The sequence below is a fragment of the Gopherus evgoodei genome, chromosome 10 (genome assembly GCF_007399415.2).
Source record: "Gopherus evgoodei ecotype Sinaloan lineage chromosome 10, rGopEvg1_v1.p, whole genome shotgun sequence".
NCBI lineage: Eukaryota > Metazoa > Chordata > Testudines > Testudinidae > Gopherus > Gopherus evgoodei.
The window spans coordinates 68,007,179-68,139,998 of record NC_044331.1 but is presented as its reverse complement, the minus strand read 5'-3'; the positions used below and the strand labels follow the sequence as shown (position 1 = coordinate 68,139,998).

At 42.8% G+C, this 132,820-nt stretch overlaps 1 pseudogene; it reads left to right on the top strand.

Annotated features, from left to right (window-relative positions):
- Nucleotides 1-35,099: 35,099 nt before the first annotated feature.
- On the top strand, nucleotides 35,100-123,768 carry LOC115659250 (annotated as a pseudogene).
- Nucleotides 123,769-132,820: the final 9,052 nt, after the last annotated feature.

The window sequence follows — 132,820 nt, the reverse complement described above, 5'->3', positions numbered from 1 at the left end:
ACTAAATTACAATCTGCTAAAATGTGATACTTTTGCTTTGATATGATGATATATTAGTCACACTCACTTTATATAACCCGGGTTTCAACTGGAATTTTAATACCTTGAACACACCAGGCATACCTTGTTCATCTTTCTGAAACTGAGGAATGCATGTGTTAAATACTGTACAGCTATTTTAAGTGATCTGAAACAAATTGTTCTAGCTGCATTCCTGCCTGAGCTTGACTGTGGGCCAGAAATATACATATATAGTATTAATACAGGTGGAGAAATGGTGCTTGTCATTTTGACAATAATGTTCCCCGTAGTAATTCTGGATTAATAGATTTTAAGGCCGGAAGAGACCATTAGATTATTTATCCTGACCACCTGTATAACACCATAGGATTTCATCCAATTACTCCTGTATTGACCTGGATGAAATTCCTAGACAGCTGGAGAGAGAGAGACATAATAGTGAACAAACATAAAACTAGAAGTCTCGCTAGCAGGGAAAATTGTTCGCTTTGTTGTTTTATACTTACAAAGGTTTCATGCGTCAAACTTAGAAATCTTAACATACATGAGTTCTATGGCATCAGTTGAGACATGTATGAATCTGTTTTGAAAAAATCCCCAACCAATCTTATGAATGTCTAGTCACTTAGCTCCCGTTTAAAAAATAAAAAAATCTGATTTCTATCTAATTTCTTTAGTACAATAAGTCTAGCTCAGTTTGCTCCACCCGTATTTTGAATTCTATATTTTTTTTTGCTCAGATTCTCTTTATCTAATCAACCAGTCAAATATGCAACTGTCTAATAATAATAATAATACTTTACGCTGACAACACCTTTTATTTGAGCACCTCAAAGTTCTTTTCAAACAGCTCTCCCAATGCCCCATGTCTTTCCATACCCCTGTGAGGTACATAGGTAAGAATTATCACTCCCGTTCTACAGATAGATGACTTGCCTAATATCACACAGCAAGTCAACAGCAAAGATAGGAATAGGATCCAACAGTAAAGAATATTAGTGCCATCAGTTTAATTATTTGAAAACACAGCTGGTTTGGTCAAGCACAATGTGCTTTGTAAGAAGCAGAAACAGAAGCCCCATTGCAGAGTTGGTTGCAGGCAGAAAAGTTTAACTTTTTTTACTCACTCCGGTAGCTCTGTGAGATACACGTCCTGTTCTCGTGAGTGCATCAGGGTAATGTAGTACTAGCTGGTCATATTTCAGTGCCATGCAAACAAAAGAATGCAAGATACTCAATATCTCAAATAGCCAACACCACCCAACGCTCACAATTTCCATTCTTTTTACAGTGGAAAAAATTCTATAAGATTGAAATCAAATGTTCTTTGACATCAGGCTGCTTTGCTGCATATTTTCATGAAACAGGTATTCCACCTGTTCTGGGCTGTGACTCTAGAATTTGGTTTCCATAGGCAGTTTAGCCATAGGCACTTTCAAATGGGTCAAAAGTTGGCTAAATGTGCTGGTGTCAAGCCACGAACATATTACTAAGCAACGTAAGCTACAACTTGCTATTAAATCCAGTCACCCCACTTGGTAATGTGGTTGGAAATGAAGAATGATGTGTTTGAGGTTGCTTACCTGGTATGCCTATTGAGTGACTTTGCTATTTAATCATCATGATCTCTTGTGCAATGCCAACAAGAGCCTCATTACTCACCTGATGTCCATGACACTGTATTCAGTAGAACCCTGCAGAGTTTATGAAATGTCCCTTTTGTTAGGCTACCATCTGTGATTTACTCTCTGCACGGGACCCATTGTAATGTGTGGTGAACATGAATGTAGCAACTTTGGACATGATCATTGTTTGAGAAATCAAAATCCTGTCTTAGTAGGGCACTTAAATAGCTTCAGAACTTCACTACAGTTCTGAATTAAGGCAGAGAAGGTACTGAGATGACACTGGCTTGCCAGCCTCTGTTGGGAGCCATGCCAAGTATACCTATCTTTAGAGCAAAGAAGGTGCTAGCTGAGTTTTCTGGGAAGACTTATGATGGAATTCTACAGCTATGCAGAAAAGGTAAGTGGCATCTTCTGCTGATGAGTAAAGTGCTGTACTGTGTGGCTCTCATTCATTTTTCAGTAGGTTGATCATCACCCAGGATTAGGGACTCATTGCGGAAGGAGGGTCATAAACTTTTGTTCCTACCAAAGAAATTGTCGGGGAGGGAATCTTACCATCATTACTCTGCACTTCCCAAAGAAGCCCACATTTTTCCTGTTGGCTTGGTTGGTTTGTGTAATTTTGGGCATGGTTATGAGAGTGCTGGAAATATCAAAAGTAAAATGTGCTGATGTACACTGATTTTGGGAATATGAATGAGTATATGATATTGCCTTGTAGTGGCTGGGCGGATAAGGAACTTACTACCATATATACTCGTTCATAAGCTGAATATTTTTGGTAAAAATGTGACGCATCAAAGAGCGGGGGTCAGCTTATAAACGAGTCTGCACCAAAATATGATTATTTTAAACTCCATGGAATCATTGAACTGAATATCTAATGCATTGTCATTTTGTTTACCTGGAGCGTCTGCAGGCTTGGAGCCCCTCAGCTCCCTGAGGCCGCAGTTCGCCGTTCCCAGCCAATGGGCTCCATGCCTGCAGATGTTCCAGATAAACAAAATGTTCCGACCTGCCATCAGCTTACCCTGACACCCGGGAGCCAAAGTTTGCCAACCCCTGAAATATAGGGTCATACAGTTTTTGCTATTTTTATCTAACCATCTTTGGGGGTTGACTTATAAATGAACGGGCCAATGAACGAGTATATACGGTACTCCTGTGTGCTAAGGAAGTTCCTCATTAGCTCAAGTGGTAAAGGATTATGATTTTGAAACTGAAGGAGCAGGGTTCTAGGTCCAGCAATTATATCTGATAGCAGTGCTTGGATTCATTGCTGCTTGGCACCTGGCCATTGCATTTGAACTCCTGTTTTGTAGAGGCAATACTTAACTAGAGGAATATATGCACTGAATAAATCACTCATTGTTTTCTATTCAGCAAGAAGATAATTCATTTGAAAGATTTTTGGGAAGGGCATTGTCTGGCACTAGATTATAAAAAAAAAAAAAAATACTTAAGCTAGCATCATAAAATAAAGAATTCCCATTCACCATCCAGTCCCTGATTTAGAATACCTTCTTTAGTTCCTGGTTATAATACGGAGTTCTTTCTCAAATTCCATTCTAAAGGATCCTTGTATTTATTATACCATCATGCCATGCAGCCTAGGGAGAACCGTATTCTTCCAGAAACCTGCAATCACCGGTCTATGATCCCTAGATGTCTCTATTGCCTTAGTAGATGGAAATTTGGAAGACAAAGAATGTGTTAGACAATCACAACATGTTATCTTGAATAGAATTATGGTTCCGTAGTTTTGTACTCTATTGGTAAAATAGAGTGAGGTTCTTCTATTGTGTCACAGGGGAAGAATGTTTGTGTAAACTTTTTTATTGCTTATCACCGATGCAAGCAGATTTTGCAACTGGTTGGTATTGGATAGAAACAGAAAGAGGAGACAATTAAGTTCAGAAGCAGAATGATAAAAGCAGGTAACTGGGTGAGATTAATAGAAAATGAATCTCTCGAAATTATTTCTAAACCACCTTCTCAATCCCATTAACTCCACGGATAGAGCCTCATGGACCCTGGAGTTTCTGTGCCAGTTGCTTTGGGGCAGATCATTCTCATGGTCTGATTTTCAGAAGTGCTGAATACTAACAAAGTTCATTGTAGTCAATGGGAGCTGCAGGTAGTAATTATCTTTGAAAATCAGGCTTTGGGTGTTGAGATTGGTGTGAAATCATAGAAAAATGGTGAGGAATGCTTTGAATGTTACCAGGGATTCTTTTCCTCCACACCCTTTTGCAATTCATGTTGTTTCTCATATACTTCAATGGCAAAAGTAACTATTCTCAGGAAAAAACGAGCCTATCAAAGCATAATCCATGGGTCTCTGTGTGGACTAGTAGTTAGGAATCCTGGCTCCCAGTCTTGTATGCTAGGGTCACTTCTTAGCTCTGCCACCTACTCACCAGGTGACTTATTTGAGTACTTGTAAAAAGCAATAGAGTCCTGTGGCACCTTGTAGACTAACAGATGTATTGGAGCATGAGCTTTCGTGGGTGAATACTCACTTCACCTGACAGTGGGTATTCACTCACAAAAGCTTATGCTTCAATACATCTGTTAGTTTATAAGGTGCCACAGGACTCTCTATTGCTTTTTACAGATCCAGACTAACAGGGCTACCCCTCTGATACTTGAGTACTTGTGTCCCTCAGGCTGAAACTGGTGTATTAATTCTTACCTAGCTCAAAGACAGGTTGTGAGACTTTTCTTGTCTACACTTAAAATGCTACAGCACTGGTTTTTTACTAATTTAGTTACAGGGGCACAGCCCTAAGGTTATTTTGCTTCCCAAATCAGAATAAGCTATATGGGTATAAGCACATCTATAGTGGTGCAAAGGCATCCACACTAGGTGGGTTTTGCCACTTTAACTGTACCAATATAGTTAACACACCTTCTAGTGTAGACAAGCCCTCTCTGACCTGGCCAAGATGCCTTCACTGCAGGATCCAAACATGGTATGGAACAAAGGTAGCTTTAAGCCAATCCATTTTCTGATGCCTGCCTGCCCACAACTTCAAGGAACTGTTCTGGCAACTTGGAGTTACTGGGTTGTAGGGATGCTCCAGCCACAACTTGTTTTCCCCAAACATGTCCCTATGCTAGGAGCTGGAGAGATGACCCTATAATCACTATGGAGACCTTATGGCTAGATCCTCAAAGGTATTTAAGCATCTAACTCCCATAGATTTCAATAGGAGTTAAGTTCCTAAATGTCTTTCATGTCACCCAGAGATTCCTGCACATGGGCAATGCTCAGGGACCAAATTTAGCAGTTTCTTTTGCACTGCCAGAACAGCACAAAGCAGCCGGAGTGCACCCGAAAACTGGGGCCACTGCATGTGTTATAGTTATGGTGGCATGAAAAAATAAAAGCCATTTATGTCAATGGATTTTCTTGTTCCAAACTGTAGCTGTGAGAGCTTGCCTCGCAAATCAGCGAAAGATGAATCCAAGGTTGGCAGGCGAATACCACGAAAATAGAACAATATTGCTACAGTGGGTAACATGTTCCCCTGACAGCTGAAGTAAAAGAATTAAACCGAACAAAAATCTGCTTTAATTGCTATCTCTCTGTCTCCTGCCTGCTTAATTCACTAAAAATAAAGGTCGTCTCTCTAGTGATGCTCAGAACTGAGCTAAGCAGACATGATAGGGAGATAAACATGTTTGGAATAAATACTGATATGAATGACACTTATTAGCTACAGCATGGCATATTTATCTCTCATTAGGTAGCATAATAGCACATTGTGACAAGAGAAGGGTTCTTTACTTTTGTATTATTATATATATGTAACGCCCTCACAATAGATCATCGGGGTGGGGAGACTTGCAGATGTTAGCAGATGATTTTCTTGTGTCTCTGTAATTAGCACTAACGTTGTTTAGTGGGAGCTCTGAGCAGACAAGATGAGCACAGCTGCAATTTGAGGTTTTTCTCCTTCTGTGTCAAAAAGTTACTCTGTTCACTTCACACATAGGGGATGAAACAATGGAGATGCGCCATGAAGGAAGAGCATAGCAGAGCGCTCAGCCAGTTACGTCATTCCCTTTGGCCTTCTAAATAGGGTAGAACAGAGGCTGGGCCAGGCTCCTCCCTGCTGTAGCTCCATTGAAGCAAAGGGTCAAACTGTAGTGGCTTTTGTGCAGGTATGCAAGGGGAGATGGTGCAAGGTCCCATGTCTCCTGCTTCTGCTTGCACAGGGTGGTAGAATGGGCAGTTCCAACTGGTATCCCCTGGGACATGAAAGGTATGTATAGGGGAGGAGGCAGATTCTGACCCCACACCTTTCCAGTGCCAGACAGCAAAGCTGTCAAAGGGTGGAGGGGCTTGCACTTTGTGCCCCCTACAGGGACATGCAGCAACTGTTCCACCACTGTAAAATGTTCCCCAGTGCAGCATGTGCCTTTGCCAAAGAGGCCCAATCTGGACCTAACCAAGTAACAACTTAGGCTTGAAGATATCTGGTTGATACATGAGGGCGATGAACACATTTTCATTTATTACAATGAAACTCTAATCCAAAGGGAAGGAGGAGGATCTGGGGAACTACAGGACAGCCAGCCTAGGGTGACCAGATGAGATGAAGAAAATATCAGAACACATGGGGGCAGAGCAAAAAAAAAAAAAAGCCGAATGCTGCCAGTGGAGCACCAGTGTGGATTGCACCCTCAGCAAGTTTACAGATGACACTAAACTGAGAGGAGTGATAGATATGCTGGAGGGTAGTGACAGGATACAGAGGGACCTAAAAAAATTAGAAGATTGGGCCAAAAGAAATCTAATAAGGTTCTACAAGAACAAGTGCAGAGTCCTGCACTTAGGATGGAAGAATCCCATGCACTGCTACAGATTAGGGACCGAGTGGCTAAGCAGCAGTTCTGCAGAAAAGGATCTAGGGGTTACAGTGGACGAGAAGCTGGATGAGTCAGTGGTGTGCCCTTGTTGCCAAGAAGGCTAATGGCATTTTGGGTTGTATAAGTAGGAGCATTGCCAGCAGATAGAGGGATGTGATCATTCCCCTCTATTTGGCATTGGTGAGGCCTCATCTGGAGTGCTGTGTCCAGTTTTGGGCCCCACACTACAAGAAGGATATGGAACAATTGGAAAGAGTCCAACGGAGCAACAGAAATGATTAGGGGGCTGGAGCACATGATTTATGAGAGGCTGAGAGAACTGGGCTTATTTAGTCTGTAGAAGAGAAGAATGAGGTGGGCTTTGATAGCTGTTTTCAGCTACCTGAAAGGGGGTTCCAAAGACTGTTCTCAGTGGTAGCAGATGACAGAACAAGGAATAATGGTCTCAAGTTGCAGTGGGGAGGTTTAGGTTGGATATTAGGAAAAACTTTTTCACTAGGAGGGTGGTGAAGCACTGGAATGGGTTGCCTAGGGAGGTGGTGGAATCTCCTTCCTTAGAGGTTTACGGTCAGGCTTGATAAACCCCCGGCTGGGATGATTTAGTTAGGGATCGGTCCTGCTTTGAGCAGGGGATTGGACTAGATGACCTGAGGTCCCTTCCAACCCTGATATTCTATGATTCTAGGTCATTAATGTAAAAGCTTTCATCCTCCTCCCTGGACAAGCCATGCACTATGCAGACTATTTTACAGTCAACATAATGTGAAAAGATCATGGGTGGAAGATCAGATCAGTCATTTGGATATTAAATAAATTTGCTTTTGGATGATGGTTGGCCCAGGCGTCTCCTGCAATAATAATGTTCTTTGTTGTTGTTTCTTTTTCTTTATATGTTTTTTGGTAGTGCCCACAATGTGCTAGGCACTTTCCAGATATTCAAGAAGCAACAGTCTCTTTGCCAAGGAGCTCACAGACTATGGACACAGGTAGAGCTGGGTTAGGAGAAAAAGAGCAATAAACTAGGAGTTCTGTACACATCAGCTGCATTCACTCTAGGCAGTATAGAAGTGGGTTTTAGGACTTGATCCAAAGCCCACTGAAATGAGTGGGACTCTTTCTATTGATTTCAATGGGATTTGGCTTGGACCTTAAAGAAAGATCTGATGTGCACAGCTTAGGTCCTTTGGTAGCGCTGGCCAGTGTCTTGCCAGAAGCATCTTTTTTCAGTCAATGGTATTGTTTCCTTAAAACTTCCAGGTCTTCCAGAGTCCCTGGAGGGTAAGTGTTGGGGCATTCTGTTGAATTTTGTATTTACAATGTGGCCATTGAGCCAACCTGGAGCCTCCGCACACTGCTGATTAGAACATGGAACTATCTCTTGGTCAAGACCAGGGTGGAATGATCCCCACCCTGAACCATCCAGAAGGGCAGGTCAAGCAACTTCATTTGTTTTAAGGAAGAGCTTGACAAATTTATGAATAGGATTGAGTGATGGGATTCTGTATGGGGGAAGGGTACCTGCCAGTTCATATTTCATGTTCCTAAAACACATTCATCAGGGCTTCAGCCAGTCACCTGCCAGGGTCAGAAAGGGCTCCACCCCACAATAAATTCCCTGTTTGTTTTGTTTTTTTGGTTTCCTTCTGCTGAAGCATCAGAGATGGACAGGGCTGGAGACTGGCCAGAGTGGGCTGAGCTGTTACTGAGAATTCTATCAGGTGCTTAGCTGGTTGGTTCTCGCTCACCTGCTCAAGGTGTAACTGATCACCATATGAGGGGCTGGGAAGTCATTTTTCCCCAGGTCTGATTGGAAGTGACCTTGGTGGGGTTTTTTTGGTTAGTTTTGGGGTTTATTTGTTTTTGCCGTCCTTTGCAGCATGTGGGTGTGGGTCACTTGCCAGGATTATCTGGGTATATTGCAATTCCCTGCCATTGCAGGAGGCTTTGAGCATTTGTGCACTATGGTCCCTCTATTCTCTACCTGTGGCACACAATAGTTTAGTCTCTTGAGCGTTGTAAGACTTTGGTCTAATTCTGGTTGTTGGGTTCAGTGCACAGATGCTGGGTGGTGTTGGTGTCCTGTGATATACAAGAAATTAAACTAGATGATCTAATGGTCTCTTTTGGCCTTAAACTTGATGACTCTAAGATCTTAGAAATGATCAAGAGTTGATTGTGGTGTGACACTCCATATTCTTCATAGAAATAAGCTTAAGATATGAATATGCCATAACTAAGATATACTTTATGCAATTTATCATTGAAAAGGTTATGATTTACTGAATGTGATTATCCAATTTGTATGCATGTGTCATTTCTGTATCTGAAGTTAGGAATATTGACTATGTAACAATATTGACTATTTAACTGTGTGTAATTGAGGAAACACCCACCAGACAGTAAGCAATCATCCTGAATGAGCCATTTAAGAAGGACAATAGAATTCTCAAGATACTAATCTCCCACCTTCCTGAGGAGTTTCCTGGGATGCTGCATTGACACTACAAGATCAGGTGATAATGTCATCTAATGCAAAATGCCATCTTGGACACTGCTAGCACTTTCCCACTGGAAACAAAGGCTTCCCATCTTATGTAAATCTTATTTAACGCTAGGGAGTAAGGCAAACAGGACTCTTCTCAATTGCCTTCCTGCCCAAGAAGAAAGACTGCTGAAAGCAACTGAAGAGACAAAGGAACTAAGCTGAGGGAAAGGTAAGGGCTGAGTCCCAACTGAGACAGACGGGTCTAGTCTGTAAAGAGAAATAACTGGAAATCTAAGCTACAGAAACACTGCATCCTGCCTAAAATTACCTGTTTCTTTAGCAAATCAAGCTTAGTTTGTGTGTTTTATTTTATTTGCATTGTAATCTGCTTTGTTCTGTTTACTGTTTCCTATAATCACTTTAAAATGATCTTTTATAACTAATAAACTTATTTCTTGTTTATAATATAACCCAGTTTGTGCAGTTTATAACTAGGGGGGAAGGGGAGAAGAAGTTGTACATATCTCTCTTCACATTCAGGGAGAGGGTAAATTTTTATGAGCTTGTGCTGTGCAGATCTTTTTCTACAGCGCAAGATGATATTATCTGGGGTTTACCTCTCCACAGTGGGTTTGCATATGAGTGCTGAGTGAATCCGCTCACGCAGATCTAACTGCAGTCTGTGTCTGCAGTTAGATGTGGTCTTGTCTGGGTGTGTGCTGGAAAGAGGCTTGAGGGCCAGGCACAGTAACCCAGTGCAAGGGAAACCCAGGCTGGCAGAGCTGGAGAGCTGAGTGGGACCCCAGCACCTCAGGTGACATCCGAGAAGGGGAGATCAACCCCTCACAGTGATGATGCAGCAGGCATTTGTATTCAAACAAGAGCTAGCTGGGAATGTTTTGTCAACATTTTTTTTGGTGAAAAATGCCTAGTCATCAAAACGCAAACCGTTTGCTAAACAGGTTCAGATCTGACGAACCTTCCGACTTGAAAAAATGCTGAAAAAAAGTCTGAAAATGGTCAATGTTTTGCTTTGCCATTTTTCAGAAAAACCTGTTTTCTGATTCAAAATGAATTTTTGTTTAGAAATTTCAGCTGATTGAACTGAAAGGTTGAAACCAAACATTTTTTGTAATTATTGAAATAAAATGTCTCAACTGACCCTAAATGAAGCTTATTTTTGGGGTAGGGTGGGGTATATGAATATTTTTAAAATTTTGACTTTTCACTCCAGTTTGAGATGGGAATTTTTTCCCCTCATTGCACCATAGCTGAGCTGTAAGAGGAAAACCTTGGGACACACGCCCACGAGTATCAAACTTTCCATTCTCTCAAAGTTTGTTTGAGTGCTTGGTTCAGAACTACTATAAAAATGCTCAGCCATAGCTTGAAGCATCTCATTACCAGGTGTTCAGCTGCTTGGAACTTTCACTCAAGGGTTGTTGTGGGTTTTGTGTTTTCTGTTGATTTTTAATGCAAATGTCAGGGGGGGGGGAAACATTTACAATAAGTGCTGCTTTGCTTGAAAATAAAAATGCTGACTTTCAACAGCAGAGGCTTTCAACAGTGCTTACTCTGTTCTCTGCTTCTGATTATCTATTATCACAAAAGCCTTTGGGATGCTGTTTGGTATGAAAGGCCTGGTACAAATACGAACTTCTGGTTTTTAGCATGCTGTAAGGTAACATAGGTCTTACCTGAGGCAAAGCGGGAGAGAAGAGCAAATAGGAGGTGTTGCTACTCAGACTGTAATCCTCTCCTACCAGGAGAGAAGCCAAGCAAACAGACAAAAGGACAAATACAATAAATTGGCCTCATAATTGTCCAAAATCATAACAGCTCTGTTCTAGGCAATGTGGTCTAGCAGATAGTGCCGTGATCAGGGACTCCGAAGACCTTGGTTCTATTCCTAACTCTATGAAATGACTCACTCCAGGTCACCTTTCTCTGCCTGTTTCCCCTCTTGTGCCTTATCTGCTTAGATTCAGAGCAGCGATTCTTTCGCTATGTTTTTGCAACGCGCCATGGGGCCCTGATCTCAGTTATGATTAGCCTCTTAAGCGCTACTGTAAACAACAATACTACTAACAGGTCTCAAACAGGTCAAGAACAGGTGTGATGGTAAGATTTGTGTAAACCAGAAGCTGAAAAGAGCTACCCTGATAACCAAGCAGCCAGCAAAATTATGAACAGAGAGTGGAAGAAAGGCAGGATCAGTAAGGAAAGCTACCTTGGTGAGGTCAGAACATGTAGGGATAAAGTGAGGAAGGCTAAAAGCCGCATTGAACTGGACCTTGCAAAGGGAATCAAAACCAATAGTAAAAGGTTCTACAGCCACATAAATAAGAAGAAAACAGAAAGAAGAAGTGGGGCCGCTATACACAGAGGATGGAATGGAGATTAAGGATAACCTAGGCATGGCCCAACATCTAAACAAGTACTTTGCTTCAGTTTTTAATAAGACTAGTGAACCTTGGGATGATGGAGGGATGATAAACGGGAATGTGGATATGGAAATGGATATTACCGCAACTGAGGTAGAGGCCGTACTTGAACAGCTCGATGGGACGAAGTCGGAGGGCCCGGACAATCTCCATCCGAGGATATTAAAGGAACTGGCGCGTGAAATTGCGAGCCCGTTAGCAGAAATTTTTAAGCAATCGGTAAACTCGGGGGTTGTGCCGTATGATTGGAGGATTGCTAATGTAGTTCCTATTTTTAAGAAAGGGAATAAAAGTGATCCGGGTAATTATAGGCCTGTTAGCTTGACGTCTGTAGTATGCAAGGTCTTGGAAAAAATCTTAAGGGAGAAAGTAGTCAAGGACATAGAAGTCAATGGCAATTGGGACGAATTGCAACACGGATTTAGTAAAGGTAGATCGTGCCAAACCAATCTGATCTCCTTCTTTGAGAAGGTGACGGATTACTTAGATAAAGGAAATGCGGTAGATATAATTTACCTAGATTTCAGTAAGGCGTTCGACACGGTTCCGCACGGGGAACTGTTAGTCAAATTGGAAAAGATGGGAATGAATACGAAAGTTGTAAGTTGGATAAGGAACTGGTTAAAGGGGAGACTCCAGAGGGTCGTATTGAAGGGTGAACTGTCAGGCTGGAAGGAGGTCACTAGTGGAGTCCCTCAAGGATCGGTTTTGGGACCGATCTTATTTAACCTTTTTATTACTGACCTTGGCACAAAGAGCGGGAATGTGCTAATTAAGTTTGCGGATGACACGAAGCTGGGAGGTATTGCTAATACGGAGAAGGACAGGGATACTATTCAGGAAGATCTGAACCACCTTATAAACTGGAGTAATAGAAATAGGATGAAATACAATAGTGAAAAGTGCAAGGTTATGCATTTAGGAATTAATAATAAGAATTTTGGATATACGTTGGGGGAGCATCAGTTGGAAGCGACGGAGGAGGAGAAGGACCTTGGGGTGCTGGTTGATAGCAGGATGACTATGAGTCGCCAATGTGATACGGCTGTTAAAAAAGCAAATGCGATTTTGGGATGCATCAGGCGGGGTATTTCCTGCAAGGATAAGGAGGTGTTAGTACCGTTATACAAGGCGTTGGTGAGACCCCATCTGGAATACTGTGTGCAGTTCTGGTGTCCCATGTTCAAGAAGGATGAATTCAAACTGGAACAGGTTCAGAGACGGGCTACGAGGATGATCCGAGGAATGGAAAAACTGCCTTATGAAAGGAGACTCAAAGAGCTTGGCTTGTTTAGCCTGGCCAAAAGAAGGCTGCGGGGGGATATGCTTGCTCTATATAAATATATCAGGGGGGTTAACGTTAGGGAGGGAGAGGAATTATTTAAGTTTAGTACTAATGTAGGCACGAGGACGAATGGGTATAAACTGGATATTAGGAAGTTTAGACTTGAAATTAGACGAAGGTTTCTAACCATTAGGGGAGTGAAGTTCTGGAACAGCCTTCCGAGGGAAGTAGTGGGGGCAAAAGACTTTCCTGGCTTTAAGACAAAGCTTGATAAGTATATGGAGGGGATGTTATGATAGGATTGTAATTTGGGCAATTGATCTTGGATTACCACCAGATAGGTCTGCTCAATGATCTGCGGGGAGTTGTTGGATGGCATGGGAACTGAGTTACTGCAGAGAATTCCTTCTTGGGTGCTGGCTGGTGAGTCTTGCCCACATGCTCAGGGTTTAGCTGATCGCCATATTTGGGGTCGGGAAGGAATTTTCCTCCAGGGCAAATTGGCAGTGGCCCTGGAGGTTTTTCGCCTTCCCCTGCAGCGTGGGGCACGGGTCACTTGCTGGTGGTTTCTCTGCAGCTTGAGGTCTTCAACCCAATTTTGAAGATTTCAATAACTCTATCCTGGGATAGGGGTTGTTATAAAATTGGATGGGTGGGGTTCTGTGGCCTGCCTTGTGCAGGAGGTCAGACTAGATGATCAGATTGGTCCCTTCTGACCTATGAGTCTATGAGTCTATGAGTCTAACAGGAAGGAAAGATTAGTAAGGTCTAAAATTGACCCCAAGTGGGAAAAATCTTTGTCGGGGACTGGAACTGCTGTGAGGTTCCCCTTATGGAGTGTTTCCAGAGTTGTTCTGTCAGGGAAAAGGGCAGGGCTGAATTAAGGCATAGGCAATGTAGGCCTGTCCGTAAGACCCGGCCCCAGCTCCTGGAGACATGCGGTTGCATCACGCTCAGGTTTTGTTTTTTTAAGAAGTTTCTCTTCCTCATGGTTGTGAAGAAAAGTTTGCAAATGTGATCCAGGTGTAGCCAACTGTCACTCTCTTGCTTTGCATTGTCACTACCTGAGTCTGCAAGCAGCCAGAAGCAATAGCTCCAAGAGGAGTGAACTTCTCATACATTTTAAAAGTGTTAACTCCCAAACCCGTGGCTGTAGGATGGCCCTGCTCACACCAATCCACCACAGGACAGTGTGTGGCAGGAGAAGAAGAGGGTAGGTGGACATGCAGGACATACAGAACGTGCTGGCTGCAGAAGCACCAGGGCCTCCTGTGCTTCTACCATGCTACTCCCAAGGGAGGGGAACCACTTCTGCTTCATCTTGGGGTGGGACGAAAGGGGTTCCCATGCCACTACCATTGCAAGTGGGGGTGGAGTAGTCACAGGGGGCCTGATGATGTGCCTAGAGCTCTGGATTGTTTTTATTTTGTCCCAGGGAGAAGAGGTTCCTGCTTCTCTTGGAGAAGAAGCAGAGGATTTGTCCTAAAGATTCTCCAAGACCTACTGGAGGTTAGGGGCATCTGTGCTAGTTTTGAACCCCTCCCTGAAACATCCCTACCTCCCTGGAGCTTCCACAGCATGGAAAAGAAACTCACAGACATTGCATCCAATTTCAAATAGTAAAATATAAACCATATGGGAAATATCTTCCAGGAAAAACAGGACTTAATATAAACAGACTGTGGTTGAAACAATTGTGTTTTATAGATAATAATCTCTGGCTCCAGCAGCAGAAATAAAGGACAAAAACTGTGAGGAGTCAAAAGAGAGTGGTTGTGGGAATGAAGCTCATAGAAATGAAGATGAAAAACACATAGTAAAGCACAGAATTGCCTTAGATAGAATCAGAATTATCTGCCTAGAACAACTGCCGAGATCATATAGGAACCACATAGTGAAACATAGAGAATCAGGCTAAAGATCAGGATGAGTTGGCAATTAATAGTGGAAAGAGCAGGCAGCCGGGGAGGGAGCCATCCTGGCACTTCTATTCTTCCAGTTTAAGAACAGTAGTCTTTCAAGACTAGGCTTTGTTGGTAGGGGATGGTCCTTAGTGCAGGTGATTGTAAATAACACTTAGAAAGGAAAATGGACAGATAGGCTCAAGCCAGAATGGTCAGGTGAGGGTCCAGATTTCAAACACCCCAAAGCCTGGGGGATTGGGTTTTTATTTCCATGGGTAGAGAATGGATTTACTTGTGGGAAATTTAAACTGTATAAGGGTGACTCTGGAAGTGAAATATGTCAGAGCCATCGCTGTTTATTTTACCTAATGATGTCTGATGGAGCTGCCATGCAGTGTCACAAGCTGTTGCCCTCTCATGAAGCTATATGTGTTGAACATGTGTTGCTCTTTTCAATTAATTTCTGTGCCAATCTGTTCACATTAAAGGGTCATTGCTATGCGTTAAGGACCTGACCCAAAGAGTCCTATTGACCTCAACAGGCTTTTGATCAGGGCATAAGGGCCCAAATCTGCAACTAGTGCCAAGTGGTACTGACTTTTGTGAGTAATCCCATTGACTTCAATATTACGACAACTCATGTGACTAAGTACTGCTTAGCACGGACAAGGGTTACAAGACTGGGCCCCAAATATTACGTTCCTCCCATTTGCATGTTAAATGATCAGATATTAGGAACAAAAATCTATATTGGTAATAGAAATAATAAACGTAAGTGCTAGGGAGATAGTAGATGTAATTGGTTTGTGTGTTATTACCTACATTTAGTCATGAGACATGCATATAGGGCAAATCCTCATCTGGTGTATATTTACACAGATCCATTGAATATACACAATTGTCCTGTGAATGTCAGAGAAGCAGATACATCCATAATCTGTATTCTGACTATTTCCTAAAAGAGAAGCAACAGGGACCGCCCTAGCTGAAACTAGCACTTGGCAGACAATAGAATGCAAAGGTTTATATAATTCGTATTCTGCTGCTGTGTTCTACTCAAGGGCTGGGATACTATTTTTAGTTGGAAAGGAGAAGCATGTCCCAACTTTATGCTAAGAATGTATTTTTGGTGCACTAGCTGATTTTCTCAAGCTGTTGAGTTGGTTAAACAATTGCCTAAGGGCGAGACCCAAAAAGACTTAAGTGCCTAACTTTCCCTGTAGGCTTCTAAATCCAGCAGCTAGGAGACATTGAGATCTTCAGGTGCTGCCTAGCTCTGGAGGGGCCTATAGACTCTCTGCCTAAACTTCTGCTGTTAAAATCCCCAGGGCCTCTAAAAATCTGCCAGTGAGCATGTGCACAGTCTAGGCATGTGGGTACCTAACTCAGGCCTAAGCTCCAGTGTTCCCCTGCGAGGCCCAATTCAGTGGGCATGCTTTGAGCATACCTAAACCCACAGAAAACAGCCAGGGGAGGAAGTAGGGCTGCCACCCGTGTAACTTCCACCCCTGTGGTTAGAGCACTCACCTGGGGATAGGAAACCCAGGTTCAATTCCACTCTCCTCCCCAAGCCTGGGGTGAGTAACCATTGAGGTTAAGGTGTAGGGAGGCACCACCACCTTTTTCTCCTCGGTTTTGGGTGAAGGGGCTTAGTGGCCTCATTTCAGGAGAGGGTTTGTGAACATGAATCCTGAGCAGAGATAGGGGGTTTAGCCGTTTCCTAGTGGCTAGCATGGGCAGCGCCCTGCTCAGTGTGCTGGCTTTTGTGAGTCCTATTCTTAGCTTCCACCCCACCATCAACCTCAGCCTGGACCAATCTACACGGGAGGTCCACTTCCTAGACACCATGGTGCAAATAAGTGATGGTCACATTACCACCACCCTATACCGAAAACCTACCGACCACTATGCCTACCTTCATGCCTCCAGCTTCCATCCCGGGCACATCACACGATCCAATGTCTACAGCCAAGCACTGAGGTACAACCGCATCTGCTCTAACCCCTCAGACAGAGACCAACATCTACAAAATCTCCACCAAGCATTCTCAAAACTACAATACCCGCACGAGGAAATAAGGGAACAGATCAACAGAGACAGACATGTACCCAGAAGCCTCCTACTGCAAGACAAACCCAAGAAAGAAACCAACAGGACTCCACTGGCCATCACATACAGTCCCCAGCTAAAACCTCTCCAATGCATCATGAGGGACCTACAACCCATCCTGGACAATGATCCCACACTTTCACAGGCCTTGGGGGGCAGGCCAGTCCTCGCCCACAGGCAATCTGCCAACCTGAAACATAGTCTCACCAGTAACTGCACACCGCACCATAGTAACTCTAGCTCAGGAACCAATCCATGCAACAAAGCTCGATGCCAACGCTGCCCACATATCTACACCAGCGACACCATCACAGGACCTAACCAGATGAGCCACACCATCACCAGTTCATTCACCTGCACGTCCACCAATGTAATATACGCCATCATATGCCAGCAATGCACCTCTGCTATGTCCATCGGCCAAACTGGACAGTCGCTACGGAAAAGGATAAATGGACACAAATCAGATATTAGGAATGGCAATATACAAAAACCTGTAGGAGAACACTTCAACCTCCCTGGCCACACTATAGCAGACCTTAAGGTGGCCATCCTGCAGCAAAAAAACTTCAGGGCCAGACTTCAAAGAGAAACTGCTGAGCTTCAGTTCATCTGCAAATTTAACACCATCAGCTCAGGATTAAACAAAGACTATGAATGGCTTGCCAATTACAGAACCAGTTTCTCCTCCCTTGGTTTTCACACTTCAACTGTTAGAACAGGGCCTCATCCTCCCTGATTGAACTACCTCATTATCTCTAGCTTGCCTGCATATATATACCTGCCCCTGGAAATTTCCACTACATGGATCTGACGAAGTGGGTATTCACCCACGAAAGCTCATGCTCCAAAACGTCAGTTAGTCTATAAAGTGCCACAGGACTCTTTGCTGCTTTTACAGATCCAGACTAACACGGCTACTCCTCTGATTCTTAGGCACCTATTTCTCCCCATGCCTTGCATACAGAGCCTAGGTTCCCAGCTCAGGTCTGTGGATTCTGCTGGGTGGCAAGATGTGTAAAAGCTCGGTATGGCCATGCCCAAATCCTCTTGTGGACCTAGCACTAAATTCACAGAATACCTTACTCCCCTTTATGTTGTCAGTTTGTCCCACACAATTTTAGTACTACCTGGTCCAAGTTTTTTAATATGGCTTCCTAGATCACCAAATATGAGCAAGCCCTACAAAAATGAACATTTATTAGGTAAGGTCAGTTAAGTCATCCTCAGCAGAAGGTATTACATGCATTCTCAACAGAAGGTATTACATACATTCTCAGCAGAAAGTGTTATGTGTGTGTGTTTGTACACACACACACACACACACACACACACTCTCTCTCTCTCTCTCTCTCTCTCTCTCTCCGTCTTTCTGCATGCAAAAAATGGAGGAGGGAATGCAGTCTCTGTCTCCTAGTTTCTGAGTACTGAATCTAAAAATGTATCTGAGCTGGAAAGAAACAGAATTTCTTTTCTAAAGACCATACGTTGAAATTAACTAAAAAAGACCTCAAGAAATTTCCATTAGTAAAATGAAGTTGCATATATGGGACAGCTCATTGTTTTGAAACTGACAACTGGATAAGCTTTCTCCCCAAATTAAACCCTGTCTTATCACAAAATAAACATGCCATGCAGTTAAATGAATCAGAAACGCAGCAGACACTTGCTTTGTGGCTTTCCTTTCCTGGGTTATAGTACTTTGGCTCTAATCAGTGCACATTGTACAGAATATTTTTTATGCCACCACGAGATAGGTATTATTCCCACTTTAGAGATTAGGAATGAAAGTAGACAGAAGTTAAGTGACAGGTCTGAGGCCACAGAAGAAGTCAGTGTCAGAGCCGGGCTTAGAATTCAATTACTCCTGGCTCCTAGTTTATTCTCAGACTACATCCTTTTCTGACAGGCAATTCTTGTCCTCCTTCCACAGCTACAGATGGTCCTGCCAGCAGTATACCCAATGTGATCCTGCTGCATGGAATTGAGGAAGGTTTGGAGGAGCTCACATAGGAGTCCACCCTGCCAGAGCAATCATGATACGCTCCACTGCCCTGTACACATGTTTACTCTTTGCATGAGTTAGCAGCCAGGCCACAGAGTGTGTGTGGGGTCATTTGGGAGGTATTGTAAGGCAGTTTATTCCCCTGTGGCTGAATACACAGCAATGCTTCCAGCTCCTGCTGGCCCAGACACAGCAATACGTGAAAAATATTAACCTCTCTCCAATCATTTAACTGTTTGAGACCAACCACTGCCCATAACAGCCCTTTGTGGTTCAACATTGGGAGAAACAATAAATCCTCTATAATTTCTGAACTCGTCCCGTAGAATTTCCCTATGCAGCTGCAACAACAGTGTAGGCCGTGAGCATCTTTCTCCAGGCAATAGGTTATGGAGATGATTCCTAGCTACCAAAGAAGAGAGGGAATGCACTGCTGGGGTTGGGAATGACACAGCTGTATAGATGCAGCTGACCCCTCACTGCAGCAAGCTGACAAAACATCCCATGTCATTTGAAATCACTTGACGTGTGCCGTTGCATAGGTAGCATGATCAGCTTTTTTCAAGCCTTATTCTTATCTCAGTACAGGTCACAAAGGCCCCAGAAGCAAAGGGAAAAAACAACAACAACAACAGAAAACCTGGAGAACCACTAGTCTGACACTGCATTTAATGAATGCAATTTGTTCAGAAGCATCCAATGGCTCTTTCTAGGCATTTGTATCATGCTCATTATTGTAGTATCTTAGTTTCTAGAGTTGGAGGGTCCACCTCCCCTGGGGTGAATGTGCCCTCTTGAAAAGGCAGCCCTCCATATTCAAAAAGGGCCTTTTTAAGAGTTCCTCTTCTTATAAATAACCTCTTCTGCTGGCCTCCCCTGCCTCCAGACTTCCTGTTGTCTCATGTGACTCTGCAGGACAGAAAGTATCACTTAATTAAGAGGCTCATGTGTCCAGGGGAGCATGACTCAGGAAAGCAGACCAGAGTTTGGAAAGCTGTGGGCCAGGGGCTACCTCTGACACTAAGGAACTTTCAGACTTATTAGAAGTGTTTCAGAAATCTTTCAAAGGAGCAGAAATTCACATCATGAGGCTGTCATCTGTATCTAGGCACTGGTGTTTATTTTAGATCAGAAATGTTGACTTATTACAGGAGATCTTGAAGGTGAAGAGCCAGCAGAGCTGGGAGATTACAATAAAAAAATTAAGCTGAGCCTTTGACCAAACCATTAAGATCTTTTTAAAAACAACAACAACAAAATTAAATTAAAAATAATTTCTAACAAAATGTTTTCTTTTCATTTTGATACTCTTCCTAGATTCTACTGGGCCTGAAATAGATGCTATCCTCATGGCTTTTCTGACCCCTTTGGAACCAGAAATCATCAGCAGTAACACAAAAGATATATGAAACTTTCAATCCATTTCTACGCTAGAGAGATTTAGAGAAGTCTTAAATTATGTAGGAGCTTCACTGAATAGAAACATTGGAGATGTCTGAGTGGAGATTCCATACGTCTTTTTTGCCTCTCTAGAGAAGTGTTCAGCACATGTAACCTGCTTTCATTTTCTGTATCATGGTGAACATAAATATGTAATGTCCTCCTATTATATACTAAACATCAAACTTGCATCCCAGGTTTTTAAATACAGAGCCATTTTCAAAAGAGCTCATGGTCAGATTTTCAAGGGCCCAGCACCCATAACTGGGACCAGATTTTTCAAAGAAGCTCAGCTTCCATTTAAGGCACCTAAATAAGAGCCAGCTTTTCAGAAGTTCTGAGTTTCCAGTGTGCTGAGCTCTTTGAAATGCTGTCCAGTCTTATTTTGGTGCCTACAGGGGAGCTAAGCTCTCCTGAAATCTCTAGTCCAGTAGTTCTCAAACTTTTTTACTGGTGACCCTTTTCACATAGCAAGTCTTTGAGTGTGACCCCCCTCAATAAATTAAATACACTTTTTTATATATTTAAAACCATTATAAATGCTGGAAACAAAGCAGGGTTTTGGGTGGAGGCTGACAGCTTGCTACTCCCTCCCCATGTAATAACCTCATGACCCCCTGAGGGGTCCCGACCCCCAGCTTGAGAACCCCTGCTCTAGTCCCAGATGTTGGTCCTGAGTCCTTTTGAAAATTCTGGCCATATCATCAACACAGCAAAGAATCCTGTGGCATGCATGCATCTGAGGAAGTGGGTATTCACCCACGAAAGCTCATGCTTCAAAACGTCTGTTAGTCTATAAGGTGCCACAGGATTCTTTGCTGCTTTTACAGATCCAGACTAACACGGCTACCCTCTGATACTTGACATCATCAACACAAAGATACACATTCGGCTTCAGCCTTGTAGTGCTTCATGATGTTTTTCAACCAGATCCCTCCCTCCCTTCCTTCCAAGTGGGACTTTAGGTGCTTCCTAACAGGCACCTTTCTCAGGCCACCCCTTTAAGGAGCCTTTCCTGGAATGCTTTTCTAACAGCTGGCCCACTGAAATTTGTCAGTGCTAAGCAGCTGCAGCCCTGAAGCAGCCATTCAGTGGAGGCTTGCTGCAGCTCCCGCTCTTCCAGCTGGTGAGTACTCCAGATTTGTTTTCCCCTTTCTCTCATGAGTGAGGAGATGGCATATCCTCTCAGTGATGCAAAATCCCTCAAACAGGTATTCATTTCCTGCCAAACCTCTTCCTTCCCAAGGTTTGTGATGGGCCATGGCAAGTGCAAAGAAGCACAGAATGAATTAGCTGGCCAAGGAAATAAACACTAATTTGGCATAATTTCATATCAGCACTGTAGCACTTTAGTGAAGCTGATTGCTTTTGCTTTGATCTAAAATGTTTAAGCAGACATATCCTGAGTCATCCATTCCTACAGAATAAAAGGGAAGAAATAAAGTAAGGGTGGGTTAAGTAAACAGTTAAACTGAGGAGGGAAATAACCCTCACTCAAAATGCCTATTTTCAGAGGAAATACTCAGATCTGAGCTATGTTTTCTTAGGGGACTGGCTAGCTCTGGTGGTCAGTAAGAGGGAAACAGTCTTTCATGTTCAGGGTCCCCACTTGCAATCCAGCCCAAGTGAGGAGTGACCAAAAGTCATTGTTCTCTGAAGGTCTCTGTGCTGAGAAACAATACAGAGGGGAAAGGGTGTTCCAGGGGCAGCTTCCTGTGGCTGTATGGCTTCAGTAGAGTAGGGACAGAGAGCCCACCATGTGTATGATGCTAGAAGTCCTCTGCAGTGAGAATGTAGTGTGTTCAAGAATGCAGAACGCTCTATTTCATTCCCCAGGGAGTGTAAGAGGCCAACACCTCTCAGCCAAGGAATGATTTGGGGATAACTCTGCAGTAAAAACCTTGTGGAGTATTCCTCTGCCAAGTGCTGCCTCCTGCATGGGTGACTGTTGCATTGGCAGAATCTCACAGCTCAGTGGTGGCTTGTCCCTGCCCTGATAGTAGTGCCAGAACATGCATGATACACTGCAAACATGCCTTGTTTTGAAAGAGTTCCCAAACCTCAAACACTTCACTTGCCCAGGGAAACAGAAATTGGCTTGGCATTGACTCAGTGAGGTCACTGATTAGTCCACCACCCTCAGCTGAAGGTGCAGTTACAGCCCATCCTTTCAAAACAGTGCACCTGTACCTACTTCGCTGGAAGTGCTGTAATAGCATTGCACAAGGGTCATGGGCAGTTCATGCACTAAAGATCATGGCTGCAGCGGGTTGCATATCAGGTATCTAAAAGCAGAGGGAGAAGCATAGGGCTGATGCAAGTGGCCCTTGGTTGCCTTTCCCCTTTGCAAGGCCTGGTACCTGGGCTGGAGGGTGGGGGGCATATGTTGGAAATGGGAAGAGGAGTAGCCGGAGCATTAGGTGCTATGGAGATTCTGGTCTGCAGTGCCACCCACAGGCTGTTTGGGAAAGTCTTCCATGCATTCGATCAGCCCCTGGGGAATCTGGGCTATGGCTCCTATGGAGCTTGTGCCCATCTTTGTTGTACTTTGGAAACCTGTCTCCACTGCTGTGACTTGTTAGCACTGGTTCCAGCAGACACATGCTGTTCAGGTGGAAAATGGTTTGCTCCTGAAGAGGAGCTGCACTTAGGCAGAATTCCTTAGAAGGAAATATTCCAGGATTTCCTATGGAGGACAGACCTAGAGCAAACAGTTTGCTGACTCTTATAAGGATTTTCCAGGCTTCAGGAGGGAAATAACTTTTGCCTGGTTCCAGATTTTAGGATTTTTTTGCTGACAAAGGAAGAGTCTGGCTAACTACCCATAGGCCCTGATATTTATTTTTTTTTCAGTCTTCCCTGGCTTTGTTGGCTAGAAGGGGCTAGATCCTCAGCTGGTGTAAACCAACATAGCATCATTGACTGGAATAGGGAAAATATTGGTCCATGACCTCATAGGGTGAGAGCGTGCATATCTTTGGAAACATTTTAGTGGAGCTACCTTGATTTACACCACCTGACCATCTGCTCAGAGTGTCTTGTTGGCTTTTCTGGTGGTAAATTGTATCATGTGTCTCTAATAACCCTCCCTCTGCAGTTCTGTATTTAGTGATGCCAGGGCAAGGGGGAGAGGGGTGATGTCATCTTCTTTCCCAATCACCCTTTCCAAATGGAATAACAATTTCACTACTACCTTGTGTTGCCTCCCACACAGAGAATGGGGCCTTTGAGAGCTCCTCTCTATTTCCGGCCTTGCTAAATCTCTAGCAAGATGCACATTTTCAAAGGAGAGATAAACATTTTATTCTTGACTGAAGTCAGAGGAAGAGCGAGCTGTCAGCTGACTGAGTGGTTCTGGATCTGTCGTTTATTTTTGGCAACATTCTCCCAGGTTCTCCCATTAGCTGTTTCAGTGTGTCAAGATGAGGCAAGGATTAGTTCTTTAAAGAAAATGAGTCAGACCCAAAGCTGGTTTCCATCAAACTCCAGATGGTGCTTCACAGATTCACACCAACTAAGGACCTGGCCTACACTTCCTTTTTATAAAAAAGAACCATTCTCCTTATGCACCCCCATCTAAATGTATCTTGAGCTTCAAGGACCAAAACAAAACCCCCACAAAACATCCCTGCAGTTAACAAGTTCCTTGGATTCACATTTCAAATATGTTTACATTTAAAAGGCTGAGTTAAAAACAGAACGAGACAGGGAGAAAGTGGGAAAGAGACAAAAGATGGATGGGTGTGTGTGTGTGTGTGTGTGTGTGTGTGTGTGTGTGTGTGAGTGAGATACATACATACACAGAGAAAACATTATGTAGCTCAGATGAAAAAGCAGCCAGATAGAAAGCTTGGCTTCTCTTTTGTTGTAATCTCAGGCACAGTGTGATTAGTGGAGAGAAATTTTTCCCATCAGTACTGTGCTAGGAAAAGAAGAAAACTAATTGGCATCTGCCACCCACTGTTTTTAATGCAATTTCTCTTAAATATTTTCTGTGTACTGTTGTCAAAAAAACAGCTTTTTCATGGTCTGTGAAACGCATTTCAGTACAAACACAGCTCAATACAAAGGTCACCCCATCAAAAAAATGTTTTTCCTCAGTAGAGAGTATAGTGCCAAAAGTGGCATTTTGCTGTATATTTTCCCCCTTTTATTTGGTATTTCATAAATGGTAGACAGCTGGAGATGGTAATTTTTCTTTGATGAGCAGAATTTGAGGGAGTCTGGGTTTTTTTCTTCTTACTGGAATATGGGCTCTTTAATAGCTACTTATGACAGGTAATTTTCTTCTGTTTCTTTTATGGCTCTTATTATCTATTGTTTTTGAGATTGGCTATTGTTTCTTATATTAGTGTGTGTTTTACTATGAGTTAGTGGTAGTTAGGCTCTCAGATGCTAAATTTACATTTCTCATCATCCTTTCTGTTTACCTGATGCATGTCAAATATGAAAAGGCTCTGGGAACTTGCACGCAGAACAAGAACAGCAAATCGACTGTATGTCACATTGTAGGATACGGCTGGAGGTCAAACAACAGCGTCAAGAAAGGTTTCAAATTAAATCCTTCCCCCCACAATTGTTCCACATGTTTAGAATAAGGCAGATTTTGAAGTTCTAACAGAAGCTTTAAGCATCCGGAAGTGTTTGTTTTCTGCATGCTCTCCCAGATGTGCTTGTAATAGAAATATGTGCACAAAACAAGTCTGATTCTTATCCTCTTTATGTCACACAGGAGCCATTAGTATGTGTGGGGATTTACCTGGTGCATATTTCACCAAGTGTTTTCAACCACACTGTTTATCACTATTAATTTGAAGGGTTGAAAAGGGTGTGGATTGTTCAATAAGGAAATGGTCTCCTTTGTTGAGCTGACTGAAATAACCATTATAAGATACTTTTCTGAAGAAGCATCTAAGAGGCAGAGAAAACAATGATTCCTGATTAGCTCCTACCTAGTAAATGTCAAGTAATCTTCCAGTTCTGGCAAGGAAAGATCAAGACATTTAAGAACACAGCAGCAGATGCTCCCCCTCCCTTGAAAAGAGCTACTGTTTGTTTTTGTTAGGAAACAGTCTTCTGAGAGAGAATTCTAACAATTTCATCTGTAATTAGTCTGAGTATATTAGCTTTGGGCTACCTATGTTTATAGAACAGCTCTCTGAAATGAGTAGTATCTGTAAAGGATCATAAACCTTTAATCTTAGACCATTACATTACTTCAGGGGATCCTCTTTAATGGATCTCCACAATGGAGCTCTTATTGGGTGATGTGGGCAGTATTGGAATCTTAATATTTTCAGACCATGGCCTAGGTGGGACCTGAATCTGGGACTCCTGGATCTATAAGCACAAGATGTTGCTGGCTGAGCTAAAGAAAGAGCTCCCTTAGCCTGGAGGTAATAGCAGACTCTCCAACTTATTAGGTGAAACGGTTGCGATAGGGGAAGAAAGTGCCACTGTGGGCTACAATTCCATCTGTCCTGCAGGTGGAATTCCATTAAATAACCTGGAGTTCTTTTTCAAAAAAAGACTCTTCTGTCAGGAAAGGAGGATTTTAAGGCTCCCATGGCCTGATTCTTCTCTTAAATATTGGAGTTGGTGTTTTTTAGGCAAATAGGATTGGCACAAATGGTACCAAAACTGCAGGTGTGTGTATTTCTGTTTACATGGGCAAAAAGTGACTGAATACAATGAAACCTGCTTTGAAGAGTCATACTAGCAAAAATTGTTGTTAGTGATGGTCTTTAACTAAAGGCTGAATTAAACTGCTCTGGAAGTAGCCTGGATATACTTTAAAGCGATTGCTTCAGACAAGAAGTTGCTATTGGGGGTGGTCGTCCCAGGGCCGGCGCTTCCATTGAGGCGAACTAGGCAATCGCCTAGGGGGCCAGGATTTTCGGGGGGCGGCATTTTGCCGGGGGGGGGGTGCGGCAGGTGGCTCTGGTGGACCTGCCGCAGTTGTGCCTATGGAGGGTCTGTTGGTCCGAGCTGCTGCAGGCGTGCCTGCGGAGGGTCGGTTGGTCCGCGGCTCTGGTGGACCTGCCGCAGGCATGTCTGCGTACGGTCCGCTGGTCCCGCGAGGCTCCAGTGGACCTCCCGCAGGCACGGCTGTGGCAGCTCCACCGGAGCCGTGGACCAACGGATCCTCCGCAGAAATGGCTGCGGCAGCTTCACCCGAGCCGCAGGATCAGCGCGGGTGGTGGCGAAATGGCCGTGCACCTAGGGCGTGAAAAACTCTAGCGCCGGTCCTGGGTCCTCCCAGTTGCACTTTTCACTGTGCAGTTTGTATCTGTTCTTGCTGCTAAAGTGCTGTGCATTTTAGGAACAGAATTTATTGTAGCTTGTTGTTTGTCTAATTACAGGGCAAAGTAGCATACATGGTAATGTCAACTTCTGCTCTCCAAAACATTGTTATAAACACTGCTGCCACAACTCCAGTCTATCAACAGACATTCACCAGGTTCAGGTCTCTTACGGTCGGATGCAGGTAACTCTCCCTGCCCCTGACTTGCTGTTAGTTTTCTGTCAACCCTATGAAGAGTTCTCACATATTATGAAGCACAGTCAGTCTATTTCTACCCGCTGGGGTGTTGACGTTTTATCAATGGAGTGTGTTATTTATTCTTTAGGCCCAAACACAACCTAGCTCTTGGATAACAGTTTGTGTTGGGCATGGCCATCCGTTTCAAGCAGGACAGGCTGCTAAAGATCTCTGTCACTTCCAATAGTTCTGTTCATCCCATTGCTGAGAGCAAAAAGGGCACCAGCGTAACCCATTTCCTGCAGTTCAGTTCCACTAAACCCAATGCAGCATTGGTCCCTTGGTTGACTGAATATTGGAAACTGTAGTGGCTGACAGTGCAGTACTGCCTTTATATCAAACAATGCTCAGCACCATCAAAACCTAAGCTGAATACAGGGACCGAGAATCACAGAATACAGAATCCTCTCCTTCGCAAGGGCATGCTGCTAATATTATTGCAAGCCTTTAGATTTAGACTTCTTTTGGACACTAAAATTGTTGCCTTGACCTTGATTTTAAGTAATTGAGATTAAGTAACACTGTAACAGGCCTGTTTCCCATATGTGCATCCAACTCGCATTAGCTTTTCTGGAATTTCAAGCCATTTTCTGTGCTCCTTTTGCTTTTAGCCATTCCTTTGGTTCACTCGTCCTGCTGAGTTCCAGCAATGTATTATCAAGCAAGATGGGTGAGGTAATTTCTTTTACTGGACCAACTTCTACTGGTGAAAGCAACAAGTTTTCAAGCTACACAGCCGAAAACCGAAGCTGGCAACAGAAGCTGGCAAAATAAAAGATATTACCTTGCCCCCCCCTCGTTGCCCTAACATCCCGGGACCGACAGCTACAACATTGCAGTTGTCAAGCAATGTACTCACTAGGTGGCAGCCACTGACAATTAATGCCTAGACAGAGGCAAAACAACCCTGTAAAATGTATTCCCACCCTTAACCAGGGATGGCATTAGTGAATGATAAGTCACATGCAATCACACGAAGTAAATGCCAAACAAAGCAGCAGTTTAGTTTAAATTAATCTCAGACTTTTATGCAGATTGAAATTTCTATCAGTCCATCCCCACATTACCAGAGTACCTCAGATATAGACAGTATGGTGAGCTTCAATTGACTTGCCACATAGAGCGTATGCATGTTTTGATGCACCCTCATTTGGGCAGCTATGACAAATTATCCCTGGTTTTGAGGATTCCTCACAAAGGGAAGCCTTTCTATTGTAGTTACAGATTTTTCTTCTCTCAGGAGCCACTTCCTTCATTAGCTGACTGCTTCAGGACATCTTGGGCTTCAGTTTAGTTTCTCTGTGAGACAGGCAGTTGGGTGCACAAAATGATCCAATGTTTTAAAAACCTAGGAAAATAATCTGTTATTTTTTTTCAAACCCTTCTGTTTGAAGGGTTCTCTACTGTTTGAAGAGCCCTTCGGTAGTGGAGTGAGAATTCTTTTGTGGCTGGCTTTAGTGATCACTGGGGCTCCTGGAAAGGAGCTACATTAAATAGGGTATTATATGTAATTCATTTCCGAGTTGGAAGGATGATCCAGTGGTTAGGACGCTAGTCTTGGACTTGGGATCCTGACTGCAGCTCCATGCTGCACTGTACATTTCTTGTGTGAATCACTCTCTGTATTGCTTATCTGTGAAATGGGGATAATAGCACTTCCCTACCTCCCAGGGGTGTTGGGAAGTGTGGCAGGGGAGGGGTAAAACCCCCTTTAAAGCCCTGCCAAAATGCTGGCTGCAGTCTGCTCTCTGGCCAGGAGGCCAGGGTAGAGACACGGGTATTCGGCAGCGAGTCCAGCTGCAATCCCTAATCAGGGCTTGCTCAGAGGAACATGCTGAGCTGAGTGCTGATACTGGGCTGAGGCATAGACCAGCTATAAAAACCCGGAACAAACCTCAGTGAGGAGGCTAGACTGGGAGGAGACACGAGGGTAGTATCACTGTCTCCTTACCAAAGAGGAAGGCCTCAAAGGCAGGAGACCCTGGGGAGGGTCTGTGGGGTACTAGCTGTTGGGAGACTGGGGAACTGCACAAAGTCTATAAATAAAGACACATGGGTGATCCAGCAAAAGAAGGCATGGAAGACTCTTTATTATACCAGCCTAAACACAGGGTGCAGACACAAAAGTGGGAGACCCTGCACCGACCCTGTGACAGGAAGATAAGTGTGTTCCAGATTGCGAAGTGTTGGTATGGTGTGGTTATGTGGTACTTGAGCTGCTTTTTGTTGAGGTAACAGTTGTCTTCAGTGACCCTTCTGGCTGCATCCCTCCTAATCGGACTATTATGGGCCAGATTTTCAAAGAAGCGGTACACCTATTTAGGCACCTGAAAATCTGTCTCCATGTGATGGGGCACAGCTTCCACGAGTGGCAGGCTGCACAGTGCTCTTCGTCCTCTCTGTGCTTGGCTTGACAGGTTTCCATTCATTCACTGCTCACAGCTTGCAGCTGTGTTTCCAAAAGTCACATCGTCCTGCCTTCCTGAGCTGAAACCTCAGGCCTGGTCCATCTCCCATGGAATTCAATGGAAGTTTTGCCACAGACGTGAGCAATGTGCCCCTCGAAATCCTAGCTGTGGTGTTAGAGCCAAAGACTCTGGGAGAGCTCTGGGTTCTAACTGATCAGCGTCGCATAACATTAGCCTCTCCATAACATGGGTGCTGGTTCCAGCTAGCTCAGACCAGACCTCTGAAAGGCACAGTGCCCCTCACTAGCAGCACGCACCGGTTAGCACAGCACGAGGGATGCTAACTCGGGTATGGCTTTGCAGTTTGCTCAGTCTCAGGTGCCAATCATGCAAGTTAAGTCTGTGGGGCAGATGGACCCATAGGCTGCACTGCTTCACTGGCCAGGAGGGGTCGACCCCTGTCGCCTTCAACTCCGCCCATTCCCGACCCACTTTACAAAAGAATGACCCCGGGGCAATGCTTGCATTCTCCAGGTGTGGTTTCTTGCACCCTGCCATCATACTGCCCTATCCAGCAGGGTTTCTGTAAAGCTTTCTTTATCCTGGTTCCATGTGTGATGAGCACAACAGGAAGAACTGTACAAGCAGCCTCTAACGGAGAGCAGAGAGATCCCGAGTTAAAGTTAAGTGTTCCATTATACATACACAGATATATTTATCCAGCTGTGGGAGGATAATCCTGCCAACAGTCTATGGAGCCTTGGGGTAATTTGCAAGTCCCAGCAGCAAAGAAATGAAATGATCGCTTGTTCTGGGAGTATCGAATACCAGAAATGCGTGGCAGAATTTTTACCTTGGGCACATTCCCACTAATGTTCCCTCTCTTCCCCCCCATTCTCCACATATATAGCCTGAGCTTTTAGTAAACAAATTTTGTGGCAAAACTGTACTTCACTGAATTCACTGTTCATGTTTAGGGTCTGCATCCAGGAGCTCTGCTAATAGTCTGTGTCTGTATTGGCTAAACATAATGGACACATTCACTATTGTATGCAGACACTTCATTTAACTGGACATCAAGCTACAACAGTGTAGCCAACTCTCATTGTTTTATTGTGGGTTTCAGGATATTTGGGATATTTCTTAAAGCACCAGCTCCTGGACTCATGTTACTGCATGAAAATATCTGCCCTTTTTAAAAAAAGTTTCTAGTTGTGGGGGAAAACTTCAAAACATGCCATGAGAGCATGCTAGAGGCTCAGAAGACAAATAAAAAGTACACTACAGGTTTTAATTATTATTTTTTTGGCCGATTCTAAAGCCAGTCTCCTGAGATTTTGAGGCCTGGCTCATGATTTTTGAATACTTGGGGTTGGCAACACTGCTCAAAGCCTACTCTTGTAACTCTGGTCTGTCACATACCTTTGTTGTCGTTGTCTACATGGCACTGAGGTCTCATCACCACTATAACATCCAGCCATAGGCACAGACAAAACAGAAGATAAAAGACAGAAAAATGTAATGACCTCAGCTATTGCCATAGGCTTCACTCTCATAAGCTTTGTAGATTCTTCTGATTCATTAATCGATGTAGAGTGAGAGAGAGAGAGAGACATGGCTCTGGCCTGCAGACACTACCTTTTGGTGCTGCATTGTCTGGTGGCAGTGGCTTATACAAAGAATTGTCAAAGTGCAAAAAGAGACATGAAATGTCTAGTGAAGGGGAACAAATATTCAAAGGCAGCATGTTTAGTGACCAGAGCCAGGGAAAGTTGGTTGTCAAGAGCTCCAGGGTCTGTTTCTAATTCTGCCATTGACTTGCTGCATGAACATGAAAACTCAATCACCTCCCTCTTTCAGTGCCTCTGTTTCCCTATCTGTATAATGGGCCGGGTGACCCGTGTAAAGCATGTTGACATCTTTGTGTTACATAACTGAAAAGCATTATCAGCCCTTAATTGTTATTTTCAAGCCCTCTCACTTTGCCTTGTGGTTAAGGCATTGGCCTGCTTAGGAGAGCTGAGGTCAATTCCCAGCTCTATCACAGACTTCCCTTTGGACAAGGTATCCTATCTCTCTGTGCCTTAGTTTCTAGCCCATAACATGGAGTTGCAATAGTTCCCACCTCTCACAGGGCTGATGGGAGGATAAATTCACTGACACTGGCACAGCAACGCTTTCATCCATCTGTTCATTCAGGAATATGGCTGGGATTCATTTTTTTTTTTTCAACCTTGCTCTAACAAATGTGTGCCAGACCATATTGCAAGATCTGCTGCTCCGTAAGCTGAGGAGGATGGACACCTGGTGTCAGTGGAGGGAGGCTAGTAGAGGGGGAACAATGGCCCCTCTGGGAATCGCCTATGAAAATGAAAACCATAGATGGCCATTCGTGAAATATTTGAAACAGCGATGGAGTCTGAGGAAGCAGCCCAGGTGTGTCTTGTCTGGCATACGGCAGGAGCTGTTGTAAAACTGGGGCCATGAAAAGCAAATATGTTGTGAGCCAACCAGGTTCTTAGCTGGGTAATATGACTACCACAGCAATGACAGGTGGGCTAATGGTGCTTGTACTACAAACCTGTATCGCAGGCTTCTTGCCACGCTACACCTTGGTGAGTGTTCTCCAGAGAAACAATTCCACCCCAGGATGAAACAGAAGCAGTGTGTGACACCAGGCAGCGTCAGAACCAAGTACTCTCATCATCACAGAATTGCGAGTCAAATGGAAAACTACATATGTCGCAGCATATCAGGCCAGCTGACAGGCTCTGCTCTCATTAGGGAAGATCCAGCCACAAACACGGATGAAGTGGGAGAATATCTCATTGTGGACTGCCTGCAACAGGACAGGGAAGCAACCATGAGGAGTGGGGTAGAATCCCACCAGACACCAAAGTCTGTGATTTTTTTTTCATAATACCAAATGTATTGAAAATAGGTCACAGTAGGCATATAAAATGTGTGTATATTGTCCTGCTTATGCTAAGGCCAGAAAATTCTAACCCAGCTGGAGGAAAATAACAATTTGGGCAGAGATCACATCAGGCAGGATGCTTCAGCTTGTTAAAATGCAACTTGCGGTATGCTTGAGAAGCTTCTGCAATGCATAAAAAGAAACTGCTCATGCTTGCATTGGGAGATATAAAGTAACAGAAACATATTGTTTTCATTGCTTTCTACTGGAAAATTATTTATTGCCACTTAAGTTAACCACTTTAAGATAGCAGAGACTGTTATTTGGAGAGTCAGCAATGGGAATGGAAGTATAAAAATGGTTCAGTTGCTTATCAAGTAGCATCGGAGCCTTTTGGTTGGAAATATGCAAAGTAAATGTAAAAGCAAACTATACATTTCTGAACAACTAACATTTGAAGAAAACCTACCTGGTTCTACACTATCCTCAAGCTTCCACATTTCTGGAGTGTTTGAAAGGAAAGAGTAAGAGTGAGCCACATTGTCTGACCCTTGTCTCAAAGGCAGAATTGGGACCATAATCCATAGTACAGATTGTTGGAAGGATGTTCTTGCAAATGAATGTTGGAAGCTTCATCATTGCATTCCTCTGCTTTTTTTTTTTTTTTTTTAAGAAATCCCAAGACCATTTCATGACATATAAAAAGAGCAAGGTTCTGGAATATCCCAGACAGGCTAGTGACAAATAGGTACCTCCAGTACCATCTGCACAAATGGTTAATCTCTTAGTGCCATTTCAGAGTGCTATTGAGCGTATGGATAGCACTGATCTTTTGCAATGAGTACAGAGTAGGGCAGAGCAATTCCGGCAAACAAAGCCATGGTACCTATTCATGGGCTGCAGATTACAGCTCTGGTCTAACACTTTAATCGTGATTTACACACTAGATCATATTATAGTGATGGCTTATGCATTAGAAGTACCTTAGGTAGAATATGATCTTTGCATAAGTAGAAGAATATTTCCATCAAGAATAGTCAGCTACTGGAAGGAGACAGCAAACAACACCAGGAACTAAATGTCCCAGAGTTTATTATACAATTGCTGGGGCACAGGCGTGTCTGATTATAGACGCTACCCTTGTGTTTGTAAGTGTTCTTAACAGGAGAGAAGTTGCAGAGAGAACAAGTTAGTGGTGGTTGTAACTGGGTTATCGCAGCATTTTAATAGTTATCTGTGTTTATCATGGGCTATAATAGCTCCGGTTTCCTCAGCCCTCCTGATATTTCTGGCATTTATCAGACACTTGATTAAGGCATCACTATCGAATAAGGGAAAGCTTGGTGAAAAGAATGTGGTGGGAATAAATAGCGGTTTTGTCTGGCCCCCACCACCAAACCACTGGTTACAACTGAGCCAGCTTGTTTCAGTCACGGACTAGTAACTAACGCAGCTCTTACAAGCAGTTGCAGAAAAATAGGTTGTAAGGAGAAGCTACTGAAAGTAAATCTGAGTGACCACCTGCTCTGGGCAGTCTGTATTGTTGTCCAAAAGAGACCGTTCTGATTAGAATAAATGATTGTTTTTTCTGTGGGCTATCTCTCTTGTGAGTAGTGGGGGGAAAGAGGGGCGGAAATCAATGAATCCTACAAAAACTCCAAGGCCAGTAGACAATATTGGATGCTATGTCATTGGGAGCCACTCAGTTAATACCCAGAGCCTAATGAAAGGTAGCAGGGCTGTTTATTACTCATCAGTTTATGCTAGTTGTTGGAAACTGAAAAAAAAATAAGCTAATACATGTGAGTGTGCACTTATCAAGGTAGCATCTCCACCCCAGGTAAAATCTGGGATAGACCAGATACCATGGAGATGATCCATCCTGGACATCAAAGTAGTTTTTTTTTCTTTCTAACTTTGCAACTGACCCCAGACATTGTAACCAATTGCTGAGTACTGAGAGTATATCCTGGGTCTAAAACCAGGATACTTTGGCCTCATTTCAAGAAAGCATTAAGCATGTGCTTGAGTCCTATTGAAGCCAATAGGATTTAAGTAGGTGCTTAAAGTTAATCATTGTCCTAAATATAAATGGACTTAAGCATGTGCTTAAACGATCTCCTGAATAGAAAGCTATGGAGAAAGAGGAATTAATGATGATCAGTGTTGTGATGAATGGAAGACAGTATTTTTAATACAAATACTTTTTCTCGCCCAACCAGATTGCAAACAATATCCCAGACACACCTCCTGGCCATCGAAGTGTCTTCACTTCCGTTTTCTGCTGCTATAACATGCAGTGAACTAAGGAAAATGAAAGGCAATTGGGTGGAGCTGAAATGTTAAACATTGCAGAGAGTGTGGAATCGTGTCAGCCCTAAGCTTGTAAAAAGAAAAGTCATCACTCAGTACAGACAGCTTAATAGGCTCATAAAATTTGGCACCATCAAAATCACGATTTTGGTTTCATCAAAGCATGGCAGGGGAACCTTGAGAAATGACATCTGTATTATCCCCCCATCAGCCTGAGAGTAACTTCAGGAGCAGGCTGGAAAGAGCTCAGAAAATAATTTCATATGGAGGGCTTGCTGGGAAAAGAACGCAAAAATAGATTGAAATGAAAGAATTAATAAGAGTATCAATAACCTTCCTACTGCATCTATGAGACGTGACTTGAAAATGATTTGAAAGTTGGAATCTGTTGTGTATACTATTACCATCAAGACAGGCTGAGAGACGAGATGAGAATCCAAATCAGGTAATTAAAAGACTATCCTGGAAAGTGCTAGGAAAACTAATGCTTAAAGGCAACACACATCAAACTCTACTAGCCTGCTTTCCAGACACAGGTGTGAGGTCAAATTCTGATCTCACTTACACTTAGTGGAATGAAGAGATTTACAGCAGGGTGGCTGAAATGGGAATATAGCTCATCGGGTGCAAGGGCTAATCCTCTCCAGCAGAGATCATAATACCTCTTCGCTTTCAGAGGAAATTCTGTAAGGTGTGGAAGAACTCCTCACCCAGAGACGATATGATTGTTGAGTCTGATCCAAAGCCCGCTGAAACAGCCTTATTGAATCCAATCCTGACATGGGTAAGTGTCTCCTGAGTTGTGGCATATCATACAGGAGTGAGGAAAGTGAGAAATAGTGGAAGCAGCCATGTCCCCCATGTCCCCAGTGTGTGTTTGACCCTTGTGCACATGCACTGTGCATGAGCCTTCATAAGACCTCTCTATGGAGCGCTGGGATGCAGAGCCAGTGCTAGGCATAAGAAGATTAAACAATTTCTTAGGGCCCCGAACAACTCAAGGGGGCCCACTAGTAGCTTTTTTTAGTATGTGGTTGGGGCAGCCCCCCAAAATATTCCTTTGTAAGGCCCACAATGTGTGTGGCAGAAATACTGCGTGTTGGCTGCTTTTGGCATTCCTGGGTAAGGATGCTCAGGATTTGAGCTCTAGGCATAAATTGTGCTGAGCACAGGGCTAAGGGAAAACAAGCCCTTTCAGCACTTAGGGGAAACATGTTAGGAGCCTAAGCTACTCTTCTGAAAGCGGTTTAGTCACTGAAGCGCCCCACTGTCATTCAAAGTCAGTGTTACTTAGGAACCTTATGAAAATTTTACCCATAGTACTTACATATTTAAAGTGCTTCACAAACATTACATCACTAATTCTCAAAAGTTTTCTGGAAGCATCATTATACCTATTTGACAGATAGGGCCGTTAAATAGAAGAGTGATATGACTCACTCAAGGCCAAACAGTGAGCCAATAGGTGAGGTGGGATTAATATTTGGGAATTCACAACTTCTAATACTCTGCTTATTTGCACCATACCATCCTTCAACAGAGGATCCTTTGTAGGTTTAATGAATCATCATCCCCCAAATGCTGTACCAGTTTTAATTCTCAAACCACAGCGACATACAAAAGAAGTTCTTTTTAGGACAGAAATGCATCTAGCAAAAGATTTCTCATTCTCTGTATTTAACTCTTTTTGGATACACTAAACAGTCCCAGATTCTGTCTCCATTCACTAGATCCTAACCTAGGGGACACTCCAGCAGATCAATTCAGCTGCTGCTCTGCTAAATAAATATATATAATATAAAAGCCCAAGAACAAATATTTGTAGCAAATGGGTTGCAACTAAGGCTCTAGTGATGAAGAGAATGTGGCTGGTAGTTAATTTGCAATGCTTGAACCAAAAATATATAGAGAGAGTTTCACATCAAATTCAAATCCATATTTAATTTCATGTTTGCAGTGCAGACAACCAGCATTTGTCCTGAAGGCCAAACCTGCGATATTTCATCATTTCAAACTTAGAGTGTTCTCAGAAAGAAACATTGTTGCTGTCTAGATTTCTAAAATATGTGAAAGCCGCTTGTCTGTCTCGATGGGCTTTACTATCAGTGAAACTACTGAATAAGAGAAAACACTTCTGTGCAAGCACATTATATGCCAAGACAAAGATTAGGTCACATGGGTCTAACTAAGCCCAATGTTGTATATTTACATACAAAGGAAAAAGGAGGAATGGAACAAAACAATAAAACTGGTTATTTTAGCAACAACCCAGGCATTTCTTTCTCTATTGCTCTCAAAGGGAAGAGAGTCTGAAATTAGTTGACACTAAACTGATTGAGCAGCAGAGTCCTGCGGCACCTTATAGACTAACAGATGTTTTGGAGCATGAGCTTTCGTGGGTGAATACCCACTTCGTCGGATGCATGTAGTGGAAATTTCCAGGGGCAGGTATATATATGCAAGCAAGAAGCAGGCTAGAGATAACGAGGTTAGTTCAATCAGGGAGGACGAGGCCCTCCTCTAGCAGCTGAGGTGTGAAAACCAAGGGAGGAGAAACTGCTTGCATATATATATATATATATATATACCTGCCCCTGGAAATTTCCACTACATGCATCCAATGAAGTGGGTATTCACTCACGAAAGCTCATGCTCCAAAACGTCTGTTAGTCTATAAGGTGCCACAGGACTCTTTGCTGCTTTCACAGATCCAGACTAACACGGCTACCCCTCTGATACTAAACTGATTGATTCCTCTAACTTGGTATGTCTTAGCAGATAAGCATGAAGTAAAGTGTTGTTTTTTCAGATGGGCTGAGAGGGCAGAGAGGAGAAGTAAGCAGCATTACTTCTGAGCTGGGGGGAAGGGTTGTGGTCTCACATGAAGCTGGTTTAAAGATGGAAAAACCATTCCATGGAGGCTGTCATGGTTCCTGGGTAGGCTGCCGCTTCTGAGAGACTTCTCTTGTCCACTGAGTGCTTCCCTTCCTAGTGACAGGCCCGTGCCTCCACTTCTCTTTGGGACAGGACCCATGCTCCAACCACTCTCCGACTGGGTCTCCAGATTAGGCCCCTCTGCTTGCCAACCGTAATACTGAGCAGGCGCAATGGACCTGGTACCTGGAAGAGTTTCCCTTCAGGATCCTGGAGACAGTAACTGGATGCAGTGACACATAAGCAGATTTTTAAAACGAAGTATGTTTTATTGGGCTTAAAAAGTGCACAACTCTCCGAGAAATAGATGTAAAGTAACAGGAACTCTATGCACATGCTCTCACACCTGTGCTTGGCCTTTCCCTCTGGTCCCTAGGTAGACATAGCCTTGGTGCTGCCCCTTTTCTTGTGCCCCACAAGTTACAGCTTGCTTGCTGCAGACTGTGACGCTCAGTCAGTGTGTGTCACCTTGCAGCTGCTGACAACTTTCCCAAATTCGTCTCTATGGGGCAGATCTCTCTCTTTATCTCCTTCGTCTCAGCCATGGCAAAACAGTCCAGGGCTGGGCTGAGTTGCCTCTTCATGCTGTAAACCTGGCTATTCTGCTTGGTGCTTGTGGAGATGCTCTTTATCCAGGCCCTTGTCTGGCCTTTTTTCATCTCATTTCTTTAACAACCCCTTTTGACTTTGCTCTGTGCACACAGGCAGAGAAATACCACATGGATACCATATGCCCCTCAGTGTATTTATAAAAAAAAAAATTACAAACATTTCCAAGGTCTCCTCAGAGGTTACTTCACTCTGATAGCTGGAGTAGATTCTGCAGCCCCTCACATGTCCCTGCCCCATGAAGCAGTATTGACAGATCCATCCTGCTGCAAATCCTCATCCTGTCTCTTCTCCTGGCCTGCCCATAGCTAGCCTCTTTCCACTGCACAGGTGCATCCAAAGAATCTAAGATGGGCACCCAAAATCCTGTTCCACAATCTACTTGTGTAACAGAATGTTTTAACTTTGCAGCCAGAGGTTTCCATAACTATGGAGGGAGGGGCAGGGTTTGCCCCAGCTGCGGGACCTATCCCATTGAGTATCACGGTAGAGAAGGCTACCATGTCAGATGTGTGCTTCCAGTGCTGGTGAATGAGGAAAAATTGTTCCCCTAGTTTCCTCATTTTATGTAAGATGTGGGGTTGCCTTTTACGATTCACAGGAGAGTGTTGCTAGAAGAAGTGATGAAATGGAACCTATCCATTTCAGAGGGTGCAGAAATACTTGCAGAAGCTACAGCTAAACTTGACCATCTTTCAGTTGTTTTCAAAAAGTGCTCGTCATTTCCATTTCAGTCACGTTGAAGCTGCTGTTGATACAATGCATGTTAGAGCGGGAGGGAGGAATACATCTGTATCCAGAGTGTTCTACCCAATTGGAATAAACAAATATGTATGTACCTGAAGAAAATTATTTCAATGTGGTGCTCAAAGTTTGTGATTCTAGGTGCTTTTTCTTTTGAACGCTTGATTTTTCCCATACATGGTTGATTTGACTGGGAATTATTTGCAGGTAGTTTCAAAGGATCAAAGCCAGAACCAGCCTTTACAAGACACTATTTATCCCTCTGACATTCAGTTTAAGCAGATAGTAATAAGGTTCATTTTGTGCGGCCTGACATTCACCTCTTTTGTTTACTCTATTGAAATCATTTTGCAGGCCTTCCACATTTTAATAAATTGTAGAGAATCTGGCAACATATTCTACAAAGATTTTTTATACTAAGATTAACAGCAGAAAAATGAGAAAATGCCCCTTCCCCCATAGTTGCTGAATATATTCGGTCAGAAAATGTCAGAATCACGCACCTGACTCCTCCAGAACAGCACCTACTCCATTGCTGCCCTTAATCTACATTATTATAGATTTAAAGCAAACAAATTATTTCTTGTCCTTTTAATGGCTCTAGTTTTCACAGGAGAATGAATGATTTTTGTGAAGGTTGTACTGAAACTGAGGGCTTGTCTACATCACAAAGTTGCAGCGCTGGTGAGGGGGTTACAGCGCTGCAACTTAGGAGGTGTACACATCTGCAGGGCATCACCAGCGCTGCAACTCCCTGTTTGCAGCGCTGGCCGTACTCCCGTTTTGTCTCGGGTGTAGAGGATCCAGCGCTGGTGATCCAGCGCTGGTAATCAAGTGTAGACACTTACCAGCGCTTTTCTTGACCTCCGTGGAATAAGCAGGTATCCCAGCATACCTGAGGAAGCCTCTGGTAATCAAGCTGGTCTCCTTCCCCGGTTTGCTCTCGCGTTCCCCGAACCCCGAGCAAGCAGGTCTCCTTCCCTGCGGTTTGCAGGGTGGTTCGGGGAACGCGAGAGCAAACCGCGGCGAAGCTGGTCTCCTTCCCCGGTTTGCTCTCGCGTTTCCCGAACCTCCGTGCAAGCAGGTCTCCTTCCCTGCGGTTTGCAGGGGGGTTCGGGGAATGCGAGAGCAAACCGCGGCGAAGCTGGTCTCCTTCCCCAGTTTGCTCTCGCATTCCCCGAACCCCCCTTGAAGCCGCCCAACAGCGCTGCAGTATGGCCACATCTAACACCACTTGCAGCTCTGGTTGCTGTAAGTGTGGCCACTCTGCAGCACTGGCCCTATACAGCTGTACTAATACAGCTGTAACAACCAGCGCTGCAAAATTTTAGATGTAGACATACCCTAAATGACATGCTTCTACACCTTTAAAGGGAGGTATTCCCTGTCAGTGATAGGAAAAGTCTCATTAGTCTTTTCAAATCACTCCCAGCATGTTTTTCTGCAATTCCTGACTCATCAGGTGCATAAATATGCTTCTCTAATCAGCCATGCTGATTGTGCATTATCACTACGCTGGAGTTTGCTTTGCTTTTGTATGGACAGCTGAAATATCTTTTTTAAACAACAGTGAAAGACAGAGCCATGCTGAATCCTGAGAATTAGTTGGAATGTGTGTGACGTTGCAGTCCATATGATTTTAAAAAATTTGATGGGTGAATACAATGTAACTGGAATATGCTTCATGCAAAAGGTCTCTTGTAAGGTATCATTACAAAGCTTATAATCTACTGAGTGTGGTCACCCTATTTGTATAAAGGTATCACTCTAGTATCTGAAACTAGAAATATAACTCTGAGGGCCTATTGTAATTATGCAAAGTGTCAGCCATTAATGGTGGTTTGGAATCTTAATGGCTCCCACCAACCAGGACAATTGACTGGACGGCTCTGTTTGCAGGCAAGCCTTCCTGTGAGTCAGGCTGGGAGGAATGAAGGCTTGGGGTCTTATAGTGACATGTGATCATGTCACGTGAACTGGAATCCATCTTTAAACTGGTGCTTTTCCAGTGAGTGGGGGTGGAAACGCAGAGGGACAAAGGATTCCCGCCTTATGCAAAAGATATATAAAGGCATGGAACAGAACAAGAGGAGAAGCCATCATGAAGAATCCTCTAGCTACCGCCTGAGCTGGAACAAGAGCTGTACCAGGGGAAAGAATTGTGCCCAGGCTTGGAAGGTGTCCAGCTTGAGGAAAAAACTTACTGAAGCATCTCTGAGGTTGAGATTATCTGTATTCAGTTTGATTAGACATAGATTTGCGCATTTTATTTTATTTTGCTTGGTGACTTACTTTGTTCTGCCTGTTACTACTTGGAACCACTTAAATCCTACTTTCTGTATTTAATAAAATCACTTTTTACTTATTAATTAACTCAGAGTACATATTAATACCTGGGGGAGCAAACAACTGTGCATCTCTCTCTATCAGTGTTATAGAGGGCGAACAATTTATAAGTTTACCCTGCATAAGCTTTATACAGGGTAAAATGGATTTATTTGGATTTAGACCCCATTGGGAGTTGGGCATCTGAGTGTTGTCATAAACAGATAGCTAAGGGTTAATGTCTCTTTCACCTGAAACACCTGACCAGAGAACCAATCAGGAAACCGGATTTTTTCAACCTTGGGTGGAGGGAAGTGTGTCTCTGAGTCTTTTGTCTGTCTGCCTGTTTCCTCTGAGCTGTGGAGAAGTAGTTCTATTTTCTAGTCTTCTGTTTCTAAGTGTAAGGACAAAGAGATCAGATAGTAAGTTCTATGGTTTCTTTTCTTTGGTATTTGCATGACTATAAGTGCTGGAAATGCTTTGATTTGTATTCTTTTTGAATAAGGCTGTTTATTCAATATTCTTTTAAGCGATTGACCCTGTGTTGTATCATCTTAATACAGAGAGAACATTTGTATTTTTTCTTTCTTTTTTATATAAAGTTTTCTTTTAAGACCTGTTGGAGTTTTTCTTTACTTCAGGGAAATTAAGTCTGTACTCACCAGGGAATTGGTGGGAAGAAGAAATCAGGGGAAAGCTGTGTGTTGGATTGCTAGCCTGATTTTGCATTTCCTCTGGGTGAAGAGGAAAGTGCTTTTGTTCCAGGATTGGGAACGGAGAGGGGGACTCACTCTGCGTAGTTTCACAGAGCTTGTGTCTGTGTATCCCTCCAGGAGCACCTGGAGGGGGGAAGGGAATCAGGATTATTTCCCTTTGTTGTGAGACTCAAGGGATTTGGGTCTTGTGGTCCCCAGGGAAGGTTTTTCAGGGGGACCAGAGTGCCCCAAAACACTCTAATTTTTTGGGTGGTGGCAGCAGTACCAGGTCCAAGCTGGTAACTAAGCTTGGAGGTTTTCATGCTAACCCCCAAATTTTGGACGCTAAGGTCCAGAATCTGGGAATAAGGTTATGTCATGGTGTGCAGCGGCGGGATATAGACAGAATCCAGAAGCCAGTAGGAATATTATATTTTTCTTTTCTCTGCTAAGGGCTTTTTAGCAGAGAGAAACAGTTTGGTTTTAAAAGGGAACCAGAGAGAAATTTTTTTTTCTGCTCTCTCTAGCAGTTTGTGGTTTGCATGTTAAGCGAGAAGACTGTTAAGGGTCTTTTGTCATGCAATAGCCCTCCCATTAGGAGGCAAAGTACCAGCACTTATATGCATGCAAATAAAGTGGTTTTTCTGGTTTCCCTTCATTGAACATTAGCTAGAGAGAGAAAAGGAAAAAAGCACTGTTGCTAGGCAGACTTCAGGAGGCAACAGAGAACCTGCAGTTCAGAGGATAAACACCGGAGGGCACCCCAACACAAGAAAACAGGAATCATGACTTCTAAGGCAAAAATGAGGGCCGAAGACCAATTCAAAGAAGCTGAACACAGGCGACAAATGGAGATGAAAGAAAGAGAAGAACAAGCCAAAGAGGCAGCACACAAAAGAAAACTAGAAGAAGAAGAGTTAGCCCACAGAAGACAAATAGAACTCCAGAGGGAAGCCCACCAACAGGCCATGGAATTAGAAAAGGCTAAGCAACAGACTCCAGCCAATCCTAACAACCCATCGCCCATTATTGCTCCACAGCACAGGAAATTTCCCACCTACAAGGCAGGTGATGACACCGAGGCCTTCTTGGAAAATTTTGAAAGAGCCTGTCTTGGGTACAGCATCCCCGAAGACCAGTACATGGTGGAATTAAGGCCACAACTCAGTGGACCTTTAGCAGAGGTGGCAGCTGAAATGCCCAAGCCGCAAATGAATGACTATAAACTTTTTCAAACCAAGGCCAGATACCGGATGGGGATAACCCCAGATCATGCCCGTCGGCGCTTTATACAAGGAAATTCTTTCTGGTGGACACCGGGAAGAATGGCAGCCACAAAAACAGTTGGTGGTTCCCACTAAGTACCGGGGGAAGCTCTTAAGCTTAGCCCATGATCATCCCAGTGGCCATGCTGGGGTGAACAGAACCAAGGACCGGTTGGGGAAGTCCTTCCACTGGGAGGGGATGGGCAAGGATGTTGCCAAGTATGTCCGGTCTTGTGAGGTATGCCAAACAGTAGGTAAGCCTCAAGACCAGGTCAAGGCCCCTCTCCAGCCACTCCCCATAATTGAGGTCCCATTTCAGCGAGTAGCTGTGGATATTCTGGGCCCTTTCCCAAAAAAGACGCCCAGAGGAAAGCAGTACGTACTGACTTTAGTGGACTTTGCTACCCGATGGCCAGAAGCAGTAGCTCTAGGCAACACCAGGGCTAACACTGTATGCCTGGCCCTAACAGACATCTTTGCCAGGGTAGGTTGGCCCTCTGACATCCTTACACATTCAGGGTCTAATTTCCTGGCAGGGACCATGGAAAAACTGTGGGAAACTCATGGGGTGAATCACTTGGTTGCCACCCCGTACCACCATCAAACCAATGGCCTGGTGGAAAGGTTCAATGGAACTTTGGGGGCCATGATAAGAAAATTCATCAACGAATTCTCCAATAATTGGGACCTAGTGTTGCAGCAGTTGCTGTTTGCCTACAGGGCTGTACCACATCCCAGTTTAGGGTTTTCACCATTTGAACTGGTGTATGGTCACGAGGTTAAGGGGCCATTACAGTTGGTGAAGCAGCAATGGGAGGGGTTTACGCCTTCTCCAGGAACTAACATTCTGGACTTTGTAAGCAACCTACAAAGCACCCTCCGACACTCTTTAGCCCTTGCTAGAGAGAACCTAAAGGATGCTCAAGAAGAGCAAAAGGCCTGGTATGACAGACATGCCAGAGAACGTTCCTTCAAGGTAGGAGACCAGGTTATGGTCTTGAAGGCGCAACAGGCCCATAAGATGGAAGCATCATGGGAAGGGCCATTCACGGTCCAAGAGCGCCTGGGAGCTGTAAACTACCTCATAGCATTTCCCAATTCCTCACTAAAGCCTAAAGTGTACCATGTTAATTCTCTCAAGCCTTTCTATTCCAGAGACTTACAGGTTTGTCAGTTTACAGTCCAGGGAGATGATGCTGAGTGGCCTGACGGTGTCTACTACGACGGGAAAAAAGACGGTGGCGTGGAAGAGGTGAACCTCTCAACCACCCTGGAACGTCTGCAGCGGCAACAAATCAAGGAGCTGTGCACTAGCTTCGCCCCATTGTTCTCAGCCACCCCAGGACGGACTGAACGGGCATACCACTCCATTGATACAGGTAATGCTCACCCAATCAGAACCCCACCCTACCGGGTGTCTCCTCATGCCCAAGCTGCTATAGAACGGGAAATCCAAAACATGCTACAGATGGGTATAATCCGCCCATCTACCAGTGCATGGGCATCTCCAGTGGTTCTGGTACCCAAACCAGATGGGGAAATACGCTTTTGCGTGGACTACCGTAAGCTAAATGCTGTAACTCGTCCGGACAACTATCCAATGCCACGTACCGATGAGCTATTGGAAAAGTTGGGACGTGCCCAGTTCATCTCTACAATAGACTTAACCAAGGGGTACTGGCAAGTACCGCTAGATGAACCTGCCAAGGAGAGGTCAGCATTCGTCACCCATGCGGGGGTGTATGAATTCAATGTCCTTCCTTTCGGCCTTCGAAATGCACCCGCCACCTTCCAGAGGCTGGTAGACGGTCTACTAGCTGGACTGGGAGAATTTGCAGTTGCCTACCTCGATGATGTGGCCATTTTTTCAGACTCCTGTCCCGAACACCTACTACACCTGGAAAAGGTCTTTGAGCGCATCAGGCAGGCAGGACTAACTGTTAAGGCCAAAAAGTGTCAAATAGGCCAAAACAGAGTGACTTACCTGGGGCACCAGGTGGGTCGAGGAACCATAAACCCCCTACAGGCCAAAGTGGATGCTATCCAAAAGTGGCCTGTCCCACGGTCCAAAAAGCAAGTCCAATCCTTCTTAGGCTTGGCCGGATACTACAGGCGATTTGTACCACACTACAGCCAAATCGCTGCCCCATTGACCGACCTGACCAAAAAGACCCAGCCAAATGCCGTTAAGTGGACTGATGAGTGTCAAAAAGCCTTTACCCAGCTTAAGGCAACGCTCATGTCGGACCCTGTGCTCAGGGCCCCGGACTTTGACAAGCCATTCCTAGTAACCACGGATGCATCTGAGCGTGGTATAGGAGCAGTACTCATGCAGGAAGCAACAGATCACAACTTCCATCCTGTCGTGTTTCTCAGCAAGAAACTGTCTGACAGGGAAAGTCACTGGTCAGTCAGTGAAAAGGAATGCTATGCCATTGTGTACGCCCTGGAAAAGCTACGCCCATATGTTTGGGGACGGCGGTTCCAACTACAAACTGACCATGCTGCACTAAAGTGGCTTCATACTGCCAAGGGGAACAACAAGAAACTTCTTCGTTGCAGTTTAGCTCTCCAAGATTTTGATTTTGACATTCAACACATCACAGCAGCTTCTAACAAAGTTGCTTATGCACTCTCCCGTGAGAGTTTCCCAGAATCCAGTAGTTAAAAAGTGTTCTTAACATGTAAAAGTCTGTTAGTTATATACTTAGTAGTATATGTAAAGGTGCATGTGTTGTATTAATCTGTTTATTTTCAAGTTCTATAAGGAAATTGCCGCCAGTGAGCTTCCCCACTGTCTGCAATTTGGGGGGCGTGTCATAAACAGATAGCTAAGGGTTAATGTCTCTTTCACCTGAAACACCTGACCAGAGAACCAATCAGGAAACCGGATTTTTTCAACCTTGGGTGGAGGGAAGTGTGTCTCTGAGTCTTTTGTCTGTCTGCCTGTTTCCTCTGAGCTGTGGAGAAGTAGTTCTATTTTCTAGTCTTCTGTTTCTAAGTGTAAGGACAAAGAGATCAGATAGTAAGTTCTATGGTTTCTTTTCTTTGGTATTTGCATGACTATAAGTGCTGGAAATGCTTTGATTTGTATTCTTTTTGAATAAGGCTGTTTATTCAATATTCTTTTAAGCGATTGACCCTGTGTTGTATCATCTTAATACAGAGAGAACATTTGTATTTTTTCTTTCTTTTTTATATAAAGTTTTCTTTTAAGACCTGTTGGAGTTTTTCTTTACTTCAGGGAAATTAAGTCTGTACTCACCAGGGAATTGGTGGGAAGAAGAAATCAGGGGAAAGCTGTGTGTTGGATTGCTAGCCTGATTTTGCATTTCCTCTGGGTGAAGAGGAAAGTGCTTTTGTTCCAGGATTGGGAACGGAGAGGGGGACTCACTCTGCGTAGTTTCACAGAGCTTGTGTCTGTGTATCCCTCCAGGAGCACCTGGAGGGGGGAAGGGAATCAGGATTATTTCCCTTTGTTGTGAGACTCAAGGGATTTGGGTCTTGTGGTCCCCAGGGAAGGTTTTTCAGGGGGACCAGAGTGCCCCAAAACACTCTAATTTTTTGGGTGGTGGCAGCAGTACCAGGTCCAAGCTGGTAACTAAGCTTGGAGGTTTTCATGCTAACCCCCAAATTTTGGACGCTAAGGTCCAGAATCTGGGAATAAGGTTATGTCAAGTGTTAAAGACAAGAACACTTCTGTGAGCTGCTTTCAGGTAAACCTGCAGCTTTGGGGTGAGTAATTCAGCCCCTGGGTCTTTGTTGGAGCAGATGCGAGTGTCTGGCTCAACAAGACAGGGTGCTGGGGTCCTGAGCTGGCAGGGAAGGCAGGGGTAGAAGTAGTCTTGGCACATTGGGTGGCAGCTTTCAAGGGGTTTTCTGTGATCCAACCCGTCACAGTGTGAGACATAAGTTGGAATCTGTTCATTTATTTCCAAGAAAATACTATGGTGAAGGGCATTATAACTATTGGAAAAGTATATATTAAAGAAAAGGTGCTAATGTGCTCTCTGTCTCAGTCACATACAAACATACATATATTAGGATACAGGATTGATTAAAGAACACTTCAATACCTGATGGGACATGCAATCAATCAGGTATCTGTCCCTTAAGAAGTCAGCTACCTCTTGTTCTTTCACTACATCTGAAGCCATAAGTAGAGGGGGTATCAAAACTTTTCACAGCAGCCAGTTGTGGTCTCGGAATCCAGGAGTTTATTCTGGCATCAGTGACAGGATGGTCAAAAGTCAGGAATGGATGAATGAGTAAGACCCAACGACTGGACTGGATTAGATCCAAAGCATAGCTCCACCACCTTTCAATGAATCTAGGCCCATTTACACCAGCTGAGGACTTTGGCCTTTTTTCTTGCTGGAGCCTTTAGTAACAAAGAATGAAGGAGGAGAAACACAGGCACTCGACAGAAAATAATTGGATTTATCTGCCACCTGAGAATAGCACATCAAGATTAGTGTTATTGTTGTTGTCGTTATTGCTACGTGATCAGACTCTACATAATATTTACTCAGGCAAAGGACCCCGATGGGCTCAATGGGTGTTTTGATGGATCAAGCACTGAGTGCTGTAGGACTGGTCTCATAGTGAAGAGTGAGCTCCCTTTACTCTCTCTCTGGAAATTAAGTTCCACTTTCATAGTATGAGATGGGAAGGTATGGGAAGATAAGAGGGTTTGGAGTGTTCAGGGACAGAAGGATCTGCCTAGCTCACAGTGAAGTAATGTGCTAAGTTCCAGGATTAATGGCTGGCTCTCAGACAATCATACTGCAGGATTCATAGATGGCAGCTAAGGCCCAATCAATCTCGCTAGTACTGCCTGTGGCAGGGAGACAGTGAGGAGCACAGAAGAAGGGTGTTGTGGTTCTATATCCTGTTCTTTAGATCCTGTGGAAGCCTTTTCTGTAGGTACACCATAGACCTGGGTCTCTGCAGGTTGTGAGGGAAAGTGCTGAGGGCTGCTCTCTGCAGCATTGTGCTCCTCACGCCCACAGGATGCCCCTCCAAGTTCTCCCACTCAGTGTTCTCTGCCACTCGGCTTAGCCATGGAAGTGTAAAGTCAGGGGATAAAGACAGCAGGGCTCTTGAGAGAGTGCCACCATGGCTAGGGGTGAAGGGGTGGCCTAGAAAGCTGTGGGGAGACACCAGGCTTGCATGAGGATGGCCCTCTCTGCTGTCCATAGCTGTTTTGAGATCCTTAAGTGCTGAAAGCAATGCTCTCTTTGTGGAAGGACCTCCCCCTCTTCCCCCCAGGAAACTCATGACATTTCCTGTCCCCTCTAAAGCTAATTTCTAAGCCTGTGTTGATTTGGACCTTTGTTTAAACCTGTGATACATATGAAGCTGAGACAAAGAGAGAAATTAGACGGAAATGGAAGCGGCGGCAGCAGCAGCACACAGAGGAAAATGTGAAGCATGCAACATTTGAGCCATTTCAAAACCTCTGTGCAAGCAATGCCAGATTCACCACTAGGCATGAAGAGATTAAAGAGCTCTCCCTCTCTCTCTCTCTCTCTCTCTCTCTCTCTCTCTCTGCCTGTACTCAACAGCACTTTGGACACAAAACAGTGCTGGAATAGATATCCTGAAACAAACTGCCATTCAGAGCAAGTGGGATGCAAGAGAAGGATCTGAGTTAGCAAATAGAATGGGACAACAATGTACAGAATGAAGTTGGCTGCAAGGTGGTGGCCACATCACATGTGCTGAGTGCACTGAGAAATTAAGACACTTCCCCCCCATCCCCCCTCTCAAAAAAAAACCCAACAAAAAAAACCCCAACCCCAAACCAAAATCCCCTTCATCTCTTCCATAAAAGTTTTAGGTCATCATAAAGCATCAGAGCAGCAAATTATCCCAGTGATTCTAAGATGCTAGCTATGTGTGTGTGTGGAGATGAAGAATAGAAATGATTCAGAAAGTCTTGGATGTGCATTCTTTTGAGCTCATTTAGATGAGGACGCTTTCCCACACAAACTTTAATTAAAGTATTTGATTTTCCTTTTGTTCATGGAGTTAATTTATGTGACACAATTAAGTCCCTTTTGTGTAAATAAAATGTGTTTTTAAAACTGGAGTAGGTAATTAAAAAATCTTTTGTTCTGAAATTTTAACTGTCTTTAATCCTAAAAGATTGTTTCTTTTTAGCTTTGATTTATTGAGCACTTTTGAAATGGAATCTGTTAAACATTAGGATGCATTTCAAATAACTTCTTATAGCCCTGTGTTTTTCTTTTATGCACAATCTGGATTTTATGCCTTGCATTTGAGATGTTTAAAGGATATTGAAAGCATTTAATTGGACTAAGCAACGAATTTTAATTCAGCCATTGGACCTTATTGCTCTAAGTAGCCTGGATGAAGTGAACTGTTTTGTAGTGTCACTGCAAAACAATAGAAAAGTCATGGCTATGTCTTTCTTTGAAATCTGTGTGATTTGGAATAAAAAATACTTCTGGATGTATTATTAATTGAATAAATGACACACACACTCTCTTTCCATATATATATATAAAATTTATCATCAGACCTGGTTTCCTGCATTATGCAATGATCAGTACCTGATAGAGAGAAACCACATCTTCCCCAAACAAACAAAAACCCACCAAACAATCAAAACCATAATGCACCTAGCCAATGCACCTAGCCAATTTTGCCTTGCTGTAAATGACTGAAAAAGTACCTTGTTGAGTTGTCACATGACTATCTTGTATCCTGAAAAATGAGATCTGATTACCCCATATTAGCACACAGAGCTATTGTACTCATGCACTTGGATCTCAGGGGGATCATAAGGAGACAGAGATTTGGCCATCCACATCTTTAATGTTACAAGACAACTCTTTATAAAGGGACTCATCTGTGATTATTTTCATGCTCAGTTTGCTTGTGAATTCATAGAGGATATCAACTGCTGTCTTTGGATTTCCAGTTGTTTTCTTATAAACTAAAAGCCAGACCCTGCGGCTTCACCCTACTTTAGTGTTCAACATCTCATAATAAACTGTAAATTTCCGTTCTTCTATCAAATAAAAACTCTTAACTCACATACTCATCTCCTAGTGTTTTGCCCTATTGCAGCTTAATAGAGTTAAACTTGACTGCATCAAAAAAAGGAGCAAAGTCCTTTTCCCACGATAAATATTTATTATTATCTTCCAAATGTTTATTATAAAAAACATTCTTGGGGCTGGTCTTTCAGTCTCCATGCATATAAGACTCACACTGGCCACATTCAGAGTCTAACCTGAGTAAGGACTGCAGCATTATGCTGTTTGCACACTAATTGCAATCTCTCCTCTAATTTAAAGACCATGTGCTATAGAAGGTTTGTTACACTACACAGCTTTTAGCGACATGGCAAATTGCCCCTCTTGTCCTCCCCTGCGCGGCCCTGGTTAGCTTTGTCTGCAGGAACACTCCTGCTGACAACACGCTGTTCACTCTGGCACTTGTCGTTGCAAAACTTTTGTCTTTTGGGGTGGGATGGTGGGGTTAAGCACCTCTGAGGCTACGTCCAGACTACCCGCCGTATCGGTGGGTTAAAATCGATTGCTCGGGGATCGATATATCGTGTCTCATCTAGACGCGATATATCGATCCCCGAGTGCGCTTATATCGATTCCAGAACTCCATCAACCCCAACGGACTTGCAGAATTGACAGGGAGAGCTGCGAACATCGATCCCGCGTGATGAGGACGGGTGAGTAATCCGATCTTAGATATTCAACTTCAGCTACGTTATTCACGTAGCTGAAGTTGCGTATCTAAGATCGATTTCCCCCCGTAGTGTGGACCAGCCCACAAAGACAAAAGTTTTGTCATTCAATTGCCACTGTAGACATAGCGTTAATCTGGTAATTCTTGTAAGTAGAAGCTGTGGTCACTCTTTCCTCCACAGTACATGTGTGCCCCTTTCTCTTGCATGCATCGCTCCACTACATTTTTTAGTGAGGAGGCTTAAAATGACTGCATGTATTCTCACACCTGCAAGTCCCATATGTTAATCAGTTTTGCTGTGTTGATAATCTCCACCTGCTTTCCCAAGCTTCATGCCCTCCCCTCCCAACCAGATCTCAATGGTTCTGCTAGCTAATTCTTTCGTTTCTGGAACATTGATAAATGGAAAAAGTACAGGCTTTAGATTTTCATTTGCAGCTTGACTAGTCATACTCGCACAGGAATCTTGCCTTGGCATTTAGATTATCATTCCTGCAGCCATCCAATCTGAGGTCACATTTAAAGTTTATACTTTGGAGAAAAAAGAAGGGGGAAAAACCCATCTACAGAACTTTAAATCACACTTAAACCACAGTCTGGAAAAAGTGGTGATGCATGCACAATGATGTTCAGAGTTATGCTGTTCCACGGTGTCACCCATCAAGAGTCTGCATAATGATTCAACAAGTCAAAATCTGCAAGGGTAGCTGTATCAGCCTACTTGGATTGAGTTCAGGTCATTATAAGAACCAGCAGTGTCTAATTGCTTTTTTTATTTTTGGTAGCTTTTTTTATCTACTTCAGATACTTGGGTAGTGGGTGCAAGTATAACGTGACGAAACTGGATTTCTATTCTTACTCATGCGGCTTCACTGAGACAAAGGAGGTGGTTTGCAGGCAAAGCAGTACAAAGCATTTTATTTAACTGCTACAATATAGAGTACCAGTCATCTCCTGCTCTGCTGCGCTGATTCAGAGCACCAGGTGCATCGTGTCTCTTCATTTTCCTCCCCGCCCACAAGGCTGGGATGAGCTAAAGGCGTAGGCAGGATGTTGGTAACTCTTATATCCACAGGTGCAGTCCCATCAGTCCGTTGTACTACCTGCTTCAAAGAGTCAGTAGCAGCCTCTTGTGAAAATGAAGGAAGGATTTTGTTTTACCGAGTCCTTTCATTTTGGTGATCCTGTGTTCAGCACGGGTCTTTTGGGCTCTGTTCTTGCTGTGCAATACTACCAGTAAATAAACTTTGAACTGCTAGATATTGCAATGTATTTTCTAAAGGGACTGGCACCCCATTTCTCTGAGATGTCTTTAGTTGTTTGTATAAAAGTAACAATAAGAGCTGGTTAACAGGTTTCTACCATTTTTCATGGAAAATTTTGAACTCATTTCTATTCCGAAGGTTTGAAAAGGGAACATTTTTGTTTTGAAATTTTTGGATGAAAATTTCAAACAGTTTAAAAAACGTTGGTGTTTTCAATTTGCAAGTATTTTGGGGGGATTCTTCTGCCCCCTTCTCTCCCCCCCCATTTTCACTTTGCAGCTGAAAAGTAGCAGGATAGAAGGGGAGGGGGAAGGCTAAAAACTGAAAAGAGAAAAATTTCACTTTTGAATAAAATGGAAACTTTCACACACATCCCCCCCCAAAATTTGTTCACAAAAACTTTCATTTAAAAAAGGCCATTTTTTTTCAACGATAAAAATTCTGATTAGCACTCATGAGAAGCCTCAGGCTTTAGGCCTCTCACTCCAAGTCCTTGGTGGCTGGACAAAAAATGAAAGCCATTTCCTTGAGAGTTCACAGTTCAAATGCAGCAGTGGGCAAAGAGAAGACTCAGCTGCTTTTTTTTGGCAATGTAGGACCAATCAAAAGACAATTATCGTGTGCAGTAATGATGCTGCACTGTATTTGAGTGAGCCTTCTCTGACTATCCTTTCTCTCCTGTATGAATCATTAATTTACTCTGCTCCTCTCTGCTGCAGTGGATTAAATAACTGTAGTCTTGAGTGTAAAGGAAGAAAAACAGCTGGTGCCCCTCTTGTCCTGGAAAGAGGCAGAGAAAATCAGTCTTCATGGCATATCTAGTGTCATGATGTCTGTTAACAAGTCTCTCTGTAGCACGTCTTTTTCTTTTTGGACCTTTATTTTGTGGTTAAAGCACTGGACTGGGAGTCAGAAGATCTGGCTCAACATTTTCCAAAGGATCTAGGGTTTTGGGAGCTTAACTTGAGGTGTTTTACAGCAGTCTAATTTTTCAGATGTTGCCAAGCACAAGAACTGGGTGGGAATTTTCTGACAAGATGTTCTTTTATAGGAAAATACCAATTTGCCAAACAGAATGTGTTTGAGGGAAACGGTCTGTTTTGACAAATCTTCAAATACAATTTTTTTTGGTGGGGGGGAAAAAAGAGTTTCTAAGTTGTCAAAATGAAAATGATCATTTTCTGGTTCCAAATGACTTTTCATTTCGAAATGTTAGTGACTTTGTATGAAGAAAAGGTTAAAAAAAATCAAAATGGTACTTTGAAATGGTCAAAACGCAATGTTTCAATTGACCGTCATAGTTTTTGTTGTCGTTGTTGTTTGGATTATCAGTTTGTGAAAAGTTTTGAGATTTTAACATTTTGTCTTGATTCTGGAGAAGAAAAATTCTGAAGTCTCAAAACCTCCCAGGACTGGAAAACCATTTCTTGCTCACCTGTACTGAGAACCCTCCCTGTGACAGTCACCTCGAAGGTGTCACATGCTAAATCCCCAAAGTCACTACTCATTTTGGAAATTATTGTCCTTGGGTTTTCCCAAGGATCTATCAGAGATTTGCTGGCTGACTTTTCTGTGCCTTGGCTCCCTCATCTAGAAATGACAGAGAACTATACATCTCCCATGTCACAGCAGAGGAGTGTGGCTGCATTAATGTGTGTGAAACATTCTGAAGTCTTTGAACAGAAGGTACAGTGTAAAGTATTGTCAGACATGAGCAAATCATGTGCAATTAAACAATTATTGGATTAATTTAATTTTTATTCTGTTTGAGAACTGCCTGTGAACAGACTGCTAAATTTTCCAATATATTCTTTATTCTAAATTATTTGTGAGTTTCTACAGCAAATAATTCTTGCTCTGTGTGTAACCTGTGAACAACTCATTGTGAATATTTGCAGTTGTTCAGCTATGCAAGTCATGCGGTATTTGACTCTGTTCCTTGATTGGATAACTTAGGGAGAGTAGTTTCCCAACATAGTGTGAATTTCAAAGATTGCAAACCAATACACAAATTCAAAACTTGCTTTCAGCAAATATTCTAAGCATTGGAACTGAAATGCTTTGCTGGATTGGGGTGAGAATTTTCATCACCTTGCCAATCTGAGCCCAAAGAACAGAGACACCACACTCTGAAGTCAATGAGAGTCTTTCTACTGACTTCAGTGGATACTGGATTGGTTCCCAAATTCCTTTTTCCATGAGTGTATGGGTGGGTGTTTGAATATTCATGGAAAGCAAACTTAAAAGGGTTGAGAATGTGGATAAATCAAAATTTGCCATCAAAGGAATATTTGCAGAGAGAGAATCCTGCTAGCTTCTCAGCTGTGATGATTATTTTTAACATTTTAGACCTCCTGTGTCTCTTTTTTCTATGTTTGCTGTGTTGTTGTAGCTGTGTTGGACCCAGGACATTAGAGAGATAAGGTGGGTGATCTGAAGAAGAGCTCTGTGTAAGCTCAAAAAGCCTGTCTCTTTTCCCAACCGATGTTGGTCCAATAAAAGATATTACCTCATCCACCTTATCTTTCTTCTATGTAAAATATGATCTAATCCTTAGCAGGGACACCACTGCATCTGCTTCTGTCTGTGATACCGAGTTTAGGTTTAACCCATGTTGGCAGTCTGCCTTATATTTACGTGCCTGTCATCAATGCCAGGAGTGGGAGTGGCAATGGGGAGGGTCTAGGTTGAGCTCAATGCTGGAGAGCTAGCTGAAGGAGGAGAGTTTTGAGTAGGCATTTATATGAGGAGAAGGAGGGTGCCTGAATGCAGGAGGAGGATATTCCCAGGGTCTGGGGTGGAGTGTAAAAAGGTGCAGTGCCATGTATGGGAGGAGGAGAGCATGTGGCCCAAGCAGTGGAGAAGGAGGAAATGAGAGCTGTGAGGTAGGTCATGGAGCACCTTGAGGATGTGGAGTTGGATTTGAAGCAGAAGGGAACAGAAGGCCAGTGGAGGGGGAGTGATATGGTTTGTTGAATGGAGCTGACAGATTCAAAGGGCACGGCAGAGGTGCTGAGCACAAATTCCTCATCCACATCCATCCACCCAATACAAATCACAAGAGCAAAAAATAAGGAACACGAAAGTTTAAAAACATCAAAACCTGCGTCACCTAACCTGCATGGTGGGACAAAAAAATCTCATGATGGGAATCAGTGGTGTGCGCAATAGCAGTGTTGAAAAGGGCTGCCAGTGACAACTGGTTCGGCTAAACAAAAACCCTAGTGGCAGACAGCTCTCAAAGATCTCATTATTTGTTCCACCCATTATCACTGCTCTGAGGACAGCATGAGACGCAACCAAAAAAGTCAGAGTTTCTGACAAAACTGTGCTCAGACGAATGAAGGTGAAAATGCTGGCATCCCGTCTGCCATGAATGCTTCACTCTTTAGTCTACTGTATGAACCTCTTTGCCCCACTGGTGAGAGTGACTTGATAGCACATGCAACAATGTTCACTTTGTCAGAGTTTTGGCTGTCCTTGTAGATTAGTATAGCTCCCAACCCAACTGCACTGGCCTCAACAATTAGTTCATTCTGCTGGTGTTAATTAAAACAAGCTAAGAGTATCACTTGTTATCATGGCTTCTAAAGGCATACAAGCATCTCTGTGTCTTTCAGCCCATTCCCATGGCTGATCTTTGTTTGTCGATTCACGTTGTGGCTGTGTACTGGTTGCTAAATCTGGAGTGAAACAGGAGCAATGATTGATTAATGAAACCCAGATGATTTCTTGCTTCTACAGCAGTCTTTGGCTCAGTGGCATCTTATAGCTATATCTCCTTTCTTACACACACAAAAAATGCAACTATAAAATTAAATCTTTGCCCTTTGTTACTTAGGTGGTGAAGGTAGCTATGAACCTGTTATGGTGGGAGTCACCAGATGGTGCTATTAGGTATATTGGTGGAGGTGTGCTTCATTTGGGGGCAGTGCAGAGCCTTTGAAAAAATGATTCATTATTGTTGTGTTTCTCTTTGGTGGAGTCGTTGCAAGAAGCAGGAGAATTCCTATCCACCTTAAACTCTTTAACTAGGGAACTTGGCACTAGTGTGTTGGCTTAAATTCCTGAAAGAAGGGATTGTCTGCTTGTGGTGTTCAACCACGTCCGTTCAAGAACTGGTGTGTCTATAATGTAACTAAAACGAGTTGCACAAAGAAAACATGGGGACTCCATGTCACTGATTTCTCTTCCATCAGGAAACTCGCCTTCAAGTCCTTGAATTCTGCTACCACTTGTCAAAGGGATGACAAAGTAATGATTTTGATTTCTGCATATTTCACTTTGACATCTCCAAGAGTCTGCAAGGGCAGCTGCCATTTTGTGAGGTAAAGCTGATGCAGTATGTTACCAAGGCAACCAACATCATGCTCTCTCATGGAAACCTTACTCTTGTTCATTCTTGTTTTGTTGTCTTCCTTAATTTTAAAATAAGTAATTCATAGTGCTACTACATGGTTGCACTTTGTGTATTGAAATCATAACCACACCTATCCTTTCCTTTCAATCAAATGGCATCACTATTTTCTTAATCAAAACCCTCTGAAAACAAATTCAACCATAAAATGATTTTTATTCTTATGACAGAAACAGCCCCGGGATGAGGGGCTGTACCACGACATGGTCCCATATAACCCTCTGTAATTTAGAATTTGTTTCTCCCTAAGTTAGATTCTTTTCTTGCAGCCTTTGGAGTACAGCTGCTAGCTTGGCAGCAAGTTTGTCTTGTGTTTCTCCATGCACCACAATATCCTCAGGGACATTCAGAACTCCATGGATACCTGATTGCTGACTTTCAATGACATTCTGAAAGATCTCTGCTGCTGATGCGAGATTGTCCTCTGTCCTACAGGATATAAAAGACAACAGTGCATTTAATATATTGGAGTATATGAGTCACAGCAGCAGTTTGTATGATTTATCTGTAAGACAATGGTGCTGCCATGGCATGTTCTGTAAATATAAGCACAAACAAATCATGCTGTAACCGGTAGTAAATTTCCTTTACTGCTGAAGTGTCTAAATTAATAAATGCAGTGGCAGCATAAGCAATAATTAAATAATTCAAACAATATGCTGAATAGGAGGCTGCTCACCCAGTACAATTGTGGTCCATTCACCTTCTCTGACAAAGGTATGGGAATTCAGACACTGCAGAGAGAAAAGAAAACAACATACCTCATGAAGCCTGACTCTGCATACCTTGCCAGTGGAAGTAGGGCAGTGGTAAGGGCTGGGGAAGGAAGAAGGAAAACAACCAACGTGCAGTCTTAACTTTATAATGGATACCAGTGTCACACACCAATCACGCACTCTGTGATCAGTTCTGTAACTTCTACATTTAAAAACAGGACCCAGTGTAGAACAACCATTAACAGTGCAGATCACCCATTCAGTACTCTTCCTACACTGTACAGAAGAAACCACTACCGTTTGCTACCCAACACCAGGCCTCACTTACCTATGCGTTCCATACAAACCAAAATTGTGGGCAACATCACATATAAAGTCTACATCAACCCTCTATTAATCAGGCACATAGTACCAACAAACATGGAGTTCCAGGGAGCCTACTGGTTTCCATTAAGGCCAGAGTGAGAAGGGGAACTGAAAAGTGAGAGGTCAATGAGGTGTGGAAAGATTTTACTGTTTAATTTCCTTACCTTTGATGACTTGTATTGGTGGACTATGTAGTGTAACAACCTCCGATCTTGGTTTGGTGAGGGTATCTCTAGTGGTACCCCAAATGTGTCATATATTATTTTCATATTCCCTCTTGAAAGATATATCCTTTTGCATGTATATGAGGGCTAGGGTAGGGAGTGCTAAGAGGAGAAATGGCTTTCAAGCTTTCTGCTTAGATTCCATGAACAGACAAGGAAAATAAAAACATCATTTTAAAAAATGTTCATTTTTGCCACTTGAAATAAAACCAGCAGAAAAGAGAAGCTAGTCAATGAGAGGCACAAAGAGGTGAGAGTCAAATGCTGATGTGCATATGTTAGTAATGTAGGCTTCGGTGGGAAATATGGTAGGGTCTCCTGAGTTATATTTTATGTCGGCAATACTGGTGAGGAAAGGTAACGAGTTAATCCAGCTAAAATAATCTGCTGAATTGTTTTGGCAGATTATCTCTGGGAGTTTTCTCTGTGTTGTTGTTGTTTTTTAATTTGGCTAAAATCAGTTTCCGACCCAAAGAGGAGCAGGGTCATAAACACCAATGACACATATTTTGCACTGACTGATGCACCCTGTGCAACCCCCCTGAAGTCACTGGAATAGTATAAAGTGGAATATGGCCACAGCTGTGTTATAGCTCTTTATTACCAAGCAGTTTACATACAACTCCTCTCCCTGTTAAACCAACCTCTGTTTTAACCCAGCATCCTCCCCACTCTCCAGCAGAATAGGGCAAGTATGAGATGCTAAACCCTGTCAGAGAGTGGAGGTCTGGACCATGCACCCCCAGAACTCCAGTCTAGAAGGCTTTTGTGCTGGAGTGCAGACGGAAATAGGGAGTATGTTAGAAAGAGCCTTCTGGAAGAAATCTTTATAATGAATGTTTCCTGAAATGGGATGGCAAGGACTTGTATATGGGGCTTTTAAGGGTTTGGGCTTACTATTTTGGAGATAATAGCCTTCAAATTAGCATAAATTGTGTCTTCTTCACCGCTGCTCTCTGATACAAGAGATGCTTTCTAGTGATTTGATTTAACATAAGAATGGCCATACTGAGTCAGCAATGGTACATCTAACTCAGTATCCTGTCTTTGGATGGTGCCCAGTGCCAGATACTTCAGAGGAAATAAACAGAACAGAGCAATTATCAAGTGATTTATCCTATTGTCCAATCCCATCTTCTAGCAGTCAGAGGTTTAGGGATACCTAGACTATGGGATTGCTTCCCTGACCATCCTGGCTAATAGCCATTCAGGGACCTATCCTTCATGAACTTGCCTAATTCAGTTTTGAACCCAGTTCACAGCATTCCCTTGCAATGTTTTCCACCACCTGACTGTATGTTGGGTGAAAAAATATTTCCTTTTGTATGTTTTAAATCTGCTGCTATTAACTTCATCGGGTAGCCCTTAGTTCTTGTGTTATGTGTAGGGATAACTAACACAATCCTGCTCACTTTCTCCATACCATTTGTCATTTTTATAGACCTCGATCATACCCTCCCTCTATTGTCTCTTTTCTAAGCTGAGCAGTTCCAGAGCTCATCTGCACTGTGAATTTAAATCAGCATAGCTACATCTGGTAGGATTATGAAAATTCTTCCATCGACCTAGCTATTGCCTCTCAGGGAGGTAGATAACTTATGCCAATGGGAGAACCTCTCCTTTCAGTGTGTGTTGTGTCTATACCAAAGCACTACAGCTGCAGTGGTGCAGCTATGCTGCTGTCGTGTTTCAAGTGTAGACAAGCCCCCCATTTTTTTAATATGGAAGCTGTTCCATGCTCCGAATCATTTTTGTTGCTCCTCTCTGCATTTTTTCCAGTTGTAATATATCTTTTCTGAGGTGGGGTGACCAGAACTGCATGTTGTATTCAAGGCATGGGAGTACCATAGATGTATGTAAAGGCATTATGATATTTTTCTGTCTTATTATCTATCAACTTCCTAATGGTTTCTAACATTCTACTAGTGTTTTTGACTGATGCTGCGCACTGAGCCGATGTTTTCAGAGAACTATCCATGATGACTCCGAGATCTATTTCTTGAATGGTAACAGTTAATGTAGACGCCATCATTTTGAATGCGCAGTGGGGATTACTTTTTCCAGTGTGAATTACTTGCATTTATCAACAGTAGGGTGACCAGACAGCAAGTGTGAAAAATCAGGGAGGGGGTGGGGGAAAATGGGAACCTATATAAGAAAAAGACCCAAAAATCATAACTGTCCCTATAAAATTGGGACATCTGGTCACCCTAATCAACACTGAATTTCATCTGCCATTTCGTTGCCCTGTCACCCAGATTAGTGGAATCCTTTTGTAATTCTTTGCATTCAGCTTTGGACTTAACTATATTGAGTAATTCTGTATCCTCTGCAAATTTTTGTCACCTTACTGTTCACCTCCTTTTCTGGATCATTTATGAATTGCTTAAATGGCACAGATTCAAGTACAGATGCTTGGAGGAATCCACAATTTACCTCTATCCATTGTGAAAATTGACCATTTATTCTTACCCTTTGTTTCCTGTCTTTGTTTTCAGCTCAGCACCTGTGTTTGGTATTGCTCTTCAGTATTATTTACTTAACCCTTTAACAAGTGTAGGACTGTAGATATTGTTTTACTTTACTCCCTGATCGAGCAGGTGAGACCCTGCATTAGTGTAACAGTTATAGACAGCACACTTGGCTTTAAAAGAGTAGCTGTTGCTGAAAGCATTTTTCATTTGATTTCTTAAGGCCAATTTCTGCCTCCAGTTACACTTATGTTGTCCCTTTGATTTTCAAAGTGTGGGAGCCTGATTTTCTTCTCACACTAGCCTTACACTGGGGTGTGAATCCATTGGCTTAAATTAACTTCCTCGTGATGCATTTACCAGTGTGAGCAAGAGGAGATCAGATAAAGCAAGAACATCTAAAAAAAAATCAAAATTCTGAACAAACAAACCAAAACTCTTCGTTATGTGACTCTTTACATTCTAGAAATGTAGGACCTGATACAAAACCCATTGAACCTAATGGAAAATTTTTCATTGACTTCAGTGGGCTTTGGTGTTCAAATGCCATAACGGTGTTCAACATTTTCTTTGTTAGGCTTCAAACTTTGTCCTACTGTAAGAAATTTTAATAAGATGAGAATGTGTGTGGAATATGTAAGTTGAATTGTACTTTAAAAACAGACGAGAGCTAATTCTAGGGTCTGAAGGATATTTTCCTTGATTGGAACTATTTTTCCCCCCCGACATCTATTTGAATAATTTGAATTTTGCTGAATCTGTGCCTGATCAAATATTTTTCCTTTTGAATTGGTGCTGTATTTTAGTAGGGATGTGTCAAGTAGCTATGTCATTATCTCTGACATTCTCCAGTACATTCAACAGGCGTCCTATATTCAAACCAAACCCTACAACTGAAAATAAGAATAAACATTTTTACACTGATAAAGTGATGTGTATGCAGATGCAGATGAAGAGTGGCAGCTTGCTCCACAAATTCACATTCTGATATGCTGAGCGATGAGAATTTGAACTCTCTATAGGTGAGAAAATACAAGTAAAGGTTTGCTCCTGGTATTTCTGCTTGCAATGCCATTCAGCTGAATATAGATTGTTCTATTAAAGGGAGATAAACATGTTGCCGTTGATCATCCTTATGGGTATGTGATGTGTTGTATGTTCAAAGGAACAGTCCCCCTCCTTCCCCGAGCTGCAGACTCTCTCAGTTATGTGCCTACTTCCAGAGCTGGATTTAACATGCATAAAGAAGGACTGGACTGCTCAGTGGGTTATCATCAGGAAGTGAAGCGTCTCACCTAGACTACTGGTTTGAATCCAGCTCAGAACAGTAGTGACTGAAAGGGGTTGGAATCCAAATGCTCTTTGGTTGTGTATTTGAAATAGGTTGATGGTCTCAACCCAGTCCCCAAGGGATGGGTGCCCATTGCAATGGACATCCTTGTTGAGGGCCTCAGCAGAGAAGCTGAAGATTGAGTGGACATGGGTCACTGAGCACTCCTTTCTCTCCTAAAGCTGGTCTCTCCAGGTAAGAGTTCAGATACATGTGCAGGGAAGCTTGCATCATCATTGTTAATGCTGCACCTGCTCTGTGGATTAATAGGGGACTTCTGTCTCCATGGCTGTTAACCAAGCAAGTTCAAATGCATGTAGTTTTGTGTACAAAATTGTGTGCAAAGGGAGGCAAAACAGAGGTAACATGCTATGATTTGGGCATATGACTCTAGGAAGCATGTGGTATCCACATAATGTAACAAATGATTTGTCTGTATAGCTCTTCCATTCAGAAACTCATTGAATGCCCTGGTGTCTACTTCACTGAAGCCCACACAAATTGCATTTCCTTCATTTTCATGCCCTTTTAGAAATTTGAGTGGTTTTCCCCATTTGACACAGGCTGAAGGAATATAACACACATTTAGTTTTTGTTCTCTTTACTTATGATTTATTGTCTTTTAAACAATAATTGAACAAATATAAAGTGAGACAAAATAAAAAGCCAGAGTCATTTGAAAAAGCCTGGTATCTTGGATTATGTTTCGCTAGATAAAAAAGATCAGATATCCCCTATGTCCTGACAAGCTGCTTCCTCACACAAAGCAAATAATCAGAAACAGGTTATTTCACTGACAGTAATTTTAAAATCAAATGTCTTGCCTAGTAATACAACCACATTGTCAGACTGTTTTTCTAACTGTTGCCGTAAATGTTATGACATTCAAAAGATGCATCAGATTTTGTTGTTTTCTGAGTGGCTTAACGTATAAATATAGAAAAAATGTTAGTCATTTCTATTTGAACCTGGAAAATTCTTTCAGGTTTCATAGAAATATCCAAAGTAGTGTGAAACAGACTGAATTATTCCCCTTTTTTTATACAGCTTGTTTTGTTTCTGATGACCTCTTCCCTCCTTCCCTCCATCTTTACTTTGTCTTGTAAAATGTTTTCTAATTAGAATTACTTTTTTAAGGAAGCCAGTAAAACTCTATGGCAGGAGAGACTGCCACAACAATCTCAACCAAGACCAGCTCATATTTTCATAATGCTAAAATGATCAGATTTAGGCCCTGATCCTGCAAATAGATGTGCCACTTTGCATCTGTATTCCTGTGCAGAGCCTTCCTGAAGTCAATGAGACTCCAAACAGGAATATGGGTCCATACTGGGGAAGCTCTTAAGGGGGCTTATCCCATAAGCGTTTTGGGAGCAGCAAACTTGTTGCCATGTTTCTTTTGCAAACACTTAGCATAACCTTAGCTTTATGGCCCAAGTTAGTAATGTGCGAAGTGTCTCCTGAGAGGTGCTGTTAATTTCCTTTATATCTGTTGAAATGAGTGGGAGCTGAGGATGCTCAGAGTATCAGGCCCCTACTAAATCATCAACCACGAATACGATATGTGAGGGAGGTCCTGACAGAATAACACTGAAGTATGCAATAGAGCAGGAAAATCTACTTGGATCACAGATTCTATTATCTGTATTACAGTAGTATCTCTAGGCCAGAGGCCCGTGGTGCTAGGTACTGTAGTACAAACATATGACAGACAGTCCCTGAGCCCAAGTGTTTACCATTTTAATTCTAATACAGGCAAGTGACTGCCTTTACTGTTCCAGAGGCTTGTGGGTGGGTACCAGGATCTTAAACGTGTCAGTCATCAAAAAAGGTCAGGCCAGGGTTGATTTGAAACAGAAGCCAGAGGAAGAAAATTCTTGCTACAACATCTATTCAGACTCTCTGTCACTGCCAGAGCTATGTTGGCATACCTACCCTCTCCCCCTACCGTTCCATCTCTTGCTTGGGAGTCTATCCACAGCCAATATGGAGCACGCTGTCTCTCACAGAAAGTCATTTCTGAATGTCTATATATTCCATTTCACAACTTCATCCTATTGCTCCAAGATATAACCCCGTGTTCTACACCAAGAACTTCTTCTTCATTTATGGTGTTTTTTAGGAGAGTGCTCTGTGGGTATGTCTACACTGTGATTAAAGGCCCCCGGCTGGCCTGGGTCTGCTGAAATGGGGCTCAGGCTATGGGGCTATAAAATTGAAGTGTAGATGTTTGGATTCAGGCAGGGGCCTGGGCTATGAGACCCCACAAGGGGGGTAGATCTCAAAGCCCAGGCACCATCCAGAGTTCGAATGTCTACATGGCAATTTTTAGCCCTGAAGCCAAAGCCCCATGAAGCTGCATCAGCTGACCTGGGCTCTGAGTCCTAAGTTTTTTTTTTTTTTTTTCTATTGCTGTGTAGACATACCCTCAATTTCTAAATTGTTGTTTAAGTGCCAGTAGATGGTACTCAATAATATGTAGCACAGTTATTGGGTTTTCTAGGCCCAGTGAAATGCAAATTGCTTTCTCCTGGTGCATTTTACATCAGCTTCTAGCAGTGTTTATGCCTTCTAGTAAATACAGATTGTTACTAAATGCTCCTCCAAATGGTGTGACACAAGCAATTAAAGGTTTTTTGTAGGTTGTTTTTTAAAAACAGAACATAGAACAAAAGTAAAGACATGAAGTGAGTGAAATAGCTGTGGCTTAGCCTAAGACATGCTTGAATCATCCATAGAATTATATAACAAATCTGAGATATCACAGAGAAACAGTGCAAAGCCTTGAGAACAAGTATGGTACTCAGCCTTTTGTATCTGGAAACTAGTTTCTATAGAAATTGAGGTTTGCAACCAGCACAACAGATATTGTTACGGTCTTGAAAGCTAGTATATATCTACTTATTTAGCTCATCCTGTTGTAGAGTGTCTTTCCCCCTGTTTCTGAAAAAACACAATTCCTTTCTGATGTTACCCTGGTAAAACAGTATTTGTCAGGGGATTAGCCTAAACCCTATAAACACACCCTTCCGTGGGGTATAAAAAAGTCAATATCTTAAATGCTAAGTTTACAAAACATTAGGACACCAGTGATCTGAAAAGCCAATCCCAGAGGTAATTTTAGAATGCATTTCCTTCTGGGGGTTTTAAAGTTATTTTCTCATTGCACAGGAGGTAAACTTCAAGTTAAATCAGTGTTTATTGTGTAGTACTGGGTCCCAGTGGACAAATGAGTCTCAGATGAGTGGTTTCACATGTCTATGTTTAAAGTATTCTTTTATTTATATCTTTTTATTGAGTCTTCTCCAAAGCAGTAAGTAGACAGACTTAGTTCAAGTGACAGTAGTTCTGTCATCAAATATAGTGAATCCGCTGTATGGCTCCTAAAAGACACATTTTAGAGCTCTCATTCCTTCAAATGATGCTGCTTAGTCAGTCAGGAACAATGCATTCTGATTTAAAATAGACCTTACAGTTTCAAAATAGAGAAAAAAAACCTCTATTAGAGCTGGTTACATGATGAGCCATGATTCTCGAGATGTAGGCGGTGGGCAAGCACATTTGATATGTCTTGAAGACAGAAAGACCCTGATGACTGAAAACAAACATTAATCAGATCATGGCCGAGAACTAGCATAAGATGCTCAAATAACAGTGAAAAGAGAGGGAAAACTAAGTTGTAATTTGTTAGTCTTTCAAAACCTGCTTATTTCAGGAGAGATTGTATTGTTGTGAACACATAATTTATCAGACCCCAGTGGGTCTTTCCATTGACTTCAGTGGACTATGGAAGAGGCCCATCATGAGTTATAGAAGAAGATGGGCCAAATTCTCTACTGGCCTAACTCTACTACGTACAATAGAGAGACACCACCAGTGAATTTGGCCTGATGACTTCAACTAGGAACAGTCTTCCATTCACAGGTTTTGTGGATTCTTTTGGAAACTGCATTCGGAAACACCAGGCCTAATTCATCGCTTGCTCATGTGATGCTTCATGTTTTATGCTGGTATTTCAGTGGAGTTGTACCTGATTTTCCCTGATGTGAGAATAGAATTTGATCCCATGTCACTATGCAAGATGTTACGATTTACACTCATTTAGGCATTAACACTAGACTTATGTCTACTATAACATATAGCATGGTATACAGTACAGTATGTTGCTACTATACATTATTTTTTTGCATGGAACTATGTTTGTTTTTCTCAAACACAATAAGGGCTATATGAAGTTAAAGAAAGTTGGACCCCATTTCTTGATGCATTTGGATAAAGAATGCTGAGATAGTCCAATAATTCCAGACTACCATTCAACCTGACCTCTCTGCTTTTCTCTCCTTCTTCTCCTTTTTGCCTTTTTGTATGTCTTTTTTTTTGTTACATCTTAATTTCTGTGTAATATTGTCTGATTTTTGTTTTATTTTGTCTGGTCTTGCAGCTTTAAACTTGTGTCATTGAATATTTTATGTGATATATATACAAGCTGTAAGTTATTTATCTTTGTGATTTTTTTAAAATTAATTTTCATAAAAATACTAAAATACATAAAGAAAATAAAATCACAAAAAACACTCCACTGACAATTTGTAAAATTTCCTCCTCAAATATTAACTGATTAAAAAAAAATAACAACAAACAAACCTCCTCTTCTATTCTATTTGCTAGAGGACATCTGCTCTGCAAATGTGTGCACTAAATTTCAGACTGATGGGATTTGAAACAAGTGTGTGACCATTGTAGTGAAGTCAATTACATTTTGTTTTAGAAATCAAGTTTTCCAGGGTTCAATTTTTTTTTCTCTTCATGATGGAGGAAATACTGTCAAGTGTTTTGCTGTTTTATTGGTCCAAAACATAAACTGAAAAAGGTTAATGTGTACCTTAAATGAAGTCTTTGGATGACAAACTCATTTCTGAAATGGCCCAGTGCCCCCTCCATTGCTGTATTCTCCCACCATGAAAAAGCTCCCATGCATTGTATGCCCTCACTGAAAGCCAAGTTAATAAAAGATTTGTCAACTAAAGCTGACATAATTACAGGAAGAGCTTTTGTTTTCATAGGGCAAATAGAAAAACAAAGCTGGCTCAGGTGTTTGGGGGCAATACTCAAGTGGACTGATCCTGCTGCAGGTCTGCTGACACTAATCTGCTGGCAGACTGGTTTGTTTCACTGCTTGCTGTTTCCATAGTGACAAATCTCAGGTGGAATGACCATCAGATAAAGGCCTCAGCTGAGTGCAATATGTTTCCTCTCCTGCTGCAGCCAACCAAAAATCTTCCTTCAGAAAAGGATAGCGAGCACCACTAGCTTCGCTTATCAATTCTTGTGGGCACCTTCACTTACACCATGTTAAAATTAATGGGCCAAATTCTTTTCCGGTGCAAATGTTTTAAATGCCATGAAACTCAGTAGCGCTGTGCCCATTTATCCCCACAGAGTGTGGTCCAACATTGCTAGTGAGCAGCAAGCCCGTCATCTGGGCTGCCAAAAGACAAGGGGCCTGATTCAGCAATATGGTGATTGCCCCAGATGAGGAGTTCTGCTCAGGCACTGATAGCACACAATGGCCCATTATTATGATTTATTGTTCTCTGACCACACAATCATGCTGGGCACAAAGTACATAGACAAAGACAGTCCTTGCCCCAAACAGCTGGCAAGTTACTTAGGGAGGAGGATGGGAAAGGGCTACAAAAATAAAATAAAATAAAATAAAAAGCCCTGTATTTGATTCGTTCCAAATTCCCACTTCTTCTTGTTTGACTCCGTTGCACTGACTGTGGTGTGTGTACTGTTAATCCTGGCATATTGTTTCTTGGAAGCTGTTTTCTGAATTCATATTCCTGCATTTCCTCTTTTTTTCCCCCCAGTTTTTATTACTATTAACGTTTGCCTTTTCTATACGTTTTTTACTTTTTAAAAACCTATTATTACCCTCTTCTCTCTGAATTTCAAATATTTGACCCCCAATTTTTCCAAGTGAGCGAGACAAGTTGGGTGAGGTAGTATCTTTTATTGGACCAATTTCTGTTGGTAGAAGAGCTCCGTTTAAGCTTGAAAGTTTTTTGTTTTTTTCACCAACAGAAGTTGGTTCAATAAAAGATACTACCTCACCTATCCTGTCTCTCTGATATCCTGGAACTAACACGGCTACACTACCACTGCAAACAACTATTTAACCTCTTTGTCTTTATTAACTCTTGACAGCAATGGGACTACTTAAACAGTCAAGTTACTCATGCATGTAAATATTTGCAGGATAGTGCTCTCAGATTCTGAGTCACTATTCCAACTCTGGGTCTTCTCTGCATAGAGTCTGATTACCTTCCTTTTGTTTCCTGAGTGGGCTTCTCCCTGCTCATTCACCTGCCTTTCTTGATGAATACTTTGCTCTCATAAAGCCCCTTCATTCTTGCTCTCTTGGCCTCTCGCCCTCCCATGTTTAGCTGCCTTTGTAAAGCAGCTACTTTTATCACATTTTTCATAGGGTGGGACTGTGCCCTCCAGATCTGCATACAAAGGGTACCATTGCTATATATCTCTTCCACCCCCCCCCCCATTTGCATAGAAAGAACACCTAACTGCATCTGCAGCACTGTCTCCTCCTTTCCTTTGGGCTTCTGGAGGCTTCTCTGTGGGTCTAACTTTCTGGCCCTGAGGAGGTTAAAAGGAAAAGATGATGCAGACAGAGGATGTTATCTTTCCTACAGAACCCCTCCATGGCAGGGATCTGTCTTTACATCTGTATGCAGCTGTGGTGGGGAAGTCATGATCTAGAGGCCAGTGTGGGGTCCAGTGGGTGGGGGCTAAAGCTGGCATGAGTCCTCTGCAGAGGTGACTCTAGCCTCTAGTGGGTCTTTGTGATCCAAAGAGTTTTTGGTGGGCCCTATCATCAAGTGTAGGTGTGAAAAGGAGACAAACAGGGCCCTCTCAACCCCCCATTTTATGCTGGAATCATTGTAAGTGCTTCCTTCTGCAGAGCTCTCTCCCATGGGGTTTGGGCAGAGAGGGAAATCAGACCCTTTGGTAATAAAGATGGACAAGATGACCTATAGAGGTGGCCATTGCAGGGCTGCTGTCACTAGTATATTCTCAAATAGTTTTTTTCTGTATTATGGTATAAAAAGAACAAAAATTGAAGTGAAAGTTGGAGGCTGCTAGAAAATATCCTCCTATCTGGCTTACCCATGTGATACCCTCTTCACTCTTCCTCCCTCCAAGACCTAATGTTAAAATTAGTCTCAAGTTTACTGCCCGAATGCTTTCTCTCTCTATGCCTTGCTAGCCAGCAGAACTTGCACTGCCCATTTCTCTTTCCAGAATGACAGCCAGGCAATTATTGCAGTGCAATTTAAAGACCATAAATAGAAAAGGAGCAGATGGCAGGCCATGTATCTTTCACGTGAGCTGTCTATGTCACTGTGGTATATATTGTTAGCACGTGCTGTGCTGATCTCACAAAATCTTGAACAATGGATGTTACCATCAGACTAAGAAGATGTCAGCCCAAGCAAGAACCTAGGCACTCGGGCTTTGTGGCTGTAGCAAGGAATCTAGGCAAGGCACTTCAGTGACAATGAGATTTAAATACCTGCTGTTCAGATAATCAGAATAATCTATTTGCCAGATTATTTTTTTTTCTAATTCATTGTGGGAGGCAAAATCCTTTGACCAGCTGAATGAAAAGGTGGCCTTGTGACTATTCTTTAAACTGTCATACCACTGGAAGAAACCATTGTCCAACTCATGAAACCGCAACCTCCTCAAGATGGAGGACCCTCCCCACCCTGTAAAGACAAACATTTACCTTTGAAAAGGAAGCTGGAAAGTGAACATTTTGACAAAAAGGATGCAGAATTCTGAGAAAGGGCTAGAAAAGTGACTGTGATTGTCAGGGCTGGCTGCACCTCTGCTCCCTTCCTGGTGTCTGAGTGCACTCCATCAGGTGTCAGTCTTCGTGCCTTTACCTTTCCTGGGGTGGGATTCTCCCCTCTTAGACCAAGCCCTGCTGGGCCACTCTACCCTCTGAATCAACTGTTCTTACCTAGCAGGTCTGACTGGGTTTGGCATCTGGTATTCTTCCTTCTGAGCCTGTGACCAAAGCACTTACTAGTAAGAACAAAGCATTTAAAGAAAAAGGATTTTAAAAGATGATAAATCTGCATGGACATCTATCCTACCATCTGTCCTACCATGCACATCCATCCTACCACATCTATCCTACCATCCCCCAACGGTGATATGGCCAAGCCTAGCTTCTTCAGATACCTCAGTAGTGTCTGTGTCAGACTGGTTTACCCCCAACTAGCTAACCCCCTCTTGAGGGAGTCTCTTTAAATGGCTAAAGTCCTTCTGATCTGCTGGTCTTGGCCCTGCTTGTCAAAATCAGCTCTGTAAGTTGGCTGGAGTCAGGAGATAGTTTTGAAGAGCTTTCTAGTGTAGGCGTTGTCTCTCAACAACACTCAAATGGCTACTGGAGAGGACGTGTTCCTAATCTTGAGCCATTCTTCTTCCCTTCCTGCTGCTTTTTCATTACAAATACCCCCATTATATTAAACCAACATACTCATACAGTAAATATCCAATAACCAGGTCAGCATAACAGAGCAGCTGCATTTTCCACAGTGGTACTTATGGCAAAGACTAGTCAATATGGACACAAGCCCATGTATTTGGTTCATATATTTGGGATTGGAGCATTCCATTACTAGTAACAATAGAAAATACTAACAAAAAAGCTTTTAGATGAGAGATATAATATGCTTACACCAATCTTGAACTATTAAGGGTTACAAGGAGACTCTTGTTGGAGCCAAGCTATCCCACATTATTATTTGGATTACAGCAACATCTAGGTGTGCCATTTATTGACCAGGACTTTGTTGTGCTAGGCACTGCACAAAAAGACAGACCTTGCCCTGAAGAGCTTACGGTCTTTGGTTGTAAACTGTCTGGGGCAGGCACAACATCTGTCTACTTTGGGGTTTCTGGGCATGTCCAGCACCAGATACTGACTCAGAGGAAGACAGCAGGATACTGCATGAGATGGACTGTGGGACTGATCCAATATGGTAACTCTTATGTTCCAGGTAGGAAACTCTGAACTAAATTCATCACTGTTCTAACTGTAGTAAAAACTACCTGTAGTAATGTGGTCATCAAGGGGTTAACTGGGTTACTCAGAATATTGTGGATTGGAGCCATAGTCCACCCCTTCCTTACTTCCAGTTTAGTTAGTGTATGTTTTTTTCCCCCCTCAACTTTATGTAGCTGAATAAAGCAGCATGTTCCTAGTCTGCACTACTGTCAGTAGAGTGAGCTGCTTGTGCATGCATTGAGTGGACCCTTTACAGAACTACTGTTGTGAACTACCCAATGAACCTCCGGGCAACAGTAAGGGTGACTTAAGTCCTCCAGCTAATTGTAGCAGCCTTTACACAAAAATCCTCCTCCTGATGCAAAGCTATGCGTGGATGAAGTGTTCCCTGTCGGTCAACAAAGATTACCTGTAGTACAGTGGGATACCTCTGTACATGGGGGATGACAGATCCTTAACTCCTTTGGTGTCCATAAAACTAAGCTGATTTACAACATGAGGATCCGGAATATGGAGTCCAAAAAATGACTTGGAAAAATAGGGCTTCTTTTTTGGGGAGTGGGGTAGAAGGGGATTGGAATGCCAATACATCCTGGATTTTATTGGTGCTAAGAGGCCTACCTCATTGCTTGATAAATTTGTTCATTTTTTCTGGAGGTCCTGATGAGCAAAAGGAAATGGATAGTAGGGCTAATGAGACAAGCTTACAAAGTGAGCACTATTTAATGGAGAAAAGATTACCCTCTTTGTTGTTGTTATGGAGTCCATTTCAGCTGCTAATGATACCAACTAATACCTTGGCTGTAACAATTTGTGTTTAGGGGGGAAAACAAATATTTTCAAGGCAAACTTTCTGCCAACAAACCCCATCCAAATGAACAAGTACGCTACAATAACAGTGGCTTGGCAGGTAAATAACACTGTCCCAGGTGGAGATGGTTGGCCTTCATACTTCAGTTGTATTTCATTTACTGAAACCAATTTAATTATTTATTTTTAACTATTGAAAACTCTCACCCTGAGGTGAACAAACAGAGGAGAAAAATTCCACAGAGACCAGAGAAATGAGAAGCTAATGTGCTGTAACACAGCTATAAATCTGCCACCAACACAGGAATACTTAGGAGCTTAATCCTGTAAAGCCCTGTCCTGCAAGAAGTCTTGCTCAGGCAAGCAGGTGCAATGCAGTCAAGCCAGAGCAGGTTGGTGCATGAAAGTTGTTTCCATCTGTTTCCTGTGGGTGATCTATGTGAAGTGAGATGATGGTCTCAGTCCAGTTCCAGATGGACAGATGTCAATCTCATAAATACTGCAGCCCCAGCTTGCAGCATTGGTGGTGCTCTCAGTGGAGGGTGTATCTTCGCAGCACAGGTAGCTCAAGTCTTAACTCGAGCATTATCCCTAACTCGACTTCTGTTCAAACACAGAAATCGGTACCCTGAGTTAGCTCAGGCTTGGGGCACCACTTATCTGGCCTGCGGGAGGTTGGTGGTTGAAGATCCTGAGCAGTTGATGCTCCACTCTGTGATGTCCTGTCCTTTTTAAATGGCTCTGTACTCTCCCCACTGCAAAGCCTTATTTTGCTGTTTAATTTCAGTTAATTCCAGAGCTATAAATCTAGCCAAGCAGGCAGGTGTTTGTCCATCTCCTTCTCCATTGGCACCAGAAATATGACACATGCCAGCTAATAATGCAGGGTGGCTGCAACAGTTACAACAACTCATCTATGGCTAATCCAGTCACTCTGCTCACCCAATGAGTGTAACTCCCATGTTGTTTCGATTGCGCTCATTCAAACAAGGCTAATTCCAGTGTGCTAACTGTGTTGCAGTGAAGACGAGCCCTGAGAGGCCAAAGACTAAAGGGACTTTAAAAGTGAGTTAGATTTGCAAAGCCATGTGTGGAGGGTTATGCTGGGTCTGCTACTTCTTTACATATTCTCGGGATAAATGAGGATTTTGGTGTCTGCAGGTGCTCTAAGCAACTTTCACCAGTGCTGAAATTACTGCTGTTCTCTCTTAATTTCTTCTTTTCCTAAGGAAAATGCCTAAGCAAGGTTTCATGTCTTTCGTCCCAGCTAGCTTACCCCAGTGCCATTTCGTACTCAGCTGGGACCCTTGTAGTTTGCATTCTGCATCTTTAAGAAGTGGGTTAGCTAAACGGAAACTTCCCAACAACCAAGCAGGAGTTGTGCTGAGTTTTTCTTCCCTCCCCGGCCTTGAGCCAGAAGTCCATTTATCAGAGAGACTTTTCAGTCTTGTTGAATCTGGCTTAGTGTTTCTCAAGGGATGGAGGAGGGATTGCTAATAGTTCTATGAATCCACGTTAGGTTCTCTCTTTAGAACATGAACCTCTTCACAGAACAGGCTCAAGCAAAGTCCTGTATCCAGGGTGACTTTTTGCTAACCAGGTTGGCAATGCTCTATTTAGCAAAATCTTTTATTTGCCTCAGATTGCACTGAGGCTCCCTGGTTTTCCCCTGCACAGAAGAGTCATGCACAGGCAGTATGAGAGATGCTATGAAAGGAGATGTAAATACACATTGCCATTTCCCAACAACATGGTCACTAGAATAAGTGCAGGTATGAGGTTACAAGACAATATTCTGACCTGAATCAGGAGATCAGTCTCCCCCATATGCTCTATTCCCCCACTCCTCCCCCCCACCACACACACACACACTTGTCCCTTCACCTATATGAAATACATGGTTTCATCTCTACGGGAGAATATTTGTGTCTTCCACATTATGAAGATAGGGATAGAATTGTGTTTTGGCACAATAGCCTTAGTTATGTAAAATTTACCCATTATATTTAAAAAAATGCTTGATGGAACTTGCCCATCTTTTGAAGTCAATGTTAGCAGCACCCAGAATGACTGCCCGTAATAACACCAATTCTAATCTTATTTGTAATCACTGATCACAGATTCTTTCAAAGCAGGTTTTCTCCCTTCCCTGAATGCCCAGTGAAATGAGTCTGTAAATAGTAGGTGCTGGACCCTGACACACATAATGTCATGTACTGATGCCGGTGACAGACTGTAATAAATTGCTTGTCTGAGTCAACAACCAGCTTCTCCAGTTCTGTTTGTCTTCTTGCTAATTTTGTTTCTCTGTCCAGTTTTCCAGAAATCTGTGCACACACATTGACCTGATAAATAACTGGAGCAAGCAGCAGAGATAAGGGGAAACTTTACATTCCAGAGGTCAGGTTAGCCTCCAAATGGTATTTGTCGTAACAGAGAACAAATTCAACACTAATCCAAATAGGTGTCAAATGAGTGTTTAGTTACCTGAGAAAATACTATGATAAGATTAAATGAACTCTCATTATTTTTCCATTGTATTTCTTGTTTCTTTAATTTCTTTTTGGCTTCTGCTACAAACCTGGAAATAGAGGCCTTAGATTCAAATGGTACTTCAGAGTCACCCCAAAGGAGATGTGAAGTTCCAAGATAGATTAGGGTTGCTAGTTCCAAATAGCAAATTAAAAAAAAAAAAAAGCTCTTTAAAAGGAGTAGAAATAAACCACTAGCCCTCCAAGATATGTAATTTGTCTATTTCAGGTATTTCTATTGTTTAGTTAGGAATAATATTAAGGAGTAGAGATATTTTGGAGCCATGGCAGATGGGGGGGATTCCGTAGCTAGTGCTGCCCTTCAGAATTCCTTTCAAAGGGATTCTCTATCTTGGAGGAAGTCATGGTGGGACACCAGAAAGGTAAGTTTGGGTTAATTTCTGGTTTATGGCTTTTTTTAAAGTCAATATTCAAGGAATCTTCTAGTCTAAAGCTGTTCAGTCTCACTTGCCATAAGAGTAAGCCACACTCAATTTAGCATTTTGATTATCATTCCAAAGAAAGTTCAAGAAAATATTTTACCCTTTTTATGGATGCTTCTCTATTTCACCCTATAACACTGTAGGACTGGGGGCCAAATGTAGGCCTGGTTTTGGGGTGGTCCCATAGATGCACTGTTCCATGGGAGGCTCAGATGTCTCACGTTTGCACAATTCCTCCTTGAGCAGGCCAATGAAGAAGGGGACTGCAAGGACGGTATCATCCTCTAGTATTGTACAGTTTGCTGCTCCTAGTGAAAATGGTCTGCTTTGTGGGCTGGTGCAGAAGCCAGGTGAGTGCATGGTCCTGCCTTCTCCTTGCACCTCTCTGCCCTCTTTGGAGAGCATCTTGGGCTAATGGAAAGATTCCTGTTAACATCATGGATCAGCCCCAAGGGAATAGCCTTTGCACTTTGCAAGCTCAGGGACTGTGACTGAGACAGACTCTCACCACACGTTATGGAAGGTTGGGGTGGCTCTTTGGATGCTCTCCCCACCCGTGCTTGTAACAATCTACCACAATGTGGTTCGGAGTTAGGTACATGAGCCAGCTGGTGCCAATTGGTTATGGTGCCATTTCTACTCACTCTAAGGGCAACCATTACATTGTTTAAGAAAAGTGTCGGAGGAGCCAGACTTTGTACCCACTAACGTAACTCTATATTCAGTACATTGGATACTTCCTCTTGTTTGTGTACTTAAATTAATTATTTCTCATACAAATAACTTATAACAACAATTTCATCACATGCATAGAGGTAAATGTGGGTCTCAAATGAGTGACTTGCTTGTTAACGATGTACAGTTGGAAAGGGTGAATGGCTCCCTAATGCATTTGAATTTAGTATGTACCATAGAAATGTAATTTATAATTCTTCTGTAGTTAAATTAGTTGTAACAGAGTTGACTTACCATATGTCTTGCAGTCCTTTCACCAATATACCAGGGAACCATCTTAACTTTCTTTCTGCTACGTTTCATTGTACCAAGTTACTGGAAGATGTCTGATTGCTTCATCCTTAATAGTGGCTTTTCCTTGGATAGGCCAGTTTGTGTGACATACATAACACAATCTAAACGTAGTATTTAGTTTTAACTGTTTCTTATAAATATCAAATAGTTCATCTGGGAAGCCTGGCCCATATAGGAGAAGGAGGGTAAGAGGCACCCAAACTACAGTTCTCATGAGGTATCTTGGCAGCTCAGACAGATGCAGTTTAAGGTTGAACCAAGCTAAAACAAAACATTCAGACATTTCTGAATTGAAATCTTTCTGCTTTCCGTGCTATGAAAACTTCTGGCATTTCATACTGAAGTCTGTAGGAGTTTTTCTGTTGACTTTAACAAGAGTTGAATCAGGCCTTATCACGCCAAGAAATCTGTTTTATATTTTATAAAGAATCTCAAGGCTGAAGCACTAAGGGCCAAGTTATTTTCTGGAGTAAGGAAGTGTGACGATTCTGTATTTTAATTCTCCTGATTTCTCCAGTGCTGAATTTGACTGACTATTTAAAACAAAAGCACTAGCATAAAAAGACAGTGAAGGAATCTAAGAACTAACACAATATCCTCAGTGGTCCTCCATAAGTCAATAGAAGGTATAGTACTAAAAAGGTGGTTTCTCAGACTTTAATAAGATATCTGTGAAGATTATGTATTGGCTTATAGGCACAATATTTCATTCTCTCCAGTTCTTTATCATCTTTTCTAATATGTCAGTGCTCCCATCTTGTGCTTGCAAGCTTATTTTTGGTCACTCCTCAGTTAAGTAACATTTAAAAAAAAAAAGAAGTAGAAGATGAATTCTAAAATGCCAGTGTTAGGATGGTACAATGGCTGAGCTGGTAAACAAACTATTCATTTAAAGAAAATGTATTGAAGCTGCATATGACATTGGTGAATGCTAGAAATTGTCGTTCAACACCATCCCAGCCATGCTAACACCAGGAAGATCACCGTGGAGACACAGAGCAAATGGGAGTAGAGGATATCTTTTCTGAAAAGCGTGAAAAAAAAAGTGATTTCTCTTTCCCTGATTTTGAATAGTAGCCCATAGCAGTACTGAACTGAGTGTGCACCAAGAGAACACACATGGAATAATCCCCACTGGCTAACAGAAAACAAATGTCTAGCTAATCACCCTTCAAAGAAACACACAGATTTTCTGTCAGGGCTCTTAAAAGACATTTCCAGCCACTGGATTGTTCATGAGGGTTGCATTATGCTCTGTGGCTCTTTTTCCAACTGTTTCCCATAACTATAGGTTTCCTAGACATCTGATGCAAGAGACTCTGCTTGGAAACCTCAAATGCTGGTGATTTATTTTTCTCTTTAATAATATTCAGGTCTTGTGTGACCAGATGTATGTGACATGGGGGTAGAGTTGCCTCAAAGGGTGCTTTTGCTGTAAAATGGATGGTACTTGCTCTGTTGGGCATGCTGCCCATCTAAACCCATTTTAGGTTGCCACCTGTGTCAACTGGAGTGCTACCATCTGAATGGATACAGTGAATTCTTGACAGAGAGCCAAGCAAAAATCTATGTGCCTCACTTAGAAATGTTACTGACAGATTCAGAATGGGAAACATTCAGTGTTTGACCTCTATTCCTGTATCTGTAGGTCGAGGGAATAGATCATTACTACTTTAGCTCAAAGCATGATCAATAGATTAGATGATGCCATGAGTATTATGTTTAGTGAGACAAACAAAATATATCGTAGGCACTAGAGAGATGTTTTTGCTCCAGAAAGGAGGGGTCTATGCAAGATTTGGTTTAGATAGTGGTTTGGTGGGGAGACCAAACTCCATCTGAATAGTAGAGTAGAGCCCGGAATAGGGAGTTTGTACCCAGATCCAAGCTTCTTCAAAGTGAAAGGCCATTCACATCTGAGGTTCTGGTTCTGGCCCATCTCCAGTAAATAGGTGAACGGAAGAGCTCCTTGAGTAGTGTAAAAATCAGTCTGTGAACAGTTTGCCCAAGTAGAACTCTGGATTTGGTTCAGCATTTTTATCTACCCTTTACATATTCAAATTGCTGTACAAACTGGTTCTGACAAAACCATTGCAAATTACGAAAAAAAGTATCCCCATTTTACACATGGGAAACTGAGGCAAGGAAGTGAAGTGACTTGCCCAAGGCCACCCAGCAAGTCAGTGGCAAAAACAGATTAGAATTCAAAATTCCAACTTCCAGTCCTGGGCCCATTCCTACTCTTAATTTATTGACTGTTCATGAACATTTGTCTGACTGAAATTTCATTGAATTCTGGGCCTGTAGCTGAGATCTGTTTAATCTAGAAACAAAGTTTGTTTCATGACAAATCAGAATATATTTTGGGTAAAAAAAAAAAATGTATCCAGTCATAGAGGTTTAGCACTTGAGGTAGGTGACTGGTCACAAAATTCAAATACTAAAGCTGGGCAAAAAAAATTTTGGACAAAACTTTTTTTGCTGAATTAAATTTGAAATTACTTTTTCATTTGGAAATCTACTTCAATTTCATTTTTTAAAGAGGGTGAAAAGTAAAAAACAAAATGAAGTGTTTCATTTTGGGTAGAACAAAACATTTCATGTGACCTGAAATAATTTTTTTGTTTTTTGTTTTGTTTTGTTTCTTTGGCCAGTGAACCAAAAAATTAGTTATTATCAATGATCCCATAGTTTATGGAATCCTTTCTATGAACAGTTCATGAACAATTCACTCTCTCTAGTACATTAATGAAAGTTACTCATTAAACAATGTAGAATTTGATCTGTTTGCTGAGAATGTATGATAAAAAGGGCTAAATTCATTGAATAAGTTGTTTTTAATGAACAGTTTGACCAGAGAGTACGTGAACTTGTTCTATAGGCTTCCACAAGTTTTATGCTGAATGGAGCTGAAAGTTAAATCAGAAATACAACTGCTTCCTGAATATTTTATGATGATCCTCTTTTGAACTATCATAATGACTAAAGTATACCAACCCCACACCCCACCTCGCAAATTTCTGGCCTTTTATAAGAGATGTGAAATATAACTATACTAAGCAGAATGAATCTGGCAGCATTAACATTGGTTGGAGGAACATAATTGTGGCCAAGAATTTAGTAAGGTTGAAAAAAGAGAAGACATTTATGTGGATAACAAGACTATCCAGAGTTCTAACCATTAATGCTAACAAATTTTGGAAGGACTGTAAAACTTTATGTTTCAGATTTAAATCCATCTCTGTTAGGGATAAGGATGAGATTTTCACGGGGTGGGCAGATTATCCCACATCTGTCTACTGCAGCAATGCTGGCATCTTCCTCTGAACCATCTAGTACTGGCTACTATCAGAAATAAGTAATGGACTAGATGGATCATAGTTCTGATCCAATCTGGCACTTCCTGTGGATATTTAAATTTTGACTAGAGCTCTAGAGGAGACATGCTAAAAGTATGCAACATAAGTAATGGGCTAGAGAAGGTAGATTGGGCACTTCTATGCACCTATTCTCATAACACAAGAACTAGGTGGACATTCAATGAAATTGAAAGGTAACAAATTTAAAATGATAAGAGGAGATACTTTTTTTTTTCACAATTACCTTGGGTCACTGAATTCCACAAACTATCACTGAAGCAAGAGTTTAATAGGGTTGAAGAACGGATTGGACGTTTATATGGCTAACGAAAAGCATCCATAGTTATTATGGCAAGGATTACAACAAAAACCAACTATGTAGACTTGTCCATAGTTATCACAGCGGTAGTCAGTGTCAGAGTTGGGGGTTAGAATTTGTGTGTTCTTGGTTGCTAGCTCCACCCTTAGACTATTGACTTCATTAGGTTTTGGAAGGGATATAAACCTTGTGATTCAGGGCAAAAGCCAGATTCTAATTAGGAAGAAATTTAATTGCCTGCTGCATGGATTTTTTCCCTCACCTTTTTCTGAAGCATCTGGCATTGGCCACTGGATATTTGACTAGATAGATCACTTATCTGATCCCATATGGCAATTCCTATGAATTCTTCCAGTCTAAGCTTTTTTCAGTACAATGCAAGATCATGCTGGGAAGTGACTGTGGCTTACTGTATGTTTACGGATTGCTGTGTTGGCTTTAGAACAAAATTGCTAATCATAATCTGCACATGCAAATTGCTTTTTGGTGCAACTGTTACAGCCATGAGTGCACATGACTGTTAAACAGAATTAATGAGTATTTATTATGTTGATGGTAACAGCATGGGATTCATCACAGATTTATGGAAGAGCAAGGCTGCAAGGAAAGAACAGCTGCTATTAACACTGAATGGAGACAACACCCCTTCCACCAGTTTTAAAAGTTCTCAGAGAGAAATAGCTGCTGTGAGGTAAATGGCCAACCTGAAGCTATGAGCTGGAGCAGTGGTTTTCAGCCTGTGATCTGTGGACCCCTGGGCATCTGCAGGACATGTCTAAGGGGTCCACGAAAGGCTGTCATTACCATAGAACAGTGGTTTTCAACATGTGATCCACAGACTATGTTTAAAATTTCTAAGAGACAGGCCGTAATGGAAAAAAGAGGGAACTTTTAGAAGACTTTCACCTGATTTTTAAACTTTTGTCATGCTTAAAAACAAGCTCTGAACAGACAAGGCAGCAATTTTCCTACACTTTAAGTGAGATCTAAAAAAACCCTCAGTAATGGCATTGGTTACCATGGCGTTTAAGGTACAACTTGGCAGATACTTCCAATAATGAACAAAGCTTTTATCTGCCTATATGGCTGAGTTAATTTTCATCAGCTGGAATTATTTATTTAGTTGACTTTAATAACTATAGATGGGAGTATCACAAAGGGATCTGATCCTAATACAGACAGCTCCTGCTGACTCCAGAGGAAGCAAGATCAGACCAAAGTGCACAGGTCAGAGGAAGCAATCTGGGTAGCTACGAAGTCCATGTAGAATCCTATTGAAGTCAGGGGCTCAACTAACTCATGGGTTTCCACTCACATAGACCTCGCTGCAGAATTGGGGCCTAACATTCTAATTCATACAGCTAATGTGCTAAAAAAAACAAACAAAACTGGCTGCATTTTAAAAATTCATTTTCAATCAATGTGGAAACACTGAGGGCCACAGTAGTAAAAATACTGTGCAAATATGTAGTCCTTTTATATGTGTCCCAGAACATCCCTACGTCCCTGCGAGGAGGGTGAATATTAGGATTCCTGTTATGCAGTACCAAGAGCTGAAATGACTTGTCAAAAGTCATCAGAGGGTGAATCAACGTCTGCAGTAGGATTAGAATCCAGGAGTTCTTGGTTCCTAGCTCCTTCCTCAGACTATTGACCCTGCCCCAGCTCCCTCCGGAGCCCAAAATCTTCATCAGTTTTGTTGAAACTGAAAGCTTCAGCCTGAGCTGTGGTATCTGCCATACAAAATGTTAGAAGCAGAGGTGGATGAACAGGTTCAGATAAAATAAAGTCCCTAAATGGCCCCTCGCTCAAAAACAAAACAGTAACCAAAACAAACAAAAGAACCCAAACTAATAATTCTTTGTCCTAAACTCAAACCAAATCTTTTCTGAGGTATTAAAAATTAGTTAGTTCCCCCCTTCTTCATGATGCTCTGGCTTCCACAGGACTGGAAACATGTGCCAAAATCTGGCAAGTCAGGCTATTCTTGCATGATAACTGACTTCTCAGGAAGTATGCAGTGTTCTTGCAGCCATGTTGGTCCCAGGATATTAGAGAGACGAGGTGAGAGAGCCTGAAAAAGAGGTCTGTGTAAGCTCAAAAGCTTGTCTCTCTCACCAACAGAAGTTGGACCAATAAAACCTATTACTTCACACACTGTGTTTCTCAAGAAGTAGGCAGTACCACGGATCTCATGGGATTCCCAGCCTTCTACAGATTTGAGGGGATGGTTCATACATGAGATTTTTCAGCCTCATTTGTTAGTTTTCAGCTTATGGGAGTTGTTTTCCAGTGCAAGTGGAACTAGAGAGGGAACAATCAGCATCTGTTTCTCTGGCTTGACTTAAGTTTTCTATTTACCCATAGAACAGGTACTGCAAAGGCAGTAGCAATACAAGCTCTGCCAATGTGCCTCAACTTTGTCTTGAACTGACCACCTCTAGGAGAGGGCAACTTTGATCACCATACCCTTCGCCGTCATTGGCCACAATGCCAGGCCTTTCAGTCGTTTGAACATTGGCCTGCTAAACCCAGGGTTGTGAGTTCAATCCTTGAGGGGGCCACTTAGGGATCTGGGGCAAAATCAGTACTTGGCCCTGCTAGTGAAGGCAGGGGGCTGGACTCGATGACTTTTCGGGGTCCCTTCCAGTTCTATGAGATAGGACTATTTCCATATATTTATTTATTTTTTAGTGTTACCAGTTGTGCTGGGGAGGTTTTGTAATATGGACCAAGAACATTACCTCATGTCACACAGACCTCAAAGCTGCTGCCGTTGTGGATTGAGCATTATTTAAAGGTGCTTTTTTCAGATCACTCAGCTATAATAAACACCTGACTACTCTTTGTTACCAGGGACAAGCTATTTTTAATAGTAATGGGAACTTAAATCCCAAATCCATATTAGGTGTCTGCTTGACTTTGCCCAAGAGCTGAGCACTCGGCAGGTCCCATGGACTGTAATGGTAGCTACTGGATGCTTGCTGCCTTTGTGAATCAGGCTGTTTGTTTCGGTGCTGAAGACTCTGACCCCGTCTTGAGTGCTCTGTGTGTGGAGCCCCCTGCCTGTACAGCGCTCTTTGCATGATCAGGGCTTTAAAATGGACTAAGTAGCCTTACCGTAAGCACCTGTTTTAAAACATCATGGCCCACCTGCATTGCTTCTTGATCAGTGACTCAGCAACTGTGGAGCAGCGCCAGGGTTTTTGGTGCCCTTGGCGGGGTCCTTCAGCGCTCCCGGTCGTTGGTGGCAATTTTGCGGCGAGGGGGTCCTTCCGCGGCTCCTGGTCTTTGGGGCACTTTGGCGGCGGGTCCTGGAGCGAGTGAAGGACCTGACGCAGAATTGCCGCCGAAGACCCGGAGCGGGGAAGGATCCCCCGCCGCTGAATTGCCACCGAGGGTGGCAAAATGCCGCCCCCCCCAAATCCTAGTGCCCTAGGCAACCGCCTACGTCGCCTAAATGGAAGCGCCGGCCCTGCAGCAACTCTGTATCGAGCTTGCTTTTTTCTGTGTGTGACCCTGTGTTTTTTATGGGTGAAAGCACCTATGTCTTATATTGTCTTTTGATAATTACCCCCGCCCTACCAGCAGCCATGCCTCTTTGCCCCCATCCGCCTTGTCTAAAATTTCTGAGAATGCTGAGAAGGAAAAATTAGAAACAGATGATGTGAGATGCTGCAGGTCTGTGTAAGTTAATCTATTTCTGTCTTCCCAGACAGATAATCAGTACAGTACATGCATTTATCATGGATTTTCTCCCCAAATATTAGTTGTCACATATCTTTAATGGCACAGTACTTAGACCCTTGAGATCCCTCTGAAAACCTTCTATATAATTTTTTTTAATTGATTTTTTTTTCATTCTCCCTTTAGAAGCATGAGTCAGGAACAGTCACTTATTAAAAGCAGTCCCAGTTGCACGTACCTTTCATTTCCTTTGAATTACATTAATTGCCTGACAGCTCAAAGTGATCTGGGTTTTTCAGATTTCAGCACTGGACTGCAAGAAATATTTGCCAGCTACAGCAGATTTATAAAGATGCCACTGCGACGCCTTGAGACTAACAATCAGAAAACACAGCAGCAAAACAACACTATTTTTCAAGGTTAAATGCTTGGAATGCTAAAAAGGAATTGCACATAATAAAGCCCAACAATGAGTTAGATCCAGCCTGTTTTCTCAGCTTGCCTCACTTAAAAGGAAGATGCCAAACAATTTCACAGTGCCACACAACAGGTATAAGTTTAATAAAGCAGCTTTTAATAAGGCAGCTTTACTTTAAATTTAATTTCTTTGTGTAGCTCAAATCTCTGTTTGCTTCATTCTCCTGCCTCCATTGGATGGTTATTTTCTTTAATATTATTTAGGGACTTAGGAGTCCAAATTCCATTGACAAGTGATGGATTTAGGCTCTGAAGTGCCTAAATCCCTTCTGAAGATGAGATTTAGACTCCTAAATCAATTAAGCAATGCTGAGTGCAATGACACCTAAATATCTTAAAAATCTGGGCCTCAGTCTCTCTGTGATTTAGCTCCCCATCTGTGAAGTGGGGATAATGACATCTCCCTACCTCGGAGGGGCTGTGAAGATAAATGCATTTCAGACTGTGAAGTGTTTAGTAGGATGGTTATAGGCACCTTGTATAATATAAGCACCCTAGACAGTCAGATTGAAATGCAAGTGTGCTTAGGTAATATACAGGCAACTAAATAAATGTAGACAACTTCTCTTTGTTGCAACTCAAAAATTAGTGGGCCTGCTTCTCGTTTACACAAAGGCCACTTTACTCCATGGTAGCAGTGTAAGCAAATCCACTTCAGGATCCCTTCTTGCCAGAGTAGTATGAAATGCCCTGCATGTAAATGAGAATTGGGGTCATTGTTATTGTTGCCCCAAAGCCTTGATCAGGACCGCATTGTGCTAGACACTGGGCTTGCATATAATAAAAAGCTATCCCCTGCCACAAAGTGATTTCAATATATACACAAAAAGGCAGCTTACCGTGTAACGAATCGATTTTACCAGTCTCAGATGTGGAATCCAAAATGAACTGTTTGATGTACAATAATAACAAAATCAAGGCCATTTAAGACTGGCCTGCTAAGGGATACAGACCTTCTTAAATGATATTTAATTAAAACAGGTGATGGAAAAGTATTGCTACTTGTCACCAAAATGACCCTGTAAGAATTTCTCTAGTTTCTCTCCATTCCAGATAACTGCAGCATTCTTACATCTTTATAGATTATTTTTATTAAAAAGGAAAATACATGCTCTCAGTAGATGGCACTTGTAGCAACATTACTGCATAGCAATTTATTTTAAATTATAAAGAAACGGAGCAATCTGTTAGGTCAATGTGTTTTTTAAATAACCCAGGTACCCAGCATGCCAACTTTCTTTGCCTAACATCTGAGATTATCAAAAAAAGATTGGCAACAGTGGGAAAAAAAAAAGAAAATGGCCCCAAATTCCTTCCATTTTATGCTTCACAATGAACACTTGGCAGACCACTGAGAAGTGCTGGGCTAGATCAACTAAATCATGATAGCTGGGAGTAACCAGGAGAGCCTCAGAAGAATGCTCAGGCCAGTGCTCTTTACCAAGAGAGGAGGAAATTGACAGTCTCTTTATTTACTGCTAGGAGTACATACCCATAGCAATACAACTCCAGACTGGGTCTAAAGACAAGACAGAATTCCCATGCCTTATTAACATGAGCGAGAGGATAAAGAACAATCCTTAGTAGATCAATCTCTCATTAATAGTTAATAAGACATCGCTGACAGAAATATTTCTCTTTCCAAGTCCTCCTGGTGGAAGTGCTGTAAATTTGGTCCATCCTCTATTCCAGGGGTGGCCAACCTGAGCAGGAGCCAGAATTTACCAATGTACATTGCCAAAGAGCCACAGTAATGTGTTAACAGCCCCCATCAGTGCCTCCCGCTCACCGGCACCTCAGCCAATCAGTGCCGCCCCCTCCCTGCCCGCACCTCCCGATCAGCTGTTTTGTGATGTGATGTGCAGGAGGCTCTGGGAGGGAGGGGGAGGAGTGAGGGCATGGCAGGCTCAGAGGAGAGGATGAGAAGGGGTGGAGTGGGGGCAGAGCCAGAGGTTGAGCAGTGAACACCCCCCGGCACATTGGAAAGTTGGCGCCTGTAGCTCCAGCCGCAGAGTCGGTGCTTATACATGGAGCCGCATATTAACTTCTGAAGAGCCACATGTGGCTCCAAAGCCACAGGTTGGCCACCCCTGCTCTATTCAGTGTCAGTTCTTCAGGAAGATAGCATTTCTCCAGAAGATGTTTGGGACAGACTGACTGAAGAGAGAGCTGAGAAGCCCACAGTATGATCACAATTGTCTTAGATGTGTCAGTTCAGGTGGCCTGTTTTTTCCCAAAGCCTTCCTGGAGTTGAGTTGACCCAGAAAATGGACTTGGCCAGACCAGTCTGAATTTCTTTCTGGGTATTCACTTGCTGCAGTTTACCATGGTCATGTTGACAGTGACCAATGGGGCCTCATTTCAGGGGGCTACCTTGCAGGTTAGATTGAGGCCTATGACTTGATCTAAATTATATCATGCCCTGATTTATACAGTGAAATAACGTTGAGGACAGCCTTGTGACAGCATTCTATGGTAGATGGTTTTCCCAGTATAGATAATATTTTCATTCCCCATTCTTTGAAAACAAAGTGTTGGGGTGTGGCAGGTACCTTAGGCCTTGTCTAGGTGACAAAATTTATAGGCATTACAAAATATACTAGATTAATTGAACTGGATTAAGCTCCTGTGTGGAATCTCTCATTTGGAATAAAAATAGCTTTTACTTGGTTTCTATTAATTCACTTACTTCCACAAGGACCTTAGTTGTTCTGAGTGTCCCTTTGTAGATAAGACCTTAGTGAAGCCTTCAAAATCTTCAACTCCTCCTTTGTAGATTTAGCAGTGAGCGGGTGTCCTTGTATTGATATCACGTCCTTGTCAGTAGTTTAACATGCTGCCCTCCTCTAATATGGTCCAACTTGTACATTCACATTTGTTTTCTGCAGCACCCCACCTTGTTAAGTCTACTCCTTGCACATGAATGTAAAGAAGTGATGTTTGGTTTTGCAACTAAAAACTCTGAATTTCCCATTCATTTTATATTCTTGACCCTCTTTTGCCAGTATGGAATTTTAATGGATGGGTTTCTCTAGTCCTTAGAGACCTGCATCCTAAATTTCAGTAATGTATGTGTTTCTATCATATTGTGGCTCCAGGTTTATCCTCCTCTAATGAATATGGAGAGAAGATTTTTGGTTTTCAATGGGTTAGTAAATTGCACCCATTATTATTTCTTATCTTGCTCCCTCTGCCTCTCACAGGTTGGAAGGGAGCCCTTTACCTCAGAAATACCTCCTTGCCCATGGGCCTTTGAGGTTTCTCAAAGCCTAAGGCTGGCTGCCACATTTCTGCTTTCTCCTTTTCTTTTTTTATACCTCTAAAGAATTAGTTGTTTTTGTAAATTTTCCAGCACTCAGCTCTATTGCTCCAGCTTTGTGTTTTTAATGTATCCACTCAACCGTTGCCATTGACTCTTTCCAAGAGAGGATTCTGGGAACTTTAAATATTGAATTTTTCTTTAATGCTGCCCCAGTGGTCAAGATAGCCTTGTAGGTTTGGACTCAAGAAGAACCTGTGACTTTCTAAGTGTGTGTGATTGTGAGTTTTTTGGGGGTATGTGAGTATGTCATGACCTGCCTGTGGCAGCTGAGAATAGGAAGGGACGTCTCTACCTCATGATTGTTTTGGCGTGATGGTAATTTTTATTATAAATTATTTGTAACACTCACATCATCTGAATTTTTAAAGCAATATTTTCATATTTCATCACTAAATGATTCTCTGCTTGTCCAATGCAGCTTTCATTAAAGGGTCTCAAAGTGTTTGACTTGCATTAACAAAGGTAGCTTAACACCAGTACTCATGCAAATGGGTAAGTTAAAGTCACAGCATGGTTAAATGACTTGCCTATAGTCACACCTAAGCCAACTCTTCAAAGCCCATCACAATAGGTGCGCTGGGTAATATGTACACTGGCCATCATTATGTGAGTAAAATCCTGTGTCTGATTTGTGTGTGCAGACATGTGCGTAAATGCTGAGTTTTCCTCACCCCACTAGCATTTTTGCCTTGATCACCACTTCCATTAGGCTTTGACGACTGGCTCAGTGAACAGGCAGATGGCAGCAGTAGCAGTAGATCCAGGAGACCTGCCCTAATTGCTAGGCAACAGTGCATCTCTAAATTAAAGATGCACAGGAAGTGTAGGAGGGGATCTCACTATGATTTCCAAGAGCATACTGTGGTGTTGTGTGTCTAATGCCATATTTCTAATGACACTTACCTGCTAAAAATGATCTCCTTTCAAGATCAGGTGCTTTTGTTCTTAACAGTTCCACATGTCTTGAAGTACCTTTCTGGGAAGAAAACATCTGATAATAGAAGTCTGTGAAGTCTGTCAGACAAAGGCATGATAAAACTGAGTGGCTGGAAGTTGAAGCTAAACAACTTAGGACTGGAAGTATGGCACCAATCTTTTAATAGTGAGGGTAATTAACCATTGGAATAACTTACCAAGGGAAGTGGTGGATTCTCCATCATGTGAAGTCTTTAAATTAGGATTGGATGTCTTTCTACAAGGTATGCTCTTGTGCAGTCAGATTATGGGCTTGAGGCAGGAATACTGGGTGAAATTGTTTGGTATGCAGAAGATTAGCTAGATGATTCATAAAGGTCTTTTCTGAGTTTAAAATTTGTGGGTGAAACTCTGGCCCTCTGAATGTAAAATTTATTCAAAACATGTAATCTATTTAATTCAGAATATTGCTATGGCAGGGCTCTCCAGATGGTGCTGTTACAAATAGGCTTATAAGTTCTCTTTTTCTGAGTGTTGTTGCAATTTTCTGTCTGTGAAGAAATGCTGCATCATTGTTAATTTTATTATGCAGTGGTCCTTGGGGAGATCCCAAGGCAGATAGCAGAGTTTGGTCTCTGCCCAATTCTCCGTATTTGGAGGCAATTCTAGGAACACAATAACTTCCTAGAAATGGGATATTGGGGTGAGGTCTGAGATTTCTGGAAGAGGGGATTGCCTGCATGCTCTTTGTGATCAAGTCTGTTCCAGGACTGGTGTATATGTGTAAATAAAGTAATTACACTTAGAACATACTGAGACTCTGCATCACTGATTTCTCCTCCACTGGGAAGTCAACCTATTTGTCCCAGCTTGGAGGGAGGAACACAGGTTGCAGGAGGGAAGAGTTTGGAGAATGCACCAGATAGTCAGTCTGTGTACACATGTCTGGAATGCTAACTGCAGTTGCAACACCTCTGTAAATAGTTCTCTTAATAAAATCCAGTTTAATTTTAGAAACATGTTATTACCTTGCACAGTACATAAACCACTGAAAGACTCCAGAATTCGGCTACTGCTCGATAGAGGAGGGGAACTGATGTCAGAAAGGAAAACAATATATTACAGCTGTGACAGGTTCGCTCACAGAGACCCCCTTGGGACTGTCACCTGATGTGATGAATTTGCCTCTGAGCCCATTTTCCCTGCCCACTTGGGACTCCAGAACCCTGCCTTGTTGAGCCAGACACACTAGCCAGCTGCAAACACAGCCTCAGGTCAGGTCCATGCCCCCAAAGTGCAGACTTTAACCAAAAACTGCACAGCAGGTCACCTATCTCCAGCACCCAGTTCCATCCAAACCCCAAATAAATCCACTATCAGGGTTGGAAGGGACCTCAGGAGGTCATCTAGTCCAACCTGTTGCTCAAAGCAGGCCTAGTCACCAGACTAATTTATGCCCCAGATCCCTAAATGACCCCCTCAAGGATTGAACTCACATCCCTGGGTTTAGCAGGCCAATGCTCAAATCACTGAGCTATCCCTCCTTTGCTAGCTGATAAATAAAGGCCCAATCTTGGTTTCACTGGCTTCGATGAGACTACTCCTGCAGGTTAAGACACAAAAAAGGAGTTTGAAGGAAAGGGCCTTAAAATCTGCTAATTAATTGCACACTATCAATGGTTACAAGAGTGCTTCCTGAATATATGTAAATTAGTCAATAGATAAGGGGCCAGCAGACGATGCTCAAGAATATGTATCAGAGTTCTTGGGGTTTGCTGGAGCAATAAAACTTCTTGTTTGTGCACTGCAAATGTCTTCCTTTTGTGCAGCTCTTTGCACTAGCTTTTAAAATCAGTCACAGAATTTGGAATATTTCTTAGTTTGTATTCAGGAGAGGTCTGGGGATGTATGATAGGGAGCACGTAAGGCTAGGGTGCTTGATAAGGTTAAGCACAACTACATGGAGAAACTTGAATCACATCTGCCCACACTACGTGCGGCTCACTATCGTCAGTCCCTTTAATATTTAAAATAGGATATTTGCAAATGATGATCTAAGCCTAAATTTTCCAAATTGTCTTTATTTTTCAAGCACAATTTTGCACCAGCTGCTATATGGATCCACAACTTTGCACCTGTAAATGAATTGCAGATGCAAATGGTGGCAATTGGACATCTAACTACCTGTGTGAGAGTAAAAATCAGGTAAATTACATATACCATTTGTGCCTGCAGTTTATTGTGGATGCAAACGACAGGCTGCAAAATTAGAGACCAGGTTAAAGCCTGCCTGAAAATCAGGGCTTTATTGTCCAGATTTCCAGAGTTGCTGAGCACCCACTTGATTTGTCATGACAGCTAGAGGCGATCAGCACTTCTGAAAATCATTCATACGTGTTTAAATGTTTTACCTGGGAAACTTTCACAGAGGTCTTTTGCAAGAAGTAATCCAGCTGCACATACCACAGTCCCCTTATCATGCACAGGGATAGTCTGTTTAAAACATTTCAGCTCCACGTAAATCTTGTTTGAAAATCACTTATTTACACATTTCTGGCATTGTTAATTCTTGCTGCCAGCTGGTTCTCTGACTCCTCTCCAGAGCCGTCTTATTTTATATCCACTGCAAAATAGTTTTACTGTTGCATTGTCAATATACAGATTCCAAACTGCAGTGAAGAAAAAAAGTGCCACTCACATCTGGAGAAGGGAGGAGGGGAAAGACTCATGGAGAGAAGAATGCAAACTTCTGCTGGTGGGAATCAGAGTGTGGTCTGAGCTGACTCAGACCTTTTGTATATACTGCATCCTCACCTTCACATCCCGCCTCAGCGATGGGCCTTTCCCCACAGATTTCCTTTCACTCTCCCCACTTAGGGAGACTTGAAGCACATTCCCAAGGAGTGATCACTATCTCAGACCCCTGTGCACCCTTTTATTTAGTCACTTTTTGCCACAGACCAGAAGACAGAGGTTAGGAGCAGGGGAAGAACATGTGCCATGTGTGTATGAGTCAACTCTATTCACAGCAGAGCCCAGGACTGGGTCCTGAGACAAGTCTCCTGCTGTCAGGGATCTTTATGAGGGTCTTCGGTGCAGGCAGGGGAAGGGTCTTGGTGATGAGCTCAGGAAGGTCCTATCTCTCTGCAGGGGACCCAGTGGAGGAAGGCGCAGAGAGGTGACTTTGCAGGAAGCTGACAAATGGGTGGGCAAGGCTGAGAGCACTGGCCCAGCAAGGAGGACAGGGGGCTGTGAGAAGCTTAACAAGGGAGGACAGGCAAGGAGGGGCAGGGCTGTGTGAGCTTTGCTGGTGGTGAATGATGAGGAGCTTGGATGTGATGTGCTGGTACTTGGGGAACCAGTGGAGAGATTGCTAGAGGGGAGTGACATGGTCAAATCAGCAGGTGGCTCCTAATGAAACTGAATGGAGATACAAGTGGAAAAGTTCTTTCTTCTCATGCATTGTGACCCTACGAGCACCGTTATTCCAGATGGCACAGAGCCCCCTGGTAGGTAACAGCAAAACTCAGCTGGCCTGAGCAGCTAAGTACACCTCATACACACACCTGTTGTCATGATGTTTATTTAAAAAGTATCTTGTAATAGATCATTTGAAATCTACTAGCACCCCAGTCGTTAATATCACTGTGAATGTGTGCCGCAATGCTGTCTGTGAAATTGTGGATACCCTGATATTATATTTTGGAGTCTGTAAACAGACCAAGGAGGCAACATAAGTTTTTTCCAAACAGAGGAGGATGATCAACACCTCTTGGACTCAATCACAGATCAAGCCAGGTGTGGCCAAGAACAGTGGGCTATTCATTTGCACTGGGGATTGAGGAAAGATAATTTGCATTAAAAATCACAGGAGGATGCAAAAATTACTATGATGTGGGCTCCCTGGTGGACACAGAAAACTGAACCCCCTAGGAGAGCTTCCTGACATTGAAAACAAAGATAAACTTTGAGGCTATAAGGACCTGCCGAAAGATGTTGGATATCCACCACCTAGGGGACAAAAGGGGGAGAAGCATTCTTTGAGTTCATGAAAAGTGGATCTTCTTGGCCTGCAAGGCAAGAGTAGCTGGAAACTGACTATAGGAGAAAAACCTGCTTAGACATAGGGTGTATCTACACTGCAAATAAAAACCCACAGCTGGCCTGTGCCAGCTGACTGAGGCTCACAGGGCTTGGGCTAAGGAGCGTTTAACAGCAGTGTAGACTTTGGGGCTCAGACAGCAGTCCAAGCTCTGGGACCCTCCCACCTCACAGAGGTCTAGAGCCCAGGCTCCACCCCAAACACAAATATCTGCACCATAGTTAAACAGCTCTTTAGTCTGAGCCCTGTCGAGTCAGCTGGCACAAGCCAGCTGCGGGTGTCTAACTGCAGTATAAACAGACCCAAAGATTGTAATTTGCTGAAATTACGTTTTAGTCACCCAAAAGCGTGTTTGGTTTGGTTTTACTTGTAACCATGCCCGTCTCTTCTGGTGTTACTTATCACTCAAATACCTCTTCTTTGTCAAACTCATTTTTGTTTTCTTACAAAACTCTCTCGGTGCTGAGTTTTGAATGGAAGGGTAAAATGCTCATCCCAACTAACAGGCCAGGGTGTGTGCTGTTGCTACGGAGGCAGCAACCATGATAACTTCTTTGAGGGTTCAGTGAGAGGGACTGGACTCTGCAGGAGAGATGGGTTGGGGGAGACTTGGGACTGAAAGGGCTGGTGGAAGCCAGAGTGCTGTCCTTGTGCTGCGAGCAGGCTGCTGTGGCAGGGCTCTGAGCCAGAGCAGCACAGTACAGAAGCCCCCGGGGTTACTTGGCAGGCAGTGGCACCGCCCTCACTGGCCTGGGTGAATCCTAAAGCGTCACATCCATTAGAAATATTATTACAGCTATCTGTGGTTGGGAAGCCAGGAAATCCTTTCCCCAATACACACGGACAACCCATTTCTCCATGTGTCTAAAAGTTCGGGGACTTCCCAGCCAGGCAATGTTTTTTTTCCAACTTCTCTTTCTCTTTTTCTCTCTGGGTTGTGTTATCATTTGCTAAATACGTCTTGGCTTGCTATTTCACTTATGCTGCATGGTAAATGCCTTTCTGTGTTGTCCCCAGCTGGGAATTCCATGCATAAATCACTGCTGTACAAATGCTCTTTGTGTGTCTGACACTTTTGGCAGAGAAAGCGAGTTGAGTTCCACGCAATGCAAAGGGGACTGTGGTAAGAATGGAGCTGAAATGCAATGAGAGAAATGGCAAGAGAGAGTGGATGGAGCCTTGATGCACATTGCTTTATACCCTCCCAGACTCCTCTGCCGAATATTAGCTTGAAGCCAAATTACTACCTATTTAGACAGTTAGCATCAGTCACAACACCTGCCTTTCCTCAATTTCCTAAAACCGTGCACTGAAGGGATGCAGTTTCAGTGCAGACAAGACCTAGTAGCCACCATGTATAAAGGAAATGAATCTTCTTTAAAAAAATTGTATTATGCAGCTCCATTCAGGCATTAAACTGTTTAATGACCACTTCAAAGCTAAACCGCTGCCACTGATTGGAGAGAACATAAGCATGACATAAGCATGTCGCACATCTTACTGTGTCAGCAAAGCAGCTATCAGGCTATGGAGTGGGGGAACATGCAGGCACTTTGCCACTGTACCATACGTCTCAGCTGAGGTTTTCAAAAGTGGTTAGTGGTTTAGCCTGCCTCCATTTTTGGGTGCCCAATTTGAAGATGGGGTTATTAAATGGGGTTTGATTTAGATAGTGGCTTCTCTGCGCACTTTGAAAATCAAGCCCCTTTACAGTGTTTCCGATTGGTAAGCCAAACATTGAGGCATCTAAAATCATTCATAGCTTTTGAAAATCTTGGCCATTTGGCTTTTCCTCTAGATGCATTAAATGGCCTGTTGGTGTTTCCTTCACCCCCAGGGTTCAGTAAGAAAACATTACTGGTTCAGTAGTACCATGTATGAGACTGAACCCTGGGGCTCCTTCGTATCTGGGTTTTATTGAAACTGGCATATGCTGCAGGGTTGAAAAACTGTGAGCTTGGGAGGAATGGTCCAAAAGGACAGTGATAGCAGAATGCTGATTGACTCAGTCAATGAAGATGCAACCATCAGCAACCGTCTGCAGCAGGAGGGGAAGGAGAACCCAGTATTGCTTTAGAATAATGGAATGTGTGACCTTACCTTGGACTGGTCTTTGGGTCCAGGTGATGGTGGGGAGATCCCTCAGGATGCTTCAACAGTAAACCCACATTCCAAACTTGCTTAACTTGGTTACTTTTTTACTCCAGTGGAAGATGTGCCTAAGTCAGGATGGCAGGATTGAACTCCAGCTATACAGACTGAGTACTTGCTACAAGTGCACATATCCTTTGCTTGTAGCAAAACAGAGATCTGAATGGATATGGGAAGCCCATCATCCATGCAGAATGAAAGCCCAACACCTTCTATGAGACTCTTGAAAGTCGCCCTGGTTTAGGGGAGGGATAGGAAATCAGATGCTATGGGTGTAATTAAGAAAGGTGCTCCGTGTTGGCCTAATTTTGGCTCCTACTAAAATCAAATTAATTCAGTGGGAGTACAGTTAAGCCAATCCTGAGTACATTTGATAATTGCAGCCCCTTGTGTATTTCTACCCCCCATGTATGGCCACCAAAGACTGGATCATAGAAACACAACCTTGAGCTTCTGGCAAAGTGCAGGGCGAGTACTTGACTTTAATAATATGCTGAGGTTCAGCCACTAGTTTGTATGAAAGTCATGGATTTTGTCACAGATGCCCGTCAAAGGTTAATTAAACCTTTCTAGATTTAGTTTGGGTGTTTTAGTTTACAGACAGGATTTGTTGTGGGCAACTGAGCAACTGGTCCCTCACCACCCTGGCCCTGACCCAAAGACTAGACTGAAATAAAACCCTCAGTTTGTCACCCAATCCTTCATTCTGCAACAACAGCATGTACGTCTTTCTTTCTCAATTTCCCATGTGGCCGCTATCAACATAGCTTTCTTCCAGCCACAGGAAAGCTGAATCAATGTCTCTTCTCCATTACATGTCTGCTCCAGTCTCCTCAGATCTCCCTCCGTATCACACTATTTCACTGGTAGTTTCGCCTGCAGGACTGGACCTTTCTGAGCATCTGACTCTAAGCTTGGTTCTTTGTGGTCTTGTTTCCCAGAATCCATACAAAATTTGCCTCATTTTGGGTTTCACTGCAAACTCAAAACTCAGTCAGGGCACTGAAGGTTTGTGGAACTTTGAGGTTCACATAGGTTCTAGGTGAAACCTGGTAAAATTCCATCTTTTTGGCTCTGGTTTGAGTTTTTAGGATTGTTTTTTGACCCCAGAATGCCGAGCATAACTCTGGGAGTGAGGAAACTCTTACAAACCAAAGCCAAAAGGAAGGATTGCGTGAATTTGCATGAGTTGTCTGGGAACCAAGTTTTGAGTAATTCCTCTCCCCACATACCACCTATCTGGTTCTTGCACTGCATAAAAGTGAGTTGAAGTTAGCATCATTTTCTCAGCTAGTTGTTCCTTGGCTGCTGTAAAATAGACTACACCCGCAGGCAAAAATGGCTTAGACAGTAATGTCTTCTTCAGCATCCTTGTTCATTCTCAAGACTATGCTGAGCACTAATTACCATAGATCTTGTTTTGTTCTTCCAGGCAATCAATATCTATTCTTTCTGGAATGACAGTTTGAAAGCAAACAAAGAACCCCACGCCAGATATATGGAAAGCAAGGGGATGTCACTATCATGTTGGGTAACAGAAGACTTTCTTTCTATAGCATGACATTTCTTGAGGTTTCTCATCTGCAGCATATTCCTGGGAGGTTTGTCAGTCTGCAGCAGAGCCTGTGCTTTCCTCCCACTTTGAGTGCATTTTGGAGGCCTGAATTCTTTTGATTGACAATGACAGATAGCCTTATCAGAGCTCTTTCCCATTACAACCCTGTGATTGGCTAGGCTGAGCCCTTGTATGGATAGAAAATTCTTCTCTGTAGAAAGAAACAATTATAAAGCATTTTAAGAACAACCAGCTGAGTGCTTTTCACAGCTGGCAGTTCTTGTTTATGACAAGTAACAACAACAACAACAGCAACAAAAAGACAAGTTTATTTTGAAAGGGCACTTAGTGCCCGTGAGAAGTCAGGCTCTGTAGTTAACAGGGTGATGTGCAGAAAACAACTGAATACTCAGGCTCCCAAGTGGAATTAATTTGGAGCTTGCAGTAGGGTCTGATCGCAGGTAGGCATATGTTTCTTTGGATCTGGCACAGTTAGCTGTTACCCAAGTGAATAGCAGCTTGTGGCTTTATTTTAGAAGAGACACGCTGGTGAAAAACTAAAACAAAAACCTTTCAGTTCTCTAAGAGCACATCAGGCCATTAGGACTCTGTAAGAAAATTGTTTCCTTGGTGCCAGAGTCTGGTTCATCAGGGCAGACTGTAGCTACTCCTAAGTCACTTAGAGGCTTTGGAAACTTCCACCCTAGGTCTATTTTTTATGCTTGTTACAGGTAGTGCATTCTGGATCAGACTGTTCACCCCTGCTCTGGCACTTTTATATAGGGTAAAGAGCTTGAGTGCTATAAAGAGATCATAAAAGCTCTGTATCTGGCCAGGGCAGGATTTGCTTAGCACCGGCATTGTGCAAGGCCATCTTGGGGGGAGGGCGGGGATGCTGGGGATGAGGCTGGGGATGAAGGGCATGTTGGGAGTGAAGCTTCAGCATATCCATAGGCAGCTAGGGACAGGCTGTCATAGCCTAGACAGGTCTGCAGGGATATCAATGTTGCATAAGGCCTGCTCCAGTCTCTGCGGCAGCCTTAAAACCAACTTAGCCCCACCACCCTTCCCTTGATCAGTGAGTTCTCTGCTGCACCTCTAAGAAGCAGAGGACAGAATCTTCTCTCTGACTTTATTCTGTGGTCATTGGCAAGACAGCACAATATCCAGTCAACCTCACAGAGCGTGTAATAAATACTGCACAACGTTATACATCCATCATTCCTATGCATATGTGTATGCTTTGTTATCATGCATCCTAGAATGGCGAAGGCAGTTGCATTGGCAAAGCTCAATATTAATCAAACATGTCACAGTGATTCCTCTCTCATTAGGAAAGATTGCGATGCATATTTGGAGCTGATGGATACATCTCAGTCATCTTGCAATTCTGTCCTGGGACTCAAAGAACTAAACCGCCTGTGGCTTCGTACAGATCTATCCCCAGAAGCTCTTCTTTTCAGCTGCAAGTTTCCTTAAGCTTATTATTGGAAGAAATGTCAGAGCCTTTGAATTTGGATAGTTTGCATCGTCTCCCTTTTTTTGTTGCTTGTTTCTCAGTTGGGTAAGTTCTTCAATCCCGGTTCAGTCACTTGTGCTTTGTTTAAGCCTTTTCAAATGTTGCTCTATCAAACACTTTCAGATGAATCATCCAACAAATTATGGGCAGCCGCAGGCAAAGAGGGAGATTACTCTACAGGGGAGAGAAACAAATTTCTCAGTTTTGTTGTTTACTCTTCTGCTTGGGATGTTGCTCATATTTCAATGGCAGGGCAATTCTGACCTGTTTGTAGCTTATGTCTAATGTGTTTTTTCATTCTATTCCAGGGATAGTTAATGTCTATCCACAGGAAGCTCAGACATCTAATTTTAAAAGGCTAATATGCTGCTTATGCTCCTTTAATGGATAACATCCATAGCTTCCATGTAATGATTTTAGCAATAAAGGAAGGATCCTACAAATCCCAGCTTCCACTGGAAGACAGAGTGAGTCAGCAGGCGCTGACAGTAACTGTAAGGGCAGGGTGAATCCATGTGGGCCTGCACCGTATCCCCCAAGTCCCTCAAGTTCCAGACGCTTCCAAAACCACCTAATTGACTCTCCTTTCAACCCCCTCTGTCTGTTTCCCTGCACATACACTTTCATACCAAACCTGCAAGCAGAAGGAGGTAGCAATGTTTATTATGAGTTGACTGGGGACCAGCGGGACAGACGGTAACTAGAAAAAGTGGCTGATGAGATATACACACCCAATGTGACCTCAGAGATTTTGCTTTGTTTTTGCTTGTTTGTCTGTCGTGTCTGTTTGGACTGTAAACTCTTCAGGGCAGGTTTCACCACATTCTAGGCACTACTTCAGTCTAAATAAATGAATATAAAAAATAATAATTAATAATTCACTTACACTTTACTCTCAGATAGGACTTCACATTTGAGAGTGGTCATAATAAGAGGAAGGAAAGAGAGAGAAAGAACTTGACACTGGAAAGAAAAGAAGCTTAGTTCAGCTGGGTTTCTCAGATCTTTAAGCCCCTAAATTAGTTCAAAAACTGACTTCAGTCAGTGGAAGACACACACTAATAAAGTATCAGAGGGTAGCCATGTTAGTCTGGGTCTGTAAAAGCAGCAAAGAGTCCTGTGGCACCTTATAGACTAACAGACGTATTGGAGCATGAGCTTTTGTGGGTGAATACATGCATCCAACGAAGTGGGTATTCACCCACGAAAGCTCATGCTCCAATACGTCTGTTAGTCTATAAGGTGCCACAGGACTCTTTGCTGCTTACATTAATAAAGAGCTTCCATACTCCTAAGAAGAGAATTGGGCTCTTTGGACTCTTTGAGAGAAGCTTACAGACAGTTAAGCATGTGTTAAAGTGTTTTGCTGGATCAGAGTCTCTAACCATCATCTTCTTCAGTTTCCTAGGAAGTTTGTTGAATCCTCTGTGGACCATTTCATTTCTGTGTTCCCTTTAATAGTGAAATGGGGATGAAAAAGCCACTTTGAGCACCATTATTTCATGGATGGTCCAAGGAGACTATGGTTGGAGAAGAAATGGATAATAACTTTGTTCTTCTCTCAACACAGATGTATTTAAGGAAATGCAGAGGCACCTGATTTTAGAGGATTTGTTCCAAAGATACTGGGCCATAGCCTCAGCTGGGTGAAATTGGCATAATTCCATTGATGTCCACAGAGCTGCACCAATTCACACCAGTTGATGATTTAGCCCATAAAGGGAATGCTGGATAGGTGTCTTTCACACTGCCTATCTGAACAAAAGTGGAGCAAACTGATATCTTATCATCTGTTTTCTCCCCTCTAAGCTGCTGAGACGATAGCCAAGCTCCTTGGCAGTTTCCAGAATCCATGAAACTTTTTGATTTAGCCTTGTACTTGAATTCTCCTAAATTAATATTTTCAGCCTCCTGCCACCTCCTCTAATTATTCTGTTACTAGTTAAATACAGTACATGATATGGGATATCTACAGTAGATTTTACAGTAGATTTTACCTGATCTTTTAAATGCTGGCTGCTTCTTTGTTGGGGCTCCATTGTAGATCATTTTATTCATGTTTTGGGGCCCTTATCAGCAGTGTATCCAGAATAATGAAAATCTAGGCATTTTATCTTAAACGTAGTTTGATATCTAGTAGGGCTGTCAATTAATTGCAGTTAACTTATGCAATTAACTAAAAAAAATTAATTGTGATTAATCACCATTTTAATCACATTGTTAAACAATAGAAGACCAATTGAAATTTTTTAAATATTTTGGATGTTTTTCTACATTTTCATATCTATTGTATTTTGTGTTATAATTGAAATCAAAGTGTATATTATTTTTGATAAATATTTACACTTTAAAAATGATAAACAAAAGAAATAGTATTTTTTAATTCACCTCCTACAAGTACCATAATGCAGTCTCTTTGTCATGAAAGTGCAACTTACAAATGTAGATTTTTTTGTTACATAACTGCACTCAAAAACAAAATAATGTAAAATTTCAGAGCCCACAAGTCCACTCGGTCCTACTTCTTGTTCAGCCAATTGCTAAGACAAATAAGGTTGTTTACATTTACAGGAGATAATGCTGCCCGCTTCTTATTTACAATGTCACCAGAAAGTGAGAACAGGCATTTGCATGGCAGTTTTGAAACCAGCATTGCAAGGTATTTACATGACAGATATGCTAAACATTTGTATGCCCTTCATGCTTCGGCCACCATTCCAGAGGACATGCTTCCATGCTGATGATGCTCATTAAAAAATAAATTGAATTTGTGACTGATCTCCTTGGGGGAGAATGGTATGTCTCCTGCTATGTTTTACATGCATTCTACCATATATTTCATATTATAGCAGTCTCAGATGATGACCCAGCACATGTTGTTCATTTTAAGAACATTTTCACTGCAGATTTGACAAAACACAAAGAAGACACCAATGTGAGATTTCTAAAGATAGCTACAACACATGGTTTAAGAATCTGAACTGCCTTCTAAAATCTGAGAGGGATGAGGTGTGCAGCACGCTTTTAAAAATTCTTAAAAGAGCAACACTCCGGTGCGTAAACTACAGAACCTGAGCCACGGAAAAAGAAAATCAGCCTTCTGCTGGTGGCATCTGACTCAGATAATGAAAATGAACATGCGTCAGTCCACACTGCTTTGGATTGTTATCAAGCAGAACCTGTCATCAGCATGGACGCACGTCCTCTGGAATGGTGGTTGAAGCATGAAAGGGACATATGAATCTTTAGCGTCTCTGGCACTAAATATCTTGCGATGCCAGCTACAACAGTGGCATGAGAACACCTGTTCTTACTTTTACGTGACATTGTAAACAAGAAACAGGCAGCATTATCTCCTGAAAATGTAAATAAATGTGTTTGTCTGAGCGACTGGCTGAACAAGAAGTAGGACTAAGTGGACTTGCAGGCTCTAAAATTTTACATTGTTTTATTTTTGAATACAGTTTTGTTTACACATAATTCTATATTTGTAAGTTCAACTTTCATGATAGAGATTGAACTACAGTACTTGTATTAAGTGAATTGAAAAATCCTATTCTATTGTTTTTTAAGTAATAAAAATAATTGGAGCTATATCTATCTCCTAGAACTGGAAGGGACCTTGAAAGGTCATCGAGTCCAGCCCCCTGCCTTCACTAGCAGGACCAAGTACTGATTTTTACCCCAGATCTCTAAGTGTCACCCTCAAGGGTTGAACTCACAACCCTGGGTTTAGCAGGCCAATGCTCAAACCACTAGGGGGGAGGTGAAGGGCAGAGGAGTTAGTTTCTTTGCATTTAGCATGGACTTTAGGTATCCTGGAAGTGGGACCTAGAGGGCCCCATCACCAGAAGGAATGGACCACTAGCAGGACTGAATAGCATTTGGTGCAGGTGATGGAGGAGAAGACTCTGGAACAGCACACCCAGCCACGAGAGTGCACCAGCTGGTGAGCTGCTCTTCTGCATGCTTGTAAATATTTTTTTGTCTATAATAGAGAAACCCCTGAAATGCAAATACAAATAGTTTTTGTTGGCTTTGAGCATGGAAGTAAGTGTGTGTGCGTGCGTGTGTGTGTGTGTGTGTGTGTGTGTAAACAGGAGACTTTTGCATTGAAAATGGCTGTTAGTTGTTCTTGTGTGACACCTGTATCTCAACACACTGTAACACTATCACATCACTGTCCATATTAAACAGAACTGACCATGGGCCCACCAGAAATTACAGGCCAAACTTCTCAAAAGTGGCCAATTGTTTTTGGTCTTTCTCTTTTTGAGAGGCCACCTTAAGATACCTTGGGCCTGATTATTTTTTTTCCAGAGGTGTTGAGCTTGTAGCTTCTTTTGACTTCAGATCAATGTGTGGGTTCTCAGCACCTCTAGACATCAGTCCCACATTGGGTGGCCAAAAAATGAATCACTCCAAGTTGTTGGCCATTTATAGACATATGGCTGGTGGATGTTTTGGAGCATGGATTCGGGGTGTGTGTGTGACAGATATGGCAATATCCTGGACAAACCTTATTGAATGAACATTTTAGGAGCACATTGTATTAAATGCAAATGTTTATCTGCTATTGTGGGATTGTATGTAGCTTGGCTAGGAAACATGACTAATGTAAACCTTGAGAAGTGTTATGAGCTCCATAAGGCAATTCCTGCACCAGTAACAAGATTAAAAGAACATTCAGTTTGGGAGGCTAAACACCAAAAGCAAGACATTTTGCAGTTTTACCACATGTCCGCCAAAGCCTAGCTGCAATGACCAACCTCTGAATGTGCTTAGTTTTTCAACGTGCTCTTCTAAGCATTTGTAACACATTGGCCAAGAGTGTTTTGCCCCCCTCTAGTGAACGGACATTGCGAAGAGATAAGTCTGCTACTGCTTTCAGGCTAATGGACACGATTCTTTAAACAAAACAGCAGAAACTGTTAGGCTCACTGACAGGCCTATGTCACTAGAATATCCTTGATTTTATGGTATTATGCCCCAATCTTAACATAGCGTTGGACTGAAGAATCCTCTTCATCTTGGAAATGTTGCTAGGTCTCCTGGAAATTTATCAATCAATGCAAATAGCCATAGTTTTTGCTTTCTGATATGTGGTGCTCTGGGGAGACTGCCCCATAGGGCTCTGTGTGCACAACAGGGAACATGGATGAAAGGTCCTTATTTTCACCAAGGTTGGTAACAAAATTGCTTGTATGTAAATGATTTTTTGCTATCTAATCATTAACCGTGTATTTTTTCCGTGCTGTTTCATGTAAGTAACAGACGGCTGTTCTTGATGTTGCCCAGTAATGTAGCCCACATAGATTGGAACTATAGCCACTATCAATGCTCATGTTTTCACTGTCACAACAGCTTGCTGGAAAAAATGATAGTAAGTGATGTTCTTCAGTATTAGTGCAGACGTCAGTCGTAAAATGAATAATGTTTCTCTCTTTTGGCTTTAATTTGTTCTTCTCAAGAGAAGGCCGTATTACTTGAGTTACTTTGTGTTAAAAGACATTGGGAATAAGAATGTGTCAGGACATCATTAAGGGGATGTAGCATTCCAGTTCCTTTAGAAAACAACAAAGAGATTTTAGTTAAACAGGAATTCAGTGCACTATGGGTACATGAACACACAGCACCCTTCTGACTCTATTGACAGTGTGGTATAAAGGCATATGTACTACAGGACCATCACCATAGCCACAGCTCCTGGAGATGTGTGGTTACATCTGAGTTATCATTTTAAGAAAAGAAAAGGATAAGTATTTAGCATCTTGGTTGGGGAGAGAAGCTGAAAAACATGAACTGCATGAAAGTGAAGCAGCAGTATTATATACCTGAGTCTGAAGAGAGCCTGAAACAACAGATCTGGGAAAAGCGAACTGCCTTATCTCAGTATGGGGGTTAACTCAAAACTCCAGTGCTAGGGGGCCCCCTAAGCATGTTGGTAGATGAAGCTGTTAGGGGCAGGGATGTCTTTTTGTTCTGTATTTCTACCACACCTAGTATAAGGGGTCCTGGTCCATGACTGGGGCTCCCAGGCACTACCACAATACAGATAATTAATAATAATAATTAATAGTGTATGCAGAGGACCTGGCCCACCTACACAAATACATACACCACAGTGGCTCAGCTAAGTGCTGAAGGCCCCTCTGCTGCCACTCCTGCCGGTCTCCTGGTGGGGAGGGGCTGCTGCTGCTGCTGGAGATGAGGCAGAGGCCGGCTGCTGCAACTACTGGCAGGAAGAAGCAGAAACCTTCCTACTGCACCCACCTCTCCAGTAGGGGTGGGGTCCTGGTTCATAGTGAGCCCTGTATCTTGGTATGTCCGGGCAATGGGATTGCCTTAATTTGGGCATGATGCTTGTACTCCATCAAACCTTTGCAATTGAAAAGAGATCACATGGTCCATAAACACCCAGAGCTTGAGATTCCTTGAGGAATTAAAGATCTCTGGCCAAAATTCTGCTGGAAGTTATACAGGTGTAAATCTGGAGTGACTCCACTGAAATCAAGTGCATATTAAACTCCCTTCGTCGAAGACCTGATTCAAAACCCACTGAAGTCAACAGTAGTCTTTCAAGGGGCATTGGATAAGGCTTTGGAAGGAGAGATGACCGTCTTAGTAGACATCCCAGTGTTTCTCTACTGGATTTTTTTTTTTTAATCATTCAAGAAGGGTAGGGATCGGTGTCACAGGCCAAATCTAAACACACAAGTTGCACTACTTTAAGGAAATTGGTGCAACATTTGCACCAGTTTAACTAAACATGTAACTTATGTGTGTGGACAAGGCCACTGGGACTAGCCTCCTTTCTGACCATGCCTCCAGGGCTGCTTTGCACGTGAATGGGACAAACACTCAGAGGGAGGGTGCGGCATTTCAGTTCCTCTCCTTGACTTACTCTTTCCTTCAATGGAAGACAAATCTAGAGCTGCTGTCTGTGCCAGGCTCCTGGTCATTGCTCAGGTCATGTTTCAGTCTGGCTTTTGTGGAAAGCTGCCTGCAAGTGATTGAAGAAGGGCTCCTGGCTCTATCTTTCTTGCACACTGAGACCGGGCGAGGCTAGGTGCAGTCTACCCTGTGCCGTTCTAGGAGAAAGGGGTGCACTGAGAAATGCTGATACACTTCGAGCACATTGCAAGATCAAACCTAGAATATATGGCTGCCACTTTTACCTGCTTTGGGCATAGCTCTGTGCCTGGAATATGGATCCAGAACAATTCCATTGTTTACCATTTAAACGTGAGCTATAGAGTACTTCAGCTGCCAATTTCCTGCGGAAAAGGCTGCAACAATCATCTATTACCTATGCTGCAACCTCCTCTTCCTCCCTGCTCCCACCCCCCAACTCTTAGGCCACATACATAAGATGGAGCAATTCTTTTCCAGTAATTGGACTTTGGTTTTGGCTATGTTAAGTTTTTCTTCTGTGATTTAATAGTCTATTAACTATTTTGCCTCCATTCACAAAGTGAAGATAAATCAGCTATTTGCAAGCAGGTCTCCAGCTAGGTCTGAAAAGGCATGAAAACCATAAAGCACTGGGGAGTTTATTACAGGAAGTGAGTCCTAGCTGAGGCATCTGAACCAAGGAGAAATGATAGCAGATTGCTGTAAAATGTTTCTCCTTTGGGCGGTGCAGCTAGGTTTGTGTTGTCTGATTTGCTCTAGCTGGTCAGGCTTCTAGGCTGTAAAAACTATTCTGCCACAGTGATTGTCTGAAGAAAGAGTTAATCCTGAATCCATGCCTAGTTTACCCTGTTGGGGATGGGAACCCTTCCTACCATCTGATAAGCAGGTCACAATCAGGCTTATGCAGCCTAGTATGTTTCAGCAGCACTTTGCTGTTGACTTGGGGCCCAGAGTGCTCCTTGAAGTCATTGGAGTTTTTTCCGTTGACTGGATCAGGCTTTTGTTGGAACCGTTGTTGGGTCGGTCTTTCACCATGCTGTATGGATTTGCCGCAGTGCCTATTAATGCTCTGGCAGGCAAAGCAACCCAGATATGACACTTGGCAATAGCACAGCTCCCATCATGCAAGCATGGACTTTGAGACCACAGGCAGAGTCACAATAATGGCACTTGTGATGCTGGAGGGGGGTCCCTGGCAACAAGGTAAAATTAGCTTCCCTGTGTCAGAAGACAGAAAGCCTGTGATGGAATGGCATTGCTATCTCTTCTTCTGTTTCAAATGTGCCAGGAACTACAGCGTTGCTCTGTTATCTTATTAAGTTCAGTTCAGATAAATGATGGCCTCTTGGACACTTTCTCTGTATGTGTATTTTTTCCCCCTTCCTCTACTTTGTTTCCTGCCCTGAGCAATTAAATAATTAAGCTGGTCAGAAGTTCACCGTGGTTTTATTTCTTTTGGATGTGAGACACTTGGTTCAAGTAGTAAAATAACAGCCATGCTGCAAGTGACCTAAAAATCTCTAGCACTTGCCAGACTTATCCCTGGCATGCTGGATGACCAGTCTGAATTCATTCCCTGGTGTGGTGCAGGGTAGCAGTGGAAATAGTCCAAGACAGGGCCCTTCTTAGTTTCTACTTATCCCTCTGCTATGACCCCCAACTTTTTCTGCTTCCAGATGCCAAAAAGGAATTTATTTACTTTTGAGCAAATAATCTAAATATCCAGTGAAGTGATCTGAAGGTCCTGGAAAAAATTACAAATGGGATTTGGATATTGGAATCTGGTTCTTTGAAATGTGTGAAAAGGGAGATGCCATTTGCAGTATTTCTCTTTCAGTCAGTAGTGCTAAGTAAAGATGGTTCTAAGTTCCTGGATCTGAAATTCCCTAAGGCTCAAATGGATCTAATGATTGGGTCAGATCCACCTTGCAGGGATCGACCCAGGCTTAGAATGCTGGATCCAAATTTCCCCTAAGTTCAGTTAGATTTGTATCTGGGAATCTAGTTCAATTCACCTTTTAGAGATGAGCCTCAGCCATAAAATTTGGATCTGGGCCCAGGACCAACCTTTCCAAAGTTTGAGTATGAGGGGAACAATATGGCAGCCGAGTTTGTCTCCAGCTCTGAGCACTGTTTGTTTCTCCCATGTCTCTGTTCTTTCTGCAAGTGAAATATGAAATCAAACAGACAATATGCAAATGTATTTGATTTTATGCAGTCTTGAAAATGGTAATTTACAGTGGTGAGATTCTGAAACTGACATCAAGGTTACACGCAGCCAGATTTTGGCTATTGTTGAAAACTCTTGGATGAAGCAGAGGATTGGTTTGATGCAGCCATTCCTTTTTCTTTACAAAAAGGTTTAAAGAGAAAATGTCTTTGCATATTTTAAAGGGGTGAAGAGAAGGGAGGACTGAAGTGGTTGCAAAAGCACGAGTGGATGTCCGTTTGCTGTGGGATTCAAAGAACTGTACAGCCATTTTCAGCAGCCAAAAAAACTCTGTAAAATTAGCTTTATTGCAACGAGACTTTAGAGCAGCTAACTGAGCACGGGGAGAAGAGATTAAAATTGAGAAGCAGCTCCCTCTTTTATCTGAGAAACTGATGGAAAGATGACAAAACGTTTGTTGGAATGATAGAGATCAAATGTTCTAATTCATGCCATATTTCATAGTGCTAATTTATACATATTTGTTTCTATATCAAGCTGGCAAATTTCAAGGGAAGATCTGCCAGGGATCAGGAAAAAAGTCTGTAGATCCTTTGAAACTAATAGCATGTATTTGTAAAGTTATTTGGTGTTGATTGCTTGAACAGAATCATGTCTCTTAGAGACAGTAACAGGCTGCTAGGCCATGTAAGAGGCAGTATGGCCAGTGGGTAGGGCACTCGACTCGGACTTGGAAGTCCAGGATTCTCTTCTAAGCTCTGCTGCTGGGTCACCTTGGCAAAATCAACTCACTTCTCTGTGCCTCCATTTTGCCATCTGTAAAGCAGAGATACTGGTACTTACCTTCTTTGTAAAGTGCTCCGAGGCTTACAGATGAATAGGTAGCTCTTATGTGGCATTTTTCTAGTTCAATAAACCGTTCCTCCTCTTGCCAGGGCAGGATTGTTCTTTGCAGCCTGTTTTATAGCATTTTGGCCAGTTCTCTATTAAATGTCCCAAGAGATGGTGCCTCTTCCATTTCCCTATTCCACATTCTGATCGATCTCACAGCAAGGAAATCTTTCATGTAATCATAGAATCTCAGGATTGGAAGGGACCTCAGGAGGTCATCTAGTCCAACTCCCTGCTCAAAGCAGGACCAACACCAACTAAATCACCACAGCCAGGGTTTTGTCAAGCCAGACCTTAAAAACTTCTAAGGATGGAGATTCCACCACCTCCCGGGGTAACCCATTCCAGTGCTTCACCACCCTCCTAGTGAAATAGTTTTTCCTAATATCCAATCTAAACCTTCCCCACTGCAACTTGAGATCATTGCTCCTTGTTCTGTCATCTGCCACTACTGAGAACAACCTAGCTCCATCCTCTTTAGAACCCCCCTTCAGGTAATTGAAGGCTGCTATCAAATCCCCCCTTACTCTTCTCTTCTGCAGACTAAATAAGCCCAGTTCCCTCAGTCTCTCCTCATAAGTCATGTGCCCCAGCCCCCTAATCATTTTCGTTGCCCTCTGCTGGACTCTCTCTCCTATTTGTCCACATTCTTTCTGTAGTGGGGGCCTCAATACTGGACACAATACTCCAATTGTGGCCTCACCAGTGCCAAATAGAGGGGAATAATCACTTCCCTCAATCTTCTGGCAATGCTCCTACTAATGCAGCCCAATATGCTATTAGCCTTCTTGGCAACAAGGGTACACTGCTGACTCATATCCGGCTTCTCATCCACTGTAATCCTCAGGTCCTTTTCTGCAGAACTGCCACTTAGCCAGTTGGTCCCCAGTCTGTAGCCGTGCATGGGACTTCCTGATAGGCTGAACCTTTTTTTCCTTAATTTCATCCCATTACTAAGCATTATGCCTTCTACTTACCACCCTAAAAACTCCTCTATTTCCTTAGGGTCTAGTTCAGCCACTCTTACTTATATTAAGTGGTAATTTACTCTGCTGGGAGTGTCACTGGTTCTAGCAGGACTACTTGCAAAGTAAAATACTCCTCAAAATGAGTAGGAGAAGCTGGATCTTGGTGTGTTTAATCCTTCGGTTGTTTGTAGATGTGCCCATTCAGTCAGTGTTGAGTCTGGCTGTACATATTTAGCTCTTTTAATCTTTCCTCTTAAGTCATCCCCTCCAGCTCTTTTATCATTTCTGTGGCTCACTTTTATCTTCTTTCCACTACAAACTGAATTTCTCTTGCCTTCTGGGATTTTGATCTAAGTGTCGAGAATATGTCACAGCTGAAGCTGGCCAGGGAATGTGCCTGGCCTGCTTCTATAGGGAGATGATTAATTGCAAGAAGAAAAACACTTACTCTCCAAAGAAAGTTAGTGAGTGTCATGGTAAGAAGAAGGAAAAAAATTAGCTTTGGAGCTAGTAATGGGGAAGTTAACGTAAACGTGATATGGATCTCAAGAGAAACACTGCATGGGATGCTAAATCGTTTCAGCAAACTTATGCTATTTGATCTGGGGGATGTGTTGTATCCAATTTACACACTCCTTTCTCTCAGACCTTTTTGCCAATGCATCTCATCTAGTGAATCATGAAATGAGAAGTTCATGTGCAGCACACAACTATCTCCCCCAGTGTATGTGCCTGGGGGGTGGCACCGGGACCACAGGTTCACCTTTCTCCATTGCCCCCAGTATATTTAGGCCTGTTGCAGCCTCATCAGGCAGCCATTGCTGCCCCAGCTAGCCCCCATCCCTGAAATAATGTAGGAGTCTACATGTGTGGAGCTTCTACCTGTCTCAGGAGAAAAAAAGAAAAAGTCAATCAGGGGCTTCTGAATGCCAAGAAAACCCCAAACAATTATTTATTTGTGAAAGACTGAGCTTGACCATTCACTCTCTGCCAGATCTTTCCTTCTGTAAAGCGTGTGAACATGTTGCCTTGGAACATGAGGGGTAGAAGCACCTCTTCCTCGGATAGGAAGTGGATTTGGGAGGAAGAGTGGCGACTCCTCATCCGTCTTGTACCCCCTTCCCTCCCATGGAAGCCTGGTTATTTTACAGATTGTTGGAGAGAGACTATCCCAAAGGCACAAAGGAAATCTGTGACAGAGCCAGGAATATAATTTAGGCTTGGAAGGATTAGATTTTTATTAGTAAATGTTGGTAAAAACAGATTTTTTTTACCATACATGCACAAACAGGAGGAAAAATATTTCCATCGATGATCAGAATTTACAGATAGAGAAAGAAAAATGTTGCTTGAGAACATATTAATTTGATATAAGGATATTGTGCTGTTGACAGTTTGCATTTTAACAGTTATAAAACTTTAACTTTTCTGAATCTACTGTGTCTGAAACACACGTAACTTCAACAACTGTAAAAATTTAAATAGATTAAAATAGCTGAAAGGTGCTAAAAAGTCCATAATTTGTGAAAATTTAAACAGATAAAGACAGAAAAAATGCTTAAAAATAAACATTGATATCTGTTATATATAAAAATTAATTATGACAAGCCTAAATATAATCCAGGTTCCTCATTGTGTTTTAACCACAAGACAGTCTTCCTCCCATACTGGCATCAATATGTGCTGTACATGGTAATTAATAGCCTGCTTCTGGTCACAGAAGGATTTGGATTCACTCCCACTTAAACATACATTTGTTGCAAAACTGCATGAAATGAACACAAGTGATGTCTCTGTGATTTCTGTTATAAAGCTCTACTGCACCACATGTTTAGTTTCAATTGCAAGTATTTAGATAAGATCATTATATACCCTTTCTTTACAACGTATCATTCAAGATATTTGATCATACTTGTCTTCAGTAATGTTGGACCTAGTCAACAAGTCTCAAAACAGAGCTAAACCCATTCTTCTGCACAAACTTTGCACCAAGGCTTTTCAGCTCAGTGGTCAGAGGTTGTATAGTTTTTGGTGAAGCCCAGAATGGGAGTCCAAGTCCTGCCCCCCCCCCACAGCTGCCTAAGGCTCTGGGAGGGAGTTTGGGCGCAGGAGGGGGTTTGGGGTGCAGGCTCTGGGAGGAAGTTTGGGTACGGGAGGCATGTGGGCTCCGGGAGGGAGTCTCAGTGAAGGAGGGGGTTAGAGGTGCAGGCTCTGGGAAAGAGTTTGAGTGCGGGAGGGGTGTGGGTCAGGGCCACCCGGGGGGGGCAAGTGGGGCAATTTGCAGAGGCCCCGCGAGCCCTGGCCTGGCAGCAGTCCAAGTCTTCGGCGGGGGGCCCTTCAGTCGCTCTGGGTCTTCGGTGACATTTTGGCAGCAGGGGGCCCTTCAGTTGCTCCATGTCTTTGGCAGCACTGAAAGGCCTCCTGCTGCTGAAATGCTGCTGAAGACACAGAGCAACTGAAGGGCCCCTCCCCACCAAAATGCCCCGCGAGCCCTGGCCTGGTGGTGGTCCAGGTCTTCAGTGGCATTTCGGCGGCGGGGGGCCCTTCAGTCGCTCTGGGCCTTTGACGGCATTTTGGCAGCGGGGGGCCCTTCAGTGCTGCTGAAGACATGGAGCGACTGAAGGGCCCTCTGTTGCTGAAATGTCGCCGAAGACCTGGAGCGTCACTGGGTGAGTACAAGGGCCGCAGCTCCCCAGCATTGCCCCAGGCCTCCTGTGGCCCTGGTGTGAGCTCTGGGAGTGGGTGCAGGCTCTGGGCTTCGGCAGGGGGGTGTGGGCTCTGGTTGCTGGGTGCAGGCTCTGGGCTGGGGCAGGAGGTTGGAGTGCAAGAGGGGGTGCAGGCTCTGGGAGGGAGTTTGAGTGAAGGAGAGGGTTTGGGGTGCAGGCTCTGGGAGAGAGTTTGGGTGCGGGAGGGGTGTGAGCTCTGGGAGGGAGTTTGGGTGCTGGGTGTGGATTCTGGGCTGGGACAGGAGTTTGGGGTATGGGAGGGAGTGTGGGGCAGGGGGCTGGGCCAGAGATGAGGAGTTTGGGGTGCAGCAGGCAGGCTTCCCTGGGGCTAGGATGGGGGTCAGGGAGGGGGACTCTCCCTAGCCCTCTCCCCATCAGCAGCAGCGAGCTCTGGGGCAGAGGGACCCCCACTCCTCCCTGCCAGTGCGATACTCACCCAAGCCCCCCCCAGCTGCTGCTCAGGAGGTCCAGCTAGGTAACCTTGACATTTTACTTCAATGTGTGTGTGTGTGTGTGTGTGTGTGTGTGTGTGTGTGTGTGTGTGTGTGTGTGTGTGTGAAGCAATAGAAAAACAAACAAACAAACCCAACTGTCATTTTGTCACAAGAAAACTAGCTACAGTATCAAGGTTAAATATGTTTAAACCTGACCAGTCTGTCTAAAATGATGATCTCTAATAAAGCCTCGTGATGGCAGAATGAGGCTCAGTAAGTCTTGTTCAAGCAAACAGAACACTGTGCGCAGCATTCTGATCTGTGTTACCTGGTGTAAATTTTGGATGTGACTTCATTGAAGTCACTTGTTTATTTCCCCTGACCGAGTCAGAAATATGGAGTCAATTTTTGTTTACTCTGGGGACATCAATGATTTCACTGGAATTAATGATGATTTATAGTCGTATAACTGAGATCAAAATCAAGCCCATTGTACCGATAGCTTGACAGTTGTAAAGTCAATACATAAAAACGGTTATTGGCATAGTTACTAGAAATGTTTGATCGGTTACTCGACTTTATCCATGCCACAAAGAACACTAAGTGTGTTCCTGTAGAGAACACGTTGCACTTGAAAAGTAAATCAAATTCAATATCATCTAACTTGTTAGTACAAAGTCTTTGGTGCTGTTTGATAAATAGGCAGCACATGGAACCTTGACATCTGGCCATTTGGGAATTAATAAAATGTGTCATTAACTCAGGCAGCATTTTGAACTGTAAGACATTTAAGGAAGGATATGCAAGAGTTGTCCTGTGCATACTTCAAGAAAGATGCTGAAACCTTCAGTGACATTAACTGTAAGTAATCTTGTCATTGGACCTCAAGGTCAATTGTCTGTAGTTACATAAGGCCTTTTCTCTATTCCTAAAGCTAACACAAGCTCGGTATCGTTGTCACTACTGATCATTTCGTTCATATGGCAGAAGCTTTGCTAATTACACAAGAGACACAGACTACAGTTAAACCTTGGCGTAAACCTTGTTTGCAATTATAGTAAAGCATGTTATATTTTCATTGACCAAGTAAGAAATTTTGAATCTATTTTCTCTAGTGTGGGGAAAACAGGTTCTAAAATGGCTTCATCTGGTCTACACTGGGAAAAGTATCTTTAACCTGCAATAGCAGAACCCATTTCCAAAACCAGGTTTGGCTCAAGCAGCTTTTTTCATTCTGTGGACAGGACATCTCGCTTGGCCAATGAAACAGAGCTGCAAATAAATTCATCCATTAGGGCTTAACTACAATCTCTGTCTCCTAGTCTGTGATTAGAAAAGCTTCTACCAAATTAATAAAGGGTCTGATCCTTCTCCCATTGACGTCAATGGCAAAACTCTCATTGACTTCAGTGGGGCAGGGGCAGGTCCCCAAAGCCAGATTTACAAAGGTGCCTGGGTGTCTAAAGATACAGAGAAGCACCTAGTAGGATTTTCAAAAGCATCTAAATGATCTAGGTGCCAAACTCCCATTGACCTTCAAATCTTCATAGCTAAATAGGCAAGTCCATTTAGATCCTCTGTTTTCTATAAAGATAAAAATAGTGTAGATAATGGGATCAGAACTCCTAGATTATTTCCCCAACCTTGCCACTCTCACTGTGTGACATTGGGTGACTGTACAATGGACTTCTGGCTGCTGTATAATATATAAACTGTAATAGGAATAATTTGTTGACAAATGGTGTGTTTAAAACTGTAGGAGTTACTCATTGTTATCTCCATGATTGCTCCTTCAAGCAAACGCCTGAGACAAGGGATGAGCTTACACTGTGCCCTTCAGGTTAACAAACTCAGGCTCTGGAGGAAGCAAATTCTAAAGCTGAGGGCCTTCCTTTGGGAATGACATGGTCCAAGCCCTATGGTATCCAAATCCGGATAATGTTAGCAGAAGTATGTCACTTGACTTTAACTATCATGACAAGGAGAGAGGCAGTCTCAGCCTGCAGCCTGACTACTGCTGGAGCAGTTTACAGCTCAATGTCACTACATTGAATTGCACCTAAAGAGAAGTAGGAAGCCAGTGCAGTCTTTGGAGTTCCTCTGTGCCTCATTTTCTTGATCTGTAAAAATCAGTTATCCTACTTCAACAGAGGCTTGTGAGGCTTGAAAAAATACAGCTTGATACAAAACCAACTGAAATCAATGGTGAAAAAACCCCTACCAGTGACAACTAAGATCTTTGGATCATGCCCTTAATCACTGTGTAGCACTTTGAGCTCCTCTGATTAAAGTTATATAGACAAGCAAATCACTGCTCTTGGTAGTTTCTGGATGAGGACTATGAAGTCAACCACAGTGAAGAAGTGATGAAATTGTAGAGACAACTAAACAGACTCAAGTTTTCCAAATGATCATGTCTACGGCTTAGAGTACACATCCAGTGGCTCTGTGGAATTTGGCTGCAAAATGTCATTTCTGGCCAAGGTGATCCCTGAAATATGGTTTTTCTTCTCTGCTTATCTAGTGGAGAGTTGTGGTATTCTATCACTTGCCATGCTTCTGCTGAACAAAATCTCACTGCTTTTCTTTTAGGGCCGTTTAATTCCCAGAGGCCTTCAGTGACCAGATGTTAAGGCACTGGCTACACATCATAAACATGAAAGGAATTATTCTGGATGAATGAGCTTTAATATTTGATTGTCATTGTCTACTTGTGCTAATTCATTACACTCTTTGGCCATGTGTAATAATTGTACACATCCCAGATGACACAGGTTGCAGACTATCAAATCATTTAAAGCATTCTTTATTCAGCAAATTCCAGTAGCCAACAAAAATACCCGTTATAAAGATAGTTGTGTAAAGTACAAAGTGATGAGAAAACCTCTTTCTATATAATCTCTTCTGGGACATAGAATTAGCACAGTATATCTAGAAATTAAATTTCTGCATTGTGCATCACCAAGTATGACAATTAAGGTGCAATCTTTAGGTAGGTGTGAGGGTTAAGTCAGACTCTGTGTGTGTGTGTGTGTGTGTGTGTGTGTGTGTGTGTGTGTGTGTGTGTGTGTGTGTGTAAAAACCAAACCAAAAACCAACCCCAACAGATTAATAAAACAGTGGCATGTGAATGGTAAATCATACTGTAAGAAGTGCTGTCTACCATGTCTAAACTGTATATTGCTGCACTTCAAAATAAAGTTTTGAATTTGTAGTAGCATTTTTTATGACTAGCACTGCTGGAAATATTTAGGGATCCAGAGACTCCAATGAAATCAGAGCCCCAGAGAGCTAGGCACTGCATCTAGTTAAATAGACAGAATAAAGGGTGGGGAAGGAAACAGACGCACAGAGAGATGAAGTGACTTGACCAAGGTCATAGAGCTTGTCGGCAGTAGAGTCCAAAGTAAATCCCAGGTCTCTTGATTCCGTATGCTCTGGCCACTGGATCATGTTGCCTCTGTAAAGCCTCTCCAGCAGGACTACTTGTGTGAGTAAGATGAGCAAGACTTGGCCCTTGTAATGGATTAATTTGCTTACAGTCTTTAAGAAGTGCAATTCTCCAAATGATTGCCAGGAAGTTCTGCTGTCTCCTGTGGCTTGTTAGACAGGGATTTTACAGCACGCTAGGGACAGAAAGGAATAAAGCTGTGCTGGAGTCCTTGATGGTTGGTCTGGGGGAGCCAGATACCGCAGTGATGGGCATAGTATAGGAAGCTGAATAGAATAGAGTCCAGGGCTCTAGAATGGCATTGCAGTCTGATGCAGCATCATGCTTCCACGATTTCAAAAAATAAACCAAGCAAGCAAAAACAGGGTTTGTTTGATTTTAAATGTTTCCTTCCAGTGAGCAACCAACACAGCACTGTGTTAGTGTGTGAGCAACAGAGAATGAAAGTGAGTGATCTAATTGTCCTAACAGTGTGAATTCAAATATATAAATAGTAGAAAGTTTGAAGTGTTTAGTTTTTAATAGTATATGGGATTAGTAACACAGATAAGGCATTTAATCAGGATACATATGCCTTTTATTTTAACAATGTCCTTTTTAGAGCTTTGAACTACCAAGGCATTTTGATGAACTATTTTCTTGCCAGTATTTTGAGAAATGGGTTTGTAAGCAGAACTCCTCACTGAGGACAACAAGGAGTCCTGCTTTAAAATCACTGGTACAATATGGCCCTTAGTGCTTAATCCTGTAAGGTGCAGTGTCAGTGGGAACTGAGGGTGACCTGTTGAAATCTTGCTGAGCATGAAGGTTTGCAGTTTGTGTCCTTAGCAAAGCGAGGCTTGAGGGAGAAGTGATTCTGATAAGTGAATGAAAGTTCTGTGCAGCAGAAGGCAAAGAGTAATGATCCTGACATCTGCTAATGCAGTCCATACCAACCTGCCCCATGAAATCCCCTTTAAACCAATACCTGATCAAATAATGAACAAGTTGAAGGAATACAAATAATAAAATAAAAAAATAAAAATAAAAAAATAATAATACAAACCAGGACTCCACTGCAACATTTCCATCAGATTGTTTTTAAATCAGAAAATTGAACTTTTCTGAATAATTAGAGAATTCTACTACACTTTATTAATAGTTTTTCTCTTGCTTGAGGTGAACAATATTTATGCTTCAGTTACTTAGATACTACTGTTCCCTGTTTCATAGAATTATGTTATCTCGTGATGTTTATATTGCATAGTATCAGGTTCTAATTAATTAAACTAGTGCATAACAATATGGATAAAATGTACATACTATAATCAAGAACACTTTTGAGAATTCAGAGAAGATATTCAGAGGGGTTTCCCTCTAATTAAAGGGATAATACACACTCATAGGCCTGCCTGGTCTATAGTCGTAGATTACTTCCCCTCCTGCACCAGCTCAGCTGTGAGAGCTGGAGCATTGTGGAGATGGAACCAGGCATCCATTCCCCACCTCTGCCTGCCCACATGCCCAGGATAGGGAGTAGCACCCCCCAGATACGAATAGCTGGCACTGAGTGGGCTTACTGACCTGCCATGTGTTAGGACAATGACAGACAAGATCTCAGCAAATTCTTTGCACATTTTTTCTGGAATGAAGTTTTCCGTCTTTCACATACCCACTCTCTGGCAGAGCCTCTACAGTAGTCAATGGGAATTTTGATGGGAAAAGGATCAGGCCCTGGACAGGCATAGTCAGCTTTCCCTTTTTATGTTGATGTAAACCAGGAGTAGTCATTTATTTTTTGTGAAGGTCCCGATTTCTTGGTCAAGGTCCAAACTCCAGAGAAAATGATAATTACCCCCCCCAATAATGATGATAGTAAATAAAAAGATTTTGGGGTCTGTTCAAAAGCATCTGGTCGTCTGGGTCCACTTATTGACTGCCCCTGATGTAAAGGATGATGCTCTGTTTTGAACTGGGAAGGTTAAAAAAGACAAGAAGCCATCAAATATGATGGCTAGAATTTCATTTGTTTGCCTTCTATAAGGAGTCAAACAGGCCAATAGTTATGTGGCAAAAGGCTCAGCACGAAAGCTCCAGTTCAGGAAAGCATCCCTGTTCAGCAAAGCACTTACGCCCCATTGAAGTGAGGCATGTCCTTAGGTGCATGCCTGAATCCATCCCTATTCAGCAATGTGCCAAAGTGCTTTCCTCAGGGTTTAAGGCTCTGATCTAGCAAAGCACTAAAGAATGTGTGTAAGTGTAAGCATGCGAGCCGCTCCACTGAAGTCCATTCACATACTAATGCTTTAATGCATCGGGACCTGAGGGCCAAAATTTACCTCTATTGTCATCAATACGAATTTTGATGGAGAAAAAGGCTAAGGCTCAAAAGAAAGGGAGCCCAGGAAAGGTCCCAGCACTCAAACGTAAAAAGAAATGCTAATAGAAAAGGTAACCTGTTGTGCTGGAAAGGGCTAATGGTTGCTGTCAAACATGTCTTTTATCTCTAAGCAATTACCCATCTTTTATGCAGTCTGTATGATAGCTAGCCTTCATTCAGGCTAAATGGAAGAAGCAATTCAGTTATGTTATTCCATAAGGGAGCTTGAGACAATGGAAGCCACCACCCAATGCAACTATGCCATGAAGCATGAGAGTTTCCCTGGAACTGATTGCAAACATAGGGACTGAGGCATTGGCTGGTTAGAGATGTGTATTGGAACAGAAAGCAAAGAGCAGCAGAAAGGCAGAGAATCAGGCCATGTCTACATCTAAAATTTTGCAGCGCTGGTTGTTACAGCTGTATTAGTACAGCTGTATAGGGCCAGCGCTGCAGAGTGGCCACACTTACAGCAACCAGCGCTGCAAGTGGTGTTAGATGTGGCCACACTGCAGCGCTGTTGGGCGGCTTCAAGGGGGGTTCGGGGAACGCGAGAGCAAACCGGGAAAGGAGACCAGCTTCGCCGCGGTTTGCTCTCGCGTTCCCCGAAACACCCTTCAAACCGCAGGGAAGAAGACCTGCTTGCTCGGGGTTCCGGGAACGCGAGAGCAAACCGGGAAAGGAGACCAGCTTCGCCGCGGTTTGCTCTCGCGTTCCCCGAAACACCCTGCAAATCGCAGGGAAGGAGACCTGCTTGCTCGGGGTTCCGGGAACGCGAGAGCAAGCCGGGGAAGGAGACCAGCTTCGTCGCGGTTTGCTCTCGCGTTCCCCGAAACACCCTGCAAACCGCAGGGAAGGAGACCTGCTTGCTCGGGGTTCCGGGAACGCGAGAGCAAGCCGGGGAAGGAGACCAGCTTCCCCGCGGTTTGCTCTCGCGTTCCCCGAAACACCCTGCAAACCGCAGGGAAGGAGACCTGCTTGCTCGGGGTTCCGGGAACGCGAGAGCAAGCCGGGGAAGGACACCAGCTTCGCAGCGGTTTGCTCTCGCGTTCCCCGAAACACCCTGCAAACCGCAGGGAAGGAGACCTGCTTGCTCGGGGTTCCGGGAACGCGAGAGCAAGCCGGGGAAGGAGACCAGCTTCGCCGCGGTTTGCTCTCGCGTTTCCCGAAACACCCTGCAAACCGCAGGGAAGGAGACCTGCTTGCTCGGGGTTCCGGGAACGCGAGAGCAAGCCGGGGAAGGAGACCAGCTTGATTACCAGAGGCTTCCTCCTTCCACGGAGGTCAAGAAAAGCGCTGGTGAGTGTCTACATTGGATTACCAGCGCTGGATCACCAGCGCTGGATCCTCTACACCCGAGACAAAACGGGAGTACGGCCAGCGCTGCAAACAGGGAGTTGCAGCGCTGGTGATGCCCTGCAGATGTGTACACCTTCAAAGTTGCAGCGCTGTAACTCCCTCACCAGCGCTGCAACTTTCTGATGTAGACAAGCCCTCAGTTGTGAGTGTAGCCTAAGAGCAGAGATGGAGCTTCTTGGGACACAAGAATGACTAGAAGGACAAGCTTAGAAATTGTGAGCAAGGAAACTGCCTACTGTGATCAGGGAAAAAGGACTTTGGTTTATTTACAAAGAAGGTACCTGACTCATCAGTTTCTCCTCCTAAAGAATGCCCCGATTATTGGCTAATCACTCAGTCCAAAGAAGCTTCACCACTCTGTTTCGCACTTTCTACAGAAAGAAAATCAATGCCGTTCTTTAGATGAAAATAGAAATGTCAGAAATAGAAATTCCCAGGACAAGGATGAAAATGGCTCCACTGGTTCAGGTGCTATCCTAGGAGCCAAGAGTTCAATTCTCTGCTGCATGACAAGCTTCCTGTGTGGCCACGGGAAAGTCATTTAGGCCTGGTCTACATTATGACATTAGGTTGAATTTAGCAGCATTACCTCGATTTAACCCTGGACCAGTACACACAATGAAGCCCTTTTTTTTACTTAAAGGGCTCTTTAAATCGATTTCTTTACTCCGCCTCTGACTAGGGGATTAGCACTGAAATTTGCCTTGCTGGGTCGAATTTGGGGTAGTTTGGATGCAATTCAATGGTATTAGCCTCCAGGAGCTATCCCAGAGCGCTCCATTGTGACCGCTCTGGACAGCGCTCTCAACTCAGATGCACTGGCCAGGTAGACAGGAAAAGCCCCGAGAACTTTTGAATTCAATTTCCTGTTTGGCCAGCGTGGCGAGCTGATCAGCACAGGTGACCATGCAGAGCTAATGCAGAGCTTATCAGCATGATGTGCACATTGCAGGGGACATTGCCTGTCCCGTACTTTGTGAGAAGTCTATGACCATGTCTATGGTCCTCATCACTCTCGTCACCACGCTGCCGTCGCTTCCTCACCTGGTTTTGCGTGAAACAATTGCCTGCCGTTGCTCTGATGGAGGGAGGGGCAACTGACAACATGGCTTACAGGGAATTAAAATCAACAAAAGGGGTGGCTTTGCATCAAGAAGAAACACAAACAACTTTAACACAGAATGGCCTCCTCAAGGATTGACCTCAAAACCCTGGGTTTAGCAGGCCGTTGATTTCACAGAACAAATTGGGTCAATTTCTTGTTTTGATCCACTCCATCTATGCTTTACATCTTAGGCTGGCAGCAGATGGTGCAGTATGACTGCTAGTCATCGTCATCTCCTGGGTACTCGGCAGAAGATGGGAATGACCTGGCTGAGTCACTCTCATATCTGCCTAGGCGCCCCTGACCGACCTCACTGAGGTCAGCTAAAAGAGCACCCAGGAATACGATGATGATGGCTACCAATCGTAATGCACGATTGGCTGCCGTTGCTTTCAAGGCGGGAGGCAGGGAAGCAGGGAGGGAGGCAGAGGGAGGACTGACCACATGTACCCAGAACCACCCATGACACTGTTTTTGCCCCATCAGGCATTTGGATCTCAACCCAGAATTCCAATGGGCAGCGGAGACTACAGGAACTGTGGGATAGCTACCCACAGTGCAACGCTCTGGAAGTCGGTGCTAGCCTCGGTACTGTGGACGCAGCCTGCCAACTTAATGCACTTAGAGCATTTTGTGTGGGGACACACACAATCGACTGTATAAAAATGATTTCTAAAAAACCGACTTCTATAAATTCGACCTAATTTCGTAGTGTAGACATACCATTAGTCACTCTGTGCATCCATTCCCTGTATGTACAAAGGATAAAATGAGAACTCTCTGTGCCACAGGAGTGCTGTGAGGATAAATGCATTAAAGAATTGGAGGTCTCAGATACTATCAGAGTGGCCATGTTGAAAAATTAGAGTGGGTGCTGAAACAAGCCACCAGAATGATTTGAGGGCTGGAGAAAATGCCTTTCAGCAAGAGCCATAGAGAGCAATCTGTTTAGTTTATCGAAAAGAAGAGTGAGAGGTGATTTGAAGATATGCTTTTGCCAAATAGAGGTTATGCTTGAGTCTAGCAATTCAGGGGCAACTGGGGGAAATTTAGTGGCCTGTGAAATACAGAAGGACAGACTAGAGGATCTAATGGTAGATAACTAAAGGATGTTGGGGTTTAACTCCTTTTTGGGGATAGTGAAACTCACACAGAGACGGTACTAACTCAGTCGCACATGCGTAACTTTACATGTGAGTAGTCCCATTGACTCTGAGATTCCTCACGTCGTGCATAAGGGTTCACAAGATGGAAGTCCCAGAGCTTAATGCAGCAGTTAAAACGCTCAGGGACCCAAAATTGGACCTAAAAGGGGCATAGGTTTGCAAGGTCAGTAATCTTATGAAAAGAAAGGAAAATTATCAAGTGTAGGTGCACTAGAACAGCACAGCTCCTGAGAGCAGGCAAGATTCATTTATTTTCATTGTTTACTTATCTGGCACTGTAGATGTGCATGGTACTGTAACCTGGCAATCAGGCTTAAATGAGGAATTAGTGTTTTGTTAGCTGTACCATTTGATCTACAATTATGGAGCAATATATGTAATAACAATACTTTGCACTTCTTAGTCAGGGAATCCAAAGGATTTAAACTCTCACAGTAGTTCTGTGAGATTAGTAAATAGTGCTATACCCATTCTCCTGAAGGGTCAACTAAGGCACAGAAAGTTATGTGACTTGTCCAAGATCACGTAAGACAGTGGTGGAGCTGGGACTAGAACCAAGGAGTTCTGACTCCTGCTCAGCTGATCTCTTTATAGTATAAATCTATATAAGAAATGCAATGCTCACCATGCTATGGGAACTGGTTGCTGGAAAAAGGAAGTTTGTGACATTAAGGTTCTGGCCTATGCAGTGGGTGGAGCTGCACAGCATCAGGTGACTGAAAACACAATACAATGTTTTTAAAAAATCATGATTTTTGGACCAATCTCCTGATTTGGGGGGCTCGGATTTATGATTGTTGGTCTCTTGAAGTTGGCAATACTGGGTGTGCGTGAGAGAGAGAGGAAGAGAGTACACCAAACTGCTCCTTCTTGTGCCCCTGCCCTGCAGGAGCAGGGCCCAATGGGAGCCTTTTCAGCTAGGGAGCACAAAGGTTCTGCAGTGCAAGGCTCTCCAGAGAGGGCAGGAAAGGGAGTGAAACTGGCTGAGTGCAGAGCAGAGCAGACTTTATTTTCTCCAAGCTTGGTGCATTGACCCTCCCGCCCCTAATTTTGAGAACTCCAGGAGACACGCTTCAGACACACTGCCTCCTGTAGTTTCCACTGGGGTGATACATTTCCCCCCCACCTGTAACTAGATACAACCCGTCCCTATGTCTGTGACTGGACCTTGTGATTTGTTGCTTTGTTGATCTACAGGATTCCAGGGCTAAATCTGAAGTCCCATAAATTAGGATGATATGTAGGGTAATGCCATTCAAGTGGTGGGGCAGTTTTTTACTTAGCTTGTGTATATATTGCATTTCCAAGCAGGTCCCTGAAAATTATCAGCCTTGTTCATTCTCTGTTGAAAATCTCCAAATGGGTTTGTAGAACGTCGTTAATATCTTTCTGTGTTTCCCTTTCATTCTCCCAAAATTGGCATTAATAGTGGTTTCTAAAGAACAAAAATGGAATGTGATTTTAGGGCTCAAAATCCTCTATGAATATGTAAAATGCAAATTCTCTGAGCAGCAGTTAATTTTTTTTGATTTTCCTGGATGAGAACAATGAGTCGCATCCTTTGATAAAGTACACCTTACCTCCATATTATTAGCAAATGCAGTCGGGTGAATCAGACTGCATCTGCCAGTGAGAATAGATATGCTTGTTTGGAGGACAATATTAGATTCCATTCCCAGCATGTTGTGTTTATGGTTCAAAAACCAAAATACAGATTGGAGATTTGTCCCAGGTCAACGTCTCCTTGACAGCCAGCGCATTGTTGCATACAAAATGCTCCCTCATAAAAAGTGGGATGGCAAAAACAAACAGCATTACTCTAGAGTAATGGCAGGTACTGGTATCTTACACCATCCTGGAATATGCCTTTCAGATTGCCAGCTCAAAACCCAGGGTAAAAAAAAAGAAAAAGAAAAAAACTGAGATGACAGGATGATGTATATGGTACAAACGGTCGAGCCTGAGGTAAAAGGGGAATGCAAGTTATTTTGCTATAGAAAATCATGACTGGAAAAGCAACCAAGTAGAATGCTGAATATGCTGATTTTGTTGATGATAAAGTAAGAAAATTCAGTGTTGTGCTGCAGGTCATTAATGTGAGAATGTGATCTTATTACTATGTAGGAGCATTTCTTTCAGCAGCAGAGAATGGAGAGAAATATGCCAAAGGACTAGTATCCATTAACACTTAAGCCAGTTGGGGGGGAGCGTGAAGTCATGTTATATGACATGAATCTGATAGGTTCAAAAAAGGAATAAGGGTTGAAGAAAATGGCTAACTGCATGACACAAAAATTAGTCATTCTGGGGAAAAAATCAGTGTAGAAAAAATAAAGGTTTAGTAATTTAGGCAATCAAAAAACAGCAATTAATTCAAACTGGATGAGACATTTGTCCAGATGTAATATTGGCTTTATATTTACAGAATGTTTTGGGTTTCTTATTTTTTTTTACTCTTCATTTGAATGCTGTTTCAACATTATGTCTATTTAGTCCTACCCCTTGCTGTTTCTATGTAGTGTGCTGCATTCCGGATTTCAAATTACTCACTGAAATTTAATTTCCTAAAATGTGGTACAATAGGGAACTGTTCTATCAGTGTTAAGACTGTTAGGATGTTGGTAAATTAAGCAAAAGTAGTTTAAATGAAAAAGAACGCATTGCATGAAGAAATATATGCAGAGAATATTTAGTTGATTTCACAGCTGGCTTGGGGAGTGGGCAGCAGGTTCAGGTCCCAGAGGCAGTGACGTATCCCAAGTGTCAGTGGTGTCAGTTCTGGAGAACTCGGGCCCATTCGACTACCTGTTCCGCTTCCAGGTGTGGTTTGAGTGCAGGAAGGTGCTGCCACATAAGCTGGAGTGGAAGATCATCTACATGGCCTCTGCAGAGAGTGAGAAGTATGACCAGGTGTTTGACTCAGCCCTGGTGTAACCTGGCACAGATGGGAGGCAAATGTTTGGTTTTGAGGCCAAAGCCCCCAGCCCAAGCCACCTCCCCAAGAGTGATGTGGTGTGGATGACAGTGGTGCCCATCCCCTGCCACAAAACTGGGCCAGGAGCTCATCCTCATGGGCTACTCCATCAACAATGAGCTGTGGGAGTACCTGCGAGCTGGACCCGAGTTCTGGGAGTACTGGTCCCTCAAACCAGACTTCTCCCAGCTGCACAGGAACATTCTGTCCTCCAACCCCCATGTCATCTGCTTCCACATCAACTGGGGTGGCTCTGCCGACCAGATGGAGGACATTGGGAACATGCACCCGGAATCCGAGGGCAGGATGCCTGCCAGCTGCACCCCTGGCAAGGGCCGGACGCTGCCTTCTGCATCCTGCTTGAGAACTCCACAGACTGCATGGGATCTGGCGTGCACTCAGACCCAGTTATGGGAGTCCAAGGACGCAGCCACTGTGTATGGAGGGGGATCTGACTGGCTTAGAGGGGGCTGTGTCCACATACTAACTATGATGGTGAGTGGAGAAACCTGGGCATGCTCCAGTGTGTGTCTCAGCCCATCTTGTACCACAGCCCTTCCTAAGTTAAAGGGGCACCAAAGGACAGAGTCCCTGCAACCTTAGGGGTGGCAGTGTGCAGAGCATGGCAAAGCAAAGGGCAATTTGATCTGTAATAGGAAGCATTCGGACCCCTCCTATCTTCACCATCAAGAGCCTCTGACAACACTTACTGGTCTGGTGTGTCGTGCTAGGAAACCCATGTCTGGTCTACTAGAATGGCCCATTGCTGCTAGGGCAACAACTGCAGCACAATCCTGAACGGATCATACTTTCCTCCCAGTGGGACAGCGACACTCTTCAGCATAGTGCTCTCTGGAATAAAGGGCCAGTTATGAGCCCAGCCAGGATCTTGAGCCCTCCACCAGCCTCCTGGGGGAAAGCTCCCCTAAAGATCATTTAGTTCTTTCCCCAAATGCCCTGTTCTGACCTCGTCCATTTCCCTCTCTGATGTTGTATGAATGTTATTTGTGAACAATTTTTATTTTTTTTTACTGTTGAAAGTGTCTTAAGTCAATGTAGGAATAAAGCTCTTGGAATGACTTCACAGCCAAATTGTGTTGCTCTGTGACCTTCCAGGACACTTCAATGGCAAAGGCTTACAAGAGTTCACATAACCGTCTTGTGCCACCTAGGTGATAAATGTTGCATGTAACTGTTTGCTAGAATGCATTTAGGACGAGATTAGAAAACTGCAGTTCTGCTGATTTACCCCTCCCCTCCCAGTTCTGTACAGGACAATACAAATAGATCTCTGTTGAAATACCTGGTCAAACAATGCTCTTGAATGGCAGTAATTTGAGGGGGAAAGGGATTTTCTCCTGGGTTTAAACCTGTATTAATAAAAAATGAAACAGTAAAGCAAATATTTCTGCAGTGATACACTGTTGATGGGGGAAAGATGGTCTTGTGGGGAAGGCCCTGGATTGGGATTCAGGAGATGTGGATTCCTGGCTTTGCTGCAGATCTGCTGTCAGCCTTTCGGCAAGTCATTTAATTACTCAGAGTCTGGCTACACTTGCAGACGTAGAGCGCTCTGAGTTAAACCAGCCCTCGGAGAGCGCAGTAGGGAAAGCGCTGCAGTGTGTTCACATTGTCAGATTCAAGCACACTGCCGTGGCCACATTAGTAGCTCTTGCAATGCCACAAAGAGCAGTGCATTGTAGGAGCTATCCCAGCATGCAAGTGGCTGCAACATGCTTTTCAAATGGGGGGTGGATGTGGTGGAGTGTGACAGGGAATGTGTTGTGTGTATGTGGGGGAAGATAGAGTGGGTTTTGAGGGGCTGAGAGCTTGCCAGCATGCTGTCTTATAAGTTCAAACAGCAGCAGACCTCCCTCCCCCCCGCCTCTCTTTCTCTCACACTCACAGCAGCAACATTCCACACTAATGGTTGCTTTGTCCCGGAGCAGATAAGCAGCCGGCTGTCAGAAACGGAGCTTTGAAAGGGCATATCCGCATTCCTACAGACGAGTTCAAAACAATGACAAGAGTGGTCACTTGACTTAAGGGGGTTATGGGACGTTTCCGGAGGTCAATCAAAGCGCAGTAATGCAACGCCTCGTTCACGCTGATGCTGGGGCATTTCAGCCAAGGCATAATGAATGTTATGCTTCTTGTGGAGATGGATTACCAGGAGTGCTCCAGCGTCCGGGCACTCTCAGTGCCTTGCCAGTGTGGTTGGGTTGTGAGTTAGGGAGCCTGGGGCTGCTTTAATGCACTCCAACTTGCAAGTGTAGCCAAGCCCTCAGTGTCTCAGTTCCCTGTTTATAATGTGGAGAGGCTCCTTTTCTCTCACTCCTTGGCTGTCTTGTCAAATTAGATTATAAACTCTTTGAGGGCAATGTTTAACACAATGGGATCTCACTCTCAGATTTGGTCTTTACATACTACTGTATACTATGGAATAATAATAATAAATACAAAGTACATGTTAAATTTATGAATTGTCCATCAATTTTTTTTAAGATGACAGAATGTTCTAGGGTCACCTTTCTGCTAAAACATTGATCCAAATTGGATGGATGGAGATATATATATATATAATTTGGCTTAAGTCTGCTGTTGAATCTGTTTCTAATTTTCATCATCAGAAGGCCTTTGACACATATCTAAGCAACTCTGACTCTCTCCAGTAAAAGGCAGTGATGCCCAGCCCATATCATTGCAATATTAACATGGTGCAGGTGAGTGAATGTGATTCTCAGTGGAAGGATAATAGCAAATGACTTTTGGTATCATCCTCCTTGAAGAGAAATTGGCAAAATAGATTTTCAGCAAAAAGAGAACCTACTATAAGTATCTGAAATTTCTGTCTCAAAGTCAGGTTCAGCTACTGTAGTTCAAAAGAACCTTTCCCTCCCGGTAAATTAAAAAAGAGTGAGAGAGAGAATGTAGTCTGAAGAACTCTTTCTGAAGCAGTAGTTGAATAGGAATTGCTTTTTGGAAGCCCCAGATTCTGGTACAAAAATAAAATCCCTAGTTTAAACCTGTCTGTGGGACCCAGCCAAGCAAGTGAATCACGGCAGAATTTCACAGAGTCAGGAGAAGCTGAGTGAAATTGTTTGGTAATCCTGCTATATTTATTGCTCTGTTCATTATTTATGCAGATGGCAGATGGAATGCAGATTTAGGGAATGACTACAGTAAATAAATAGCTGTCATGGCCCAGCCAGCTGCATTCAACATTTTCAACACTTTATTGCTACCACGCCAATGTACTGCTTTCAGTTAATGCCCTCGGTGTAAATGCCTGGATACTGGTGTCAAATGTAGCACTCAAGACAAAGTCTTTGTGCTCTGTTAAAGCTGTGGATTTGGGGGCAGATCATGTCATAGGCCTATGCAGCTGTGCAGAGGTCTCTGGATGCTCCCCCACCCACTGCAAACCTCCTACCTCATCCCAACTGCATTCATAGATTCATAGATTCTGGGACTGGAAGGGACCTCGAGAGGTCATCGAGTCCAGTCCCCTGCCCTCATGGCAGGACCAAATATTGTCTAGACCATCCCTAATAGACATTTATCTAACCTACTCTTAAATATTTCCAGAGATGGAGATTCCACAACTTCCCTAGGCAATCTATTCCAGTGTTTAACTACCCTGACAGTTAGAAACTTTTTCCTAATGTCCAACCTAAATCTCCCTTGCTGCAGTTTAAGCCCATTGCTTCTTGTTCTATCATTGGAGGCTAAGGTGAACAAGTTTTCTCCCTCCTCCTGATGACACCCTTTTAGATACCTGAAAACTGCTATCATGTCCCCTCTCAGTCTTCTCTTTTCCAAACTAAACAAACCCAATTCCTTCAGCCTTCCTTCATAGGTCATGTTCTCAAGACCTTTAATCATTCTTGTTGCTCTTCTCTGGACCCTCTTCAATTTCTCCACATCTTTCTTGAAATGCGGTGCCCAGAACTGGACACAATACTCCAGCTGAGGCCTGACCTGCGCAGAGTAAAGCGGAAGAATGACTTCTCGTGTCTTGTTTACAACACACCTGTTAATGCATCCCAGAATCACGTTTGCTTTTTTTGCAACAGTATCACACTGTTGACTCATATTAAGCTTGTGGTCTACTATGACCCCTAGATCTCTTTCTGCCATACTCCTTCCTAGACAGTCTCTTCCCATTCTGTATGTGTGAAACTGATTGTTCCTTCCTAAGTGGAGCACTTTGCATTTATCTTTATTGAACTTCATCCTGTTTACCTCAGACCATTTCTCCAATTTGTCCAGATCATTTTGAATTTTGACCCTGTCCTCCAAAGCAGTTGCAATCCCTCCCAGTTTGGTACCGTCCGCAAACTTAATAAGCGTACTTTCTATGCCAACATCTAAATCGTTGATGAAGATATTGAACAGAACCGGTCCCAAAACAGACCCCTGCGGAACCCCACTTGTTATACCTTTCCAGCAGGATTGGGAGCCATTAACAACTACTCTCTGAGTATGGTTATCCAGCCAATTATGCACCTACCTTATAGTAGCCCCATCTAAATTGTACTTTCCTAGTTTATCTATAAGAATATCATGCGAGACCGTATCAAATGCCTTACTAAAGTCTAGGTATATCACATCCACCGCTTCTCCCTTATCCACAAGGCTCGTTATCCTGTCAAAGAACGCTATCAGATTAGTTTGACACGATTTGTTCTTTACAAATCCATGCTGGCTATTCCCTATCACCTTACCACCTTCCAAGTGTTTGCAGATGATTTCTTTAATTACCTGCTCCATTATCTTCCCTGGCACAGAAGTTAAACTAACTGGTCTGTAGTTTCCTGGGTTGTTTTTATTTCCCTTTTTATAGATGGGCACTATATTTGCCCCCTTCCAGTCTTCTGGAATATCCCCCGTCTCCCATGATTTCCCAAAGATAATAGCTAGAGGCTCAGATACCTCTTCTATTAACTCCTTGAGTATTCTAGGATGCATTTCATCAGGCCCTGGTGACTTGCAGGCATCTAACTTTTCTAAGTGATTTTTTACTTGCTCTTTTTTTATTTTATCTTCTAAACCTACCCTCTTCCCGTAAGCATTCACTATATTAGACATTCCTTCAGACTTCTCAGTGAATACCAAAACAAAGAAGTCATTAAGCATCTCTGCCATTTCCAAGTCTCCCGTTACTGTTTCCCCCTCCTCACTGAGCAGTGGGCCTACCCTGTCCTTGGTCTTCCTCTTGCTTCTAATGTATTGATAAAACGTCTTCTTGTTTCCCTTTATTCCCATAGCTAGTTTGAGTTCATTTTGTGCCTTTGCCTTTCTAATCTTGCCTCTGCATTCCTGTGTTATTTGCCTATATTCATCCTTTGTAATCTGACCTAGTTTCCATTTTTTATATGACGCCTTTTTATTTTGTAGGTCACGCAAGATCTCATGGTTAAGCCAAGGTGTCTTTTGCCACATTTTCTATCTTTCCTAACCATCGGAATAGCTTGCTTTTGGGCCCTTAATAGTGTTCCTTTGAAAAACTGCCAACTCTCCTCAGTTGTTTTTCCCCTCAGTCTTGATTCCCATGGGACCTTACCTATCAGCTCTCTGAGCTTACCAAAATCCGCCTTCCTGAAATCCATTGTCTCTATTCTGCTGTACTCCCTTCTACCCTTCCTTAGAATTGCAAACTCTATGATTTCATGATCACTTTCACCCAAGCTTCCTTCTACTTTCAAATTCTCAACGAGTTCCTCCCTATTTGTTAAAATCAAGTCGAGAACAGCTTCCCCCCAGTAGCTTTTTCAACTTTCTGAAATAAAAAGTTGTCTGCAATGCAGTCCAGGAACTTATTGGAGAGTCTGTGCCCCGCAGTGTTATTTTTCCAACATATATCTGGATAGTTGAAGTCCCCCATCACCACCAAATCTTGGGTTTGGATGATTTTGTTAGTTGTTTGAAAAAAGCCTCATCCACCTCTTCCACCTGATTAGGTGGCCTGTAGTAGACTCCCAGCACGACATCACCCGTGTTTTTTACCCCTTTTAGCCTAACCCAGAGACTCTCAACACTTCCGTCTCCTATGTCCATCTCCACCTCAGTCCAAGTGTGTACATTTTTAATATATAAGGCAACACCTCCTCCCTTTTTCCCCTGTCTATCCTTTCTGAGCAAACTATACCCATCCACACCAACATTCCAGTCGTGTGTATTATCCCACCAAGTTTCAGTAATACCAACAATGTCATAGTTGTATTTATTTATTAGCACTTCCAGTTCTTCCTGCTTATTACCCATACTTCTTGTATTTGTATATAGGCATCTAAGATACTGGTTTGATCTTGCCTCCCAGGTTTGCCCTGACCCTCCTTCCTCACTGCCATTATAGCCCGTGCTCCCTCCTGTTTCCAACCCATCTCCCAGGTCTTGTTCCCCACTTACCTGTGGGGTTTGCTCACCTGTCCCCATCGAACCATTATCTGTAAAGGGCTGACACAACATACCCGCCTCTCCCAATAGAAAAAAGGGAATTTGGGTGGGTGTTGCTGTGACAGAATATATATACCCCTATGTCCCTTATTGTACTAATCTTTGTACAAGGTATGACTTGTGAGGTACCATTTGAAAACTCATAATTTGCGGGTCATTATTGTCCGTATAACCTGTGTATGTCCCCATCGCTGACACATAGTGACTTCCTTGTACTAGATCTGTGTAAATATATGATTTGGGGGGGTTGCTTGCAATTCCAAAAAATAAAAGCCTGTTTTGGGTCAAATAAAACACGTTGTTTCAATTTTGGGCTTTTTTTGTAGGTTTTTTTTTAATAAATAAATAAAATTGAAGGAAACTTTGAAATGAAAAATTTGTTCTGAATTGAAAACGTCAGTGAAACGTTTCAATATTTTCAGAAACTTTTTGGTTTATTCATCTGAAACAATTTGGCAAATTCAATAAGAATTTGCCAAATGTTTCGAACAACCCAAACCTGTATTTTTCATTGGAAAAGTTTTGGTAAAAGAAATTTCTCCTCCATTTACCCAGCACTCCTCTGGTGGTAGAGATAAGCATCTCCCTGTACTTCTAAAGATGCAATTTAGTCCGTAAGGATCCCTAGGCTAAATCTGGTCCAATCTGTTACAATTTAAACAACCAGTCCTGCAGTCCCTATGTGGGCAAAGCTGCCATTGACTGCATGTGTAGAGAGATAATTGTTGTTATTATTATTACTACTTCTATCAGTAGATCTCAAAGCTGTGAATCTCAAAGGTTTACAAAGGTCTGTATCATTCTTCTCATTTTATGGCTTAAACAATAATATCTCTACTAAGGTGCTGAATGTGTTTAACAATGATACAGTCTCTTGACATAAGTTACGTAAGACCTCACTGTCTTGGGTTTAGAAACTTCATCATATTTAACTTCCGTTCTATCAACACTGATGGTATTATCTGCATTAGCAACGTGCACAAATAACTGGTTTAGGGGAATGCATGCTCCATATCTCTCTGCTCACACTTAGTGTGTACACTTTATTCCATAGTTAGTGAGACTACAGCTGTGCCAGCTGGAGTGGCTATCTTGTCAGCTTTTAGAAGTCACAGAATTAGAATTTAAGGCCAAAAGGAAACACCAGCTCATCTAGGCTGACCTCCTGAACATCATAGGCCACTAAACACCACTCAGCCCAACAACCAGAATTAGACCCAAGTGTTACAGCCCTCAGATTAAACTGTTGTTTCACAAGCAGGGAACAGGGAATATAAAGTGAAGTTGGCCAGTGCTTGGATGGCTGACCTTCAAGGAGAACCTGGAGGCTGCTGGAAGTGGTTCTGACATTTCAGTGGGGATCTCTTTTATCTCAGAGTCAGTACTGAAACCAGTTCCTCCATGTGGTGCTGTGGAGCACTATGCAGGTGGAGGTGTCATTCCATGGCACTCTTAACACGAATACAGTCATTACCCTGAGGCGCCTGGCAAACTTCAGCTTGACTACTTAATGCAGCTCCCACCACTCTATTCCTCCTGAAGATTCAACTGAAGAACTTATTCATCGCTTCCTCTCATAATTGCTATTATATAGATATTGCTGGTGCTCAGCTCCTCTGAAAATCAGGTCACTCTTATATAGGAGGCTAAATCTGGATAAGGAGCCTAGCACTAAACATTGGTTTCAAAATATTGACTTGAAGTGCTAAGTAAATCCATGCTGTGAATTCCTTTGCAACTCTTCCAAATTCATTTATTAATAATAAACCTCTTAAAACCTGTTTAGGCTCATTGCTTACAGCAAATAAAAATACTTCACACAAAGAGGGAACAGATGGTACTGACTGCAGAATATTTGTTTGAAATATATTTTCCGCTGACAGTCTGGAACTAGTCTTCAGTTGTAAAGGAATCTGTTTAATTGTGGGTTCTGTAATTCTAATGTTGAATAACTACATGTTTCCTTTATACTGGCCTTTTTACTGATCAACATAACTATTTATTTTAGATTTTCGCATACATGCTACATATCCTCACCCAAAGGAAAATATTTACACATTTAGTGGAAAGAAAGTCACATAGAAATCAAAGATTTCCCTCAGGGTTAGATTGCCAAAGGATCAGCAGGGACCACTGGGTGATCAAAGTGCTACAGGAGCACTCTGGGAAGATATGGCCATTTCAGAGAAACTGAATGAATTTTTTGTGTCAGTCTTCACTGCAGGCAATGTGGGGGAGATTCCCACACCTGAGCCATTCTCTTTAGGTGACAAAAGGTGACGTGGTAATAGAAGAGTCTTTGGAACAAATTAATAAATTCAACAGTAATAAGTCACCAGGACCAGACGGTGTTCATCCAAGAGTTCTGAAGGAACTCAAATATGAAATTACAGAACTACTAACTTGTATGTAGCCTATCACTTAAATCAGCTATTTAAAGGCTCTTGAGGTAATCCCGGCAATTACAAGACATTAGGCCCAATTTCAGTACCAGGCAAATTGGCTGAAACTATAAGAACAGAATTAGCAGACACATAGATAAACACGATATGTTGGGAAAGAGTCAACATGGCTTTTGTAAAGGGAAATCATGCTTCACCAATCTCCTAGAATTCTTTGAGGGATCAACAAGCATGTGGACAAGGGTGATACAGCAGATATAATGTACATAGATTTTCAGAAAGACGTTGACAAGGTCCCATACCAAAGGCTCATAAGCAAAGTAAGCAGGCATGGGAGAAGTGGGAAGTGTTTTGTTTTTTTTGTTTTGTTTTTCATGGATCAGTAACTGGTTAAAAGACAGGAAACAAAGCATTGGAATAAATGGTCAGCTTTCACAATGGAAAAGTGGTAAATAACAGGGTCTCCAACAATCTGTACTGGGACCTATGCTATTTAACATACTCATAAATGATATGAAAAGAGGGTTATATAGTGATGTGGCAAAATTTGCAGACAGTATTAATTACTCACAAGAGTTAAGTCCAAAGCAGACTGCGAAGAGTTACAAAGGGATCTCACAAAACTGGGCAACACAACGGCAGTTGA